Source organism: Microcaecilia unicolor, chromosome 2, assembly GCF_901765095.1.
Source record: "Microcaecilia unicolor chromosome 2, aMicUni1.1, whole genome shotgun sequence".
NCBI classification, from domain to species: Eukaryota; Metazoa; Chordata; class Amphibia; order Gymnophiona; family Siphonopidae; genus Microcaecilia; species Microcaecilia unicolor.
The window spans coordinates 404,551,178-404,695,356 of NC_044032.1; the positions used below are offsets into that span (position 1 = coordinate 404,551,178).

The 144,179-nt window shown below is 42.4% G+C and overlaps 1 protein-coding gene across 1 annotated transcript; it reads right to left on the reverse strand.

Moving 5' to 3' along the window:
* Nucleotides 1–16,065: 16,065 nt before the first annotated feature.
* Nucleotides 16,066–90,955, reverse strand: AMBN (ameloblastin). The gene is made up of 10 exons (XM_030192144.1): nt 90,216–90,955; nt 68,014–68,098; nt 64,979–65,029; nt 59,109–59,159; nt 51,884–52,000; nt 49,449–49,676; nt 41,172–41,384; nt 41,019–41,063; nt 20,418–20,462; nt 16,066–16,623 (listed from the first exon to the last, which is right to left on the reverse strand). The coding sequence occupies exons 1-10, from the start codon at nt 90,953–90,955 to the stop codon at nt 16,066–16,068; spliced, it is 2,133 nt and encodes a 710-aa protein (XP_030048004.1).
* Between the last annotated feature and the right edge of the window lie 53,224 nt (nt 90,956–144,179).

Sequence of the window (144,179 nt, forward strand, 5' to 3'; positions counted from 1 at the left end):
GATGTTTGAGAGACCATATGGCATGCAGGCAAGAGAGGGAGAGACCAAATCACTGTGGGATAGGGTAGAGTTCTTCTGCCCACCCATCTTGGGCCCAGGACCACCCAAAATTGAGGGTCTGGCTACGCCCCTGACCTACAGTTCTAGGGATGTCTGGCTGATAGTGGCTGTTACACAGGTGTCCCCTCCTGGTCTTGTTACTGGCTGGCCCTCTCAGCCTTTTCTGTGGGGTTTCCTCCCACTCCTAAGCTTAGGTTTATCTCTCTTGGTGCTAAACTCCTCCTTGTAGGGTCTCTGTCACCTTCCTATAAAGACTCAAGTTCTGCTAACTCTAATGTAAATCAACCCTTACCTTTACTAAATGCACAATGAACCAGAAACTTGCATTTATTAATCTTGGTTTCTTGAGTTCTATGTACAGTTCTGTGTTGTTTTTTCTATACCAGAAATCTGCAAACCCTGATGGTGTCTCACCGGATGACATTGATATGAATGTGACTGGTGGTTTCATTTTGAATTCTGCTGCCTGATTGGTTGAGACTATAAAGAATTGATGCCATTGCTTGTTTCACAGACCGTTAGCACAATTTGGAATGCTTAGAAAGGATTTTCTCTGAAGCAGAGCACTAAGCTTGAAACGCAGTCATAGAAGACAACTCTGTGGGTGCTTGAGCACCCCCAATATTGAGAGAATTCCTTGTATGTGTCCAGGGAAGGGTTACTTCCACTGGGCTTAGCACCCCCAATAATTTTGAAAAGTTGGCTGTTATGAATGGCATGTTTGTGGATGTATAACATAGTAACATAGTAGATGACGGCAGAAAAAGACCTGCACGGTCCATCCAGTCTGCCCAAGAAGATAAATTCATATGTGCTACTTTTTTTTATTTGTACTGTCCTCTTCAGTGCACAGACTGTATAAGTCTGGCCAGCACTATCCCCGCCTCCCAACCACCAACCCCGCCTCCCAACCACCAGCTCTGGCACAGACCGTATAAGTCTGCCCAGCACTATCCCCGCCTCCCAACCACCAGCCCCAGCACAGACCATACATGTCTGCCCACACTAGCCCCGCCTCCCAACCACCAGCTCTGCCACCCATTCTAGGCTAAGCTCCTGAGGATCCCTTTCTTCTGCACAGGATTCCTTTATGTTTATCCCACGCATGTTTGAATTCCGTTACCGTTTTCATCTCCACCACCTCCCGTGGGAGGGCATTCCAAGCATCCACCACCCTCTCCGTGAAAAAATACTTCCTGACATTCTTCTTGAGTCTGCCCCCCTTCAATCTCATTTCATGCCCTCTCGTTCTACCGCCTTCCCATCTCCGGAAAAGGTTCGTTTGCGGATTAATACCTTTCAAATAGTTGAACGTCTGTATCATATCACCCCTGTTCCTCCTTTCCTCCAGGGTATACATGTTCAGGTCCGCAAGTTTCTCCTCATACGTCTTGTAACGCAAATCCCATAAAAGAACCACTATAAGATAAGTACATAATTATGAAGTTTAACAGAGATTATTTGTTTGGACTTATGATTAGAGTTGCATGGTGCTCATATTTTAGCTGAAAGTTATTGAATGAACCTGAATGCGCCATGACAGTGAATAAAATATTTGAATATTTATGATATATTTGGTTGTGGAGTTTTTTGTTTTTGCGATTGACACTTCTTTTTAGAATTGTTTTTGGTTGTGTGGTTTAAAAAATAGTGACATATGCAGATATCATGGTATTTTCACAAATTTACAGTATGGACCTCAAGATGTACTCCTTGTGAGTCTCCCTCAGATCCATCTCTCTTCTGTTCAGTCTATTCAAAATGCAGATGCACGACATATCTTCTTTCAACTTTGTTACAGCTCTATAACCCCTCCCCTCAAGACATGACATTGGCTCCCCATCTACTTCCACATATCATTATAAATTTTATTGATCACCTACAAATGCATTGACTGTGCAGCTTCTCATTACTTATGCTTTCTTTCCCTATATCCTTCCTCCTGACAAGTTCTTTCAACCTTTGTCTGGAACAGACTTCCTGAGTCAGTGCATCACACTCCTTCTTTATAGTCTCAACCAATCAGGCAGCAGAATTCAAAATGAAACCATCAATCACATTCATATCAATGTCATCCGGTAAACACCATCAGGGTTTGCAGATTTCTGGTATAGAAAAAACAACATAGAACTGTACATAGAACTCCAGAAACCAGGATGTGGAGGAGTAGCCTAGTGGTTAATGCAGTGGACTTTGCTCCTGGGAAATGAGTTTGATTCCCACTGCAGCTCCTTGTGACTCTAGGAAAATCACTTAACCCTCCATTGCCCCTGGTACAAAATAAGTACCTGAATAGATGTAAACTGCTTTGAATGTAGTTGCAAAAACCTCAGAAAGGCTGTATATCAAGTCCCATTTTCCTTCACTTCTCTGACTATACCCACAAACAGACTAAAATGTTACCTTTCTGAGGATGCTTTTTTGCCACTTGATCACTTCTCTATAATAAATACATTCTCCTAGACTCTTGTTTACCTGACTTTTAGAAAATTATTAAAAACTTTTCTTTATAAGAATTTTTTGAGTGTTTGAATACTGAATAGCCTTTGATATGGTTGGTTAAGTTGTAACTTCCTGGGGTTTGCCTGGCTATCTTTTTTTCCTTTTGTAATCTGCGTAGAACTCCAATGGGTGACCACGGACTATGAGACTTTTTATAATGCAACGTAATGTTTATCATATATATTTATCTTCACTAGATTGTAGGCTCAGTGGAGCACATGCTATTTCTCATATGTTTCTCTGTTTTGTCTTGGGAAGAAATTTTACTTATTCTTTTTTTTCACAAAACATTCAGCAACACATATTTTTGTACTTTCCAATAAGCTTTAATGGCAATTCTATAAGTTGGCACTGAGAGATACCTGACACTTAAGTGCATTAATGATACCATTAATTGACAGACAGGTGCTTATGTGCTCTAGGCACTATTTTATTAGGAAGAGGGGTGTACACATGAGCGGAGCATGGGAGGGCCATGGGTGTGTCTCCCAGTTACATACATAGGGTCAAATTCTATAAACGGCACCTAAAAACTCTGCACAGAATACATTTCTACCTAAGCGTATTCTGTAAGCTGCGCCTATATTTAGGTGCGATATATAGAATACGCTTAGTTGGTATCCCAGTGCTTGAAACTATATGCACCCATTTACACCAAGGGAAATGTGGTGTAAATGCACAGGGCTATATTCCTTAACAGTGTGTGTAAATTTTGGAACACCAATGAAACGTCCTTTTTGCTCTGCACATTAGAATTTAGGTGCAATACATTATAGGAATATGCCTAGCGAGTTATGCATGTAAATTCTAATTATTACCAATTAGTGCTCATTATTGCTTGTTAAGACCTATTATCAATGCTGTGTGTGAAGGAAGAGCGGGACTTGGGGGTGATTGTGTCTGATGACCTTAAAGCTTTCAAACAGATAGAAAAAGCGACGGCCAAAGCCAGAAGGATGCTTGGGTGCATAAAGAGAGGGATGACTAGCAGGAAAAAGGAAGTGATAGTGCCGTTGTATAAGTCTCTGGTGAGGCCTCATTTGGAGTACTGTGTGCAGTTCTGGAGACCGCACCTATGGAAAGATATAAACAGGATAGAGTCGGTCTAGAATGCGGCTACAAAATTAGTAAGCGGTCTTCAATGCAAAAATGATAGGGACAGGCTTATGAACCTCAACATGTATACGCTGGAAGAGAGGAGGGAGAGAGGAGATATGATAGAAACATTTAAATATCTCAAGGGCATTTATGTACAGGAAGAGAGCCTTTTTCAAATGAAGGAGAGCTCTGGAATGAGGGGGCATATGACAAAGTTGAGAGGGAATAGGCATAGGAATAACCTAAGGAAGTATTATTTCAGAGAAAGGGTGGTGGAGGCATGGAATGGCTTCCCGGTGGAGGTGGTGGAGTCGAGGACTGTTCCAGAATTTAAAAAGGCATGGGATAAACATGTGGGATTGCTTAGGAACAGGAAGAATTAGGGGTTACAGAGGATGGGCAGACTGAATGGGTCATATGGCCTTTATCTGCCGTCATGGTTCTATTTTTCTATGATTAGCTTGTTAAGCCAAATAAGTTGCACATGCTATAGAATACGATTGGATTTTTGGCATGGAACACTAGGCACACTATATAGATTCTGGGGCATAGGGCTAGATTCTATAAATGATGCTCAAAAATTGGCACTGGAAAGGATTGGCGCATACTGCGATTCTATAAAGGGTGCAAGCTTAGCTTAGCTCCGATTCCTACACCTAAACTTTAGGTGACAGACTTATAGCTGCTGTAAATGCTGGTGCCCAAGTTGGGCATGCTGACCCAGTATTCTGTAACTATGTGTGCCACATTTTGGAACGCCCCTGACATGCCAATGCTCCTCCCATGCCCACACCCCCTTTTGAGATACATGCTATAGGAATTAGGAGCCCTGCCTTATAGAATAGTGGTTGCTAGCACCCAATTATTGATGGTTCAGAGCTCATTATTCAATTCATTTGTGCACGCATCTCGGGAGCCACACGAATTTGGACACGCAAATCTGGGTACAATATATAGAATCCAGGGGATAGTGTATAGAATAGTATAAATTATATGCATCATTTGGGGCACTTAGGTGCGCCAACTTATACCTGCCCTTGACATGGCATAAGAGAGCTGCGCCAATGCCGACTTACACTAGTGTTCTATAATGGAATCTTGATGTCAAGATGCCATTATTGAATTGGCTGTAAGTACACGGCATTGGGGAACCTAAACTGAGACACCGATGTATAGAATTGCCACCTTTGTCCTTTTCTCACCAAAAGTGTGTTAATTCATATGAAACATCCAAGTCTTTTATACTCATGCTTATTGTTAAGATGAGAAGGTTCTTATTCATGTAAATCTCACGGACACTGTTTCAGTGCTCATATGCAGCCTTAAAAGAACACAACATCAAGTCACTGTCATTTCATCCTCTTGCACATGACTGGCTAAACCATTAGATGAAATAAACCATCATCAACACCTGAAGTATAAACACAATTTGCTAATAACCACTCTTCCTCCTGATAAGACCTGTGCAGGCTAAAAGACAGGAGAACCTTAACCTGCTCCACCCTGTCCCTGGCTACAGCCACTTGGAATGTGATGGATTTGCTGTTGCTTTATGAGCTCAGGTCAGGATTTTAAACTCTACACTGTACTTTGAGCCATAGATATTAGAGAAAAATAGGTATGACATGGCTTGAAATCGCTAAGGGGTCCTTTTACTAAGCTGCGCAAAGTTCTGATATGCACCACAGGAAATGTATTGTGAGATGAGCCACAGCTGGTTGCTCTTTCTGCTTGTTCCATAATGCAGGTCTGGGTAAAATGCACCGTCAGACGCTGTCTCTCAGTCTAAATACTTGTCTGGGAAGCTCAGCAACTCCTCAGCCTTATTTCCCAAATGATTATCATTTTCAAATCCACAAAATCTGGAGATCAGCAAGGACTCTATCCTAGCAAGGGCAAAAGTGAATGGAATTGCATAGCAGACAGACTAAACTTGTACTGATAAATTGGGAGAGAGGGAAGCAAACATTGCAGTAAGCAAGCAACACCCATATTCCCAATTAATACTAACAAAAAAAAATAAACAAATACTAAATGCTGAATATGATGTTCATAAGAGTAAGCCAAGGAAAAAAGGAATAAAGTGGGAATGAGCACAAGGTGGACCAGGGTGTCAAAACTAAGGGATCCTTTTACTAAGGTGTGCTGAAAAATGGCTTGTGGTAGTGAAGGCGTGGGTTTTGGGCAAGCACCGATCCATTTTTCAGCGCACCCGTAAAAAAGGCCTTTAAAATTTTTTTTACCAAAAATGGACTTGCGGCAAAATGAAAATTGCTGTACGTGCATTTTGAGTCTGAGACCTTACTGCAGCCATTGATCTAGCGGTAAAGACTCATGCAGTAACCAGGCGGTAATGACCTACGCGCATCAAATGCCACTTGGCACGCATCCGAAAATAAAATTTATTTTTCAGATGCGCATATCGGATGCCCACCAAAAATGAAATTACCGCAAGAGCCAAGTGGTAGCCGGGCAGTAGCTCCAGTTGGGCACGCATTGGGCTCACGTAGACGCTTACGCGGCTTAGTAAAAGGGTCCCTAAGTACTTTATTCAAATGGTGAAAGCAAGTATGGAAGTAGGGTGCTCATGCTTGCTTTCACCGTTTGAATAAAGTACTTGGTTTTGACATGCTGGTCTACCTTGAGGTCATTCCCACTTTTTCGCTTTTTTTGGCTTGGTTGTTTTTTTGTGGGAGTGTTTTTGGTTCTTTTTGTTTACAGTAGATGTTAATAAGAGTAAGGCAGAGTTACCTGTCAATTTCAACAAAAACTGTATAGAAGAAAATAATATTTACATACTATATATATAATTAGGGCTTCTATTCTTAGGTTTATAAATTGTACATATAGGTGATAATTTTCCAGCTAATTAGGGGTTCTTTGAGTGTACAAAAATGGGAAGACATTTGTTATACTGGAAAAAACTGGTGAAAAGACATGTACAGTTTGAAAAAGGACCAAACTGGACTCAGGTTTCCAGAGAATTAAGCTCACCAAAATATGTTCTAGTGCATTTCTATGTATGGGAGAAGTTGCTCCATATAACACTGATATACATACAAGCATATGTGCATACAAACAAACACAAATAACCCCCCCCCCCCCCAGAAAACATAGACATATATACAGAGATACTCACAAATAAAATACACACACACACAGATACACACAGATATACTTACATTAGCAAAATACATACACATAAAGCACAGGCATACAAATACACATACAGATGCACACACAAAAAAACAGACACACACATATATAAATAAAATACATATTTGCTTAAACACTGATACACACAAACACACACACATACAAGCATAGGCACACACACACATAAATAAAACAAAAACAGAAAACAGATATACACACAGATACACAGAAATAAAATACACACACAGATATGCACAAATAAAATGGATACATAAAACACATACACACTTCTATCTATATATATAATATTCACCTCCAACATTCTGTCCTGCCTGGGACTGTGGCTCCTGTGGTCTACTAGGCACCATCATGACGTGTGCCCCTCACGCCCCTCCCACCGAGTTCCAGACTCCGCCCTCCCTCCGATTTCAACCCCCCCCATGTTACAGACCCCTAGACCCCCCTGCCGTGACCCCCTCGACCCCCCTTCCAGACAAAGACACTCCCCCGCCGCCGTCGCGTACCTGTGCTGATGGGGGACCCCAACCCCCGACAGCCGAAGTTCTCTTCTCGGCTGTGCCGGGGCGTTGCTTCACGAATGATCAGCTGTTCATGTTTCTGTGCATGCGTCTGACATCAGATGAACTGGGAGGGAGGCCTTGAACTGGGAGGGAGGGAGGAAGGCAGGGAGGGAGGGTGCCCTTGAACTGGGAGGGAGGGTGGGAGGGGGGTCTGGAACTCGGAGGGGACAGAGCGAGACAGTGAGGGAGGGTGGGGGATTGCCTTGCTAGCACCCATTTCATTTCATAACGAAACAGGCCTTTTTTACTAGTCTGCAAATAAAACACATGCATACATAACAGACATAGATATACAAAGATACAAACACAGGTACACAGAAAAAAGACACATACAGTGGGGGAAATAAATATTTGATCCCTTGCTGATTTTGTAAGTTTGCCTACTGACAAAGACATGAGCAGCCCATAATTGAAGGGTAGGTTATTGGTAACAGTGAGAGATAGCACATCACAAATTAAATCCGGAAAATCACATTGTGGAAAGTATATGAATTTATTTGCATTCTGCAGAGGGAAATAAGTATTTGATCCCCCACCAACCAGTAAGAGATCTGGCCCCTACAGACCAGGTAGATGCTCCAAATCAACTCGTTACCTGCATGACAGACAGCTGTCGGCAATGGTCACCTGTATGAAAGACACCTGTCCACAGACTCAGTGAATCAGTCAGACTCTAACCTCTACAAAATGGCCAAGAGCAAGGAGCTGTCTAAGGATGTCAGGGACAAGATCATACACCTGCACAAGGCTGGAATGGGCTACAAAACCATCAGTAAGACGCTGGGCGAGAAGGAGACAACTGTTGGTGCCATAGTAAGAAAATGGAAGAAGTACAAAATGACTGTCAATCGACAAAGATCTGGGGCTCCACGCAAAATCTCACCTCGTGGGGTATCCTTGATCATGAGGAAGGTTAGAAATCAGCCTACAACTACAAGGGGGGAACTTGTCAATGATCTCAAGGCAGCTGGGACCACTGTCACCACGAAAACCATTGGTAACACATTACGACATAACGGATTGCAATCCTGCAGTGCCCGCAAGGTCCCCCTGCTCCAGAAGGCACATGTGACGGCCCGTCTGAAGTTTGCCAGTGAACACCTGGATGATGCCGAGAGTGATTGGGAGAAGGTGCTGTGGTCAGATGAGACAAAAATTGAGCTCTTTGGCATGAACTCAACTCACCGTGTTTGGAGGAAGAGAAATGCTGCCTATGACCCAAAGAACACCGTCCCCACTGTCAAGCATGGAGGTGGAAATGTTATGTTTTGGGGGTGTTTCTCTGCTAAGGGCACAGGACTACTTCACCGCATCAATGGGAGAATGGATGGGGCCATGTACCGTACAATTCTGAGTGACAACCTCCTTCCCTCCGCCAGGGCCTTAAAAATGGGTCGTGGCTGGGTCTTCCAGCACGACAATGACCCAAAACATACAGCCAAGGCAACAAAGGAGTGGCTCAGGAAGAAGCACATTAGGGTCATGGAGTGGCCTAGCCAGTCACCAGACCTTAATCCCATTGAAAACTTATGGAGGGAGCTGAAGCTGCGAGTTGCCAAGCGACAGCCCAGAACTCTTAATGATTTAGAGATGATCTGCAAAGAGGAGTGGACCAAAATTCCTCCTGACATGTGTGCAAACCTCATCATCAACTACAGAAGACGTCTGACCGCTGTGCTTGCCAACAAGGGTTTTGCCACCAAGTATTAGGTCTTGTTTGCCAGAGGGATTAAATACTTATTTCCCTCTGCAGAATGCAAATAAATTCATATACTTTCCACAATGTGATTTTCCGGATTTAATTTGTGATGTGCTATCTCTCACTGTTACCAATAACCTACCCTTCAATTATGGGCTGCTCATGTCTTTGTCAGTGGGCAAACTTACAAAATCAGCAAGGGATCAAATACTTATTTCCCCCACTGTATAAGGATACATAGATACACAAAACACAGATATTTAACCACATACCCAAATACAGAACACAGGCACACACAAATACACCAACACATAACACATACACAAAACAGAGATATACTCACCTACACAAATAAAACATGTGGAAGGGCATTTTCAATATGACGTCTAAATCTGATTTGGGACATTTTGTGGCTGACGTTCAAAACTCCAGTAGTGAACATGGCTATTTTCAAACCAGAAAAGGGTCCATCTATTTGTTCAAAAAATGTCCATTTGCTAGATGTTTTTGTGTTCAGTGCATATATCTTTTTGGACCAAGTAAAAAAAAGTTGAAGGGAAAAATGCACAATAAGCATGCTATTGGGATGTATGCAGAGCCAGCATTCTTAGTAGATGGGCCACACAGACATCCCAGCAGAGGAGAGGGGCTCCCTAGGTAGCACTGCAGTGAACTTCACATAAAAAGTTCCAGGTATACATCTCACTGTTACCTCCTTATATTGTATGGTAAGCCCAACAAAACCCATCAGGCCTCATATCACACTCTGTTACACTTGTAGTGGAAAGCATGAGCACTCCAAAACCCACCAAAAACTTACTGTACCCACATATAGGTGACACCTGCAGCCATAAGGGGTATTATAGTTGTATACAGTTGAGCCATTCGAACTGGTTAAATAGCACTGAATATCAGAGGGATTTTGGAGGGCTCATCATACAATTTAAGGGGGTAATGGTAAGAAGTGTACCTGGGATCTTTTATATGAAGTCCACTGCAGTACCTCCTTGGGTGCTCCACTGCTCTGCTAAGATGTCTGTGTGGCCAGTCTACTAAGAATGCTGCCCCCCTCTCCATACATTGCAATGTCTTGATTTTGTGCATTTTCCCCTTGGGCTTTTTTTATAAATGGTCCAAAAATATTGATGCACTGAGTACAAAAACATCTAGCAAATGGGCATTTTCGACACAAAAAGATATTATTTTGCCACCTGAGTTTTGGACATTTTGCTGAGAACATCCAAAATTGAATTTAGACATCATATTGAAAATGCCCCTCTAAAGGTAGTTGGTGTCTTCATGAACTGTTGATCCATCTCCCCAAGCTTCATAGAGCTCTGTAATTTCCATTTAGCGTTTCCCAATAATGAAGAACCTGTAAGAAACATAACATGCAAGTGTTGGGTATATCCCATTTTGTCTGTTTTGGGGAGAGAAAGAAGGAAAAGAGCCTGGGTTTAAATCTATTAATTGCACCAGGGAAACACATCCTTTTTGCACCCACAGCCTAAAGGTAGATCTTACCCTCCCAGGTGGAAAGTTAGTATTACCTTCCACCAGCGTTAAAGGAGATGCCTCTGGAGTTTTTCCTTGCCTTTTTCTCCACCACCTCCACGACATTCTCATTGGCACCAGAAACTGTATTTTTCATTTACAAGTAGGATTCTGTCCTTCCTGGGCATGAAGCAGGTTAAAACATTTGGAGGGAAAACCACCCCTCTGGCCATCCCAGAGGGAAATATTTTTGCCTTCTCAATGTAACCCTTATGCAGCCACCTCAAAAGGACAGCTACATTATATAGACCTCCATTTGTTTTATTCAACACCAGTTTGGCCATGCTAATCCCTGGTGCTTTGGACCTCCAGATGAATTTAGATTTGATTGAGTGGAAATTTGGGCACCATGACCACTTTTACCAAGGCAATTCTACCTATTAAGGGTAAAGGAAGCTCTTGCCATTTTTGGTATAACTTCCCAATAGCTTCCATTTTATGCAGGATATTGGTGCTATAGATTACAGAAGGGTTAGCACTCAGATAGAAGACACCTCATCGGTGTCTTGGTAGGTGGGATTGCGAGTGTATAATGCCATGGCTCATCTTTATCCCCTGCTAGAACTAACAACTCGGATTTGTCACAGTTCACTCTCAACCCAGATATCTTTCCAAATTCCTGGACATTGTTAAATGAAATATCCTAATGTAGATGGGTTTGATCTAAGTATAACAAGATATTATCTGCAATGAACTAATTTTGCATTCTGCATTCCTACTATTACCTCTTTAATGGACTTGTCCTGTTTAATCTTGATGGCCAATAGCTCTATAGTTAGCAAAAACAAAAGTGGGGACAGGGGCCAACCTTGTCTGTTGCCTCTCTTTAGATCAAAGAGTTTGGTCAACCTGCCATTCACCAGCAGTCGAGCTTGGGGCTTGGTGGACAGAGCTTTGATCCATCCCACAAAGGCTTCATGAAGGCCATACTGACCTAAAACCCAAAAAAGGTATTCCCAGGAAATACTGTCAAAGGCTTTTTCCATATCCAACCTTGCTGTATCCGAGATTCCACCATTCTCCCTGTGTTCATGCAGGGCTATCAAGACCTCCATAAGGTTCATTGAGGCGCAATGTCCTGGCACGAATCCCACCTGATCAGGATGGATAATGATAGGCAAGTATGTGGTAAGCCTTTGTGCCAGCGTTGCTGCCAAAATTTTTACATTCTGGTTCAGGAGGGATATTGGTCTGCATGAGCTGACCTTTTCAAGATCTTTACCAGGCTTTGGGAGCAGTAGTACATGAGCCATGTTAGTCTGACTGCAAACTGCATCCTGAGCCATAGTGCTGCACATGGCACATAAGGGAGACACCATGAGGTCTTCTAGGATTTTGTAAAACTCCAGCTCAAACCCATCAGGCCCTAGATGTTTCATGGGCTTAAGAGTTATCAATAGAAATCAAACAAAATAAAACATGGAAAAGAAAATAAGATGATACCTTTTTTATTGGACATAACTTAATACATTTCTTGATTAGCTTTCAAAGGTTGCCCTTCTTATTCGGCTACCACACCTCTCTACTTATGGGCTTAAGATGATTTATGCGAAATGTTATTTCAGCTTCACTGAATTTGGTCCTCCATAAAGTGTGGCAAGGGTAAATCCTGGTAAAAGCAAGCTCTACTACATTCAGTTCTCTTTTTTCATATAAAGATTTATAATGCAACACAAATTGTTCCATTATTTGATCTTCCTGTTCAAATTTGGTACCCCCCCCCCCCACTCCGACATCCTTAATGATAGAAATCATTTGTTTCTTCATAGGGGGTCGAAAACCAGGTTTGCTAAAATTTTCCTTATGTACCCACCCCATCTGTACAACTTATACCTTTGATAATATTCATTCATTCAAGTATTTATATACCGCTTAGACCTATACAGTTTACAGTTTCATTTTACAGGTATCTGCAACAGATCACGCCAATGCAAATTTCTGCCTCATTTTTTCTTCTCCAGCTAGTAACATGTCCATGTACACAAATGTGAGTGTCCTAAAAACAGCAGGAGGGTGTTGACTCTTATCACCCTCCATTCTCCGTGCCCCCAGTGTTCAGGACCTCAGCTGTGTCATTTAACCAACTCAGTAAGTTTTGCGAACAAGCCATTAGGGTATATTGAAAAATTTCCTCTGCCTCAATCGATATGGTTGATGAGCCGAATTAGGATTGGGGGTTGGTATGGAACTTTGTAAGTTTAAGTAGATGCCCATAATATTCATATGGGCATCTACACAGTAAGCATAGTCTAATTTTTAGCACGCGCTAAAAACACTAGTGCACCTTAGTAAACAGGGCCCTATATTTGAACTGTGACTTTTTTGAGCATGTGCACTTTTTAAAAATAATCATTGGTTAAAAGAATTTGAGACCTATGATGTCATGTGGTTAGTTTTACAGCTGCCACAAAAAAAATCCTCTCAGGATGCTGAGACTTGTCTGATGTCACTGGTAGGCGTGCATGAAATAGCACAATAAAATTCACTTTAAAGCAGATTTATAAAATATTCTGCTTTCTATGAGTGCTGAAGGTCTCTATACAATATATAATATATCACTCTCAAATTGTGCAGTGCCATTTAAAATCCAGTTTTGGAGAGGAGTTTACATTTGGTATATTGTCATTTCTCTTCTCAGGATTATTTACTTTATAGTGTTTCTATGTACTGTTCTATAACATATGTGTCAAATTTGCTTAGTGTGCAATGGCAAGCAGGGCAAACTCACGCACCAACATATGCTAGCCATTGGTCTGTCATAAATGGAAGCACCTACATTTTGGTGGCTTCAATGGCTTCAATTAGTATTCTATTACAGAATATGCACACCCTGAAGCCTGTGTAGAATTAATGCCAAGTATACCCTATTGTGGCATCTACATCTTGGCGAGAATGAAGAAGAGGAACACTTAAGCAATAACATCCAGTAATAGAGGGAGTCAAAAGGAATAAGGAGCTACTAGATGAAAATTCTGGATGAAGACTCAAATTTATTAAGAAATGACCCAATTTGGGCAAGTTTTGGCTGATGCCTGCATCAGAGGTCATCAAAATCTCATAGATTCTTGGAACACAATGGTCGTTCGATCATAATAAGGATCTCCTTTTTCTATGCAATGCTGTCTTCAGCTTCTGGCCTGGCTTCCTTCCCTTCAGCTGAAGATGGCACTGCATAGAAAAGGGAATTCCAAAACTCTATGAGATTTTGATGACCCCTGATGCAGGCTTCAGCAGAAATGTAGCCAAGTTGGGTCTTTTCTCAATAATTGTTTGTCTTCAAATACTATCTGCATCTTGCCACCAAGTTATAGAATTACCCCGTAAGCTTTTAGACCTGACTTGAACTTATGAATAGAGTCTTCAGTATGAAAGTACTTTGAAAGCAAGTTCCAAAGCATTAAGTCCAAGATGCAAATGCAGAGTTGTGAATAATTTTATGCTGGGCTTTAGATAGTTGAGAGACAAACAAAAGGTGATCCTTGTGAGACCATAGTATGTGTGCTTTCTTTCCTAGATGTCCAGTTCCAAAGGTGTTCATATGAGACCTCTGTGTTTGAGGCTTTTGCAGTATAGTCTAGACTCCAGGAGACTCTATGGCTGTGGGGACCCCTTGTAGTAAAGAAAAAAAGCTAGACTAGATCTGGGCACAGTCTGGAAGAAGGTATAAAGACCAGTGGAGAAAAACATCAGGAATTAAGCAGCCAGCATGGAGTAGGTGAACACCATCTAGTTCCTTAAATGGAGCATCAAGTGCTCCTGGGGAGGTTTCTGAAGAATAGCTTGATTGATTCCCCACCTTTCGATGAGTTGCCTGAAGGGGCTCCAGAACAGTCAATAAAGGGAGTTATATGTAATTCGGGCATCCCTGAAGTGGAATGGGAGCCCACAAAAGAAAGCTGTATACCATGTAAAACCCTTGAGGAGGGAGAAAGTATTCCAAGAAGCAAGGATTCAACCAAAATCCAAACTTCCACTGACTGGCCTGCAGTGGCAAGTGGAAGTTGGCATATCTAATTCATGAGGAGATTTTTGCAATTTAATGTTTTACATGTTACTCCTCAAAACAGTTAAAAATCATAGTTTCGTCAGAGTAGTTTGGAATCACAGCAACTGAGTTGTCTTAGATCATTGGGAGAAATGCCACAAAGAGGGACAATGTGCCTTCGTAGTGTGTTCATTCCACTCATGATTCACTACACCATCTGATAGATGAAAGAGCTCCAAAACCACCAGGACATTCCCCAGTACACAATTTCTACACACACATAAGTACATTTCCTAAATGTTAGGAAGTCTGGAGTTGGTGACATACGAACAGACAGGATTTGTACTGTGAATCACTAAAGCAGATCGGAGGAGTCAGAGTTGAATTCACAAGAGGGCAACAGGCAAGAAACCAGAAAGCAACTTTTATGTTGTAAATAATGTATATTAATTTTCATTTGCATAAACAAAGAAAGCCTCATTTACTTGTGCAATAATTTCTCAATGAACATTTTTTAATACTTTTTTTTAAAATATGCAACACATTTCTATAGAACACATAGATATACAAAATAATGTAATATGCACAACATATAAATATGTTTGTAAAATAAAAGTTACATTAACAGGGGTCACTTAAACTGATTCCTGTAAGCTGAGCGGGTGTCCTCCAACCTCATTGCTACCAGTTGAGGGTGGTACTTCAATATTGTGTTTTCAATCTCTAGGGACAGGTAGGTTCCCTGGAGTCCTGCAGAACTTGCCTGTCCCACTCTATTGAAAATAAATTAGTGAAAGAGCACCTCCCACTGGCAGGGCTGTATAATTGAGGACTCTCGTTCAGCTTCAAGGAAACAGTGGTCACTTATTATTACAATGCTTCATTAATGGTTCTACATAAGAGTAGCCATACTGAGTCAGACCAATGGTCCATCTAGCCCAGTATCTTGTTTTCCAAACTGTAGCCAAGCCAGGTCACATGTACCTGGCAGAACCCCAAATCGTGGCAACACTCCATACTACAATTCCCATTGGACTCATAGGTGTTTCAGTCCTAAAAATACTGCAGTCTGATTCATTAATACTAATATTACATATTAACCCCCTCCAATTGGTATTCTGCAAAGCACTGTACCTGAATAATGGAGCATTATTGGTCCCATACATAAGCACTCTAAATTACTAATGAATAGCACTGTATATTGGGAATCAATTGCAGAACAACACAATAACCATCAGGTTTAGAAAATACCACACATTTCATTCCAAACAAAGAAGCAAATGTAGAGGGTGACCCAGACTTTTTAGTTGTAGCTATGGGTTAGTATACATATATTTATATATTTTTTTTTCCAAGTAAGAATATAGCAATTGTGCATCTGGGAGCCAACAGTATCCAGCTCAAGCGGAGTTTACATCTTATTAATGCTGTCAAGGTTCTTGGAAGTATCCTTGGTCTTGCATAACCAGTGGCTGCCGGAACTCATTTTCAACAAAAGATATTCCTTGTATATCAGGTGAAACCGTAGACTCGGCAAAAGTCATTGGTATTTCTTGCTGAATACCAAGAGGTGTTGTTGCTTCGGTGCCTACGGGCAGATAATTGGCAAATGTATCGTCAGTCACTGCTGGGACACTAGCAGGAGTTATTCCCATAGGCAGTTTGCTCTGGCCAACAGGATCAAGCCCCAGGTTGGGATAGTATATATTCGGGTTTGGTAGCACAGGTCCGGGGGCTGCTGGGTTGCCTTCAGGGATGATGACAGTCTGTCCAGGCACTGGATTAGCCCCAACAGCTGGAATATTTCCATTTGGAAACTGTACTACACCCCCTTGTCCAATTGCTTGGCCTCCCTTTGCCGGCAGATCGTCTTCCACAGTGAAGTCTCCCTGGAATCCTGGATTTTGTGGCATGCCTCCAAAGCCAGGCCCCATGCCTACAAACCCTGGATAGATAGCACTGTAGGCACCCATACCAGCCATGCCACCCTGTAAGCCAAAAAACAAAACAGTGTATAATTCAGCATGGAGTTGCTGAACTACAGGCTTCTTATTTTTATTCATTAAGTATGACCTAAATTATGCTGATTTAGGCAAGTCTGTGTTTATAATGCAACTTTATATTATTAGTGCACGGTCTTTTCTTGATTTTTCTCTTTTTTTCATGCATAGTGAAAATCACAATAAGAAACAAAGAGGTCAGTATTCAGTGGCATGACCATCCTATAACTTTGCACGCACTGTTACAGAATACGCCCAATTTCCGCCTAATTTAGGGGTGGGGATTAACTTTCAGTTGGTGTAAATCTTTGCGCCCAGCTTAGAGCACTGCTTAAAGAATTGCGCATAGCACTCATTTTTTCATCACCATATACTCATCAAATTTTCTTTTTTTTTTTAAAGCATTTATGTGGTTGGTGCTGCTGCTGACTGTACAATTGCTTTTGAATAGTGATCTCAAGCTATCTTGCCAATGAGAAAAAAATACGGAATGTATCCCTTAAATATTAAAAATATGTATTCCTATCCACAGTTTGTGCTTAGATATGGAAAATTAATAGCAATACTAATGATTAAGCAGGAAACAATAGAAAAACAATCCAGGGAAAAGCAAGCACTCAAAATTATTATAGGAAAAACATATTGCAGATCACATGAGAGGGTTCAGGTAAAAAGCTAAAAGGATTAAAAAATGTTTTAATGTTACTTTACTCAAAACAACAGACCAAACAAATGTTCTGAAGAATGACTACTGGATAATGTTTACAATTCATGCCCGGCATTGTTTAAGGGGCCCTTTTACTAAGTTGCATTAAGTGCTAATGTGCGCCTAACTCAGCACAAAATGGATGCCCAATTAAATCCTGGGTAGCAGCCTAAGGGATTCCTGGTCCTTCCTCCTTCTCCCCAAAACACAGTAAGCCCCAGACCAGGACCTCTCACTCATGGTACTAAGCCATGCTGACTACTGCAACAGAATTTACGTGGGATGCAAAGACCAACTCATAAAGAAGCTACAGACCACTGAAAACACAGCAGCCAGGCTTATATTTGGAAAATCGTGATTCTAAAGCGCCAAACCCCTTTGAGAAAAACTACATTGGCTCCCAATCAAGGAACATATTACTTTCAAAATCTGCACCCTGGCCCACAAGATTATCTATGGTGATGCCCAGGGATATATGTATGACCTCATAGACCTACCAGAAACTCAACCAGATCATCACGAACATAGTTAAATCTTCACCACCCTAGCTGCAAAGGACTTAAGTACAAATCAATTTATGGATCCAGTTTCTCCTATATAAGCACCCAAATCTGGAATGCACTTCCAAGAGCCGTAAAGACAACGTACGAACACCTCAACTTCCGGAAATAACTAAAGACCAACTTTTTCGAAAAGGCATACACTACTGACCGAACTTAAATGCCTTAACCCAGCAACACAAAGAAACAACAATTTATAATGAACTCTATATAACTCTTCTCTACGATTCCCTACTGTATCTGTAATATATTTATCTCACTGACTATAATATCACTCTGTATTTGTTTCACCACTGGAGGTAGCTACTGTCTCACGGTACTATGTAAGCCACATTGAGCCTGCAAATAGGTGGGAAAATGTGGGGTACAAATGTAACAAATAAATAAATAAAATAAATAAATCCACCCCCATAGGCCCCCAGGCCTACCTTTTTTATCACCGGTGTTCTAAGGGGGTCCTACTGGCAGGAGCAATGCCCACTTGCTCCTGCCTGTCGCAAATCCTTTCTCAAAATGGCCTCCATGACCCCTAGCAGCAGTTAACAAGCTGCTAATTGGCATTAATGACCAATTATTGGATATAATTAATGTTAATTGGTACACATTGGAAGTAATTAGCAGTTAAATCGAGCGTGTAAATTCCAAACCCCCTGATATTCAACACTATTTAACCAGCCAGAACAGCTGCTGACTGGTTAAATAGTGCTTAGACAGTTATCCACTAATACTGAGGGGGGGGGGGGGGAATAACAAGCTATCCCCCGCTGAATATCCCCGGTTAGCAGATAGCAGATAGCTGATTATATCGTGAGATATAACCTGTTATCCACCAATTTTCAAAGCGAGTTTAGTGTTCATATTTGGCCATGTGAAACCATAGAATATTTTTGGCCAGTTTCAAGATAGCCGGCTAAGTCTGAATATCAACTTAGCCGGTTATCTTGAAACTGCCCCAAAATAAAGCGGATTTTCAATGCCAGTCACCGGAAATGGCCTGGCATTGAATATCTAGGTTCAGCACTGACCGTAGAAGTTAGGAGGTCTAACTCCTCCTGCGCTCTGAAAATCAACCTCAAAGTGTGAACTGTAAAGGGGGTGTGGACCTGGGAGTGGCATGTCTGGCAGTTGCACATGGGGGTTTTAGAACACCTGTAGTTACACATCTAAGTTCCTACAGTTAGGCATGAGGATTTATAACAGCCGTTTGGCTGCTGTAAGTGCTCACACCTAGGGCCCTGTTTACTATGGTGTGTTATCATTTTTAATACACCTACAATTAGCGCACACGCTAACCATGTAGTCGCCTATAGGGATATTGTAGGCACGTATACATAGTTAACGCATGTTAAAAATGCTAATGCACCTATAACGCGGCATAGTAAACAGGGCCCCTATTTAGGTGTGTAACTGCAGACTTATGATAGTATTGTATATATGACAATCACAAGTCCAGATGCCATTATAGAATCCGCGCTCAGCATCCTGGTGCCTAACTTTAGATGACCTTTTGAGATTTACCCCAGGGATGTTCATTTGTACACTCACTATTTTGCCTTTTCTTGGCCACATATACAAATAGCAGTTGCAAGGTACACAGCCGTTTTTGGAGAGTATTCTTTGCAGATGCCATGGGAGAACGTTTGAATAGCCTGCTCTCTGTGCAGTGCATGAGGTTGCTCTTGGTCTTTTTACTTGGTAGTCCATTTTCAAAGGGAAGCAAAATAAAGTGACAGTTACAAACCATCAGGCAAAGGAGGAAGCAACCTGCACAAAGCACTCTAAATGATGGCAGGGGGAGACGTAAACCTGCAAGAACTGGTAGCTACTACTCTAACCATCTTGCTGGGCAAACCTGGTGGGTCATTTTGGCTTTTGCTGTCATCTACTATGTTACTAAGATCCACTGTTTCCCTTTGAAAAGGGACTGCCATGTGCAAGATCCAAAACTATCAACAACATTACAAATAACCAGTGCCTTAGCGAGGGTGCCTGACACCCGGGGCGGGTCGCCGCTGCGCACCCCCCCCCGGGTGCAGGGCACGGTGCCCCCCCTCCAGAACGCCCTCCCCGAAATGCACCCAACCTTGCAGCGGGGGGCAGGCAGGAGGGCCGATCCGCCCCCAGTGCACGTCACTGGGAGCTGCGTCGGCTCTGCTGCTTCCCTGCCTTCTCTGCCCCGGAACAGGAAGTAACCTGTTCCGGGGCAGAAAGAGCAGAGAACCAGCGAGCCAACACCCCCCCCAGCGCGTGCACCCGGGGCGGACCGCCCCACCGCCCCCCCTTCCTACACCACTGCAAATAACACAAGCTATTCAAATTCTCCTCAGTAGTAAAGGTTGTTACTGAAGGCCCATTCTTGTCTCATATAACATAAGAAAATATCTTTCATCTCAATTTTTAATGGATTGTATTGCTGTTTAATGCATCTCAGTATGCAACTCCACACTTTTCCATCCTACTTACACCAATGAATAATTTTATGAGCAAGTCCTGTGCGATTCATCCAGATTACCTACCTGAATTTCTTCTGAGCTTACAATACCCAGCCTAGCAGGGGCACCCTTTGGAAAACAAACAACATGTTAGAAGATGGATCAAACAAGCATCCTGCAACAGGTTGATTCGATTAACTGTTAGAAACACTGCTTTTCATAGCTTTTCACAGTCACTTTTTATTTCAGGCAAGAATAAAAGCCCACAAGCATCTATGCAGGTTTGAATACAATTAGTTATTTGTTTGATATCTAATTCTGCTATCTGGGTGCTAAGTGGTATTCTGCAAATATAATCTTAGCGTAGTGCGCAGATGCATGGGGTGTTCATGTGGTCGGGGCATGGGCAACTCACTCATGTTATAGTGTCATTTCCATTTCAAAGTGCAGCATTTAGGCAATGGACTTGGCCTATATGTTGCAATGTAATGCTGACCTACACCAGATCCTGTTATAGAATTTCTCTCTGATACTCAGTGCTATTTAAGCAGTTAGAATGGCTCCTGGCCAGTTAAATTGTGCTCAGCTGACTATGTGCTAATATTCAGCATTAGATAGCTGGTTATCTCCATTGAATATTAGCATTTAGCACATAGGGCTAGTTTTTATGTATGGTGCCTAAAAAATCGATGTTGAAAAACAATCACGCAAATGGTATTTTATAATCCATGCCTAAAGTTTGGCATGGTTTATAGAATACACACTTAAGTGGAGAGTTGCACATAAATTTAGGCATGGCCATTTGCACCAATGAAAACATGGTGCAAATGCCTGCACCTAAATTTACACATGGAGCACCATTGTTCTGTAATTACGCATATAACTCTAAACCATGCCCCCATTCTGCCCCAAAATGCCTTGACCCTCCCATTTCTGTGCCCCCTTTTTTGGATCATGTGTAAATTTTAGGCGCAGATCCTACATCTAACTTTATGCAAGTTGGTCAATTAAATCTAACTAGGTCCAATATTTGCTTGTTAAAAAGCTATTAAATTGCATGCACAAATCAGGAACATGAATAAATTTGCATATGCAATTTTTGGCGACTTTTATAGAATCAGGGGGATAGAAGCTAACCGATCATATTGCTCACTACAGCTGGTTGTCCATGAATATTCAAATGCTGGCCGGCTAAGTTTAGCATCCAAATTGGACTACCTAAATATTAGTCCTATCTTTGGACGCTAAAAATTTAACCAGCCAGTGCTGAATATTCACTTAACTGGTTAAAGTGAGCCAGTCAAGGTATTATTAATAATCTGATTCTAAGAAAAAAGTGAAATTGATGACAAACACTTACTGTAGTTTTGTAGTTTTAAATAGTTGTAATTGCAAATAGTATTAATTTCTTCTGCATTATTGAACCATCTCCAAATAAGTGATTGGCAACCAAGTTTTTACATTTTTATATACTTATTTTTAGGTTATGTGTGAGCTCACTGGGTATTGTGGATAAAAAAGTTTGGAGTAATTTCTATGAGGTTTTTGGATGTAACCAAGACCTGGGTTAACCTGAAGTGATGGACTGAAATGAAAAAGAAGTCTAATTGTCACTATAATACAGACTTCATTCCCCTGTATAACCAACGTGTTAACAGAGATTGCAGTGAGGTTCCTTGACCAGAGTACAGACTGTTGGGCTCATTTTCGAAAAAGAAGGACGCCCATCTTCCGACATAAATCGGAAGATGGGCGTCATTCTCACAGGGTCGTCCAAATCGGTATAATCGAAAGCCGATTTTGGACGTCCCCAACTGCTTTCCGTTGCAGGGATGGCCAAAGTTCAAGGGGGCGTATTGGAGGCATAGTGAAGGTGGGACTTGGGCATGCCTAACACTAGGACGTCCTCGACCCATAATCAAAAGAAACAAGGATGTCCCTGATGAACAATTGGACCACTTTACCTGGTCGTGTTTTTCTTACGACCAAGGCACAAAAAGGTGCCCGAAATGACCAGATGACCAGCGGAGAGAATCAGGGATGACCGCCCGTTACTCCCTCAGTGGTTACTAACTCCCTCCCACCCTCAAAAAACATCTTTAAAAATATTGATTGCCAGTCTCAGATGTCATACTCAGGTCCATCACAGCAGTATGCAGGTACCTGGAGCAGTTTTAGTTGTCGGGGCCTTGAGGCAGGACCGGAATTCATGAGCCCTTGGACCACTGCCGAGGAGCGGCAGAGGCAGGCAAGACTACCCTGGAACTGGATACAAGGAAGAGCAGGACTGGAACATAGGACTGGAGTAGTAACAAAGGCAAGCAACTAGAACAGGCAGAACAGGACAGCTTCACCTGCGCTTGACCACCGTTCCTCCGGAGTTGAGCTCCGGAGTGCGGGTGGCCGGCAGGACTTGTAGGACAGAGCAGGAACTGAAGATCCAGAGGACCCACTCCGGGTTTGAGAAACACGAGGGAGGCTAGGCACAGAACTAAGCTAGACTAGGACTGAAAGCTGCTACACAGCCACTAGCAAGAAACACAAGACAGACTAAGCAGACAGGGCGTACACAAAGGCTAGCTGGAAACAGGGGCTTGGATATACAGACAAGCTTGGTAGAAACGGGGTTCAGGATATACAGGGTTCAGGATAGACATGCAAGCTTGGCAGAGGTGGGGTTCAGGCTATACACTCAGGATACACACCATAGCTAGGCAGAAGCAGGATTCAGGATATACACTCAGGATATGCAGGACTCAGGATATACACACTGGCTAGGCAGAAGCAGGATTCAGGATATACACTCAGGATAAACACACTAGCTAGGCAGCAATAGGTTCAGGGCAACACATAAGCTGGGCAGCAGACAGGAGAATAAACCAGGATATTAGCAGAGTTCAGGGCAATGGCTGAAGCTTCAGGTGCTAACAACCACCGACAGGGACCAAACAAAGGCTGAAGCTTCCGCAGCTCCCAACACAGACAGGGAACACACAAAGGCGGAAGCTTCAGTGGCTCCAAACACAGAGTGGAGCACCAGAAGGACTAGCAGTCCACAGACACACAAGCGGAAGGGCAGGAGCCCACATAGAAGGATTAGCAGTCCACAGACAGAAATGCAGATGGGCAAGAGCCCCAGAGAAAGGCTATGAGGCAGTGCAATAGTACACTCACTAACCTGACGACCTTTTGGCATAACACACACACCATGCAAAGGCCCTGAATGCCAGTACAGCACTTCCTTATGAAGGCTCTCACTGATGATGTCACCTACAGCAAGACAGGAGCAGGGAACACACTCATACCAAGGAGAGGCTTGGAACACATAAGAAGGACAGGCAGGAGTCATCTTGGAAGCTGGAACAGAACAGGCGGAAGCCATCTTAGATGCTGGCTCCCCAGAGAGGCATAGCCCACACAGGTGAGGTCTAGTGAAGTAATCAGCACACAGAGACAGAGACAAAACTAACACAGAAACAGACAGAAGCCAGCACAGATGCTGACCCCCAGAAATAAGGTAAGTCTGAGGGTGGTCACGGCCACAGACGTGACATTAGTGGGTGCAGTGCACTTCAGGCAGGTGGACCCAGGCCCATCCCCCCTACCTGTTACGTTTATGGAGGAAACAGCAAGCCCTCCAAAACCCACCAGAAACCCACTGTACCCACATCTAGGTGCCCCCTTCACCCATAAGGGCTATGGTAATGGTGTAGTTGGGGGTAGTGAGTTTTTTTTGGGGGGTTGGGGGGCTCAGCACACAAGGTAAGGGAGCTATGTACCTGGAAGCAATTTATGAAGTCCACTGCAGTGCCCCCTAGGGTACCCGGTTGGTGTCCTGGCACATGAGGTGGACCAGTGCACTAGAAATGCTGGCTCCTCCCATGACCAAATGGCTTGCATTTGGTCATTTCTGAGATGGACTTCCCTTATTGCTGAAAATCAGAAACGACCAAGTCTAGGGACGACCATCTCTAAGGACGACCAAATTTCAGGATTTGGGCATCCTTGACCATATTATCAAAATGAAAAATGGACGTCTGTCTTGTTTCGAAAATAAGGGTTTCCCCGTCCCTGGATGGGGACGTTTTGCGAGGATGTCCAAATCGAAACGAGGACATCCCTTTCGATTATGCCCATCTGTGTCTCTCTCAAGAACCAGGTATGCACACTGTGTGTGCCTCATCCATCCAATTGATGATATGGAGGGAAATCTGCCAGCCCTTCCTTCAAGGGAAACCAGCATCCTAAAACACATGCTCTACAATTACTTTTTAGAGTTAAGCTCAGGGCTGACTTTAGCCCTGATGGTGCCCTGTGTGGGTGATTGAGGATATGGAAGGGGAAGGGAGAGGCTGTGTGATGGGAAGGCAAGTAGTGTTGACCATCCTGATTGAGTTCCAATTCCACAAGAACTCTTTCCAAGGGCTTCAAAGCTCTCAGGAAAGAGTTCAGCATTCAAAGCAAAAGAACTGCTGACCTCAAAGAAGCCTACTGTACTGTCTGAAACCTTAAAAACACCTGCAGTGGTCTTGGTCTTTGGATGAGCTATCCACAGAAAGGACAGAAATGACCATGATACTCATCATTTTATAGCAACTAATGAAGACTCATTACTAGGGACAATATTATTATTATTATTTATTGCATTTGTATCCCACATTTTCCCACCTCTTTGCAGGCTCAATGTGGCTTACATTACATCATGAATAGTGGAGGTACATAAGAAAATAGTTATTTAGTATTGCAGGATCTTGGGTGCATGATAACGATAGAGCATGATAGTAGTATAGCAAGTAAATATCATAGGGCTGTTCTGGATATATTGTGACTTATAGATGCTACACTTTAAGGGGTTTTATAGATAAAGTAAACTTTATCACCAATCTGGACATTTTACTTGACTTCTATCAAGAAGCACAATATGTGGCAAGATGCCATATTACATAGACACTGTTTCCATATGAGAGATACGCAGTGAGTCACTCTAGTAAACTCTCTCTTGTCCCTGTAAATATTGGGGTTGATACGCTAAACTGCACATCAGCAATTAGTTAATACATATAAATAAGATGTTTAACATGCATATTAATGTCTGATATTAATACAATGCAAGCAAGGCTTATGGAGGAGTAGCCTAGTGGTTAGTGTAGCAGACTTTGATCCTTGGGAACTGGGTTTAATTCCCACTGCAGCTCCTTGTGACTCTGGGTAAATCACTTAACCCTCCATTGACTCAGGTACAAATAAGTACCACTTTGAGTGTAGTTGCAAAAACACAGAAAGGCAGTATATCAAGTCCTATCCCCTTCCCTTGAAAGCACATGAAAGTTAATGCAAGATGGAAGTGCAAAGACATATCTGTACCTCTTGAGATGCAGTTAAGGTTTTTATGTGTCTCTGTTACATTTTTTTTTTTGCATTTTGGCTATTCTGTCGGATTCTATATATTGCATCTAGTGTTCCGCACCTAAATGTAAGCATATTCCATAACATTGCATGTAACTTAATTGGCTTAACAAGCCAATGAGCGTTGTTAACAGCAATAATAAGCACCAACTGGCAGTAATTAGAATTTACACACACAACACACTAAGCATATGCTGTAACTCACTGCACCTAAATTCTAATGCGCACATCCAAAAAGGGACATGGTTATACGCGGAGAAATAAGCATTTCCTGGGCGCTGCCAAATTTACACATGTTGTTATAGAACATGGCCCAGTCCACATAAGTCTACACATAGGGATTTACCCTATATTTTCATTGGTGTAAATGGGTGCGTGTAGTTTTAGGCTCTGGGATATCAACTAAATGTATTCTATATACTGCGCTTACATCTTATAGAATACATTTAGGTGAAACTGATTTCCACACGGATTTTCCAGGCACCATATATATAGAATCTCCCCCTTAGTGACTAAACAATAGGATATCCTAGCACCACTGAAGAAAAGCTTTTAGAAATGATTGGCCCATCTTTTCTCCACCAAAGCTGATTCCCCATAACCCTCCTGAATTGGAACCAAGGTGTGTAATGATAGCAATCTTCAACAATGGTACTCTAGTTGATGTTTTTTTTAAATATTTCTTAGCAAAGATGAAATATCACTTTCTTAAATCCACATTCTGTGTAGTTTCAAAAACTATAATGTATGGCGGGACATGCTAAGGCAATGTCTAGGTGGCATGGAGCACAATTAGTATCTCTCTCCATAAAATTAATAGCTACCACAAATCATATTTTCTGGTGGTATATAGAGTGCCAGGAATAGATAACTTTCATCTTGAAGTCATGTTATCCATATTCTCTGTTGAAATGGATCAAATATCTAGGAGCATATGTAGGGAAACTCAAAGTAGCAGCGTTTTTTGCTACTTCAACCTGGCATTCTCCAGTTGGGAGCAACATTCTGTTTAAAATTCCCATGTAAAAGTATTGTCAACTATTCTGTGAAATACGTTTTTTTTTTTGTATCCTTCCCACCTGACTGCCTTTCTGGCTACAAAGGGGGCTCCCATGTGTCCCTCCAAGAAGTCCCAGTATGTGAAGGGGTAGTACTTAGAATGCGCTACTGATGATAATTTCTGTTCCTTTTTTCTTTGTCCTAGGGGGTATTTTTCTCCTAAACGATTTCCTTATTTTCTAAGTCCTCTATTTGAAGTGTATTGGGACTCCTCTTTTTTGGAGACTAGAGCGTGAAAATATGTACCTTTTCCATTTTGTTATTATTTTAAAATTTGCCCTGATTGAAGGATAATTTTCTTTATTTTTTGAGCTTTGCAGTCCGAGATTAATTTTGCTTGATTGTAATTTTGAAATCTTATAAACAAAACATTTTTTAAAAAAGCAGGTATATTTTTATCACACTGCAAAACGTATAACTGCTGTTTGAATAGACCCTAAGATTTATAAAATAGACTTCTGGAACCAGCCTTTCTAGCATTCATACATCACAATTGCACCTCAGCTTCATCCAAACTATACCCAGTAAAAGCTTATAAAAAGACTCTCCGTATTCAGCCCATGGGAGGCAGGCCGGCTAAGTGTCATGATCGGCACTGAACCCGAATATTCAATGCTGGCTGTTTCTAGTGACTGGCATTGAATATCCGTTTCTTGTGGCTAGCTTAAACTTAACCAGCCAAGACAATATTCAGCATTGGCTGGTTAATTTTATGGTGGCCAAAGATAGGCCTGCTATTTAGGCATTCTTATTTGGCTGCTAAACTTAGCAGGCAAAATGTTGAACATTTGTGGCTAGGTAGTTATATCACGTGATATAGCTGGTTAGCCGCTATGCACTAAGGTGCCGAAATGAAATTTGCCTAAGCGTATTCTATAAAATACACGTTAATTTAGGTGTCCTTTATAGAATAAGCCTAAATTTCCATGTTGTATATAGAATACACTGAGTGCTGCTCCGCATGACTAAATTTAGTTGCGAGCAGTTATGTCAAGTAAAACTTGGTGTAAATGCTGATGCCTAAATTAGGCACACACCGAGTGTATTCTATAATGATGCGCATAGATTTTAGAAATGCCCATGACCCGCCCATTCCACACCCATGGCCATGCCCACTTTTCAACTATGTGACTTAGAATTTACGCGCACTATGTTACAGAATACACTTGGACAGTTCTGCGTGTAAATTCTAATTAATGCCAATTAGTGCTGATATTGGTTGTTAACATCCAATTATCAACATTAATTAGCTTGTTAATCGATTAGCTTATGCACACTGTTATGGAATATGCTTCATTTTCCGCATGGACATCTCAGTGTGATATATAGCACTCAGGGGTAAGCGCTAATATTCAGCGTAGATACCTGGCTATCTTGCGCTGAATATTAGTGCTTTGCTGGCTAACTGTTTTTTAACCAGCCAGGAGCTGCTCCTGGCTAGTTAAATTGCTCTGAATATTGGCCAGAGAGCACATATAAGTATGTACACTGTTGTAAACATACATACGTATACATCCATTTTATAAAAAGCCTTTTCCACATGTAAAACCAGTTTTATGTGCAGAAAACTGTTATAATTACCCTTCTATTACCAAACTAATTTTGCCACCTGGTAAATTTTAGTGGTTAAGTTAAGCCGGTCAAAAGGGGTGAATTCTTAAAAGCAGAAGTTTAGCCAGTTAATATTTAAAGTGAGCACTTGATCCCCCTAGTGTCTGAACAATACGACATCTTAGCACTCCTTATATTTTCTGAAGCCAAACGAAAGAAGAATTTCAGGGGTCCTTTTACAAAGGCACGCTAGCGGTTTTAGGGCATGCTAATCATTAGCGTGTGCTAAACGCTAGCGATGCCTATAGAAATATGTGGGCAACTCTAACGTTTAGCGCATGCTAAAAACACTAGTGCGCCTTTGTAAAAAGACCCCTGAGTAAGGTGTGCCATACAGTATGTTCCTCTCACAAAGAGTGTGTGTAATTTTGCACTTCAGCACACAAAGCATTATTTGTGAAATTTTTCACCTTCATATTAATTACACTTTTGCATGTAGTATTCTGCATATGAAATTTTATTCAAATAGCTAATGAGAACCAGCGATGTAGAAGCACACAAAAGAACACATTACCTATTAACAAATTTTGCATAAACTACGTGCAAAATTCAGTTTGCAGAATACCAAAAATGTAACTGCAGCTCAAGGAGATCTAAATCTCGATTTTGAGAAATTTCACATGTTATTTTTCTACCTGCAACTCTTTTACATGAAAGAATAATATATGAAAATCCTCTGGAGTGGCACAGTACATTAGCTTCAAAGGTTTCCTAAGCCATAATGAAATGGTGCACATTTGTTGCTATAAGTCCTCCAGTTCCAGGTGTAGGCAGGGTGAGTACTGTCACCAATCACTGAAACCCGCCATTTATTCTAGTTTCAGGAAACATAATTTTTTTTTGTCAGGATTCCATATTGTTCAGTCACGGGTTTTACCCGAGAAAAATGCAGTGGGTCCCAGAAATCCAGGAAACCGCTTGAGGGCCACCTTCTGCTTTCTCTGTGAACACATCAACAGAACATTGAAGGATCCTGTCACAACTTTGTTTCCTGGAACTCTACGCACAGAGTGATACACAGCATGACGATTTGTACAGAGTGGAATTACTCAAGACTGCTTCAACTGGAGCAAATATACTGGAAGTCAACAATCAGGGGCATAGCCAGACAGCCAAATTTGAGTGGGCCTGAGCCCAAAATGGATGGGCACAGAATTCAGTCCCTCCTGACCCCCCTCCACTCTGCTCTCTGAATTCTGCCTCTTCCCCTACCCTCAAACACAAAATATTAAATATGTGAACTGGTGGGGACCCCCAAACTGCACCAGCTGAAGATTTCCTCCTTCTTGTGCAGCCAGTGCTCTTCCACACAGCAGATGGCAGCACTTGAGCTGATGCCGCTGACAGTAGTCCATACATGCTCAGTGCCTCCACCTGGTGAAAACTGAGCACGTGCAGAGGGGCTGATGTATGGTGCCAGCTGCCGTTTGGAAGAGCATTGGCTGCCTGAGAAGGAGGAAATCTTTAGGCTTTGGGGATTCCCACCAGCCACAGCAAGAGTACCACAATTTTGGGTGGGCCTGAGTCCAAATTGGGTGGGCTGTGGCCCACCCAGGCCCACCTGTAGCTACGCCACTGGTCAACATGATCCCCAATCAAGTTTCATGTTTACTAACCGTTTGACAGACTGCCCTCAAAGAATCTTTCAGAGCAGTTTACATTTATAGCATATAGTTAAATGGACAAACAGGATTAAAAGGGGAACTCCATTTGTAGACAGGACAGAGAGTCAGAATTACTGCAGCGTAGACCCACCTACCAGGTCCCTGTCATAAATATTAGTGACTAAATGTAGGTGTGCTGTTGCTGACATATTTTATAAAGGCAATTATATGCCAGTGCCATTATAGACTAGGGACCCTTTTACTAAAGGTTTGGCGCACGGCAACAGGCTTGCCATTTGCCAATCTGGGACTACTGCTGGCCTACCGCAGGAGCCCGGCAATAGTTCCCACCCCCCAGTGCATGCCATTTCCGGTGCTATTTTTGTAGCACTGGTTCTTACCTGGTGGTAAATGAGCAGCGTCATGCGCTGCCTGGTTACCGCTGGGTTAGTGCTGGAGCCCTTACCGCCACATCAATGGGTGGCAGTAAGTGCTCCCTCCCAAAATGGCCACACGGAAAGTGGTTCACTTACTGCATGGCAATTGCATTTCCAGGAAAAAAGACAACTTTTTACCCGCTGCGGTAAAAGGGGCCTCGGTGCGTGTCAAAAAGACATGCTGGTGCTAGTGCAGATCCCCTTTTTCCATAACTTAGTAAAAGGACCCCTAGGTGCACTACTTGCTTAATTTTGGAGCCTACACAGTGACACCCAGCTGTAGAATTGCCTCCTTAGTGTGTGTTGACTGCATTGCAGATAAGACAGATGCATATATGGCCTAATTCTGTATACGGCGCTCAAAATTGCGTACACGCGCATCTTTAGCTGCTACGATGCATGTGTATTTTTTATATGCAGATCCAAAAAGGGGTGTGGCTAAGCATGGATCAGGGGCATTCCTGGAATTTGCGTACAGTGTTACTGAATAAGGAAAATCAGCACATAAGAGCAGCATACCTGATCAGACCAGTGGTCCATCTAGCTCGGTATCCTATTTTCCAAACAGTGGCCAAGCCAGGTCACAAGTACCTGGCAGAAACCCAAATTGTGGCAACACTCCATACTACAAATCCCAGGGCAAGCAATTGCTTCCCATGTCTGTCTCAATAGCAGACTCTGGACTTTTCCTCCAGGAATTTGTCCAAACCTTTTTAAAACCCAGACACGCTAACTGCTGTTACCACATCCTCCAGTTCCAGTGTTGAGTGAAAAAATATTTCTTCCTATTTGTTTTAAAAGTATATCCATGTAACTTCCTCGAGTGTCCCCTAATCTTTGTACTTTTGGAACGAGTAAAAAATCAATTTACTTCTACTCGTTCTACACCAGTCAGGATTCTGTAGACCTCAATCATATCTCCCCTCATCTGTCTCTTTTCCAAGCTGAACAGCCCTAACCTCTTTAGCCTTTCCTCATATGAGAGGAGTTCCATCCCCTTTAACATTTTTGTCGCTCTTCTTTGAACCTTTTCTAATTCCGCTATATCATTTTTGAGATATGGTGACCGGAACTGAACGCAATACTCAAGGTGCAGACGCACCGTGGAGCAATACAAAGGCATTATAGTATTTTTGGTCTTATTCACCATCCCTTTTCTAATAATTCCTAGCATCCTGATTGTTTTTTGGCGGCTGCTGCACACTGAGCAAAAGATTTCAGCATATTATCTACAACGACACCCAGGTTTAAACTGGTATAAATACTTGTGCCCAAAATTGGGTGCGGATCCCCAGGGGCGTAGCCAGACCTCGCCGGTAGGGGGGCCAGAGCCCGAGGTGGGGGGCACTGTTTAGTCGCCGAACCCCCAATCGCCACTTTGGACCGCCGCGCCACTGCAAACCCAACCCCCCCGCCGCCACTTTGGACCGCCGTCGCAAATGCAAACCCCCCCTCCGCCGCCCACCCCGCCGCCACATCAGGTAACTTGTTTGCTGGCAGGGGTCCCCAATCCCCGCCAGCCAAAGAGACTTCTTTAGCACCGGTCGACTCCGGCGCCTTTGTTGTGGGATCATCTGTTTCTGACGCCTTATGTCCTGCACGGGGCTACATGCATAGTGCAGGACGTAAGGCGTCAGAAACCAGATGATCCCACAACGAAGGTGCCGGAGTCGACCGGCGCTGAAGAAAACTCTTCGGCTGGCGGGGTAAGGGGACCCCCACCAGCAAACAAGGTACCTGATGTGGCGGCGGGGGGGGGGGGGGGGTTGACAGCGGGGGGGGGGGGGGGGGGTCAAATGTAGAGAGGTCCAGGGGAGTAATCTGTGGGGGCCCATGCCCCTATGGCCCCACGTAGCTATGCTCCTCGTGCTAACCACTGTTCTATAAATGGCACCCAACTTGAGCGCTGCTTATAGAATAACACTTAGCATTAATTTTTGTTGGCACCGATCTTTTGGTGCCATATACAGAATCTAGCCCTTAGCGCGTAGTTCTATAAAGCAGGCACTCACATTTTTGTCCCTGTTATATGTGTGTAAATACTAGCACATACAGGAGTAAATGCTAATATTCCGCCTAAGCATTAGTCAGTAACTATGTGCATATCTTCAATAGCACATTGTTTGCAGGTTTGCAGACCCAGGGGCACAGCCCAGGCGGGGCTCACAGTTACACACATAACTTGACGTTATGTGCATATCACCAGAACTTAGGTGCCAACATTTATAATAGGTCTGTGATTGATGTATGTGCATACATGTGTATGCACACTGGTATATTAATATTCTATGAACATAGAAATAGAGAAAAATGCAGGCAGATAAAGACCACAAGGTCCATCCAATCTGCCCATCTATGCCATCTACTCCCCCTCTCACTCCCTTAGAATTCCTATTTACTTGTCCCAAGCTCTCTTGAATTCAGATACTGTTTTCATCTCCACCACTTCCACTGGGAGACCATTCCAAGAATTCGCTACTCTTTTCATAAAGAAGTATTTCCTCAGGTTACTTCTGAGTCTATCCCCTTTCACCTTCATCCTATGCCCTCTCGTTCCAGAGCTTCCTTTCAATAGAAAGAGATTTGCCTCTTGTGCATTTATGCCATGTAGGTATTTAAATGTCTCTGTCAGATCATTTCTTCCAAAGTATACTTATTTGAGATCTTTAAGTCTGTCCCTATACACTTAAAGACCACTGACCATTTTAGTAACTGCCCTCTGGACCGACTCTATCCTGTTTATATCTTTTTGAAGGTCTGGTCTCCAGAGTTAAACACAGTATTCTAAATGAGGTCTCACCAGAGTCTTATACAGGGGCATCGTCACCTCCTTTTTCCTACTGCCCATTCCTCTCCCTATGCACCCAAGTATCATTTTAGCTTTTGCCATCACCATTTCTACCTGTTTGGCCACCTTAAAATCATCATGTACAATCACACCCAAGTCCCGATCCTGTTTCGTGCACAAAAGTTCTTCACTCCCTACACTGTACCATTCTAATTATAGGCATGCACTGAGGTGACATTAAGAGGTAGTCAAAACGATTTTAACCAGGCAGATGCAGTCTACAATGACCTCAGGTACCTGTGGCCCTAGAGCCCATGGGGGCCCCAACTAGGACCCCACAATGTCAACTCCTTCCGTGGGTGAGAAAAGGACTCCTCTTGTCCCTCCACCTCATGTTCTGCATGTCCTTCAGCCCTATCCAAACTTTGGTGGGCCAGCTGTAAAATGGCCACTGTTCCCACCAAAGATACGAGGATTGTGGCTGGCAGGGGCTGAATAGAGGCCGAGATAGCATTACTGTGATTTTATTCTGGGGAGTCTCCAGAGTCCCCTGGAGCTAAAATATCCACTGCCACATCGCATACAATGCAAAAGGAGCTAGCATGTAGAGGTATCTTTGCTTTTTCTTCTCAGTTTGTTCATCATTGTGGCTATATGTGTCTGTATATGTTTTGGTTTATTATATTTTATATAGTAACATAGTAATAGTAGGTGACGGAAGAAAAAGACCTGTACGGTACATCCACTCTGCCCAACAAGATAAACTCATATGTGCTACTTTATATGTATACCTGACCTTGATTTGTATCTGCCATTTTCAGGGCACAGACCGTAGAACTCTGCCCAGCTCTAGCCCTGCCTCCCAACCACTAGCCCCACCTCCTAACCACTGGTGCTGCCACCCAATCTCTGCTAAGCTTCTGAGGATCCATTCCTTCTGAACAGGATTCCTTTATGTATTTTTGAATTCCGTTACCGTTTTCATCTCCACCACCTCCCATGGGAGGGCATTCCAAGTATCCACCACTCTCTCCGTGAAAAAATGCTTCCTGACATTTTTCTTGAGTCTGCCCCCCTTCAGCCTCATTTCATGTCCTCTAGTTCTACTGCCTTCCCGTCTCAGGAAAAGGTTCGTTTGCGGATTAATATCTTTCAAATATTTGAACGTCTGTATCACATCACCCCTGTTTCTCCTTTCCTCCAGGGTATACATGTTCAGGTCAGCAAGTCTCTCCTCATACATCTTGTAATGCAAATCCTATACCATTTTTGTAGCTTTTCTTTGCACCGCTTCAATTCTTTTTACATCCTTAGCAAGATACGACCTCCAAAACTGAACACAATACTCCATGTGGGGCCTCACCAACGACTTGTACAGGGGCATCAACACCTCCTTTCTTCTGCTGGTCACACCTCTCTCTATACAACCTAGCAACCTTCTGGCTACGGCCACCACCTTGTCACACTGTTTTGTCGCCTTCAGATCCTCAGATACTATCACTCCAAGATCCCTCTCCCTGCCTTTACATATCAGACTCTCACCGCCTAACACATATGTCTCCCGTGGATTTCTACTCCCTAAGTGCATCACTTTGCATTTCTTCACATTGAATTTTAATTGCCAAACATTAGACCATTCTTCTAGCTTCTGCAGATCCTTTTTCATGTTTTCCGCTCCCTCCGGGGTGTCCACTCTGTTACAAATCTCGGTATCATCTGCAAAAAGGCAAACTTTACCTTCTAACCCTTCGGCAATGTCACTCACAACTATATTGAACAGAATCGGCCCCAGCACCGATCCCTGAGGCACTCCACTACTCACCTTTCCCTCATCCGAGCGAATTCCATTAACCACCACCTTTTGGCGTCTGTCTGTCAATCAGTTCTTAATCCAGTTCACCACGTTGGGTCCTATCTTCAGCCTGTCAAGTTTGTTCAAGAGCCTCCTGTGGGGAACCATGTCTAAAGCTTTGCTGAAGTCTAAGTAGATTTCATCTATAGCACATCCTTGATTCAGTTCTCTGGCTACCCAGTCAAAGAATTCAATGAGATTTGTTTGGCACGATTTACCTTTGGTAAAACCATGTTGTCTCGGATCTTGCAACTTATTGGCTTCCATGAAATTCGCTATCCTTTCCTTCAGCATCGCTTCCATTACTTTTCCAATAACTGAAGTGAGGCTTACCGGCCTGTAGTTTCCAGCTTCTTGTGAGATATTTGCATGCATTAACTCCACTGCATGCAAATCTATCTCATGAATATTCATTGTGGATGTTCTGAAAATCTGAATGGCTGGGATGCCTCCAGGACCAGGTTTGAGAGCCACTGCTATATGGGTTGCCACTTGTCTGGATTAAGATATCATGTGATGTGAGAGGAGCCAAAAATAAATTTCAGTAAGAGCTTAGCCTCAAGGATCGAATAAGTATATCAAGAGGGCTATTAAATAGAACGGGGGCCAGGATGGAACCCTGAGAGCCTCCCGAGCACAAATGATGCAAGAATGAATGAGAAATTTTGGAGATGACCTGAAAAGAATGATTGGATAGAAACAAAATAAATCACGAAAGAATTTTGCCACATAGCCCAATGTCTGAGAGGCCAGACAGTAATCGCTGATGGTTAACAAGACCAGACACAGCTGAGAGGTGAAGGGAGAGCAGCAAAACCTATCTCCCAGTGTCTAGATGACACCATTTAGGAATGATAGTAAACACTGTGCTGTAATGCTGGCACAATCCAAAAGTGCAAAGTGACTCCTCAAAAGTGTGCTTCATGCAAAAATAGCACAAGATGCCTGGAATTTTTGCACTGCTTTTTTTTTTTTGGCAAAGTATATTTTTTGAAGTCGCTTCATGTTTTAGCACATGAGGGGTTTTAATCCATTCATGTTTCTATGGGGAAAAAGCCTAAAACGGCAATTCTATAACTATGTGCCTGCAGTTACATGTGTCTTGCACACGTAAATGCAGGAAAAAGTGCCACTTATATGCCCTTAAAGCCTAGGTGTTATTCTATACGGGTGCATTTAAGTGGCGTAATGCGTGAATGTAAGGACGCGTACATTTGGGTGGGCCATGGGCATGTCTTTCACTTATGAGCACTACTTATAGGATACAGTAAGTTGCATGCTTTGCCTATATACACCTGCCATAGACTTGGTGTAAGTGGGACCACCTACTTTTAGGTGCACTGATACAGGTTTATGCTAGAGTTCTAAAACAGAATCTGAGTGGTCAAGTGTTGTTATAGGATAAGCGTCCCCGTGTTGTACTGGGGGAGCCCGAATGGAGGTGCCTGGTTTAGAATTTCCCCTTATGCCTTACTGTTCTGTGATGGAAGGGGTTCACTTCTCCCCATGTATCCTCTGCAGCATCCTTTCCTCCACCCCCACCTCAGGCCTGAATAGGTACCGACAGACTGAAGAACTGCCAGCAGCCCCGGCAGTGCATAGAACTGCCAAAGAACTGGTAACATGGTCTCTCTTTCTCCATAGTAACTGGGCTACTTATCACATCAAACATATAAATGGTGAGTGACCGCACTCACCCGCAAATGCGCAGTAGAGACTTCCCTCTCTGTCCCGCCCCCGCGTCAATACATGATGACGGGGCGGGACAGAGGGGAAACTGCGCGAGGGGGAGGGAGGGAACCGCCGATGTCGCTACCGCTCCCCCCCGAGGTTGCCGCTACCGCTCCCCCCACCCGGAGTCACCGCCGCCGCCGCCCCCCCTCCACCCGGCCCGAGCACTCTCTTCGGTATTGAACTTACATCACCGACACGCAGCAGGCAGATCAGCTGAGCTCCCGTCGGCCTTTCTTCCCTGCCTGTGTCCCGCCCTCGCCGATGTTACGTCACACGAGGGCGGGACACAGGAAGAGAAGGAAGGCCGACGGGAGCTCTGCTGATCTGCGTGCTGCGTTTCGGCGACGTAAGTTCAATAGCAAAGAGAGAGCCCGGGTCTGGTGGAGGGGTGGCGGCGGTGGCGACTCCTGGGGGGGACCGGTGGCGGCGACCTCTGGGGGGGCCTGCAGCGGCGAGGGGGCCTTGGAAAAACCACATACTACCCCCTTTTTAACGGGCTCAACAGCTAGTTATTAAAGTAAAAGAGAAAAAAATGAGAAGAGCACTTCCTGGCGTACAATGAATTTCCAAAGTTGTTCTTTGCAGTAAGAGTACATTTCTAAAATGTGTTTTTATTTTTTGTTGTGTAAGTTTGGTGGAAGAGGGAGCTATGATTCTGTGAGAGAGGAGAGAGGGCTGATTTTTGTGTTAATATGTTTGATAACTTGGATTTGTTGTGTTATTGTGTAAGAAGTGCACATGTGTTTGTTGGTGGCAGAAGTGCTGCCATATGTGTGGATGCATTTGTGCGTGCAAAATAGAGGATGTCTATGCATGTCAGCGAGATAAAGAGTCAGCACATGTATTCCATCCGTACCCTTTTTTCCAACTTAGATGTGTAACTTTCCATTGCTGGTTGTGTACATTTTGTGGTATCAGAAAAATACATGGTTAGGTTGTCTTGGATGAGAAGCCTGAAGCATTCAGTACTGCTGACATGCATATTAAATTTTCTGAATTTTTGAACATCTCATACACAAGTTGAAAAGGACAGGGCAAAACGCCACATGGACCTTAAGGCACTCCTCAGCAGGGATAAGCATTTGTTTACAACGATATGGCAAATTCTATGTTATCGCATATTGTTATTAAATGAAAAGGAGCAGAAAAAACATAAGTACATAAGTATTGCCATACTGGGAAAGACCAAAGGTTCATCAAGCACAGCATCCTGTTTCCTACAGTGGCCAATCCAGGTCACAAATACCCGGCAAGATCCCAAAAATGTACAAAACATTTTATACTGCTTATCTCAGAAATAGTGGATTTTCCCCAAGTACATTTAATAACGGTCTATGGACTTTTCCTTTAGGAAGCCGTCCAAACCTTTTTTAAACTCCGCTAAGCTAACCGCCTTTACCACATTCTCTGGCAACGAATTCCAGAGTTTAATTACACGTTGAGTGAAGAAACATTTTCTCTGATTCATTTTAAATTTACTACATTGTAGCTTCATCGCATGGCCCCTAGTCCTAGTATTTTTGGAAAGCATAAACAGACGCTTCACATCTACCCGTTCAACTCCACTTATTATTTTATAGACCTCTATCATGTCTCCCCTCAGCCGCCTTTTCTCCAAGCTGAAGAGCCCTAGACACTTTAGCCTTTCCTCATAGGGAAGTCGTCCCATCCCCTTTATCATTTTCGTCGCCCTTCTCTGCACCTTTTCTAAAATTCATGTTGTATAACTTGATAATAATATCGTTCACTCTTATGAAGTGTCATACTCTGATTAGTGCGCAGAACTTACTATCTTAACAAGCCAATCAGCGCCAATAATTGCCACATAACAAGCAATTATTGACACTACTTGGCATTCATTAGAATTTACGTGCACAGCTGTCTACGCGTATTCTGTAAAGTGATGCGCGTAAATTCTAAGATGCAGATTAGAAAAGGGGGCATGGCCATGGGCGTAGAATGGGCATTTCTAAAAGCTATGCACGCTGTTATAGAATACATCCGCTCTGCACCTAACTTAGGTATAGGCATTTAAATGCCCGTAACTAACTTTAGTTGCATGGACAGGCACTAAATGCATTCTGGAAGCTGCTCCTATATTTTAGGTGTATTTTATAGAATATGCCTAGGTGTATTTTTTTCGGCACTGATTTTTAAGGCGCCATGTATAGAATCTAGCTCATAGCGTGCACCCTTTCAGAAAGAATGTACCCCCTTTACTCATAGTGCTCCCTCTTTCAAAAGAGCAGATGCTTGATGACTTTGCTCCCATGACAAAAAAATAGACAAACAAAAACGAATAAAATGACCATTCCCAGAAACAATACAGGAAATGACATAAAGCAAAACTGTTCTGGCTGCCCATTCCTACTCTTCAGCACGTCCTGGAAACAGAATCTAAGAAGCAAATGTTATTTCCTAAATAACTGATGTGGAGGGGCATAATCGAACGGCGCCGGCAAAGAGCGGTCCCAAACCATATTATTGAAAAAGATGGCCGGCCATCTTTCATTTCGATAATACAGTTGGGGCTGGTCAAATGTCAGAGATGGCTGGGTTTGAGATGGCCAGCATCAGTTTTCGCCGATAATGGAAACCGATGCTGGCCATCTCAAACCCGGCCAAATCCAAGGCATTTGGTCATGGGAGGGGCCAGCATTTGTAGTGCACTGGTCCCCCTCACATGCCAGGACACCAACCGGGCACCCTAGAGGGCACTGCAGTGGACTTCAAAAATTGCTCCCAGGTGCACACTTCCCTTAGCTTGGGTGCTGAGCCCCCCCCAAACCCACTCCCCACAACTGTATACCACTACCATAGCCCTTAGGGATGAAGGGGGGCACCTACATGTGGGTACAGTGGATTTTTTTTTTGGGGGGGGGGGTTGGAGGGCTCCCATTTACCACCACAAGTGTAACAGGTAGGGGGGGGAATGGGCCTGGGTCCACCTGCCTGAAGTGCACTGCACCCACTAAAAACTACTCCAGGGACCTGCATACTGCTATCATGGAGCTGGGTATGACATTTGAGGCTGGCATAGAGGCTGGCAAAAAAAATGTTTTTTATTTTTTGGGTGGGAGGGGGTTGGTGACCACTGGGGTCATCCCCGATTCCCTCCGGTGGTCATCTGCTCAGTTGGGGCACTTTTTTGAGGCTTGGTCCTAAAAATAAATGGACCAAGTGAAGCCGGCGAAATGTTCCTCAGAGCCATCCTTCTTTTTTCCATTATCGGCCGAAGCCAGCCATCTTGTAACTACGCTCCCGTCCCGCCTTCCATACCCTGCCGAAATGCCCCCTTAAACTTTGGCCGACCCTGTGATGGAAAGCAGTTGAAGTTGGCGAAAATCGGCTTTTGATTATACCGGTTTCGCCGGCTTCAGGAGATGGCCGGCCATCTCCCGATTTGTGTCAGAAGATGGCCGGCCTTCTCGTTCGAAAATAAACAGGATAGACACCTATTCAGTTTATCTAATAGTCACCTATAGGGACTTAGTTTCTAAGCTCTTTTTCCAGAGATACAGAATGGGATAAATGCCTTACCCCCAAATTCTATATATGGCATCTTAAGTTGTGCGGGCTAATTTGGCCACATGGCCAAATTGCGCGTACAACTTAATTGATTAATAAGCCAATCAGCACTGATAATTGGTACTTAACAACCAATTAGCAGCACTAATTGGCTTTAATTAGAATTTATGCGCACAACTTTCTAGGTGCATTCTATAACATGGTGTGCATAAATTCTAATGAGTGTAGTCAAAAAGGTGGCGTGGTTATGAGCATGGAATGGGCGGATTGTGGACATTTCAAAAAAACTATGCACACTATAATAGAATACTATTATAGAACTTAGGCGCAGGTATTTAGGCCTGGTTTTAGGTGGCCTAAATGGATGTGTCTAAATTTTAGTCGCAAGAATGGCGAGTGCACATATTCTATAAAGTACGTCTAAGTTTAGGTGTACTTTATTGAATCACGCTAACCATGTAGTTTTTCAGCGTCAAATTTTAAGGCACCATTTAAAGAATTTGACCCAAAGTAAATAATGCCTATCTACCTATTTTATTAGGGTTTTGTTTGAAGCTTATTCTCACATTATACTTTCTTCATGGTAGAAATGCTTTAGTATGACTCAGATTCATGTTTTATTCAGTACTTCTATAAGGTCAAGAGTTAATAATAATACAGACTTACTCTATTTCCTGCAGTGTACGGCATGTAATAAAGTCCAGGATAAAGCTAAAATGATACAGAGGGTATGCATTCAGAGGCATGTTAAAAAAAACTACATATATATATATATATATTCCATAAATGCTTGCAAATGGAAATGGAAAGTAAACTTACAGGTTGTTGTTGGGGTGGTTGCATGGGTACCTGCTGCATTGGTACCTGCAACCCCGGTAATTGCTGCATGGGTACCTGTTGCATGGGTACTTGCTGCATGGGTATCTGCAACCCCGGTAATTGCTGTGTGGGTACTTGCTGCATGGGTGTCTGTTGCTCTGGTACTTGCTGCTTAGGTTCTTGGTGCATTAATTTATATATGAAAGGATAAATCTAAACAACAACAATAAGAAGAAGAAAGAAATTGAACACGTGGGCAATTTTATACACACAAAGGATAACACACACATTTACACCTGCTCCAAAGTACGTATAAATTTGCGCTTGTACTCCTGAAGGTCATTTTATAAAATCATTTTCATGCGCATGTGGACTCGTATGCATGTAAATGGTCTCTTATGAAGGAAAGGGAAGGGGGTGGGGTTTGATATACAACCTTTCTGTGGTTACAAATCAAAGCTTTTTACATATTATATACAGGTACTTATTTTGTACCTGGTACAGTGGAGGGTTAAGTGACTTGGCCAGAGTCACAAGGAGCTGTAGTGGGAATTGAATTTGTCCCCTCCCCTAAACTAACCATTAGACTACGGACTGGCATAGGAGTATGTGCCATGAAATGACGGTTTGCATTATTCTGGTAGGCATGAGTATGGGGTAGAGTATGGATGGAGCATGGGTACAGTTCACAAGCACGTGCAGAGATGATGAAATATGCTAATCTTCGTATGTACCTGCACAAGACAGGCATGGACATTTACACTTGCTAAAGGGCAGGGTAGGTATGATTTATACTGCTTACACTGGCATTTTATAAAGACTCATAAGTCCCTATGGATCATAATTATCAACATGGGCTACTGTTACCACTAACCAGTAACTTGTGCTACTCTAGCACACGTCCCATTTTATGCAATGAGACCTAGGGTCCTGTTTACTAAGGTGCGCTAGCGTTTTTAGCATGCACTAAAAATTAGTGTGCACTAATGCTAGAGACACCCAAATGAATATATGAGTGTCTCCATAGGCGCCCCGTATAAGAGGCTTGGGGAGGCTAAGCCTCCCCAGCCTGCTGCCGCCCGCCGTACCTTTAAATATTATATTTTTGCTGGAGTCGCGGGCAGCGCCGGCATTGAACGCATCAGCAGGCTCATTGCGGTTCCAGCAGCCTTCCCTCGCAAGTCGGATGATGGCTCCGCCCTCGTAGAAACAGGAAATACATCAGAAGAGGGCGGAGCCATCATCCGACTTGCGAGGGAAGGCTGCTGGAACCGCGATGAGCCTGCTGATGCCTTCAATGCCGGCGCTGCCCGCGACTCCAGCAAAAATATAATATTTAAAGGTGCGGGGGCAGGAAGGAAACGAGGGCAGACAGGAGAGGAGAGGAGGGTTGCTGCACATGGTGGAAGAAGGGGAGAGGAGAGGGCAGGGGAGAGGAGGGTTGCTGCACATGGTAGATGAAGGGGAGAGGAGAGGGCAGGGGAGAGGAGGGTTGCTGGACATGGTGGATGAAGGGGAGAGGAGAGGGCAGGGGAGAGGAGGGTTGCTGGACATGGGTGGATGGAGGGGAGGGGAGAGGAGGGTTGCTGGACATGGTGGATGAAGGGGAGAGGAGAGGGCAGGGGAGAGGAGGGTTGCTGGACATGGGTGGATAGAGGGGAGAGGAGGGTTGCTGCACAATGTGGATGAAGGGGAGAGGAGAGGGCAGGGGAGAGGAGAGTTGCTGGACATGGGTGGATGGAGGGGAGGGGAGAGGAGGGTTGCTGGACATGGAGGGGGAGGGAGGAGTGAGGAAGGAGATGAGATGACGGAAAAGGAAGAGAGTAGAAAAACTGCACATGGATGAAGAAAATAGGCAAAAGCTGGATCCACTGGACAGTCAAGTTTTGGGAGGACCCAGCTTTTACTTACGGATGTAGGACAAGAAATGAAGAAGAAAGGCGGAAAGTAAACAAATAAATGGAAAGGAAGCCCTGGAAACAGAGTTAAGAGGACAGATAGCAGCAGAATCGGATACTGGGCCAGCACAATCAGAAAAACAAAGTCACCAGACAACAAAGGTAGAAAAGATCATTTTATTTTCATTATAGTGTTTGGAATATGTCCACTTTGAGAATTAGGTGCTCAACATTAAAAGTTTATATTTATTTACTTATTTATGGCATTTTATCCCACATTAAACATGAATTAGGGTGTTTTGTAGCTCTATACGTATCATAATATTATGATCCCTTGTTTCATATTGTTGACGGTCTGCATTTTCCGTATGGGTGGTATATTGGTGTATTAGTTTCTGCCCAGTGTAATATTTATGGTACAGTAAGGTTCAGAGTGTGTTTTTGCACAAAGTTGTGCATAGTGTTTTGCAGTTGAGCGATTGTGGTTAGTTTATGCTTTGAGCAGCCACTTTATTCTTTGACATATGATACATAACTAATATCTAAATTTAATAAAAGGTATTAATTGTGACATTTATTTATTTATTTTTTTTTCTGTGTATGATCAGACAATTATGGATTTAAGCTCCACCCCTGGCCCCACCCCTAACCCTGCCCCCTTTAGCCTCCCCAAACAGTTGGGCCACCGACCGCCTATGAGTGTCTCTAGCGTTAGCGCATTCCGAAAATGCTAGCCATCTTCCATGTGTGAATCATGCTGTATACATGGAACATATTTCAGAACATTACTCCTGTGGGTGTTCATTTATAGTAATTTTCTACTTGTGAAAGTCCTTTTATAAATTGTTTCAAGGTATATGTACTTATAATTACATGTTGACAAGACAGTATGCACTTATAAGTTTGTTGTGCAGCGTGAAAATGAAAGGCTTTTGGAAGCATAGATCTATACCGAGAGTAAAGAGAGGAGTGACCATTGATTCCCACATAATTGTCCATCATCTACTTTATTGAGAATTAGATGACCCCTGATTCAGGCAATACACTGAAATTTGGCCAAGTTGGGTGTTTTCTCAATAAATTTGAGTTGGTAATGACTTTGACAGCTCTTCTTTCATTTGCCTAGAATTAAGTCTTCCTTTTGCCAGCCTGAGGGCAGTAGGAGCTGTTGGTGATTATTTTATTTATTTATTGCATTTGTATCCCACATTTTCCCACCTCTTTGCAGGCTCAATGTGGCTTACAATACATCATGAGTGGTAGAAATATATTAGAAAATAGACATTTAGTGTAACAGAAGCTTATTCTCACATTTTAGAAGCTCTGTTCTTGTTTGGATGTCTGAAAACTGGTCTATAGACATCCATATTACGTGGCTATCCAAATCTCAATTACATAAAACCAGGATATTGATGTCTTGCATGTTTTGGGCAGGACAGAAGGGGTAGGGACATTCTTGTCTAAAAAGATGAATGTTGTTATTTAGATCTGGTGCTTGGCACATCCAGATTACAGAAAGGTGCACTGATTGAGCAGCTATAAACTAGAGGGATTAAGGCATGACATCTCCTTAATTCCTTAGTGGTTACTGTTCCCCTTCCTCTCTCCTGAATGTGAAACAGGCAATGGATGCCAAGTTCTTTCACAGTTTCAGGCCCTATGGCAGTCCTTAACAAAGTGGCATGCAGGTCTGAGGAGCAGCCCAAGAGTTAGTGCGGTGGACTGAGACCCAAGGAACCCAGGTTCAAATCCCACATCAGCCCTTTTTTATATTTTAAATTATGAACCCTTCAGGGATACAAAAATACCTACTGTAATTGAATATATAAGACACCTGTAAGTCTGAAGGCTATTCAAGTGGTGTACATTCAGGAACAGTAAGTATTTTTCTGTTCCTGGAGGGCTCATAATAAAAAAAAAAAACAAGCTGTAGAAATAGGGTTTGAACTTGGTTCCCCTGATACTTAGCCCACTGCTGTAACCATTAGGCTATCCACCGCTTTTGACACTGTTGATCACAGTTTACTCCTTGATACACTGTCTTCACTTGGATTCCAGGGCTCTGTTCTTTCCTGGTTCTCCTCCTACCTCTCGTTTCACACCTTTAGTGTAAACTCTGGTGGATCCTCTTCCACCTCTATCCCACTACCAATCGGTGTACCTCAGGGTTCTGTTCTCGGTCCTCTCCTGTTCTCCATCTACACTTCTTCCCTTGGCTCTCTGATATCATCCCATGGTTTTCAATACCATCTCTATGCTGACGACTCCCAGATCTACCTCTCTATCCCCGAAATCTCAACCAGAATACAGACCAATATATCAGCCTGCCTATCTGATATTGCTGCCTGGATGTCTCAACGTCATCTGAAACTTAACATGGCTAAAACTGAGCTTCTCATCTTTCCCCCTAAACCCACCTCTCCTCTTCCCCCTTTATTTCTGTGGATGGCACTCTCATTCTCCCTATCTCATCAGCTCGTAACCTTGGGGTCATCTTCGACTCCTCTCTCTCCTTCTCTGCTCACATTCAGCAAATTTCCAAAACCTGTCATTTCTTTCTCTATAACATCAGCAAAATCTGTCCCTTCCTCTCTGAACACTCTGTCAGAACCCTTATCCACACTCTCTCGCCTAGACTATTGCAACCTGCTTCTCACCGGTCTCCCATTTAGCCATCTCTCTCCTCTTCAATCAGTCCAAAACTCTGCTGTGTGACTCATTTTCCGCCAGAGTCGCTATGCTCACATTAGCCCTCTCTTCAAGTCACTTCACTGGCTCCCTATCCGTTTCCGCATTCAATTCAAACTTCTCTTACTGACATATAAGTGCATTCACTCTACAGCTCCCCAGTACCTCTCCACTCTCGTCTCTCCCTACGCCCCCCCCCTCGGGTACTCCGTTGTGTGGATAAATCTCTCTTGTCTGTCCCCTTCTCCTCTACTGCTAATTCCAGGCTCTGTTCCTTTTATCTCGCTGCACCTCACGCCTGGAATAGACTTCCCGAGCCTGTACGTCTAGCCCCGTCTTTGGCCGTTTTCAAATCCAGACTAAAAGTCCACCTCTTTAATGTTGCTTTTGACTCCTAACCACTACTCACTTGCCCTGTCCCTTTATCCCCACCTCTCTTTAATTCCCTTACCTCTTAGTTGTCTGTCTGTATGTTTGTCCTATTTAGATTGTGAGCTCTTTGAGCAGGGACTGTCTTTTTCATGTATGGTGTACAGCGCTGCATATGCCTTGTAGTGCTATAGAAGTGATAAGTAGTAGTAATAGTAGGCTACCTTTCCACTCTGCATGGAGGACTCTGTGGCCATTTTATAAGATGGACTTTCCTGTGCTGCCACACAGACCTCCATGTCCCTTGTTTTTCCCCGTTCATAATTTAGGCATTCCAGCTTGTAAAATGGATGTTCATGGTGGACGTTTCCAACACTTGGACGTGCGTCTCACATGCATCCTGTGCTAAAATATATGTGAGATGTGCATCCATTTGTAATGTACTGACTGGGATGTCCTTTCTCTATACTGTAACAGTACCTCGGTGCCCTTCCAGTGCTAAGAATCAGTACTAAATGTTTCTTCCTCCCTAAACCTGTTCTTGTTGCCACCCACTTTTTTAAGAACTGACATTTGTGGTTTATGGTTTAATTCAAGTTTAATCTACTGCAGTTTCAAAACAGGTCAAGGCAGTTTACAAACAAAAGCAAAGGAAAAGAAAAAGAAAAAGAACTACAATAAAAAACAGAAAAGTGTAAAAAACATACAGTTTAGTGACATTTAGAGCAGACATTTAGGCACTCAGCTCTAGTAAAAATTCAAAGAGATCAATTTAAGACCCTAGCTTTAAAGTTAAGGGCTGGATTCTATATATGGCGCCTAAAAATTTGTTGCCGAACAAAATGGCCTAAGCGCTATTCTGTAAGCTGTGCCTAAAGTTAGGCACGGTTTATAGAATTCTGCTTAAGCATTATAGTTGTGCATAAATTAAGGCACCACTACTTCCACCAATGAAAATGTGGTGCAAATGCCCATGCCTAAATTTTGGCGCGGAGCACCCTTTACATGCGTAACTTAAAACCACACTGCCGTTTCTCTGTCCTTTCCAGGTTCTCTTCCTACCTCTCCCTCCGCACCTTCAGTGTTCACTCTGGTGGATCCTCTTCTACATCTATCCCTCTGCCTGTCGTCGTACCTCAGGGTTCTGTTCTTGGTCCCCTCCTCTTTTCTATCTACACTTCTTCCCTTGGTTCATTAATCTCATCCCATGGCTTTTCCTACCATCTCTATGCTGATGACTCCCAAATCTACCTTTCTACCCCTGATATCTCACCTTGCATCCAAACCAAAGTTTCAGCGTGCTTGTCTGACATTGCTGTCTGGATGTCTCAACACCACCTGAAATTAAACATGACCAAAACCGAGCTTCTCATTTCCTCCCCAAACCCACCTCCCAACTCCCCCCGTTTTCTATTTCTGTTGATGGCTCTCTCATTCTCCCTGTCTCCTCAGCTCGAAACATTGGGGTCATCTTTGACTCTTCTCTCTCCTTCTCTGATCATATCCAGCAGATCGCCAAGACCTGTCGTTTCTTTCTTTACAACATCCGTAAAATCCGCCCCTTTCTTTCCGAGCACTCTACCAAAACCCTCATCAACACCCTTGCCACCTCTCGTTTAGACTACTGCAATCTGCTTCCTGCTGGCCTCCCACTTAGTCACCTCTCCCCTCTCCAATTGGTTCAAAATGCTGCTGCCCGTCTTGACTTCCGCCAGGGTCGCTTTACTCATACTACCCCTCTCCTCAAGTCGCTTCACTGGCTCCCTATCCGTTTTCATATCCTGTTCAAACTTCTTCTACTAACCTATAAATGTACTCACTCTGCTGCTCCCCAGTATCTCTCCACACTCGTCCTTCCCTACACCCCTTCCCGTGCACTCCGCTCCATGGATAAATCCTTCTTATCTGTTCCCTTCTCCACTACTGCCAACTCCAGACTTCGCGCCTTCTGTCTCACTGCACCCTATGCCTGGAATAAACTTCCTGAGCCCCTACGTCTTGTCCCATCCTTGGCCACCTTTAAATCTAGACTGAAAGCCCACCTCTTTGACATTGCTTTTGACTCGTAACCACTTGTAACCACTCGCCTCCACCTACCCTCCTCTCCTTCTTCCTGTACACATTAATTGATTTGATTTGCTTACTTTATTTATTTTTTGTCTATTAGATTGTAAGCTCTTTGAGCAGGGACTGTCTTTCTTCTATGTTTGTGCAACGCTGCGTACACCTTGTAGCACTATAGAAATGCTAAATAGTAGTAGTAGTAGTAGTTCTCCCTGAAATGCTCATGACTGTCCCCTTTCTGTGCCCCCTTTTTCAGGCTGCATGTAAATTTTAGGCACAGATCCTGAACCTGATTTTACAAATGTACCATCCAATTAAATTTAATTTAATTAATACCAATAACAGCTTGTTAAAAAGCCAATTATTGGCAGTGTCTCATTATCCTATTAAATTGCACGTGTAAATCGGGACTGCAACTACATTTGCGTTTGCAATTTTCAGTGGCCTTTATAGAAGCGGGGGGGGGGGGGGGGGGGGGGGGGTAAGAGCCCAAGCTCTTTCAATATTGTATGATAGATTTTCTGAATTTTGGCCTCAAATTGAAATAATAAACTAATGTGAAATGTGAGATTTTTCTCCAACCATTTACTCCTACTTTCTTGCATATTTCCCTTTTGATGATATTTTCACACATCTGTACAAATGAGTGAATGAAATCCTTGCACCCAGGAGAGGATTAACTCTAGGCAAACTAGGCACAGGCCCACACGGATGAGTAATTCAGTGGTTCCCAAGGCAGAGTTTGCCCTGGTAAGTCAGCTGCTGGCTGAAATAAAAGTGTTGTCTGGAGAGGTTGGCCTAGTTTTCTCACCCTTAGTAAATTTTCCTCTGATTGGCAGAAGGATTCGATAAGTAGTGCTTCTTACCTGCTGCTTCCTCCTCTGCTAGTTTTCTCTTCAGTCAGAACCAAAGAGGGTCCTGCATAGAGTGGAGGAGTAGCCCCTTGGCTAGTGTAGTGGTCTGTGATCCAGGGCAATAGGGTTCAATTCCCACTACAGCTCCTTGTGACCCTGGGAAGTCACCTAACCCTCCATGACCCAGGTACAAAATAAGTACCTGTATATATGTAAACCATTTTGATTCTGAGCACAGAAAGGTGCTATATCAAATCCTATTCCCTTTCTCTTTCTCTTTTGTGGGAATTTCAAAATATACTTATATTACAATGGGGGACCCAGTAAAGGGTTAATCCTTCCATGCTTGTGTTCTAGAAAAGTGCTGAGTAGGTGTCAATGGAACATAGAGTGACTGTACTGACCTGCTGGGGTTGTCCATCTGCTGGCGCCACCTGCTGCTGGATCAGTGTTGGTTCCCCTTGTTGTAGGGCTGGCTGCCCCTGCTGGATGGCAGGCTGCTGACCTTGCTGCACTGGCATTACAGTTGGCTGCTGGGGTAGATTCAGCGCTGGTAGTCCAGGCTGCTGGGGCTGGAAGAGGGTCGGCAGTGAAGGCAGAGGTGGTGGATGCACTGGCAAATTATACTCATACTAGATAATAATAGTATTAAAAACACATCAATCAGTAATAAAAGAGATGGGAATGTACAAAAAGGAAAGTTACAATTTATCTGAAAAATAAATGTCCAACAAATATTTGGGTCATTATGTATGGTCATGGTGTTTATTTATGCACCAGCTCTGGATCTTTAAATTAATAATTATATTAATTACAGTAGGTATGTGTAGTGTGGTGACCATCCATTTACCTCAGGTCTGTTAATCACCCGGAGAGGATGAACAGCTAATGCTTAGAGCAGCAGCCTGAGATCCAGGGAATCTACAATTCAAATCCCACTGCAGCTCTTTGTGATATATTATATACAAATTTATAGGCTGTACAATCTACCATCCTTGGTAGCTTAAAAGGTTACATGCAATATAAAACTAATAAAATATTACTAAACAAAGATACAGCAATAAATAATAAAAACACACACACAAAAAAAATCAAAATAATACATGTACAAAAATTCTGTAGATTCTCAAGTTGTGAAATTACAGATCAGATTTCCATCTTGAACACAAGCACTTAACTCTCCACTGCCTCAGGTACAAGCGTAGACTTTGAGCCTGTCGGGCAGTGGCGTAGCTACAGGGGGCCTTGGGGACCTTGGTCTGCCCAAATTGGATCCGGGGCTCCTGGTTTGGCTGGTGGGGGTCACTTACCCCCGCCAGCTGAAGCCTTTCTCCAGCTCTGTTCTCTGTGCATTGCCTGACCTGCTTCCTCTCACATCGCATGCATGCTCGGTTTTATTTGAAGCTAGTATCACTAAAACTGAGCATACACATGGAAAAATATTGGATATAGACCTAGAATAAATGAGACCCTTATCTTATTTATGAACCCTTGTGTTATAACTAATTTAAGGTAGGGGGTTGATATTCAGTGGGACTTATTCAGGAAGAAGAGATTCCTACCTGGATAAACCCTGTTGAAGGGCCATACCCAGATTATCAGTGGCATGTATGCTGCTGAATATCTGAGCAGTGAAGAAAAAGTGAGGTCTCAAAAAGACATGGAGTTCAAGAGTAAAATAGTTACTTCTATTTATTAATAATACCAGATGAAGGTAACACAAACTGTTATTGTTTGTGCTAAACGTTACCCTGATACTAAGCACGTTAGCTTTTCCTGGAATTAAGGATTATTTGCTAGATTTTACTTACTATACAGACTCATATTTTCTAAGTCTTAGTGCTGCTGTTCAAAGATGGCACCATTTGCAATTGAGACACTGTGATTGTGTTAAATATCTGGTTAGTGTCAGGGCAGTGCTTGGATCATCTGGGGGCAAAGTTGACACAGACCAGAAATTATCTGGGCACTGTAGATATTCAATTTTGGTTCCCCAATAATTAACCAGACAAGTAGGGCTGCATAAACCATGGTCCTAACCAGGGCTGGCTTAAGGGACCGTGGTACCCTGAGCCAAATTATGGTTTGACGCCCTCCCATTGGAGCACCCCCATTGGCAGGCCCCCCAGTCTACCTTTAGGCAGTTTCCTGCTCCTGAATATCGACAGTGTTTCATCTAACACTACCTGCATCAGCACCTGCATCTTCCCTCTGCTACACCCCTGTGGAAACAGGAAGTTATGTCAAAGGATGGGCCAGGGCGTGGCAGAAGGAAGACACTGGGGCTGATGTGGGTAGCATTAGGTGAAAAGCTGTCTGTGTTTGGAAGCGGAAAACTACCTTTAAAGATAGACGGGGGAAGGTGGCCCCAGACAGAAAGAGAATGGGAATTGCCGGCTCTTCTTTTTTCCCCTTCACATACAACGCTGCCAGCTAAGATCTGGGCCAGCTTAACCTATAAGGGCAATGACATCACATGCACAGGTGTTTGGCGCCCTTTATCTCTGGCACCCTGGACCAGAGCCTCACCTGGTCCATAGGTTAAGCTGGCCCTGGACCTAACTATGCCTTGTTAGCTATCTGGGTGTGTCACTGAATATTGGCCATACCCAGATATGTTCTGGGTACTACCAAAGATCCAGATAGTCACTGCCAGTATCCGTTAGAAGCCAACACTGAATATCTAGATCTAATTCCACCAGCAGTGGCCAGTGTTTAATAAAATACTGAATATCGACCAGTTAATATAACAGGGAGGGATGGTGCAATGGCAAACAGCCCCAGCCCTGTGTTCCTCTTAGGTCACCATCGATCTTTCTTGTTGAAGAAGGAAATGTACCTGTTGGTTTTCATGCTCCTGGGGTCTCTGGGGCCTCCACATGTTTGAGAGGTGTGGTGGCAGGAAGCCGTGCGTCCACATGGTAACAAATGGCTCCTTGTAGCCGTATCCAGGATACTAAAGACATCAGAGTAAAGACACGGTCACTTGACTTTATGCAGTGTTATCCTATGTTTGCTTATTTATGGGGAATAATTTTTTTTGCGAAATTTCAGAGTGTAAACCCTGGTATTTTTCATGTCTTATGGTAAAATATATACTTTAGGAAAATGACCAGAAGCAAAGGCAAGAAAGACAAGCACACAGCAGGAATTATTTAGGAGGTCATTTACTAACAGCGCAGGCTAACACCCTTAGGGGTTCTTTTACTAAAGTGGGCTGATTAGTGCTTGCTAAATGCTATGCAGCCCATTGTATACTTATAGGCTGCATGGCACTTAATGCACACTAATTCATGAGTGCACGCAGGGCCAGCTTATCCAATGGACCAGGTGAGGCTCTGGTCAAGGGAACTGGTGATTAGGGGCGTCAAAATACCCAGCCTCTGACTTCACCTGGTCTACAGGTTAAGCCTTTTATCCCCCCCCCCCCCCCCGATTTGGTCTCTCCCCTTCTCCCTCATCTCTCTCACTCCCCAGCGATCCTGTACAGATTACGTCAGTCGCTGGAGGCAGCAACAGGGCATCTCACCCAAATGAAATTGCATCCGAGGAGGCAGGATGTGGCACAGAGAAGACCCAGGGGCTGGCCAAAGGCAGAATATCATGGTGTTGCTGCTGCTGGCACCGGCGAGCAACATAAACTTTACAGAACAGTGGTGGAGTGAGAGAGGTGAGGGAGCACTGCCGGGAGAAGGACAGAGGAGAGGGAACGAGAGACTGAATTGGGAAGAGGGCAAGAGATGCCAAACCCATGGGGTGGGGGAGGGAGGGGGTACTGGAAGAGATGCGATGGGGAAGGGTGGTACCGCCAAAGCAAGTTGGCTCAGGGTGCCATTAGCTCTTGAGCTGGACCTGAGCACACACTAAATCCGTTATCGCACCTTAGCCCAAGGACCCCTTAGAGAGCAATTCTATTAAGCTGCATCTATTTTGAGGCACCAAGAAAGTACATGAGTGGAGCCTAAAGGAGAGTTGACACCTACTTTTCTTCATAGAATATTAGCTTAACCGGATATATATGTGAGCATTTTTTTTTAAGCGCATGCACTTATGCCAACCACAGAGCTGCTGTAAATGCTGACGCTGAGATTGGGGGGGGGGGGGGGGGGGGGGATATGTGCATAACTTATAGAATTCTATAATTTATGCATATAAGTGTTCATTCCACCCATAGCCCACCCATGTGAACACCAACTCGCAGAGTACACACCATCAAACATAGTGCACACTTACAAAATAGCTGGATTATTGCCATTTCTGCGTGCCTGCGCTCACATAAGCACTTAAGCACTTAAATGACTAAATTACCTGTCCTTGCCAACTAAATCTGCAGAGCTTCTGATAGAATTACGCCCTTAGGGGGAAATTCCATACATGGTACTTAACATCAGGTGCAGAAAAGCATTCTAATGGATGCAAGGCACTGAAACAGGGTAGAAATGGCAGATCTGTGTGAAAAAAAAAACATTTATGTATCCATTTAAAGAATAGCGCCTAAGTGTTTCCAAATGGATCTGAAAAGGGTGTGTGGCCATGGGAGGAGTCAGCCCAGATAGTCAATGCTGGGCCATTTCCGGTGACTGTCATTGAATCTCCAGTTTATATTTGGCTGGTTTAACCTGGAGATAGCCGGTTAAGTTTAAACCGGCCAAAGACATTTCAGCTATTTACGCTGCCCGATGTGGCCTCTTAAAATAGCCGGTTATGTGCTGAATATTTGGGGATAGCCGGCTATATTGCAAGATATACCCGGTTATCTCCTAGCTGCTAACTGGGAATGTTCAGCGGGGGATAGGGGGATAGCCAGTTATCCCCCACTGAATATCGCCGAATAGCCAGATAACTGCCTTTTAACCGTCCAGGTGCCGTTCATGGCCAGTTTAAATGGTTTTGAATATCGGGGGTGGGGGTGGGGTGGGGATGAGGTTAGTTACAGTGTAGTAATTGCCATTATTATCACACAGAAACTTGGCCATACAGTTAATGTAGAGACAATACACTTACCTCCTAATTCTAGAAACTTGCATGCACATTTTTACAAGTGCGGAAAGGCGCATGTGTAAGTTATAAAATAGTGTCAGTTATGTGGGTAACTTAATTTAATAATTAGATGCTAATTGGTGTTAACAGCCAATTATTGGCTATAATTTAATTATAGCACAAAATCCATAGTGCGCAACTGTAAGGGGGTGTGGACCTGTGAGGGGAATGGGCTGGTAAGGGGCGTGCCCAGAACTTACGCGCACATGTTATAGAGTACTAGCAGTTATCTGCCTCACTAGCCATTAAGCTGGCATAAGTGCTTGCGTCTAAATTTAGGCAAGTAACATGCTTACCCCTTAATTCTATAAACGTCACCACAAATTGCACACACAAATTTGGACACACACTTAATTTGCACACACAATTTAATTCAATGAGCAAATTAGTGCCAATAGTTGGCTTTTTGTTGGCACTAATTAGATTTAATTGGCATTTATGTGTGTAAATTTAGGCACAGGATCCATGCTTACAATTTACATGCAATCTGAAAAAGGGAAGCGGAAATGGGAGGGGCATGGGTAGAATGGAGGTATTCCTAAAATTAATGCTTGTTGTTATAGAATAACAGGGATACGTGCCTGATTTAGTGTGTACATTTGCACTACGTTTCAGTTGGTGCATAAGCGCTATTCTATAAACTGTACCTAACTTTAAGTGCAGCTTATAGAATAGTGCTTTTTCTGGCACCATATATAGAATCTAGCCCTTTTACCACATTACTGTGCATTACGGAAGCAATTTTATAACAGGTCGACAACACTTAGGCAGTGAGCTATTCTAAAGAACAGTTACGCATGTTAGTATTCTCATAGAATGCTACTGCAAACCGTATCAATGTGCCTAAATTTAGGCATATGCATTTATGATAGATCTATAGCTTCTGTGAATGAGAGAACCTAAATTCCTAAATTTGACATTTAAGGGGCCCTTTTACTAAAGGGCTGGCGTGCAGCAATGGCCGGATTAGTGCAGGAGCCTTTACCGCCACCTCAATGGGTGGCGGTAAGTGCTGCCCCCGAAATGGCTGTGCTGTAAGTAATTCACTTACCGCATGGCTATTTCTTTTCAAAAGCCTGCTGCGGTATGCTGATGCTAGCTCAGGCCACTTTTTACCACAGCTTAGTAAAAGGACCCCTCTGTGCATAAATTACACTATTCTGTAAGTTAGCGTGTAAATGTTGGCCTTGCCTATGTCTCTCCCTTATGAACACCCCCTGTCAATTATGCACTAAGCTATTTTAGTCATAATTCTAGAATACCGTACTGTCATTTACATGTGCAAATGTATACTCACCTGCGTGAATGGAACTATTCTATGAATTTAAGCATGCAAATAGCACATTTAGGCAATCTGTTAGAGAATTAGGGGTAAGTGCATGACAAATAGCCCAGGACACAGCACCACTTCTGCAGGAACAGTTAGGGGGAAATTCTATAAATGGTGCTCAAAATTCGGCGCCGAAAAAATTGGCACTGAACGGTATTCTATAATGGGCATTCTGAGATTGGTGCTTTTTACAGAATGGCGCATAGTGCCAGGATTCCTGCTGGACTTTGGGCGTGAGGAGTTACACCAATTGAAACCAGGTCTAAATCCTAGTGCGCATGTTGGGCACGAATTCTATAACACTGCATGCACTTTAAGGGAACGCCCCTGGCCCACCCATACCCCTCCCATGGTCATGTCCCTTTGTAGATCAGTGCAGAAACACGCCATTCTATAAATGAACACATAAGTGTGTTTTCGCTCAGATCTGCTGTTTTTGCCCTGTTTTGGCGCCTTGTGCATATTACAATGCTTTTTCATGCTGAAAATTTGGCACGGAAGTAGCAGCTAACGTTCGGTGCCAAAAAGAAATTTCTCCTTAATGATTAGTAAGTTACCTTACATCATCTGCAAAGTGTAGTCCATACCCATCCCCTCCTCCCATGCTGTGCAGTTAACGAGACAATTAGTATGCACTGTGTCAAGCCACTGTATTAAATGTTGCTGCAGTGGCGCACTAACAGCATACTCTAATTCTAATTAAGGGGCTTTATGCACAATGAGCAGTATAGTAAGCAACTGAAATAAATAAATAAATTGAAATAATAATAATTATATACAGAGGGCCCCCAACATTTAAGCAAGAATGCATGTAAATGACCTGAATACTGACATTTATGTGCATTTGTGTGCACATACATATGTAAATGTCAATCTGGCTAGATGCTATTCCATAAAATGGCACCGTAATGCAGTGGAACATAGTGTGAAGGTAAGTATTCACCTGGGTGGATTCTGGGCAGAGCACAGCAAGGTGCACAATTACATACAGAAACTATAGAATACTTTAATTTATCTATGTATTTTAGCAATCTTGGCACAATCCTTGACATCATTTCTATGGGTGATGTTAGTGGTCAAGCTTAACTTATATGTGTGTATTTGCACTGCTAAGCTTCTATATTCTATAATGGAAAGTACACATCTATTTTCCATAATGAAAAGGCTCCAAATAGGCACCTTCTTGTTACCTAAAATGAGAAGCCCTTTTATTGAATTGCTCTCAAGAGGTAATTCTATAATATAGATGCCTAAATGTAGTAGGGATGGGCATTTGTTTACAACATTATGGGAAATGTAAAAAAAACATGTCATCTCATTACTGAATGAAACTGAGCAGAAAATACACAGAAATTCAGTGTTTTACCATTTGCCGATAATAGTGCACACTCTGTCACATACAGAACTGACACTATTGTATAACTTGTATGCATGACTTGCACGCTAACCCCCCAGATTCTATATATGGTGCTGAAAAAGCACTATTCTATAAGTTGTGCTTAAAATTGGAATGCCGCCGTTTTGCCCATGATCTGCCCGTTTCCATGCCCTCTTTTTCAGATCACATGTAAATTTTAGGCATGGATCCCATGCCTAAATTTATGCATGTAAATCCCAATTAAATTTAATTAGTGCCAAAAGTTGCTTGTTAAAAAGCCAATTATTGACTCTATTTAGCTTGTTATTCAATCAAATTGGGTGCATACCTAAATTTGTGCATGCAATTTTTGTCAACTTTTACAGAATTAGGAGGGTGGTGCCTAGATCTGTGCACTAAAATTTGGGCACACTCCAAAGATGCGTGCACAAATTAATTGGCTAATGAGCCAAATAATGTCAATAATTGGGTGCTAACAACTAATTATCAACATTAATTAGCATCCATAAAATTTGTATGCACATCTGGCTGTGCACTATTTAATAAGGCATGGTACCTAACTCTAATAGCGTGTAGCTCAAAAGTGGACATGGCCATGGGCATGTCAGAGGCATTCCGAAAAGTTACACACATAGTTACGGAATACTGCCTCAGTGCGCCTAACATGGGAGCCAACATTTACACCTGTAGGTTTATGTCTGCCACCCAAGGTTAGGGGCAGGAATCACCATTTAGCATGATTATATAAAGGGAATATGCCCTTTATTGAATTGTGCTTAGCACTGATTCATTTTTTTATGCCAAATTGTGAGCACCATTTATAGAATTCCCCCCCCAAGAGCAAAATTATGCATACAAGTTTATAGCATTAGGCGGTAAGAGGGCAATTCCGTAACAGGCACCAATATTTATAATGAATTGTGTATGTAAATGTTTACAATACTAGCTTACATGTGCATACAACAATATCCCACCTATGTGCTATGCTGCACATAAAGCATGTATATTGATTAGTGAATATTTGTAAGGTACGGGGTTACACAGGAGAGGAGCCTGAGTGGGGTTTTCATATGCATACCTCATAGAGTACTATGAGTTGCCCATGTACCTCTTACATTTAGGCATGAGCAGTTATACTTGCTCTATGGCTGGAGTAAGTGGTCATGCCTTAATCCTACGTATGCACTATGCAGTATACATGCTTTATGTATAGAATAGCACTTAGGTGGGATATTGGCATATGCACATATAAGCTAGTATTCTAAACATTTACACACATAATTCATCAGAAATATTGGTGCCTGTTATGGAATCACCCCCTTGCCCCCTAATTCTATAAACTTGTCTGCACAATTTTACACTTGGAGGGAATTCTATAAACTAGGCATCAACTTTCATTTATAGAATAGGCTCCTACCAGGTGTCCTCTGGGTGCTTATTTGTAGGTGTCCTGCTATAGTCAAATCACCAGAGAAAAAAATCAGGAGAAAAACTTCTACAGAAACACACAAGCAGCTCAGACAGCAAAGTTGATCCAGGGAATGAAGAACAGACAAGTATATACCAAAACAGATTTTATTAAAGAGGGACCCAACTTGGCCAAGTTTTGGCTTTTCCTTCATCAGAAGTCACCAGATTCCTTCAAAATAATTCCTAAAGGGTTCAGTAAAAGGACACATGATCAACAAAATATGATAGCATATCCTTTTCATTGCATCTGTCCAACAGCAACCCTTTAGGATTTGTTTGAAGGAATCTGGTGACCCCTGATGAAGGCAAAGCCGAAATTTGGCCAAGTTGGGTCCCTCTTCAATAGAATCTGTTTTGGTGTATAGTCATCTGTTCTTTTATAGTCAAATCATCTCCATTTTGCCTACGGAATGCCCCATCCCAAGCTACCTTTTATTAACCTGCTAAATTTTGTGTCGGCAATGATTTGTCCAAATAAAATTTAGTGACTCAGTAGAGGAAGAGATGGGTTATTTGAAAACTCAAGATTTGTCTGATTAACTTTAAAATCAGATGGACAATCCCTCTGAATATGGACCTTCTTGCCTATGTCCAGAGATGCATTGTTTCTTACATTTGATACAACATTCTCTGATCTAATGAACTTAAGACAAATGTCGATAACCTGTTTTGTATTAAACATTAGTCCCCCTGTTTACAAAGCCATGCGGCAATGCCGTCACAGCGTGAATTGGCTATGTTGGCAGTACCACACTGAAAGTGAGTGTGGCTTTGTAAACAGGGGCCTAGAAGTTTATAAATTATACATTTTTTTTTTACATTTAGTAATTTGAAAGTAATTATTACCGAAGGCATCTTGTTCACACCCATTCCATATGGGCTACCAAATGGTCTCGTCTGAGGGAGAAAAAAAATACATGGAAAATGATTTCAAGCTGAAATGGAGGTCTTGGTCAGATGTCTTCCTTGGTTAATACACTCGGAGTTCCTATCAAAAAGTTCCTTAATAGTCACAATGTTATAGAAAATCCATATTGAAGAAGCCCCTTCATTGACAGACCTTTGTATAATGTTATCTGTTGTAAGCTGCAATCGTATAGAAAAAATCCTGCCAGATAACTGAATGAATTATACTTCTAAGAAACAAAGCAAGCAAAAATAGGCTTAATACTGCTATGGCAACTTGGTAATTATCCCCTGGATTCTATATATGGCGTTAAAATAGCAGTGCTGAAATTTTGGCACACATCCAAGTTGCGCGCATAACTACATCAGTTAATAAGCCATCAGGTATGAATGAATAGGCCTTAACAATCAATAATTGCACTTAATAGACACTAATTTAGACATGTGCATGCATCTATAACCCTGTGCACCTAAATCCCTTAGTGCACAACTCAAAAAAAGTTGTGACCAGGGGAGGACTATCGGCAGGTCATGAACATTCCAAAAATTTACATGCAGTTTTATAGAACAGGGTCATTTATTCACCAAAATGCCTTGAGTTGGGCAACGTACTTGCCACTTCACTCTCCTTGGTCACTGTGTCTAACCGATTGTCTGGCTTCCCGTGAAAACACCAGGGCGTTTTCAGGGGAAGCCAGACAATCGGTTAGACACAGTGACCAAGGAGAGGGAAGTGACAAGCACGAAGCACAGTGCACATCGGTGAGAACGTTAAGAGATAAGTTCACGTTTTGAGTTTATTGCATTTAAATTTAAGCACTATTTATTATAGGCTATAGCACATAATAATAAAGAGTAGCCCAATGAATGAAGTGCTATAGCACATGGCATAGAAATGAATTGCCTCAAATAGTGGTTTTATACTGAGGGCAATCTTTAAGTAATAAAAGCAAAAGAAAAAAAGTAATTATAAAGTAAATGGATATGTTTAACAATCATTGTTTATGGAGCTAGTAGCTTTACTTATACAGCATATTGAGTCTTGGCTTTAGTAATTTATGTCATCATTATTTTCTAAAGACTATGGGATTTGATTTGGTGAAAATCTTGAGTTGGGCAACGGCATTTACACCAGGTTCAGCTGGCGTAAATACCATTGCTCAACGGTAGGCGTGAGAATCAGGTCTAAGCACTAGTCTATAAAAAACATTCAATTTAGAGCCCTTTATAGAATAGCACTTGGCATCAATTTTTTACGGCACCAATTTTGAGCTTCATTTATAGAATCCCCCCCCCCCCCCATGAGTATTGTATCACATTATTTATGAAATTACTTATCCACATTACAGTTTCAACCTTAGTAAAAACATTGGAATTTCATTTTCTTCTACCTGGCCCCTGTTTTTGCTCTCTCCATTTCTGTTAATTGTTTTGTATGTTGTATTGCAGATCTTTGTGTATTAATTGAAAAAGGTAATGCAACTGAGATGATGCTACACAGGTCTTGAGTAGCAAAAGGTTGAGGAAACAGCTTCTAGTGTTCCTTGCTGGACTTACTCTTTCTGGAAAACAAGAAATGCAGAAGATCTGCGATGCAACCATAGCAGAACAAAGAGCAGACGTAATAGCAAAAGCTTTTAATTCAACTCTTTCTGGTTAAGAAGCATCAAAATGAGTGACTAGAATGGTGGTTCTCCACCCAGTCCTCAGGACACACCTAGCCAATAAGGTTTTCAGGATATCTACAATGAATATGCATCATATATCAAATATTGATCTAAACTTCAGATACACAATTTCAAATATAATATTATTTTATTCATACATCACAACTTCTTTTACTTCTGCTTTTGTAAGAAAAGTTGTGATGCATGAATAAAATAATATTATATTTGAAATTGTGTATCTGAAGTTTAGATCAACGTTTGATATATGCTGTAATGATTATTTTTGATTTTTGTAATTGATTTGGGATCCTGGAAACATATGAATGAATGTATTCTCGGTGACATGGCTAGAATGAGTGTGAGAGATTCTGGTAGTATATAAGCTACTTGACCAAAACTTGTGGTTCATGAACACTACAAGAATCTTGACAAGTTGCTCTTGACTGTTGTTGAAAATATTGATGATAAATCTTAATTCTTGGGCTCTCTTCAATAAATTTAGGTCATTAATGTTGAGGAAGCATAGTGGGATGAAGTAGAAGAAAATCCATAAAATTAGAAATTATTATGAAAGTACATTTGTTACCATGCACTTGGTTCATTAGTGTACCTTAGAAAATTTAATACATGCAAAATCAATATAGGGATGTGATAATGTGGTCAAGGGTGTGGCTTGGATCGGGCACAAACTGTTAGCTCACGGGCTTTCAACCAGCACAAATCCATTCTCTAATTAGGGCTTGCTCCCAGCCTAGCCCAACACATTTCCTATTCACATCATAACAAGTACTTTCTGACCATAACTCAAGGTGTCTCCTATCTTACCAGTCTTCCCACACAACTCTGATACCAATGAAGCCTGAGCCACACCACTTCCCTGGTTGTCCTCCTCAGGTACTACAGCTCAGCTTGCAGTGGAGTCCTCTCCTCTCTGGACCTCCTTCCTGGAAACCTCTGTATCGGGGCCTCCCTCTCACTCACTGACTCAAGACATTTAGCTCCCTCCTGGCATGAGCCCCAGCCTTCTGAGTCAGTCTCAGCCTCTGCATCGGCAGACAAGCGCTACCTGCTGCAAGGTGGCTGAACTGTATCAGTGAGGGAGTGCTATTCCCTATACCATCCACTTCCTCACAAGGGGTAATTCTATAAAGTTGCATTCCAATTTTGGTGGCCATTAGTACATGCTGAGTGCCAATTTTATAACGGGATCTAGGCACCAAAATTCCAATACAGAATGCTAGTGCAAGCCCCAATGTGACATTAATTACACCTGCCATAAGGTGTAATTCTATAGGGTATATGGGTCAACTGGTATTCCTGGCCATGCTCCACTCATTTGTACTATCCCTAGCACTTTTGCACTATATCAGTTATGTGCACCTTTATAGAATGACTAGTAGAAAAGGCCCGTTTCAGACACAAATGAAATGGGCGCTAGCAAGGTTTTCCTCAGAGTGTGTATGTTTGAGAGAGTGTGTGTGAGAGTGACTGTGTGTGTGAGAGAGAGAGAGAGAGAGAGAGAGAGAGAGAGAGAGAGAGAGTGAATTTGCATGTGTGTGTTTGTGACAGAGTGAGTGAGACTGTGTGTGAGTGTGTGTCTGTGAGAGACAGTGTGTGTGCCTGGGGCCCCTCCCTCCCACCCAGTTCCAGTGTTTCCCCTTCCTCCGTGTTCCAGGGTTGTCGTAACCCCTCCCTCCCTCTCTCTGTGTTCCAGGGTCATCGTCCCCCCTCCCTCCCTGTTCCAGGGTTGTTCCCCCATTTTTTTTAGTTGTTGTACAGGTGGTGCATTCCCCCCTCCTACCCTCTCGTCCCCTCCTCCGAATTCCAGACCCCTGCCCCCCCAGTTCAAGACCACCTCCCTCCGAATTCCAGACCCCCCTCCCCCCAGTTCCAGACTGCCATCCCCCCAGTTCCAGATCCCCCCTCCCTCCATCTGAATTCCAGACCCCCCTCCGAGTTCCAGACCCCTCCCTCCCGCTCTCCGAGTTCCAGACCCCACCTCCCTGGCTCCCTCCCACCGATTTCCAGACCCCCCTCGGATTTCCTGAACCTTGGACCCCCCTGCCGTGACCCTTCCCGCCGCCATCCCTCCACCGCCGCTGTCGTCGATTCTGACTGGGTCCGCCCCGTTTTATGCTGATTCGCTGCTCCCTGCATCGCAGCTCCTCCCCTCTCCCTTCTATTGGCCAATCTGATGTCTCTTCTCTTTTGTCTCCTTCCCCTGCTCCTTTCCTATTGGTCACTGATGATTTCTGTTCCTTCTCGACCCCCCTCCGAGTTCCAGACCCCACCTCCCTGGCTCCCTCCCTCCGATTTGCAGACCCCTCCCTTTGATTTCCAGACCTCCCTCAGAGTTCCTGAACCCTGGACCCCCTGCCGTGACCCTTCCCGCCACCAACCCTCCCCCGCCTCCGTCATCGATTCTGGCTGGGTCCGCCCCATTTTGTGCTGATTCGCTGTTCCCTGCATCACGGCTCCTCCCCTCTCCCTTCTACTGGCCAATCTGATGTCTCTTCCCGTTTGTCTCCTTCTCCTGCTCCTTTCCTATTGGCCACTGATGATTTCTGTTGCTTCTGTCTCCCATTGGCTATGAGTCTCCCCTCTCTCTTCTACTGGCCAATCTGCTGTCTCTTTTTGTTTCTCACCTGGGCTCACGTCATAATGCGGCCACTGACGTCAGTCTGATCTAGGGAGCCTAGCAGACCAACTCCGAGGGAGCCACAGTCCCAGGCAAGACAGAACGTTGGAGGTGAGAATTATTATATAGGATGTGTAGTGCACTTACATACCTGCCAATTTTTGTCAAGAGTGATGCCTGTAAGTGGCATGTAACTGTAGGCACAAATTTATAGAACTGCCTCCTTCATGGGAATTGAGCTATGAATTAATGCATGTTAAAATTTTGTTGTTAAACCAAATATGTGAAATGAACTGAAAAAAAGGCCAGAAATAACAACATTTTCTGAAAATTCTGATATTGAAGAGAAATCTTTTTACCCATGCACAATTGTAGGGGTCCTTTTACTAAAGCTTAGTGCGCACTAACAGAATTAGTGTGTGCTATGTGCTAAGAATCCCATTTTGGGCTAGATTCTATATTTACTCCCAAATTCTATATATTGTGCCTTAATTTCCATGTGGAACTTGAAGCATATTCTAATTGGTTAACTAGCTAATCAGTGCTGTCAATTGGATGTTAACAAGCAATTATCAGCACTAATTGGTATTAATTATGATTTATGTGCAGAACTCAGTATGAGTGTTCTGTAACGTGGTGTGCATAAATTCTAAGTCGCATAGTTGAAAATGGGGCATGGTTATGGGCATGGAATGGGCATTTCTAAAATCTATGCATATTATTATAGAATACACCCATTCTGTGCCTAATATAGGGGTTGGGATTTATGCTAAGTAAACATGGCCTAAATGGACATGACCAAATTTGGACACATGGAGAGGCACTTAGCGGATTCTATATACTATTCAGAAATTTAAGCCTATTCTATAAAATTTAGGCAAACTTTACAGAATACACCTAAGCATATTTTTCTTCCACGTGGATTTTTCAGGCGCCATATATAGAATCTAGCCCATAGCACCTAAAAAATTGGTACTGAAAAATAATGCTCAGCGTTATTCTATATACCATATGTGCAGGTTATAGAATAGCACTTAGGCCCAGGAATTGCGTCTAACCATAGGTGCGGCCATTTGCACCAACTGAAATGTGGTGCAAATCATCATGCCTAAATTAGGCGTGTATCCCCCCTTTATTCTATAACTATGCGTGTAAATTCTAGGAACACCCCCCAATCCGCCTATGATCTTCCCATTTCCGCGTGCCCTTTTTGGACACATTTAAAATTTAAGTGTGGATCTGGTGCTCAAATTTACATGCATAACTGCTAATTAAATCCAATTAACACTAATAATTGCTTGTTATGATGTCAATTGTCAGTACTAATTGGCTTGTTAGTCAATTAAGTTGCATGCACAAATTGAGCGCAACTCAAAAGCACGATATATAGAATCTGGGGGGGGGGGGGGGTTATATCTATAGGCTTCTTAGCATTTAGCACACACTAAGCTTTTGTAAAAGGGCAGTTTAGTGATTATGTCCATGAATTATAATAAAATATATACCTCGAGACTCACACTGCCCATGCCATGTCTGACAGCTAGTTGAGGAAAGATCTAGGAAAAAGAAAGCATTATAATGGGATGCATTCTTATACTTCCAGTTCTAAAAAAAAACAACAATAACCCATATACCTGTCATATACTTTTAATCTTTAACAGTTCTTTATTACAAATTTTCAATATAAATTAAAAAGCAAAATCATGGATTTTAAAGTCTTATTTTCACTTAATTTATTATTATCCCTTCTTAGAAGACTCACTCAAGACCATGTTCTATAAGTAAAAAAAAAATAGTAATGTCTTTCTCTTTTTATTTGCTACCTGGGGCCTCACAAAATAATATATGGTCTTCCCGTTCTCTAAACACATTATCCAAGTTCTTCCAGTGGAGGAGTGCAAGCATTTTGTTAAAGATATGGAGATTCTGACACATGATATTGACTTTTGAGTACCACACATACAGTATCGAGATTCCAGCACATTGCAGAAAGCAGAGGATAAAAAGACTTGTGTACTTTCCTCATGTACTTAAAACATGCTGGGTAAGGAATTCCTGTGGAACTAGTCCACAGCCACATTTTCAAAGAGAAACTTCATATGGAGTTTCTTTTAGTAAATGGGCTTGCAAGCCCTTAGATTCAAAGTACCAGTGAGGCTTGCAAGCTACTCCCAGTGACTGAAAATGCCCTCTTAAGTGATAGGTTTTTCGTGCTTTTGATTTTCTGTTGCAATGCAAGAGAACATTCTGTTTCTCACGATGAGGGAGGAGCTAGTAGAAGGAGAGAAGAGAGGAGCATGATGTGCTGGAGATAGAGCCACTATCATTGCCAAAGGAGAGGGCACTGTGCCAGAGTTGCCCCTGCTGAGGGTTGGAGGGTGGGGAGGGGTTGCATCCATTTCAGTTCTTCCACCGGATGCCGGTGAGCCTAGAGCCAGCTCTGGTGTTTTCAAATGCTATGGGTCATATTTTTCAGCTGACATTAATTAATTGCCTGTTTTGTAAATACTCAAAGCGATGCATAAACAAAAGTAAAATGAAATCAAATATAAAATTACATCAACTACATAAAAACTTACTAAAACAGATCATCTTCTCCACTACAATTAAATCTATAGGTCTACCCCTATAATCACTCCTTAACCTCCTTATGAAAATGTTCATAATTTCTTTGAGGCACAATGCTCAGGAACCTTATTTTACAAAAATGTCACAACCATGGAAAAAGAATATACAATTCATATAGTGAGCAAATCACCTTGACAGCTGGCATCTTTAACAAATTACTAGCAGAAGAACAGAGTGCAACTTGGAGTATAGAATACCATCAGAAAGATATTGTGGTCCCATATCATAGCTAATCTTGAAGAATAAATAAAAAAATTTAAACTCAGACTGCAGCTTAACTGAGAGCCAGTGAAGCTTCTACAATGCTAGGGAAACATGATCTCTGATATTCAGCCCCAGAATCAAATGAGTACCTGTACTCTGCAAAAGTTAAATGTGTTGAAGATCTGTATACACTGCATTCCCATAGTCTAACCTAGTTGTAACTAGGGCCTGCATTACCAACTTCAAAATATCAGGTGAAAATTAATCTGTCTCAGCTGGTGAACTATCCCTGGCTCAGTTTAGAAAAAGGCATGCAAATCTATCTCATGCATATTGATTGAGGATATCTTGAAAACCAGACTGATTTGCTGTGTCCCAAGGACACAGTTGAGAACTCTGTTGCTTATTTTATTTAAAAATATATTTTTGACTCGTTAGTTCTTTCTCTTTTTCTATTTCACCTCAGTTGGAACCAGTGTTGACATTCCAGTGTGATTAACTTTGTTTTTGCAACTAGCCAGGGATTTTAAAGGCTAATCCTATAACTGGGCACCAGCAAGTATGTGCCTTTCAAGCATGTTAACCCCCCAATTCTATATATGGCACCCAGATTTGCAAGGCCCAAATTTGTGTACGTGTCCAAGATGCACAAGCAAATTAATTGAGTAATGAGCCCTTAACTGTCAATAATTAGGTGCTAACAACCAATTATTGAAGTTAATTGGCACTCATTAAAAAGCATTTGACTGTGCGCTATTCTATAAGACATGGCGCCTAACTCTACTAGTGAATAACTCAAAAGGGGGTGTGGCCTTGGGCATGTCAAGGGCATTCCAAAAAGCTACACGTGTTTGTTATATAATACAGCCTCAGTGCGCCTAACTTGAACACCAGTAATTATGCCAGATTTCAGCAGGTGTATGTCTGGCACCTAAAGCTTGGCACGGGATTCGGTTCTAGGGGCGATGCTGCAAAGGGTGCGTGTCCTTTATAGATTTGCACTTAGCGCCGAGTTTTTCCAGTGTTGAATTTTGAACGACATTTATAAAATTCCCTCCTAAATGTACAGAATACTAGCACTTATCCACATAAGTGACACAAGAGCAACTAAGTGCTGTTCTGTGAGGGTGTATGCACAGGTGGAATCTGAGCAAGATATGGGCAGGGCTCCCACGTTCACTATAACTTATAGACTACTGTAACGTATTCACGTCCCTGTCACACTTATGTGCCTGTGGTTACGCTAGCTCCACGGCTGGTGTAACTGTGGGTTCATAAATGTAAGGCGTGCCTGTATCAGGTTATGATAGTTTTCAATAATGGAATCTGAGTGTCAAGATGCTGGTACAGAATAGGCTTTCACGGCGCAGTATCGGGGCACCTAAAAGGAGGTGTTTACTTATAGACTTGCCCCCTTAGCTCTTATTTTAATTGATTCTCCCTCCCACAGTTCCTCATCTAGTCATTGCAGCATCAGTTCTGAGAGCAGGAACAAGGCTGGTCCTTCTGCAACCCTTTTATTATGGGTTATAAATCCATCTGTCGGGGGGTCACCATTAACAAGGAGAATGGATCACTCCCCCGCCCCCCCACCCCGCAGTATCCCCCAGCTCAACAAAACTGGGGAGCAGTGTGTAGCATTATCACCAGGCTGGCCGTTTAGAATGATTGTTAATATCATCGTGCTGTACAGATTAAAAAGACTTACCGGCAATGCAAAGCTTCTCCCTACAAGACATAAAATCAGTGTCCAGCCCTTCATAGTGTATTTCAGAGACAGACCTGAAATATAGCTGCAAAGAACAAAGAACAAAACAAAGTAAATAAATAAATAAAACAAACAAAAAAAAATAAAACAAAAATCAGAAACCAACAAGCAACCAATTAGCTTGTGAGTTGACATTTGTTATTTCTTTGAGAGAAAAGAGTTTCATGATGACATATTTAGATTATTTTGCACCATGCTTTGTAGTTTCCCACAGAGTGAAAGATTTAGGTACTGCTGAAATTGCTTTCAACAGGTATTTCTATTGAGAAATAGCCTGAGATTTATACCCATGTATTTCTGTATTACCTTATTCTGAATATAATCAAACTTTCTTTATTTCTACTGTACCACTCCTTCCTATTCCATGGCATGTATGAAACATCGTGAAAAGTTTAGGCTCACAGTTTATTGCAAATGCAATGCATGAACAAATGAGAAGGAAACTCCCTAACCTTATAGCAACTTCTACTGCAACACAGCTACAGTACCAAGCACGTTTAGGGGCCTTTTCACTAAGGTGTGATTTAATATGCATTAATAAATTAGAATGTGATAAATGCTAAGGAGCCCATAGGTATACAATTGGCTATATGGCAATTAGCCCACGCTAATTGTTAGTGCACACAAAGTGGTAGATTCTAATAGTAGTGCCTAAAAATTGGCATCGAAAATTTAAAGCGCCTAGCATGATGCTATAAGGGGCATGCATACTTAGAGCATAAATCATGCCTAACTGTAGGTGCCTGCAATTACACCTGCTATAAGCAGGCGTAAATGCTGGGGCCTAAATTATGCGTAGTTTGGCCATATTCTATATCTACGCATGTAAAATTTTGGAACACCCCAAAAACACCCTATAGCCACACCCCCAAATATCTACATGCATCGTTATAGAATATGATATGTGCGTAAATCCTAATTAGGGCTGATTAACTCCAATAATTGGTTATCACCCAATGCCGTTCGGCTTGTTATTCAATTAAGTAATGCATGTAAATTGGGTGTGCGCCCAATTTAATGCATGTAACTCATAGCGCCATATACAGATTCCGAGCCTAAATCCATTAGCGCACCTTAGTAAAAGGATCCCTTAGAAAGCTAATGGTAGCACGGAATGGTACTTATAAGAACATTGTGCAGCTACAATTAAGAATTCTCCATCTCAGGCAAGTTTCTTTTCAAATGGGTTACTTATAAACAGTTGAGCTACCTCACATTTGAAACTTGTGGTAATTCCACCTTTTTAGTGGGATATTTTCACTGAATGGTACAGTTTCAGGCATTGCTATGATATAATCAATTCAGTGTGTAAAGTCCTATTAAGATACGAGCAAGCAATAAATTTAAGAGCATTCCCAACATACCCTGAATGATGAGTGTGGTTTATTACTATATACACAATTGCATACAACACTAGTATATGTGAATGTGCTTGGCTGTGAAAATATTTTGAGTTGTACCCAAAGTTTTTCATGTAAATAGTTTATGTAAAAAAAATACCAGCAATATATATTTTCCCATAATTTCATCGGGTCATTAAAAAAAAATCACAAATCCCCAACTTTATTTTAATTTTGTTTAATTTCATTGAGGGGCCTTTTTACAAAGCAGCAGTAAGCCCATTGTGGGCTTACTGCGTGTCAATCCGGAGCTACCGCCGGCCCAATGCAGGTGCCGGTGGTAGTTCCACCCTAGTGCGTGGCATTTCCGGCTCTAAATATTTGAAAAATATTTCCACAGGGGGTTACCCAGTGGTAATTGGGCAGCACCGTGTGCTACTTACCACTGGGTTAGCGCGGTAGCCCTTACCGCCACCTCAGTTGGTGGCGGTAAGTGCTCCCCCTTGCATGACCATGCAGTAAGTGCAATCTTACTGCATGGCCATTTCTTTTTTTGGCCATTTTACCCGCTGTGGTAAAAAGGGACTCAGCACACAGCAAAAACAGCCACCACCGCTACCACAGGGCCCCTTTTACCACAGGCCCCTTTTACCGCAGGGCCCCTCTTACCACAGGCCCCTTTTACTACAGGGCCTCCTTTCCCACAGGCCCCTTTTACTACAGGGCCCCTTTTACCACAGGCCCCTTTTACTGCAGGGCCCCTCTTACCACAGGCCCCTTTTACTACAGGGCCCCTTTTACCACAGGCCCCTTTTACTACAGGGCCCCCTTTACCATAGGCCCCTTTTACTACAGGGCCCCCTTTACCATAGGCCCCTTTTACCATAGGCCCCTTTTACTACAGGGCCCCTTTTACCACAGGCCCCTTTTACCGCAGGGCCCCTTTTATCACAGCTTGATAAAAGGGCCCCTGTTTTAAAGTTCTTCTTACTAAACAACTCTCATCAATACTGAAACAAATATACCTAGACACTGCTGTTCTGACTTTTACTAAAACCTTTAGTAAATACCCGATATTTTAAAAGCATGAATGCAGTGGGAAATGTGGGCTCTATAGTGGAGATGGTAATATATTAGCATGGTTTAAATGTTGGTATTTAATTTAATCCATATACTCATCACCACTATCCACATAGGCAATGCAGTGAATATACAGATTGACCAGTGGACCAGCCAAGCATTATCTATTTAGTTTAGGCATGTTATTCAAGGGATCAGGGGCTATTCAGCATGGCTAAACTAAATGAGTAAATTATCCATGTGAAGCAACATTTAAGAAAAGATGTACAAATCGGATTGGAAGCATCCATGTCAAAACATCTCAAGCTCTGCGTGCAGGGGCATAATCGAATGGGGCGCCCAAGTTTTCCTGAGGGCGTCCTCGCAGGTCGTCCCTGCGAAGGGGTGCGGAAACCCGTATTATTGAAACAAAATGGGAGGCCATCTTTTGTTTCAATAATACAGTCGGGGATGCCCAAATCTCAACATTTAGGTCGACCTTAGAGATGGTCGACATAAATGTTGAGATGGTCGACCTTAGAGATGGCCGTCCCAGGTTTTCGGCCATAATGGAAACCGAGGACACCCATCTCAAAAACAACCAAATCCAACTCATTTGGTCATGGGAGGAGCCAGCATTCGTAGTGCACTGGTCCCCCTGATATGCCAGGACACCAACCGGGCACCCTAGGGGGCACTGCAGTGGACTAACTGATGCACTAACTGAACGAAAAAAGCCCTTCCCTTCCAATCCCTTAGCGATTCAGAAAGGAACGGGCATGCATGAAGGAATTTGCATGCAAATGAGCTGCTCGCTGTTAGCTCATTTACACATGATTTCCTTCCTAAGGAGGGGAAGCCAGTGCAGAGCAGCCACGCATTATGCGTGGCTGCTTTGTGCATGCCAAAGACGGCTTCATACACGCAGACAAGCTGCCTGTGTAATAGCCATCTACAACTTTAAAAAAGCACAAGACCAGATGAAAATGTCCAAGTGATTGTCAGGGATGTCTTTTTTTTTTTAGTATGGGTGAAGGATGTCCACGTGTTAGGTTCCTTTGCTAGCCCTGTGATGGGCAGTTAACGTGGATGTTTCTGTGAGAAAGGTGTTTGTGCCTTTGCTATGCCTCTGACACCCCCTTTATTTATTTATTTGGATTTTGTATCACAAGTAGCAGCAGTGGGATTTGAACTGGCCATCTCTGAATTGCAAGACCAGTGCTCTAACCACTAGGCCACTCCTCTCCCTTGAAATTTGGCCGTCATGTCCAAAATGTTTGAAAGAAGGACATCCATGCCTTCGCTATGCCTCAGCTGACACACACACACCTTCCCCCCCAGGGACCTGCATATTGCTGCGATGGACCTGAGTATGATATTTGAGGCTGGCAAAAAAAGTTTTTAAAGTTGTTCTTTTCAGGGTGGGAGGGGTTAGTCACCACTGGGGGAGTCAGGGGAGGTCATCCCCAATTCTCTCCAGTTGTCATCTGGTCATTTTGGGCACCTTTTTGAGGCTTGGTCGTAAGAAAAAATTGACCAAGTAAAGTCGGCCAAGTGCTTGTCAGGGACTCCCTTCTTTTTTCCATTATCACTCGAGGACGCCCATCTGTTAGGCACGCCCCAGTCCCACCTTCGCTACACCCTGACACGCCCCCGGAAACTTTGGTCATCCCCGCGATGGGAAGCAGATGGGGACATCCAAAATTGGCTTTCGATTATGCCGATTTGGGTGACCCTGAGAGAAGGACGTCCATCTTCCGATTTGTGTCGAAAGATGGGCGCCCTTCTCTTTCGAAAATAAGCCTATTAGTATTTTAGAACAGGATCTGCTGACAGAGTCTGTTTTAAAACATATGGTGAAATGGAGGTTTATGTGCTAGTTATGTCTTATGGGAGCATCTATGTTAGAGCTATAAATATGTACACTATCAATGGAGTTAGATCAGCAACATAAATGTGTATGTTCTGAAATTGCAAGATATACTCTTATCTGGTGGAATATAAACATTCCTGTCAGCCATTTTACAGACAGAAACATTTAATTTTCCTAAGCATGTGTAAAATGACTAGAATGCTGCATGCACACTTGTGGCCTAAATTTGGCCTGCTCCTTTTAGAAGACATAGCAGAATTACAAAAGGTTCAAAGAAGAGCGACCAAAATGATAACGGTGGATAGAACTCCTCTCGTATGAGGAATGGTTAAAGAGGTTAGGGCTCTTCAGCTTGCAAAAAAGACAGATGAGGGGAGATATGATTGAGGTCTACAAAATCCTGCATGAGGCAAATCAATTTTTTACTTGTTCCAAAAGTACGAAGACTAGGGGACACTCAAGGAAGTTACATGGAAATACTTTTAAAACAAATAGGAGGAAATATTTTTTCACTCAACGAATAGTTAAGCTCTGGAACTCTTTGCCAGAGGATGTGATAACAGCTGTTAGCGTATCTGGGTTTAAAAAAAGTTTGGACAAGTTCATGGAGGAAAAATCTATAGTTTGCTATTGAGACAGACATGGGGAGGCCCAGGATTGGTAGCATGGAATGTTGCTAATAATTGGGTTTCTGCCAGGTACTTGTGACCTGGATTGGCCACTATTTGGAAATGGGATACTGGGCTAGATAGACCATTGGTCTGACTCAGTATGGCTACTCTTACGTTCAAAGAATTGTCCACATTTTAAAAACAAAACTGACAGGGACATTACAATCCATTCAGCAGCTGTTTTGCTTTTAGGTTGGACACTGCTGCTGTGCATTATGCATTATTCCTTGACTCTTAAGACAATTTGTGTCATCCCCTATAACTACAAAAGAAGTGTAGATTATCTATCATCAATTATCATCAGCACACACTAAACAAATGCCTTAAATAGGAAACATTTCATCTATATCACGTTCTGGCAGCCTCATAAATTTGACTGATCTAGAGCCAGGAAAACTGATATTTTGAGCAAACTTTAGATGCTCTTTATTTATTGGGTCCTATTAATCACCTCTACACATTTAAAATAGAAATCTTTAAAACAATAAAACACATCCATTCCCTTTTCCCCACCCCACCCTTCTCCTAATGCAGCTTTGAGAAAAGTACCTTGAATGCTGGCTTGAACTGCTCTTCCACAGCCTGGCGGTCTATTTCAGAAAACTCAAGAAAAAGAAGATATGTATTTTTCTCTCTTATAGCAGCCCGTGAGCTCCTTCTTAAGTAGGATTTATACCTCCCAAATTGGAGATCAGCCAATCATCATGAAGCAGGACAAGATCATGTAATTAGTCCAGAGCACTTTCATTGCGTAACCAAACTCTTATTCTTAATTATACATTGAAACCGATGTTTGCAGAAACAGTTTTCTGTGCTATGTATTTTCTAGCAACTGAAGTGCATGAAGACACAGGCTTTCAGGCTCCCCAGACAACTCGCTTAGCTTCTGCTTTATAATCTTAATTTGGTGTGACTGGGGGTCTCTGGGAAAAAAAAACTAAACATGGAAACAAAAGCACTGTATCAGACCTTCAGGTCACCTCTGCCTGCTGATGTTTTGGATTAAGACTCGATTATTTGTTTTTCTAAATAGAAACTCAAGGGAAGTCATTCTACAAGGGTCAGATGGCATTTACATGTGTAAAAATGCAGACATATTAAGCAACAATTTCACAAGGTGTCTGTTGGTGTGTCGGTGCTCAGCAGAACAACCATTGCGTCAGTCCACTGAGCTTGAGAAACAGTGCAGCTCCTGATACAAAAAATCCTTGGACTTCATCCTACTATTACTACTATTTAACATTTCTAGAGTGCTACTAGGGTTACGCAGCTCTGTACAGTTTAACAAAGAAGGACAGTCCCTGCTCAAAGGAGCTTACAATCTAAAGGACGAAATGTCAAGTTGGGCAGTCTAGATTTCCTGCCGACACTCTGGCCACCCAACAGCCCAAACTTAAAACTACAAAGCTAGGCAGCAATGCAGGAGAAGGAGTACAAGACAAAAATTAGAAACATTGATGAACTCCGCAATTGCATCTGATTACATAGGAAGAACTTGATCAAAACCCATTTATTCAAGCAAGCCTATCCAAATGACCCAGACTAATCTTATGAACCCATCTACCTAACACATATCCATGTGATAATGACATTGACCCAGACTATATCTCCCACCTTACTCCCTTCTCCATTGCCTATCTCTACCTACTCATCTCTTCTATTATTCTGGTATATTTAACTTTTACTTTCTCTAACAATATTCTGTATTCCCTATTACTATGTAAGCTGCATTGAACCTGCTTTGAGTGGGAAAGCGTGGGATACAAATGTAATAATAATAATAATAATCAATGCATAACTGATGCTGCAGTAAGACAGTTGCATAGATGTTTTTGCTCTTGTGTGTCTGCTTTGAACAAATTCTGTGACTAAAATTAACTTTGGGGTCCTTTTACTACGATGCACTAATGGATTCAATGCGTGCTAATGATTAGCGTGCACTAAATGATAAGTTAGAGTCTTATCATTTAGTGTGTGCTAAATCTGTTAGTGCACCTTAGTAAAAGCACCCCTTTATCATTTACGTTTCAGGAGTAGATCTGTATTTGTTGCTGATCTTAAAGGTCACACACATTTTTGCTAAATGTACACTGGACAACTGCTGTTTTGTTCTAATTTTTGAGTCTTGCATTTTACAAGGTATATCATAACAGAACAGCGACCAAAATGATAAAGGGGATGGCACTCCTCTCGTATGAGGAAAGGCTAAAGAGGTTAGGGCTCTTCAGCTTGGAAAGAGATGGATGAGGGGAGATATGATTGAGGACTACAAAATCCTGAGTGGTGTAGAACGAGTAGAAGAAAATCGATTTTTTACTTGTTCCAAAAGTACAAAGACTAGGGGGTCACTTGAGGAAGTTACATGGCAATACTTTTAAAACAAATAGGAAGAAATATTTTTTCACTCACCGAATAGTTAAGCTCTGGAACTCTTTGCTGGAGGATGTGGTATCAGAGGTTAGCGTATCTGGGTTTCAAAAAAAAGGGTTGGACAAATTCCTGGAGGAAAAGTCCATAGCTTGCTATTGAGACAAACATGGGGAGGCAGCTGCTTGACCCAAGATTGGTAGCATGGAATATTGCTGCTAATTGGGTTTCCGTCAGGTACTTGTGACCTGGCTTGGCCACTGTTTGGAAAACAGGATACTGGGCTAGATGGACCATTGGTCTGACCCAGTATGGCTACTCCTATGTTTTTATGTATAGTGTTTTTACCTTATTTTCATCACATTTCTGCATGTTTACTGAAAGGTTGTCTTAGGGGTCCTTTAACTAAGCTGCGCTAATGGATCTAGTGATCTCTAATGAATTAGTGTGGGTTAAGTGCCGTGCAGCCCATAGGTATACCATGGACTACATGGCATCTAGTGCACTAAGGGGTCCTTTTACTAAACTACAGTAAAAGGGGGCCTGTGCTAGCATCAGCATATGTTTTTGATGTATGCTGAGGCCCCCTTTTACTACAGCGAGTAAAAGGCTGGCTATTTCAGTGGAAAGCCCTTACCGCCACCCAGAGATGGTGGTAAGGTGTCTTGCGCTAGTCCGGCGGTAACCGATTACCACTGGTTAAGTTCTGGTGCTACAAAAAAAAAACCAAAAAAACAAATTACTGTAGCGCTGAAAATGGCATACGCTGGGGGTGGGAAGTACTGCTGGGCTCCTGTGGTAGCCCGGCGGTAGTTCCGGATTGGCATGCAGCAAGCCCATTGCCACACGACAACCCTTTAGTAAAAGGGCCCCTAAGCGTTACAGAGCCTTCATAAAAAGACCCCTGAAATAGGTGCACAATAACTTGATTTTTGTACTTCTTACAGTTTGTTTCATATGCTTGTTTTAACAAATTGTAATGTGTTACAACTTTTCAACATGCATTAATTGAATTGACACAGATTAAGATCATAGGTTAACACATGTTAAATCAATTTAACACAATCTAAAATTTGTAAGGTGTGCTAATGATCTCGAATAAGCACTAACAAATGTACACCCCTACTCTGAAAAGCTAAGGTGGATAACGCCCCCCCCCCCAAAAAAAAAAGTCCAATGAAAGGTCACTCTTCAAAATGCTTATACTCAGCAACTCAAGGTGTCTCCTTTTGACAATTACTGTATGCCAGGCAGCATTTTAAGAAAAACCCCTTAAAGTGGAACAAGGATGGCAACCCCTATGATTTGTAGACATCAGGCAATTAGGATACATCACACACAACTGATTTTCTTGTGCAAGTGGAAGGTAGTCTGCATTACAGCTTTAATTATCCGTCTCAAACAGAGGGAGTGAAACTGGAAAAAATATGCATCTTTGCCGTCATTCGTAAACAAAGACAAAAGCTCAGCAGAAAGAAAAGCTTTGAGATTCATCTTGCAGCAGTAATATTCACAAATACCATCCTTTGGCGAAATTTCTGAGCTGTGTAAATGACTGTTTATCAGGAGAGATTTAACTATCTCTGTTTTCTTATGTTGCCTAAAAAGCTATTTGGGTTGTCTCTGGTGATATCCACCTTCTATCTCACAGGCATAATGCAAGAGGTGGTGGTGTTGGTTCCCCTGGGAAACTGTGATCATAACATGATCAAGTTTGAGTTATTATCTGGGATGAACCCGCAAAGGAAATCTACTGTAGCTGCATTTAGGGGCCATTTTACTAAGGCACCCCAAAAAGTGGCCTGCGCTGGTGTAGGCATGTGTTTTGGACGCGCGCGCAGGTCTATTTTTCAGCGCGCCTGGAAAAAGGCCTATTTTTGGGAGGCTGAAAATTAAAACCAGCGCATGCCCATTTTCAGCCTGAGACCTTACCGGCACCCATTGACTTAGCGGTAAGGTCTCATGCGCTAACCAGGTGGTAAGCGTCAGCGTGCATAAACTGCCAATTACTGCCGGGTAAGCACCACAAGGCAGAAAATATAAAATGAGTGTCTCTGTAGGTGTAAACAGAGCCCTTAATGTGTACAAGTGCAAAGTGATGAACATTGGGAAGAATAATCCAAATTATTGCTACTCAATTCTACATTCCACATTAAGAATCACCACCCAGGAAAAATATCAAGGTATCATCTTAGAGAATCCATTGACATTTTGTGCTCAGTGTACAACTAAAGCCCAAAATGCAATAGAATCTTAGGAATTATTAGGAAAAGAATAGAGAATACAACAAAGAATATCGTAATGTCTCTGTATCAGTCCACAGTGTGACCACTCCTTGAGTATTTTATCTAATTCTGGTCACCACATCTGAAAAAAGATATATAGCCCCATGTTAGACAGGTTGTAGAAGTAGGAATTGAGACATGTAGCTCAGTATGTCAGAATCTGCTGACATAGAGCCTGTTCTAAAACACACAAGAAATGGATGTTTATGTGCCAGGTGTGTGCAGCTTAAACATCCATTTTATCAAAACAAATGCACAAAACAGTGACGGGTCCAAAGCAGGGGCGTAGCCAGACTTCTGTGGGAGGGGGGTCCAAAGCCCGAGGGGAGGAGGCACATTTTAGCCCTCCCCCGGTGCCGCCCCCCCCCGCCGCCATTGCCGCCCCCACGTCTTTTCCGACCCCCCTCCCGCCGCGAACCCTCCCCCGCCGCCGCCTACCCTCCCCCGCCGCCGCCTACCCTCCCCCGCCGCCGCCTACCTTCACTTTTGCTGGTGGGGGACCCCACTCCCCGCCAGCCGACGTCCTCTCCGTCCTGCTCCTGCTCTTGTTGCATGCATTGCTGACGTCCTGCACGTTGTACGTGCAGGACGTCAGACTCAGAGAACAGAGTTCTGTTCTCTGAGTCTGACGTCGCACGTACAACGTGCAGGATGTCAGCAATGCATGCAACAGCAGGAGCAGGACGGAGAGGACGTCGGCTGGCGGGGAGTGGGGTCCCCCGCCAGGAAAAGTGAAGGTAGGCGGGGGCGGGTTCGCCGGGAGGGGGGTCGAGGCTGGAATCAATGGGGGCCCCCTCAGGCCCCACGTAGCTACGCCACTTGTCCAAAGCACATACCCATTTATCTGTGGGATTTTTAAAACACTGTGTATTATCCTGATGCTGTCACAAAGATCAGTTTTCCTTGCCAGTTTGGCGGAGAGGGGCATAAATCACTGGGGGGTTAAGGAACCATCTTCCCCCAATCCCTTCAGTGGAGTACTGCTCAATATCAGCTGTTTATCAAATTCTAAATGTGCTTGGTAGCAGGTGTAACTTCCCACGTTGAACTTTTAGGACATTGATATTTAGCTCCCTTCTGATATGGTGAATAAATGTGAATATACTTGTCCCACCCTAACCACACCCAGACTGCACACCCTTGCCATTTGCATGCAGTTGGATTTGAGGAGTGCATATCCCGGCTTTGTAAAATGGGGGCTTAGATTTTATGGAAGATAAACATTTAAGTGCTGGTTTATACACATCTCAAATGCAAATAGGGTTTCCAAAAAGGAAGGCCATAGTGTAATAGAACAAAAATAGAGAAGGACAACCAAAATGATTAAGGGATGGAATGACTCTCATATGAGGAAATGCAAAAGAAACCAAGGCTTTTCAGTCTGGAGAAGATATAGTTGAGGGGAAATATGATAGAAGTCTATAAAATCCTTAGTAAAGAGCAAGGGGAAATGCAAATTGTCTCTTTATTCCTTCACGAGTACAAACACTAAGGGAAAATCTGTGAAGTTACTATTACCAGGGGCATCTGACTCTTAGGTGAACCTTTAGTTGTGCATCCCAACCCCACTGGATGGCTCACAGCTCAAGGTTCTCCTCCCAGTGTCCAGCATCTCTCTTATTCCTTCCTTCCTTCCTTCCCTCCCTCCCTCCACTTCCCCCTGCCCCACAAGGTGTTCAAATCTTATCTCCCTTCTTCTGCTGCTGTCAGCAATTATAGAAGATTATATTATGGCCAGTATGGGACCTTGAGCATCCATGCATGCTGAAGCCCTGTCATCTTCTGCCCCTTCTGAACTTCCTATTTCAGAGGGGGAGAGAGCTAGCAGGTCTCAAACATACATTTTCTAAAGCTACCAACTGCTATGTCACCAGACCAAAGAAAGGGAGGTAAGGCTTGGTCACCTCAGGATGGGGGAAGAGAAGGAAGGAAGAACAGGGAACCTGGAAAGCAATGCGATGGTGCTCCCTAAATTGTGACACCTTGAAGAACATTTTTTTCACTCCATGCACATTTAAGTTCTAGAACTTATGCCAGAGGGTGCAGTAAAATAGTTAATGTAACCACGTTTAGAAAAGGTTTGGACATATTTCTGTAGGTGAAGACCATAAACTGTTATTAAAGTAGACCTGGGGAAAGCCACTGCTTATCCCTGGGGGTTGGTGGCATGGAATCTTGATACTTTTTGGGATTCTGACAGGTGCTTGTGACCTGGATTGGCCACTGTTGAAACAGGGTACTGGGTTAGATGGACCTATGTTCTAACCCAGTAAGGCAGTTCTTATGTTCTTACTGTATGTTCTTATGGATGGAGATAAGGAGTTGGGGTTGGTGGGATAAGAGGCAATGGAATGTAGACAAGGCTGAAGAGGAACTCAGAAGATGAGAGAAATGGGAGATGCTGGAGAGGATTGCAGTGAGAAAAAGAGGAGATGCTGGACAGATGGTAAGGGGCTAGAAAGGGGTAATGTTGGGCATGGGGGAGGAGAGAAAAAGGGGTGATGTTGGAAAAAATGGCAGGAAGGATAGGGAAAGAAGTGATACTGGATGAATAAATGGAAGAGAGAGAAAAGGGAGATATTAGACAGAAAGAGAAAGGAGAAAGGCTAGGCATGTTGGAACCACATGGGAGAGGCCATGGAGAGCAGGCTGGCAAAGAGATGAGTGACAGGAGAATATAAATAGAGGTGAGAGAGTGGTGAACGGTGGTAATCAGAGACTGGGTGGGGATTAAGAGATAGTAGAAAGGGACTGAAGGCAAAGAAGGCATTATTGACAAGAAAGGAATCAGGACTGGTTAGAGGATATGAGGCAGAGGAAAGTAGATGAAAGTGGGGGAGTGGGTGAGTAAAGAGAGTAGAAAGGGGGAGCTGATGAAAGATATAAAGAAATAAGAGGCTTGGGAATAAGCAATAGACAGGGAATGAGCAAGAGGCAGGGAATGAGAGGACTGGGGAAATGGGAAGAGTGAGAAGGTGGACTAGGAAGAAGGTGAGAGAATTACTGTAGAAAGCTGGTAGATAGGTGAGAGGTGAAAGTTGAAGGACTGGAAGGTGAGAAGAATGAGTGAAATCTGAGTGAATAGAGAGTCAGAAAAGAAAGAAATGGAAGAAATTGTTAAAGGGGCCAAAACAATTTAGGGGAAGAATAGAAGAAGGTAGGAGGAGAAAGAAGAAATGGCAAATGGACAGCAGGCCCTGGAAAGAGTCATGAGAAGACAGACAGAGGAAAGCAGAAAAGACAGGCTGGGACCAATATGACTGGAAAAATATCCAATCAACAAAGGTAGAAAAACACAGTTTATTATTATTATTTTTTTTGTAAAAGCAGTTTAGCAGGGTTTAAAAAGGTTTGGCTACTTTCCTAAAAGAAAAGTCCACAAGTCATTATTAAGATGGACGGGAAAATCCACAGCTTATTTCTAGGATAAGCAGCATAAAATCTGCTTTACTGTTCTGGGATCTTGTTTGTGACCAGGATTGGCCACTGTTGGAAACAGGACACTGGGCTTGATGGACCTTTGGTCTGTCCTAGTATGGCAATACTTATATTCTTACGTTTATTTTAATTGGAGTATGTCGGCTTTGGGAAATGTGCATCTCTAATGTCTTTGTATTTTTCTTTGTACAAAAGAAAACATATTTTTCCCTATTTCTTTAGTGTTGAACTGCATACAACAGAGGTGTAGAACTCTTTCTAATGTCAGGTGGTAGTGACAAAAATCTTCAGTTAGTGAGCTGACTGATTAGAGGAAGAGGGGTTCCCCCTTGGATGTTGTGGATTACTTGGGGGGGGGGGGGGAAGGGAGTGCACTTCCCTTATGTATGAATCACAGGAGCTCAATAGCCTCAACATAACCTGCACCCCCATATACATACACAGATCTCAAACAAAATTGCCTCCTTAATTCTTCTAGCTCCGCTTACCTGCTGGATTGGATAGTGCTAATAATAAGCTTGTAACACTGACTGTACAATATCTGAGATACATATAATCAGTAGCTGAAGTGTGGTGGTTCAGAATGGTCTGTGGTGCCACCATTTACTGCACTTTAAGCAGTAATTTTTACTGTCTTTGAGAAATTTGAACACATGAACAGTTTCAGGCTCCAACAGCTAGTGTAATACTGTCAAGTGCTCCATTCCAAACTTTCTGACTACACTGGGGCAAAACCCTTTGGTAATTTCTGCCCACAAACTTTTCACCAATTTTCAAAGCAAAAATCTCCCCTTACTTTTGCATTGAAATTTGCTCTGAGTACAAAGTGCATTGAGTCACCTGCCCCTACTCTCTGTGTGGTAGAATTGGCTGGAAAATCAAGTGTGCTTTATGAATGTACTTTTCCTCCGCTGACCTAACACCTCCCAGCATCACCTCTTCTTAGTGTGGCTAGAATTAGCAGCGTATTTTTAATTGCATTGAGGGAGGAGCATTTTCACATGGCAGATATACCAGGTTAATATTATATGACCATTTCTGTGTATAAAGCCTGTTTTACATCCAGAAAATGGCATTTACAAAATTGCATGACAACATGGGGGCAGTTCGATAAAGTGACATCAGGAAAGCGCCTATTTGAAGCGTACTCTACACAGAAAAGTAGGCACCCGAAATGTTCCTCTATTCAAGGTGTGAAGGGGATGTAAATGCGCTTAGATTGCAAAAGACTGCGAGTAGATTATAAGATTTCATAATCTGCTTGAGTAAAATGTACCTTGCCCACACCCTGTCCAATCTCTACCCATGTGAATGCCCACCTGCAATGTACATGCCATTGCATCTAGGCATTTACTTACAGAATATTACACATGTATGTGTTCACTTATGCACAAAGAAGGCTAGAATACCAGCATTTACATGCATTATTGCTGCCTAAAACCAGGTGGCCTTCTTATAAAAATTACCCATGGTTAACTGGGCACCTAGTTTAAGGCAGCAAACACAAACCTATTTTATGAAGAAAAATAGGTGCGAAAGGAGGAAGGCCAGAGGTAGAATTACAAGACTCAAAGATACTGAGGGCCAATGTCTACATAGAGATGAGGAAAAAGTGGAATTGTTCAACAATGACTTCAGTTCGACTTTCATGGAAGAAAAACCCAGAAAAGGTCTCTGAAGGATTGACAGATATATACAGGGATGGCTTTACTACACCATTCACAGAAGAAAGTATTTATGAACAATTTGGAAATATAGACAAAGCCACGGGACAGCTTGAGATATATTTTAGGATACTGACAGAGCTTAGAGAGATTTTTGCAGGCCCCCTAATAGATGTGTTTATTAGATCCTTGAAGACTGGACAAGTGTCACAGGATTGGAGAAAGGCAGATGTGCTCTCTTTAGAAACTATAGATGGGTGAACCTTGCTTTGATGGTGGGGAGGGTAAGGGAGCAGTGGCGTAGCCAGACCTGACATTTTGGGTGGGCCCAGAGCTAATATGGGTGGGCACTATCTATCTATCTAGCTAGCTAGCTAGCTAGATATAGATAGATAGATATATATGTAGAGAGAGAGAGAGACATGAGTAGTGTTTCTTGGGATACTACAAAATATTGCCTTAGAATGCACTTGATGATGGATTTCTAAGTATTCTGCCCAACAGCTGCCCTGCATCAATATAAACCACCACCTAAACGCACAACTATGGAACGCATTGCGAAAAGCAGTGAAAAACTGCACTTGACCAGCTAAATTTTTGGAAAGCACTAAAGACAGACATGTTCAGCAGAGCATACCCCTCTGACCCAACATAAAAATACCTGGACACTTGCAACACAATGTAACCAAAGACCGTAACAGACATTACCTGACTCTTCTTCCCCCCTTCCTTCTCTAAGTTCCCCCAATTGTACCTACCATACATAGATGCACCTCATTCTACCACAGTATCACTTTGTATTCATTCATACCATGTATTTGTTCAGACCGGAATCGGTTAACGCCATTAACGGTTACATGTAAGCCACATTGAGCCTGCAAAAAAGTGGGAAAATGTGGGATACAAATGTAACAAATAATAATAATAATACATCCAACAACATAGGTAGCAGAAGCATAATAAAGTTGCCCTTTTACTAAAGCTTAGCACCACCACAATCCTGGAACAATGTATTCAAATTGTAGTAGCACCTCAATAATAGCAACACAAAATCCATTTGTTGCCAAGTACTTTGTGATCCTGCAAAGAGGCTTCTTAGAGCCTATATTGCAAACCATAACACCAGTTCCAAAAACAGTACCTTTAAAAAGGCAGCAGTGAATATACACAACAGCAATACACATCCCATTGGAAAAGCCATACAAGTCAGACTCATAGATCCCCATACAAACCACATGCCAGCAGAAACTCTCATCTGCTCATGGTCACATGCAGACCACAGACCAACCCTCATCAATTACAGAATAAAGGACCAAAAATTATAAATTTATTGATTTATTTTCTAAATTTTTATGCCACATTATCTCTGCAATTCTAAACAGATCACAATTCAACACACATTAATTTTAAAACATATTACAAAAACATAAAGACCTTCCCTACCCTACCCCATCCATCCCAGCAGCCTGGCATCAGCTTTTCCCTTCAATACTCTCTATCCATCCCCGTAGCTCAGCATCAGCCCTTCCCTTCTCTACCTTACCCCCCCCCCCCCCCCCATCCATCCCTGTAGCCCAGTATCAACCTGTCCTACTCCCTACCCACCCCCTATGGAATTAAATAAAAAAAGACTTTTTTTTCATGCCTACCTCTGCACGCACCGGTCCACCCAGAGAAAACTGCCGGTGCCTACACTTTTTTTTTTTTTTTAATTTTAAACTAGGCACTGCAGAGACCATCCCCACCCAAAACCCACCAAAATGAGAGAAAGACAACTTTTTTAAAATTAAGCTAGCTTGGCACTATTAAAATTTATTGTTGGGAAATTTTTGGGTGGGGATGGGCTCCTCATTGCCCTAGGCACTGGCAGTGAAATGTCTACCCCCCCCCCATCCAGAAGCCCACTACCAGACCACAACCATCATTTTGATAATAAAAGAGTAATCAAAATGCTGGCATGTCATGGTGGTGGGCTTCTGGGTGGGGGTGAGCTCTTCACTGCAGGGCAAAAAAAGGTATATTTTAATCATTAAATGTATACATTTTTTGCCCTAGGCAGTGAAGTGCTTACCCCACCCAGAAATTCCACAACAATAAATTTTAATAGTGCCCATCAGGCCCCAGCTAGCTTAATTTAAAAAAAAATTACATGATGATAAAATTATGATGTAAAAAACCCCCCCAAAAGCATTTACAATTTTATTACCTGCTGCTGGGCTGCTGGGCTGGCAGCTGCTGCTGCTTGGCACTGGCAGTAAAGTTACCTGGGGCCGAGACAGGAACTCGAGTCCGATTCTCGAATGATCTCTTCTCAATTCGAAGACCAAGACCTTTCTTTCCTAATTCCCATGTTTCCAGGGAGGGCAGGGCAGGCTGAGACTCGCACAACCCTGCGTGCGTGCATGTGGCCATGTGCAGCTATTTTTTTAGCCTACCCTCCCTCAGATGCCACAAGTGAGCGGACGGAGCCAAGCAGAGCGAGAGCGAGGCTGAGAGCATGCTGCCGTGCACAGCTACGTCCGGGTCATACCGCTACCATGTAGGATGGATGTGTGGATAACAACCACGACGCACTCTGCCTCTCTCTAAGCCCGAAGGTAGGTGGGCTGAATCTGATGATGATGTCTGAGCCTGAGCACGGGTGCCTGTGACCGCGACGTATGCTAGGCTGTGTGTGTGCACTTGGGTGGTGGGCGGGCCTGAAATCAGAGCCTGGAGAGGAGAGATCAGCTGCCAGAGCACCACGGGTGCCGTCTCTGCCGTCACGCTAGGCTGCTGCTGCTGCAGTTGTGTGTGACTGTGTGCGCTTGGGTGGGCGGGCGGGCCTGGGCTGAAATTGGGTGGGCCTGGGCCCACCCAGGCCCACCCATAGCTACGCCCCTGCCTGTAAGGGAGACTCTACTGAAGGAAAGGATAGTCAACTTTCTACAATCCAATGAGCTACAAGATCCAAGGCAATAAGGTGGCAATTCTATAAAGGGATGCCTAGATGTAGGCACCCCAATGCAGCACAGGGAGCATCTATTCTACAACAGCAATGGCCACCCATGTTCTGTCATAGGATTCTAGCACAAACCTTCATCAGTGCATCTAAATGGAGGCATGCTCCTTTATGTCAGGTCAATGGAGTTGTAAATGGGCATGCCCAAATGCATCAAGCAATAGGGGCAACTTATAGTATTCTATAAGCCAGTGGCAGCCCTACCATTAGGCCACCTGAGGCAGGGGCCTCAGGCGGCTCTCTTCCTGGAGCAGCATATCCCCCCACACTGGCCATGGTCTGACATCTCCCCTGTTCCTTCTTCAATCCCATTCCTCAAGTCTACCTTTGTTTATTAAAAATCGTTGTCAGCAGTGATTCCCATTGGCTGCCCTGCCGCCGGCACCAGCACCTTCTCTCTACTGCAGCCCGCCTCTGACATAACTTCCTGTTTCCTCAGAGGCAGGCTGCAATAGAGTGAAGAGGCCAGTGCTGGTGGCAGGGCAGCCAATTGGAATCACTGCTGCTGCCGTTTTTTCAAAAACACGGGTATGCTCGGAGAAGGGGGGGCTGAAAAAAGAAGGGGGAGATGCCAGACCATGACTGGGGGGGGGGGGGGGTGTGCTATCTCAGCCCTTGCCTCAGGCGGCACATTGCCTTGGGCTTCCCCCTGCTATAAGCTGCATGTCTAAGTGGAAGAAACATCAAAGTCCCTCTCTTGTTCCCCCATGTGTATGCCCCTTACAGTTATATGCTATGCAATTTACACACACTATTATAGAATAGCAATTGGGACACTTGTATGCAAAAGTGACACTTTTCGATGCAGTTAGATGCCCAACTTTATCAAATACAGATCGTGTCAAAAAATCTGATTGATTCTTTGACTTGATGACAAAAGAACTGGAGAAAGGGCATACACTGGAGGTGGCCTACTTAGATTTCCACAAAGCCTTTGACACTGTTCCTCATAGGAGGCTCATAAATAAACTGATTGACTTGAGGATGTCATCCAAGTTGGCAAACTGGATTAGACATTGTCTGACTAATAGAGGGTGGTAGTAAATGGAATTTGCTCAAAAGAAAGAAGGTGAGTATTGGCATGTCTCAGGGATCCATCCTGGGGTTGATCCTGTTCAATTTACAAAGAGTGATCAGTCCAGGGTTATCAGGGGTCTTGGTTATCAGCAAGAAAGTGGAGACTCACTATGACAAGCTACCTATGTCAGGTATGTTAATGCCTTGCTATCAGGTTCTGGATAACTTAATGTTATTGGTAATCTGAAAATGTGAGAGGAGGATTTCAAGAAATAAGATCCTGGAGCATGCCCAATAATATACCATTTTACCTCAGAACTGTTTAAATAAATACTGAATTATAACTTTTCTCTTGCCTCAAAATGTGTCTAAATAGCTTCAGCTGTCTCATTAGAGCTCTCCTTTGATTATGAAATCTTCAGTCAACCGTCATGACCATTTGAGAATATTACATTGGTCTGTAACTATGGGTGACAATATTACTACACATCAACACCTGCTAATTATAGCAAGATTCCGACAGTTTCTGTCTGAAAAGGGCCAGAATTCTAACCACATAATTTCAGGGTAGCAGACAAAATACCATGGTTAGCAAGCATCAGCTGCCACAATTATGAACATTTAGAATTTGACCCTATAGAACAAATGAAATTTGCTTAACAGTGGTATTGCTGAACCTGACAAATTGGTAATGGAGGAGGAAATATACTTCTTGCTCTTTTGTCCTAACTAAAAAATCAATTGTATTTATTTATTTGCTGTGAACAATTCTTTTGCTGAAAAAGCCATCAGCAAAACTAGCAAAAAATATTTCTGCTGTGAAAATAAGCAGTCATAAAGTAATTATTCACTTATCTAATAGCCACACTTGGCTGTGTAGTGTTTTTTTATTTACTAGGATTTACTACTACTACTTATCACTTCTATAGCGCTACAAGGCATACACAGCGCTGTACACCATACATGAAAAGACAGTCCCTGCTCAAAGAGCTTACAATCTAAATAGGACAGGCAAACAGACAGAACAATAACTAAGAGGTAAGGGAATTAAATAAGTGGGGATAAAAGGGTACAGGCAAGTGAGTAGTGGTTAGGAGTCAAAGGCAGCTTTAAAGAGGTGGGCTTTTAGCCTGGATTTGAAAACTCCCAAAGACGGGGCTAGACGTACAGGCTCGGGAAGTCTATTCCAGGCGTGAGGTGCAGAGAGATAAAAGGAACGGAGTCTGGAATTAGCAGTAAAGGAGAAGGGGACAGACAAGAGAGATTTATCCACAGAACAGAGTACCCGAGGGGGGGCGTAGGGGGAGACAAGAGTGGAGAGGTACTGGGGAGTGGTAGAGCGAATGAGAGAAGTTTGAATTGAATGCGGAAACGGATAGGGAGCCAGTGAAGTGACTTGAGGAGAGGGCTAATGTGAGCATAGCGACTCTGGCGGAAAATGAGTCATGCAGCAGAGTTTTGGACTGATTGAAGAGGAGAGCGATGGCTAAGTGGGAGGCTGGTGAGAAGCAGGTTGCAATAATCTAGGCGAGAGGTGATAAGAGTGTGGATAAGGGTTCTGGTAGAGTGCTCAGAGAGGAAGGGACGGATTTTGCTGATGTTATAGAAAAAGAAATGACATGTTTTGGCAATCTGCTGAATGTGAGCAGAGAAGGAGAGAGAGGAGTCGAAGATGACCCCAAGGTTACGAGCTGATGAGACGGGGAGAATAAGAGTGCCATCCAAAGAAATAGAGAAAGGGGGGAGAGGAGAGGTGGGTTTAGGGGGAAAGATGAGAAGCTCGGTTTTGGCCATGTTAAGTTTCAAATGACGTTGAGACATCCAGGCAGCGATATCAGATAGGCAGGCTGATACATTGGTCTGGATGCTGGTTGAGATTTCGGGGGTAGAGAGGTAGATCTGGGAGTCTTCAGCGTAGAGATGGTATTGAAGAGATTTACTCAAGATTATGAAGAGATTCACTCAAGGCAGTGTACAGCAGGTACAGTTTAACATTAAAACTTACAATTTTGTTAACAGCATTACAATAGTAAAAATGATCAAATATAGCCCCCTGTTTACTAACTGCTGTGCACTAATGCTGACACAGCCCATTTACTAGTGTGGCTTAGTAAACGGGGGGGGGGGGGGGGGGATAAACATAAATACAATAATGAGGTAAACTTGAAAACAGCTAATTAAAACCTAATAATAGGGCTACCATGAAACAGGATAAAAAATATACACATTTTAACAGAACTGAAATTCAAATAACAGAGATATAATGCAATGCCAGCATAATATTAATGATACACCTAATATGCATGCATTAGAACATTCAAATAACATAGATATGATTCTAACCATGTAGCCAAGGGACCAAATGCAGATATATAGATGAGATAAGATGGGTGGTACAGAGTCAGCTGGGATAAATTGATGGGTGACTAAACTCAAGGCAAATCCTTTGTACAGTTAAACAAGATATGATGAACTGGTCTAAGGTACAGTGTGTGTAGCAAGCTAGCCCAGGTGCAGAGTGGTGTATAGTCAATCACCATAAGATTTAAAGGCTTGGGAGAAGAGCCAGGCTTTCAACTATTTCCTGAAGTAGAGGTAGTCTCGATTTAGATGTAGTCCCTCTGGGGGTAAACTCAAGAGCATGGGGGCTACTCCTGAGAAGGCTCGCTGGCGGGTATCACATTGTACAATTTCTTTCGATGAGGGTGCAGATAGTGATGCTCCTTGAGAACCTTAGAGGTCTCAAAGGTGTATAAAGGGCTAACTTATTCTTTAAGTACTCTGGCCCATTTGTATGAAGACCTTGAAAATCAAACATAGAGTTTTTTGTTTTTTTTTATTATTTTATTTATCACTTTTCACATTTTAGTTCAAGTACAATTCTTGAAATCAGCAAAGATGACTATTAGTCATTCATAACATAAAGGAAATTCTTAGAGCAATCTAGATTAAACAAAAATCATGATCTATTTCTCATCTTTAGTCCACAATATGGAGGCATTACTACACTATACATCAGGAAAATTATAATAATAACAACTAAGAAAAAGGTGGCTGAGCAGAAGGTCCGAGTATAAAACTTTACGGCGTAGAAGTTATTACAGGTCCCGGTAGCGAAATGGGTAAGCCAGCTAACTTAGAGTCCAAAAAAGAGCTCAATTGTTTAGAATCATAAAATATATATTTAACAGAATTTAACTTTATAACACATTTGCATGGAAAGTTTAACCAAAACAATGCTCCCAATTGCAATGCTTTTGGGCGAAGTTTGAGAAAATCCTGTCTTTTCTTCTGCGTTACCTTTGAGACATCTGGGTACATTCTTATATTATAACCTAGGAAATTCTGTTCTCTGTGCAAAAAATATTGCTTTAGTATCCAGTCTCTATCAGGTTGTAGAATAAATGTAACTTTGAGTGTTGCTGACGTAAGACCCACCATATCATCTTCTATCATTTGTGTCAGATTTACATCCCCAGTTTCTACTGGGGGAATTACTCTATCTGCTTGCTCGGAATCTCTCTTCAAAAAAGACGTTACAAAAAATATCTTTGAAATAGGAGGATATGACTGTTCGGGTACTTTCAATACTTCTGTGAGATATTTTTTAAAAGTAATAAGAGGTGAAATAGACAGCTGCTTTGGAAAATTTAACAGTCTAAGAGTATTTGAGCGTTGGTAATTTTCAAGCATTTCAAGCTTATTTTGTAGGTATAAATTTTCCTTAATCAGGTTAACTTGCAGCTGTTGGCAACTTTGTATAGCTTTGGAATTATTTTCATTATCTTTACTCAAAGTTTCCATTTTTTGGTCCAAAGAGGGTAATTTTCCAGACAAGGATTCAATCTGTTGATTAACAAATGTGAGTTTCAAACCAAAAGAAGCTTCTAGACAAACTAGAGCTTCCCAAATTGACTCTAAAGTTATCTCCTTTGGTTTTTGGGGTAATAAGGACTTACTTGGTAAGCCTGCAGTTGGATTCTTCAGTAGTTGGCTTGCCCCCGTCGCCAGGTTTTCTTCAGAGACACTCTCCCCTAGTTCACCCGCTATTACAATCGCGGGGTCCATCGGCGTCTGTAATCCCGTAGCAGCGCCCGTGCCAGGAGACCCCATTGACGTTCGAGCGTCCTGAGTCTCCTGAGTTGCTTCCGGGGTTCCCGCCGGCATCGGGGGAGGATTACGCTCTTCGGGGCTCCATGATGTTTCGGCTTCAAGCCGCGAAAATGAGAGACCTCTCTCCATATTCGCCGGCAGCGAAGACAACGCTCCCGAAATCGTGTTCGGCACCATGAAGCGATCCAAAGTTCCAAGAGATGGCATAGATTGCACCGCCGGGCAGGTGCGTTGTCTGCCTCTTCTTTTTCAAACATAGAGTTTTAAATTTAGCCTTGTAAGGTATTTGTAGCCAGTGTAGTTTTTGCAGTAAGGGTGTGATGTGGTCACTTCACTTGCAGCCTTTTATCAGTCATGCTGCAGCATTCTGAATTAGTTGGAGCTGATGCAAACTCTTTTTGGTTTGGCTACTGTACAAGGTATTACAGTAATCCAGTTGTAATGTTATCATGGCATGGACCACTGTGGTTAGACTCGTCTTTTCAATATGGGAGATAGAGACAATTTTTTTAAAGGTTTTTTGAATCTGAGTGATTATGAGTCTAGCAGCAACCCAAGATTCATGATCTGTGATTTTAGGGGGAGTTCATACTTCCCAAAAGGTGTTTTGAAGTAATATATTTGTCCACTTGTGTTACATACCCAAAGAATCTCTGTTTTGTTTGGGTTCAGGCCAGGGGCGTAGCCAGACTTCAGCGGGAGGGTGGTCCAGAGCCCGAGGTGAGGGGGCACATTTTAACCCCCCGCCATTGCAGACCCCCGCCACCACCACCAACTTTACTCCCCCCTTGCGATGACCCTCTCGACCTCCCCTCCTGCCGCCAACCCGCCGTTGCCTACCTTTGCTGGCGGGGGACCCCAACTACGTGCAGGATGTCAGAAACAGAAGGAAGCCTTTTGCAGGAAGAAGAGGACCTCTGCTGGCAGGCTTTGGGGTCCCCCGCCAGCAAAGGCAGGCGACGGCGGGAGGCGGCGGTCGAGAGGGTCATCGGCAGGGGGGTCCAGGGCCAAATCTACGGGGGCCCAGGCCACCCTGGCCCCACATAGCTACACCACTGGTTCAGGCAGAGTGTGTTATTGTTTGCCCATTCCTGAGTTGCGGTTAGGCAGGCAGTCAGTTTACTCAAAGCTGTGGATAGATCTGCTTCAGTGGGTATGAGTAGTTGCACATCATAAGCATAAATATAGAATTTTGTGTCCATTGATTGAAGCAGCTCATCCAGAGACTTGAGATCGATATTTAATAAAATGGGAGACAAAATGGATCCCTGTGGCACTCCACAGTTCAGTGCCCAAGGTAAAGATGTGCTATTGCTGAACAGAACTGATTGTTGTCTGACAAATAGGATTTGAACCATGTAAATACTGTGCCATTGATACCTGTTTCTGCCAGCCTTGTACCTACAGCGCAGGTTAGTAAACAGGGCCCTAAGTATATAAAATATGAGCAGTAAATAAATAAATAGTGTATTATTTAGCTTGAATTGTAGGATCCCAGCCTCTGCCTGTGTTGTGTGAATTGGTATTGTTCTTTTTAAATATTGTCATTAAAAAATAATAATAATTTTTACATTCTGCAATATTTGAAGCATTTTTTATTAGGCAAGGAAGAAGTCATACTTATCAAAACCAGAGATGGGAATTATAACAAAAGCTGATGGAAACATATTTTATGTCCCCATCAAAAAATCATTTCTATTCACCTTGTAAATAATTTTCAAAGGAAAAATCTACACAAGCAGATTTTGTGTCAGTTTTTTGTGTGGTAAAATTTCAGTGGAAAGCATGAGAGGCATAAGCAGGCATCTAATGTTAAGCATCAGATACGCATCTAGGTTATAGAATTACTAGCACTTACATGTGCCATTGGTGCCAGTAATGGGAATTTATGTGTGCAACTGATAGGTACTTTCTATAAAGTATGCACCAAAATTGCTTATCGTATAAATGCAAAGAGGTACTAGTGAGTGGACCACTGGTGTGTAACCATGTAAGGCATGCAACATCGAATTCTATAAGTTGTGCGCAGTACGTGGTGTTCTTAAGTACATCATGTTACATTTATCTGTTGTAAGTGCATACATCTAAGTTTAAGTGCGCCAATGTGCTTTTACACTAGTATTCTGTAATGACTTAGGTGTGCCCTGAAGCAGTTCTAGAATTGGCACTAAGTGTGCCCATTGTGGCCCCAATATCTTGGTGCCAATTTGTAGAATTGCCCCCATTGTGCACAGTCTATGTACATTATTTTCTGATCCTCCTCAAAGCACTGGCCTGTAAATGCATCAGCTACATGTGACCTGAAGCATACATGTTGTGAAAAAATGCACGTACACTGAGGGGAGAAATTTTCATTCGACTGTATTTGGCTTCATGCCCTTTATTCATGATAACAACAACCACAGGGGCATGTTTAATAGTGTTTAGTTAGTAGGTTTATTTTAATCTGCTTCCTTTGATTAAAAAAAGATTTTAACATTTTCAGTCCAAAGCTTTTTGCTGTGAATACATAAAGTTCCGCTCTGCCTTTGTGCCTGTGTGTTGTGTTTCCATTTGCTCAGGAAGCTCCTTTCTTTGTTTTTGGTCTTGAGATGTAGCTTGGACCCTTTCTCCTATCCTGAGCTGCTGAGGCAGGGGGCACTGAAGTATTTCTTCCCTTATGCTCCACTCTCTCACCCCTCCCCTCTCTTCTCTCTGACCCTACCTCTTCCTTTATGCTCCACCGCTTCAGCCTTTCCCTCTTCTCAAACCCTGCCCCTTTCTCTGAAGCTCAGTCAAATCTCACTGGTGGAATCTGGGAAATCCCACTATCTCTTCAGTGCTCCCTCCCTCCTCTGCCAGTGGGACCTGGGGGACTCCTGTTGTCTCTTCTCTGTGCTGTCCGATCTCTTTGGTGGCAGGATCTGAGAACTGCAACCTGGCTGTTTAAACCTGCTGCTCCTCTCATCCTGCTGGCTGGAATCTGGACAATCCTGCCAGCTGGTGGTGTACTGCCACTCTGTTTCTTCTGCCAACATGACCTGGGGACTCCCAATGGTACTTTAAATCTGCTCCTCTTCTTCTGCCGACAGAATTCATGGACTCCCACCAGTTGGTACTGCTGCTGCTCTGCCTTTTCTGCTGGTGGGACCTGAGGACACCCATAACTCCTTCATTTTCCCCACTAATTTGAACGTCATTCACACTTGTTTGCCTTTTGGGATGTGAGCCAACCCAATAAGATCACATATATTTATTTATTTGTTGCATTTGTACCCCACATTTTCCCACCTATTTGCAGGCTCAATGTGGCTTACATAGTACCGTCAAAGGCGTTTGCCCAGTCGGTGGATAACAAATACAAAGTTGTATAGTGATCGTATGAGGTATAAGTGGAGGGTCGGAATGGATGAAGATTGTGTGTTGTCCTGTTCGATCATAGTCATGCTGTGTTGGTAGGTGAAGAGGGTTACGTGGGGAAGGAACCGTAGATAACATATATCAAAATACAGGCCTTCATCTACAAACTCCTATTTAATCATTTACAATTTTCATGACTATTAATAAGCTCTGTAATGTAGATTGGACAAAATATTTCTTTGAAAATTTTAAAAAGAAACCTATCCCCAATGCCAAAGCCCTGCAGCGGAACTGAAGAAAATCATGTGCAATCAGTGTTTTAGGAGATACATCAGGAAATATATAAATCTTATGATCACAAAACTTTGCACTTTGATTGTAAAACAAAAAAAAGTCTCAACATTCTACCTCTGTCCAAGGGCAACTCAAAGGTAACCACCAGTGTGAACTTGATGGTATCTTCAATAGAAGTCTCTAAACAAGTAGTCAGATCCAAATTCTCATACTTTCTTGATGGAAAATGTTTTGATGCCAAATCCAGATTCTCATACTCTTGATGGAAGATATCTTTTTGTCACATATAATAGTGGGTTATAGTTTTGGGTGTTGGTTCAACAACCATAATAGCATTAGGTTTTAAACAATTGATGGAGGTCCCTTAGCATGACAGAAGTCAAATTTTAGATCTTATATTTGTGTCATCAGCTGGAAAAATTCCCTTTAAGATTGAAAGCGTAGATACACAACCATTAGTTTAATATGACTCGACATGGGCCATGTTTCGGCTACAGTGTCTGCATCAGGAGTCTGGAGGTATAAAAGATGAATACCAATATGATGCACAAATTGATAAAACATATAACCTAGAGGTTTATGTGCTAATCTTACATGAACTAACACCAAGAAATCAGCACCATATATAGAAGTAAATAAGTACATAAGTATTGCCATACTGGGAAAGACCAAAGGTCCATCGAGCCCAGCATCCTGTTTCCACAAATACCCGGCAAGATCCCTAAAATGTACAAAACATTTTATACTGCTTATCCCAGAAATAGTGGATTTTCCCCAAGTTCATTTAATAATGGTCTATGGACATTTCCTTTAGGAAGCCGTCCAAACCTTTTTTAAACTCCGCCAAGCTAACCGCCTTTACCACATTCGCTGGCAACGAATTCCAGAGTTTAATTACACGTTGAGTGAAGAAAAATTTTCTCTGATTTGTTTTAAATTTACTACATTGTAGCTTCATCGTATGCCCCCTAGTCCTAGTATTTTTGGAAAGCGTGAACAGACGCTTCACATCTACCCGTTCAACTCCACTCATTATTTTATAGACCTCTATCATATCTCCCCTCAGCCGCCTTTTCTCCAAGCTGAAGAGCCCTAGCCGCTTTAGCCTTTCCTCATAGGGAAATCGTCCCATCCCCTTTATCATTTTCGTCGCCCTTCTCTGCACCTTTTCTAATTCCACTATATCTTTTTTGAGATGCGGCGACCAGAATTGAACACAATATTCGAGGTGCGGTCGCACAATGGAACGATACAAAGGCATTATAACATCCTCATTTTTGTTTTCCATTCCTTTCCTAATAATATCTAACATTCTATTTGCTTTCTTAGCTGTAGCAGCACACTGAGCAGAAGGTTTCAATGTATCATCAACGACGACACCTAGATCCCTTTCTTGGTCCGTGACTCCTAATTTGGTCCTATGTGTGTAAGTGGTGCTACTTACACAATTAGGCTGAAAACCATGCCTTATACAAACACATTAGAGATGCTGCTCTTTCTCTCAACATATTAATTTATAAAAAGATTTTCTGTTTGTGGATTATGCTTAATACATGTGTTTCTTAAAATGCTCTAAGCATTTTATAAAAGGCTCAGCATCTTATCAAGTTTTTAAAAAATACTAGCATTGTTTTAAACAGGTGGCCTTGAATGTCTGATTCCCTACCTAGATAACATACACAAATTTATTCTACCAATGGTAAACAAACAGAACATTAAAATGTGGCTTATTGAGATTTTGTTTACTATTATTATAATTCAATGAATCATAAATGTTTACACAGTGTCCTACATGGCTTCAAAACTTCATCTTCCTGTGTCAAAAAGTTGATATTGTATTATGCAGATTTGCTTAGGATACACAATAGATCAAAAGAAAAGCATAACAGCAAGAGTAGGGTTCTCTCTTCCAACTTCAAGACCTCCAGAAGTCGGAGCATCTTGACACTTGCAGTTTAAGGGGCTAATTTCTATGCCTTCTAGACCATTTTGGGATTGGAGGTAACACACTTAACTGGATCAACGGCTTCCTAAGCACAAGAACATACCAAGTTAAATACATAGTAATGTAGTAGATGACGGCAGAAAAAAGATCTGCATGGTCCATCCAGTCTGCCCAACAAGACAACTCATGTGTGCTACTTTTTGTGTATACCCTACTTTGATTTGTACCTGTGCTCTTCAGGGCACAGACCATATAAGTCTGTCCAGCACTATCCCTGCCTCCCAACCACCAGCCCCATTACTTTCATTTTTGGGCACTAAATGTTGTTAAACATGGTTGTTGGTGCACACTAACAGTTATCAGAGTACATTAATTGTTAATTCCATGTTAAACAGCTGAAGCAGAAATTTTGTTTTGCAGCAGAAAATGGATGGGGGACTATACCTTACAGTTAACATGGAGGTTGTTACACACATTTATGTGACAGACAACACAGGCACTGCTAACATCACCTGAAGATATAGCGAGCTGCATTGCATATTATTGGCTATGCTGTTAATTAATAAAAGCAACTTTTTCTCCATGTTGACTTCATAGTAACATAGTAACATAGTAGATGACGGCAGAAAAAGACCTGCACGGTCCATCCAGTCTGCCCAACAAGATAACTCATATTTGCTGCTTTTTGTGTATACCCTACTTTGATTTGTACCTGTGCTCTTCAGGGCACAGACCGTATAAGTCTGCCCAGCACTATCCCTGCCTCCCAACCACCAGCCCCGCCTCCCAACCACTGGCTCTGGCACAGACCATATAAGTCTGCCCAGCACTATCCCCGCCTCCCACCACCGGCTCTGGCACAGACTGTATAAGTCTGCCCAGCACTATCCCTGCCTCCCACCACCGGCTCTGGCACAGACCATATAAGTCTGCCCAGCACTGTCCCCGCCTCCCACCACCACCAGCTCTGGCACAGACCGTATAAGTCTGCCCAGCACCAGACATATCACTACCATGGAAAGCAGACTACGGAGTACCTCAAGGATCTCCACTCTCACCAGTACTATTCAATATAATGATGACCCCACTAGCCAAATCCCTATCCAGCCAAAACCTTCATCCGTTCATATATGCAGATGATGTCACAATTTACATCCCTTTCAAACATGACCTAACAGAAATCAGCGATGAAATCAAGTGCGGTTTGGACATTATGGACTCATGGGCAAATTCATTCCAATTGAAATTAAACACTGAAAAAGAACCAGGCACACCCGTTTAAGGGGGGCCGCCCACAACCGGGCTGAAGGCCAGCGAAGACAGAAGGGTGGGGGAGGGTACAGGGAGGGCCAGCTAGAGAGCAGAGGTAGCAGTGGGAGGGAAACAAGGGGTAGCAAGGGGAAGGGGCAGGAAAGAAGGGGAGGAGCAAGGGAGGAGGAGAGATGAATTTGAAATGCGCAAAGAGTCCTTTTGAATTTGGAGGCAGGAGAAGAGCAACACCCACCCGCCCACCCACTGGAGAGGCAAGGTTTGTCGAAGTGAGGCGTTAGGCTACAATGTTTACGCACAGCCAGCAATGGGTATACAGCAGCTTGACACATAACAGTTACAAGTTTGGGGTAACTACTGCTGCAGAAAGAGTTGTGTGGAAAGTTATCAAGTTGATGCAAATGGTAGGCTTGCATGTGAGCAGCCTTGTTATAAGGAAACAACGTGTATACAGCTTGTCTCCTGGCTTCAACGGCCGGGAGGCCTAGAACATCGTTTTGTAAATGTGGTAGGTGCCTCCTTCAACGGGAGACACCAAGTGACGTTGGGTGCTTGGAAAACAGCCCAGGGGGCCACAGGGGCTTGGTACGGCTTGGCCTGTGGCCCAGAATATGCAACTACGTGCAGAAGCTGTGTACCCAGGTAAAAATGCAAATGCTGGCATAATGATTATTAGAAGATGTAATGTAATTTGTTAAGTTGTAACAATTTTGATGTTCCTGGCTGCGGCCAAAATAAATCCAATTCTATCGAAGATACAGCTTGCAGTGTGGTATTGAAGGGGGTGGGGGTTGATACGTCTGAGTGTGTGCCGAATGCCCAAGTTGAACACACCGCCTTATCCTCTCATCCCAACATAATAAATATAAACCCACAACCTTAAACACCCCAGATCACTCCCTCCCTATCTCAGACAGCCTCAAAATACTAGGCGTTACAATTGACCGAAATCTCACACTTGAGAGCCAAATAAACTCCACCAGTTTCATTCAATGTGGAAGCTTAAACGTATAAAACCTTTCTTCACGAGAGATGTTTTCTGTAACCTAATACAATCAATGGTAATGAGCCACACAGATTACTGCAATGGAATATATGCGGGATGCAAAGAACAACTCATAAAGAAACTCCAGACAGCCCAAAATACGGCAGCCAGGTTGATCTTCGGTAAATCACGTTTCGAATCTGCCAAACCCTTCAGAGAAAAACTGCACTGGCTCCCTTTCAAAGAACGTATCACCTTCAAAATCTGTACCTTGGTCCACAAGATTATCTATGGTGAAACCCCAGGATACATGGTTGACCTGATTGACATTCCAGACAGAAACAGAACTAAAGCATCACGCACCTACTTAAATCTCCACTACCCGAGCTGCAAAGGTCTCAAATACAAACTAACCTATGCATCAAACTTCTCCTATATAAGCACACAATTATGGAATTTACTCCCAAAGACTGTGAAATCAATTTACGACCATTTAGACTTCAGGAGATCATTAAAGATCTACCTATTCAGGAAAGCATTCCCCACCAATTCTACCTAGATCCCTCCAATCTGCAACACAGCAAACCACAAGCTGCACTGGACACCACATATTACTTCCTATCCCTGATTCCTAGGCACCTGAACATATTAGTTTTACCTGACCCTAACTTCAAATTGTATCTGTTTCCATACCGGTCTAGACGATCGCCTTGACTGGCAAGATGTAAGCCACATTGAGCCTGCAAATAGGTGGGAAAATGTGGGATACAAATGCGACAAATAAATAAATAAATCTCCCATGTAGCAATACTGGGCTGTTCCATGCTGACTCCTACAAGCCAATACTGGAGAAATATGGCTTGCAAATAGATGGTGAACATGGGGCTTACCCAGTTCAATGACTTCCCCCAAACGTATAGAGGATGGTAATCTGATTTTAAGGATGCCATAGCAATTATGAAACCCATTCCAAAACAAGAAGTGAATCTGATGATAAAATGGCTGGGAACTGAGTCAGCTGAACATATAAAGGAATTAAAGGATGCATATTTGCATGACCCCTACAGAGGCTTGAAAGAAAAGTGGTAGAGACCCGAGCAGCCCAGAAGCCGTCAAAAAGCACTGATGAGAAGAATAAGACGTTTTCCAAAGTTACAAGATAATGACAGGTTACAAGGATTAGGAGATCTCCTCCATGAACTGGAAACAATCAAAGCTGATTCAAACATTCCAGGCCTGTGCTACTTGGGGCATAAATGAGATAACAAAGCTGCCGTACAACATAAGAGAGAAATGGTCATCATTAGGCACAAGCATAAGGAGGACAACCAAGGGACATTTCCTCCCTTCACAGTCTTCTTGGAGTTTATCCGAGACTTGGCAAAGAGGAGAAACAATCCCAGCTTCATGTTTGATGTACCTGAAACAGGCAAGACAGGCTACTTGCCGCACACGGCACGATTACAGCACAAATAGCACGTGAGCCCTTATTGCCTACTAAATAGGTAGCGGTAAGGGCTCAGGCAGTAAATAGCTGTGCACTAATGTTAATATTAGTGCACGGCAGGGGCATATCTGCATGGGGCCATGGGGGCCTGGGCCCCCGCAGATTTCGCCCTGGACCCCCTGCCGCCGTCACCTACCTTTGCTGGCGGGGGACCCCAACCCCCGCCAGCCGAGGTCCGCTTCCTCCTGCCGCTGCCTTTAAAAATATTCCTTCGGCTGGCGGGGGATCCCAACCCTCCCAACCCCCGCCAGCCGAGACGAGGTGGTCTTTTAAAGTTCTTTTTCGTCCTCCAGAGTCCGTGCTGTTCAAAGCTGCTCCTTTCGGAGTCTGACGTTGCTGCACGTTGTACGTCAGACTCCAAAAGGAGCAGCTTTGAACAGCACAGACTCCGGAGGACGAAAAAGAACTTTAAAAGACCTCAGCTCAGCTGGTGGGGGTTGGGGGGGTTGGGATCCCCCGCCAGCCGAAGGAATATTTTTAAAGGCAGCGGCAGGAGGAAGCGGACCTCGGCTGGCGGGGGTTGGGGTCCCCCACCAGCAAAGGTAGGTGACGGTGACGAGGACGACGATGACAGCGGCGGGGCTACAATGTGCCCTCTCACTCTGGCCTTGACCCCCCCTACCGCCGCATTTCAGATACGCCTCTGGTGCACGGCCATTTACTGCCCCATTTTAAAAAGGCCTTTTCCCCACCGCAATAAAAAGTGGCCCAGCGTGCCCCAATTTCACACACCGAAACTAGCATAGTCCATTTTTTTTTACCTCAGTTTAGTAAAAGGACCCCTTAGAGACCAAAGTGGGAGAGCCATAGGAAGTGAGCAATGCTTTAATGAAGGACAAGCTATATTTTTTATAGGAGGCTGGAATATCTGGAGAATCAGACAGGGAAGAACTCCTTTAATTGCTCCTATGAAGGTGGAAGGTAAATATATGCATAAGAACATAAGAGTGGCCATACTGGGTCAGACCAGTGGTCCATCTAGCCCAGTATCTTGTTTTCCAAACAGTGGCCAAGGTCACAAGTACCTGGCAGAAACCGAAATCGTGGCAACACTCCATACTACAAATCCCAGGGCAAGCAGTTGCTTCTCATGTCTGTCTTAATAGCATGAGGTCCTGAAAATGCCATCTGAGTGTTTGCCACCAATTGTGCCAGTCCAATATTTGTCTTTGTTAGATCACCTTGGCTCTGTAGCTCCCTGACAAAGGGAATCCTCTGTTATAAAGTTATAAGAATTTTTGGAGTCATTGTTTGAGGTGATTACACAAAGAAACTCTTTAGTAGCTATATTTGCCTTAGACCGAAAGGCAGTTGTGAAACTTGATTTTCTTGCAATGGATGAGTTTTGTAGGGTCAAAAGTTAGGATTTTTAGGGCCTTGTTTGCTAAGCCGCGCTGTCGACACATACACTTTCTCAAAAGCTTCCTGAAAATCTAGATACACTACATCAACTGGCTCACCTTTATCGACATGTTTATTCACGCCTTCAAAGAAATGAATATTGGTGGCCGGTGTGAGGTTTAAGCAGGCAGTAGTTTCTCTCTGCCCGTTTATACCACACTGAATATTGAGCCCTGTGTTTTTTTATATGCTTATATCCTGAGCGATTATATAAGCTTCTGATTGAGCAGAAAAAATATTGTTCTACGTGTTCAAATTGTTTATAAATTTACCCTCGGATCTACCTTATTGGTATCCTTTGTCTTTCTTACAGACAAAGAAGCGATCTTGAGGCAATATCTAAGATAAATTCCTTCTGTTTTTTTGGGGGGGAGAAAGAATTCAAATTTTCCCAGATGTGTCAAGAACTACACAGGAGCGGCGAAAAAAGTTTTTGATGATGAGGCAAGAGACAATACAACTGAGAGCCAAGTTTCAGCTTCGATTCCCCTGTAAATGTGTAGTGCATTATGAAAATAAAACATATCACTTTTTTGATGCTTTGCAATTGCGATCTTTTTTAAATGCAAGGCTACCTAAACCACCATAGGACCCAACGGAAGGACTTTAATTATTAGTAGTGACAACTCCAACGCCTTTCTTGACTCCAATATATATATTACCTGTAGAATACCCTTATCCTCTTGTAAGGTTTATTTAAGTCTCCCTTCAAGTTGAGGACTATAAATAATGACAGTTTTTTTGATGAGGAATATCTCATATCATGTTTCCTTATTAAGTAATATTGTGTAATGTTTCTTGACAAAGCTCCGCTTTGGAATGTAATTGTAAAATTTATAAATAAATAATTATAAAAAAATAAATTTACCCCCGGAATGAGAGAAGTATTTTGGTGATCCCAGCTATGAGCTTTAACTCAGTAGATGGCCCTAGAGCACTTGCAGGAAAACAAGAGCTATAAATCAAGAGGTGATTAAATTATTTTAAACTTACTGGATCTCATGTAAGACACAAAGGGCAGGAAAAAGCTCACATTCTGACATGAATTCTTGGTTATTATTCATAATATATTTGATGCATTGCAGTTTCATTGTTTAATGCATAATAGATTGGATTTTGACATAATTTATCTTTGAGAAATATTTTTTGGAAACGCAAGATATGAACTAATCTAATCAAATCAAGTCATATTTTCTGAGGGGAATTTTGAGATTTTTTTTTCTCAAAACCCATTAGTGAGTCCTTGACAAAACATTCTGGGAACTGTTGGCTTAGTATATCTGACCCAATGAATCAATAATGATGTGGTTTATGTCTTTATAGGGCTCTGTCACATTAACTTTATACCTGACAGCTAACAATGTTTAACTTCATAACACAACTTTGTTACAATCTGCATTTGGCAAATGCTCACGTCTTGTAAAATATATTTAGCCAACCTGATTCACGAACATTGCTTTAAATCTTAGCTGTCAAATTCTGGACCATTCTTCAAGCATTGCTAAGTCCCTCCTCATGATATCTATACCACTGGGCTTGTCTATTGTATTGCAGATTTTGTATCACTCGCAAAAAGGCAAACCTTACCAGACTGCCCTTCAGCAATATTGCTTACAAAAATGTTAAAAATCACCACCCAACAGCATGTGACCTTCAACCCCCCACCCACCAGCAAAGACACCTCCCCAGAGGCTCGATATGTGGGCATGAGCCCAACACATGGCAGTCTCCCCTAGACTCACTCCCCCCAGGGGCCTAAGCCCTTTAAAAATGGCTCTTGGGCTACAAGTACCCCCCACACCTTATCCCTTGACCCAATTCCCTGGGTTTACAGGGGTTCCTGGCATTCAGTGAGGTGGGAGCTATGTCCACTCATGCCTCCCCATGTCCTCCAGGTCTTAAAAAATGACCACCAAGATCTGTAGTGGTAATATGGCATTTTGCCCATATATGAAAGCCTGATCACCAGCAGTCATAGGGTGATATTACCGCTAAAGATCTTGTTGGCTATTTAAGGACATGAGGTGAAGTGAGTGGGCATTGCTCCTGTTCCATTAGATGCCAGGGATCCCTTGTATGCTCAGGGACTGGGTTGGGGGATGGGGGGCTTGCAAACCAAGGACCATTTTTGAGAGCTTTGGGTTCTAGATGGGTAAGCCTGGGGAAGGCTGCCACCTGTTAGGCTTGTATCCACACATGGTGACCTCTGGGTCTGTGTGTGTGTGTGTGAGGAGGGGTGTCTTTGCTATAGGGGGATGGGTCAAGTATTATCAAGGGTGGCTTTTCTGCCAGATGGGAGAGGGGGGTCATATGTGTTGCCAGGATGGCTAGGTGTGCTTTTGGAGAGTCAGGTGCTGGTGGAGGAGGGGAGGTCTAGTATGTGGCTGGGGGAGGGTAGGGTTACCATATGGCTCCAGAAAAAGGAGGACGGATTGAGCCAGCCGGGTTTTACTTCCATTGCTTTCCAAGCAATGGAAGTAAAACCCGGCTGGCTCAATTACTTCCATTGAAAGCAATGGAAGTAAAACCCGGCTGGCTCAATCCGTCCTCCTTTTTCTGGAGCCATATGGTAACCCTAGGGGAGGGGAAGTGATATGCTGCCAGGTGGGGGTCAGGTGTGCTGCCAGGAGAGTTGGGTATGAGGGTTAGGTTTGCTTTTAGAAGGGATCAGGTGCTTTCAGAGTTGGGTGTGCTTCCATGGTGGAGGTTGGGTTTTCTGCCCGGAACACTAGGGAAGATTGCATTGGGTTGTGAACTTGATTGGAGGGTGGGAGTGCTAATCTGGCTAGGATTTACAACTGCTCTAGCAGGTGTAAATTCCAGTATCCGGATTTCCAGATTTCCCAGAGCAGATGTAGATTCCATATATGAAAAAGGGGAATACAAGTCTGTATTGTTGTCCCATCCAGACCATTCCCTCTCCCTGCTTTCCCATGCTCCCTTGTCCTCTAGACATACTTAGCTTAACCATATCTGAATAGTCCCTGTTCTGAAATGAAATTTAAATATCTTGGCCTCTCCAGATGTTTAAAGGTGGCTTTGTAAACATGGGAATGCTTCTAGAACAGTGGCTTAGCCACATGGGGCCTTGGGGACCTGGCTCCCCACACAACACTTTGGGCTCAGGCTCCTTCCAAACCTGCACTGCACTCACTAAAAGGTTGGCAGGGTGGTCCAGGTGATTTTCTGCTCTTTAACTTGTCAATTTGGTTTAGTACATCTTCCAGGTTCACCAAAATTTATTTCAATTCCTCCATATCATCACCCTTAAATACCAATTCTAGCACAGGTAGCTCTTTACATCTTTCTCAGTAAAGATTGATGCAGAGTTCATTTAATCTCTTTGCTATGGTCTTGACTTCCTCAAGTGCACCTTTTACTCTTTGATGATTTAATGAGACAATTGACTCCCTCACAGGATTTCTACTTATAACGTAACTGAAAAGGTTTTTGCTATGAGTTTTTGCCTCTACAGCAAGCTTTTTAAAAAAACTTTAATGACTGTTTTGCATCTAACTTGCCAATGTTTATGCTGCTTCCTGTTTGCTTCATTTTGGTCTTTTTTCTATTTTTGAAATATTTTATTCCTTAGTGTCTATTTACTCAAATTTGATCACTATTGCCAAGTGGCCCCAACACGGTTACATCTCAGACCAAGTTTTGCATTCCACTAAAGTCTAGATCTAAGATAGTTTCCTCTCTTATTTTTGAACCAGCTGCTTGAATCATTTTATTCATCTAAAAACAACACCTCTTTAATGTTTAAGTACATAAGTATTGCCATACTGGGACAGACCAAAATGTCCATCAAATCCAGCATCCTGTTTTGAACAGTGGTTAATCCAGGTCACAAATACCTGGCAAGATTCCAAAAAAGTATAAAACATTTTATGCTGCTTATTCCAGAAATAAGCAGTGGATTTTCCCCAAGTCCATTTTAATATTTTAATAATGGTATATGGATTTTTCCTTTAGGAAGCCATCCAAACCTTTTAAAACCCACCTTTACCACATTCTCTGGCAACGAATTCCAGAGTTTAATTACATGTTGAATAAAGAAACATTTTCTCCAATTCATTTTAAATTTACTACTTTGTAGCTTCATCATATGCCCCCTAGTCCTAGTATTTTGACATGACATGACATTTATCCAGTCAATATTGGGGTAACTGAAATCAGACGTAACACTTGCTTTACTAGGTCAGATCATGAGCCAGTGATTTTAAGAGCACGCGTTGCTGAGTAGTTATTCAATTCTTAGTAGAGTTTTCTGTGCTGCTTGCATAGACTGTTGGGACCTCTGATTAAATCTCTCCTTAAGAAGCCTTCACTCGACCCTACTTGTCCCTCTAATTACCGACCCATCTCCCTCCTTCCTTTTCTCTCCAAATTACTTGAGCGTGCTGTTCACCGCTGCTGCCTTGATTTTCTCTCCTCACATGCTATTCTTGACCCACTACAATCTGGTTTTCTCCCTCTCCACTCAACCGAAACTGCGCTTACTAAAGTCTCCAATGACCTATTACTGGCTAAATCCAGAGGTCAATATTCCATCCTCATTCTTCTTGATCTTTCCGCTGCTTTTGACACTTTCGATCACAGCATACTTCTCGATACCCTGTCCTCACTTGGATTCCAGGGCTCTGTCCTTTCCTGGTTCTCTTCCTACCTCTCCCTCCGCACCTTTAGTGTTCACTCTGGTGGATCCTCTTCTACTTCTATCCCTCTGCCTGTCGGCGTACCTCAGGATTCTGTTCTTGGTCCCCTCCTCTTTTCTATCTACACTTCTTCCCTTGGTTCATTAATCTCATCCCATGGCTTTTCCTACCATCTCTATGCTGATGACTCCCAAATCTACCTTTCTACCCCTGATATCTCACCTTGCATCCAAACCAAAGTTTCAGCGTGCTTGTCTGACATTGCTGTCTGGATGTCTCAACGCCACCTGAAATTAAATATGACCAAAACCAAGCTTCTCATTTTCCCCCCCAAACCCACCTCCCCGCTCCCCCCGTTTTCTATTTCTGTTGATGGCTCTCTCATTCTCCCTGTCTCCTCAGCTCGAAACCTTGGGGTCATCTTTGACTCTTCTCTCTCCTTCTCTGCTCATATCCAGCAGATTGCCAAGACCTGTTGTTTCTTTCTTTACAACATCCGTAAAATCCTCACCTTTTTTTCCGAGCACTCTACCAAAACCCTCATCCACACCCTTGTCACCTCTCGTTTAGACTACTGCAATCTGCTTCTTGCTGGCCTCCCACTTAGTCACCTCTCCCCTCTCCAGTCGGTTCAAAACTCTGCTGTCCGTCTCGTCTTCCGTCAGGGTCGCTTTACTCATACTACCCCTCTCCTCAAGACCCTTCACTGGCTCCCTATCCGTTTTTGCATCCTGTTCAAACTTCTTCTACTAACCTATAAATGTACTCACTCTGCTGCTCCCCAGTATCTCTCCACACTCGTCCTTCCCTACACCCCTTCCCGTGCACTCCGCTCCATGGATAAATCCTTCTTATCTGTTCCCTTCTCCACTACTGCCAACTCCAGACTTCGCACCTTCTGTCTCGCTGCACCCTACGCCTGGAATAAACTTCCTGAGCCCCTAGGTCTTGCCCCATCCTTGGCCACCTTTAAATCTAGACTGAAAGCCCACCTCTTTAACATTGCTTTTGACTCGTAACCACTTGTAACCACTCGCCTCCACCTACCCTCCTCTTCTCCTTCCTGTACACATTAATTGATTTGATTACTTTATTTTTTGTCTATTAGATTGTAAGCTCTTTGAGCAGGGACTGTCTTTCTTCTATGTTTGTGCAGCACTGCATATGCCTTGTAGCGCTATAGAAATGCTAAATAGTAGTAGTAGTAGTACTTTACTAGGTCAGATCATGAGCCAGTGATTTTAAGAGCACTCGTTGCTGGGTAGTTATTCAACTCTTAGTAGAGTTTTCTGTGCTGCTTGCATAGACTGTTGGGACCTCTGATTAAACAGCTGTAGCCAGCAGGTTGGAACTGGTTTCTTGTTGGAGGCATTTAGCACCCAGGTCCTTATTTTTGTCCTTTCTTTGATAGTTTATTTGTTGAGACAATCAGTGTTAAGTGGATCTGAGCTGGAATGACTTTAAAGCAACTGAAATCACCCATTATTATAGTGTTGCCAGCTTTGCTAGCTTCTCTGATTTCTGTTAACATTTCTTCATTGTCTGCTCATTCTGGCCTTGTAGATGGTAGTATAGGCCTACTAATATTCTTTCCCTTCACATATGGAATTTCTGTCTATAAGGATTCCATGTTACGATTGTGTTTCCTGCTGAATTTCTATTCTGTTAAATTCAATTCCCTCTATATCATATAGCACCACTTTCCTCCAATTTGATTCACCCTTTCACTGTGACACAATTTGTACTCTGGTTACACAATGGCCCATTGGTTATTGTCCTTCTGCCAGGTCTCTGAGATGTCTAGTATATCTACCTCTTCATTGAGTGTTATATACATGGTGTCTGGAAAAAAACGGGACCGACTTAAATAGATTCAAAATACTTTGCAATTGTTTAAACCTTTAGTATGACCTTTGAAAATACATTAGTCCAACCTTTATTAGGAAACTCCCTTAGCAAATGCTTTGTGCCCTATGCCTTTTTTTTGTTTTGCAAAAATGTAATCGCAACTTTACTTCTTTGTTAAACGCCATTTTGCTAAAATGGATCTTAATGATCACTTCCTGAATGAAATGAATTATTTAGGGTGAATTTATCCCTTCCGATATGGTGGTTCACCCACCAATACCTAAGAAGAAATAAATCACCCAAGGCTGCATCAGTTAGGAAATTAATTAGATACCTTATTTCTTATCAAGTATTAGTACAATTATCAGATCAGTGATATCTCACTGGGAGTATGGAACATTGCTGTACAAAAGTACTGCTGTATGTGAGACTCCAAAGAATATATAAGCAATCAAATACTTTTATTTATTATTCTCCAAGTATATGTACAATTAATTGCTTATGAGAGATCAGTACCGCAGCTACACATAGGTGTTCTCTGGGTCTGAGTCTCTAATGTTTTATTTAGGGTCTTTTTCGCCCTCACCCCAAATTACCAGCCAAAGCCAATTTGTAGATATAAAAGACTCAAGACTACTTATGAGAAAGCAATAGGATTTATTCCTTAGAAGAAAGACAATTCTTTTTTTATTACTTGCCAATGCAGATACAATTGATTGGTTTATCACGGGACAGTAGCCCTGCTTGCACAAAGGTACTGGCTGTGACTGTCTCCCTATTGAAGTAGCTACAACAAACTTCCTTGGCTTGGAAATGAAGCAAAGCAACGTCTTTGATGCTATAATATTTCATTATTGTTCCATTAATAAGTGTACCGATAGTACGCGGTTACATTGCCATGCCTCCAGAACACTGCGTACTCACGGTGCTCCACTGTACAAAAGAAATTTGAGAGCTTGCCTTTTTGTCTCAATATTACAAAAGCAAAATGAGACCTAGCATTTATAAGAACTGTAACCATACACGTCGGAAAATACTCCAGATCTCTGAGGATTTATTTTTCTGTATAAAAGGGGGAAAAGGAGGGAGAATAAAGGCATGATAAAGACAGACCATGATAGAAAAGTGTTTCCTGTGGTTTTTGAAACAATAAAAAGGGAAAGGAAGGTAGAACAGTCTTTTGAGTCAGACACACCAACTGATTGTAGGGGAAAAAGTCAAATAACTTGAAACCAACAGGAAACAAATGCTTTGCCTCAGAAAGCTTTATTAACAAACAGAATACTTTTCAGCTGCCTCCTATTAGTGGGTAGAGCATGTATACCACAATACCTTTATTTCAGTCTGACACAATGCAACATTCAAGAATATTAAAACTAATGCAGAGACAAAACATCCAATGTTCACAATCTCTGATTTCTAACATGGGTATTATCTGCTGATAAACACTGTCAATGTAATGCCCAGTGTGCTGAAAAGTGTTTTCCTATAGATATTTGGGGGTTAAAGACCTCATAAAACCCTCTGGTACAATTTTGGAATTTGGCACCCTCATGTTTTGTAAAAATTGTTTGTTTTTAATGTAAAAATTGTTTATTTTAATGTGTAGTGCATCTATTTTTTGTTTTGCCTATTTTATATAGTTATAGGTGGTCTATACATTTTAAATAAAGTAAGAAAGAGCCATGTCACCTGCGTGCGTAAATGTCTAGATTACTAGCACTTAAGCAGCAGGGTGCTAAGCTCTATTTTGTAGTGGCACATCTAAGTGACATCACATGTAAATGCAAGGGGGTGTAAGTATAAGTGGATCATGGAGCTCCCAGTTACAGAACTACTTTAATTTATGCGCATCCCTATTTACACACCTGCAGTTAGTGCGAGCTCCATGGCAGGTATATCTGCGTGCACGTAAATGTCAGGTGTTCTAATATCAGGTTACTCTAGTATTGTATAACTGAATCTGAGCTCACAGATGCCATTATAGAATATACTCCCACCATGTGTCATTGAGGCACATACATGGAGGGGCCCAGTTGTAGAATTGCTCACTTACAAAGGAGGGTGGCAACATTTAGGTGCCATGGATATGTGTAAGTGACCAGAATACTGGCATACATGTGCATAAATGCCAGCTCACTATTTTTCTATCCCATTTGTATCTGGAGAAAGGGCCACTGAGAAAGAAAGTCGGGCCTAGGGCAAACAAGAGGCCCACCCTCATTTTTTTAAAATTGAGGCCCCCTGTACCTTTTAAAACAGCAGTTCGTCGCTGGCAGCGAGCATAAACAGCCAGCAACTGATACACACTGCTCCTGCAGGCCTCACAGTCTTCCCTCTGGGATGTTCCACCTATGCGGAACAGGAAATTGTGTCACAGGGAAAAGTCTGTGTGGCTGGCAGGAGCACCGGCTGCTTATGCTTGCTGCTGGCATAGAACTGCTGTTTAAAAGGGGGGAGGGGGCTCGATTTTTACAAAAACAAATTGGCCAGCACTAATGCCGGGCCTAGCAAATCTTGTCTCCCCTCTCAGTGGCCCTGTCCAGAGAGAGGTAACAAGGTTTCAGAAGTATGTAATAGCTGTTAGACTGTTTCATGATCATTGCTTTCTGGAACTGGGTACCCTGAAAGAGTTTAGGCCCTTCTCTTCTTGTGGTTTTTTAAAATTTTGGCATCTATTGCTTTCAGTGGTAGGTGGTCGTCTCCCCTCACTGGAGCACTGAGTTTCTGGCCTTGGGATATATGAGAGTAGAAGAGCTTCCCATTCCTCGGAGCTAGTGGTACATTCAATTCAGAATAAGGCACCATATTAGCCTCTTTAGGGCCCACATCAACTAAGGCAGTGGGTTCAACAAAAATGACATCTGTCCCACTCTCAGTGGGGGGTTTTATAAGGCTGGCTGGTGTTGTGTAAGATGAGAACCTGTCACCATTTCCATCTGCAATTATGTTTCCTTCGGTCTCACTTTTTCTGACACCAGCGGGTGCAGTCACAAGCATTTCTTGCTCATTGTGTATCAGAGTCCCATCGGATACTGCACTAGTAGCGGTGCCTAGAACAGCTGTATTTGCACCTGTTTGACCAGCTGGGATTTCTAGGTCTCCATCCACTGCAATAACCGCATCTTGCTCATCTACATTGACCCCTGCTTGACCTAAAGGAAGAAGTCCAGGTAGAAAGGGTGGCATAAATATCCCAGTGAAGATTGGCCGTGTAATTTCCTGTGGGAGGAGGAGCAACAGTTAGTCAGAAACAACCAAACAAGTAGTTCTGTAAATATATTACTCCACTCATAATATGCATGTTTTCTGGGCCCTGACTAGAAGTTCTGATTTTCCTTTAGAAATGTGTAAGTGTTCCAAAATGTCCATGAAAAGGAATACTATTTAATGCACCTTTGCAGGATATGAAAAAAGTACTAAAGAAAAATGTTTGTTTCAAAAAAGCAGTGTGGTTTCCATGTTAGTCTACTTCAATATATCGACAGAGTTCATGAACAAATTGTAAATGACAAATTCTTATTTCCACATGGTCATGGACCAGGGGAAGGTAATACAAGTGTCCAAGGTTAGTCATAGATGCTGTAAGGAGCATATTTACAACGGTGTGATAAGCCGTTACTGGGAGCTTTAGCGCCTAGCATACATTAAAACAGCCTGTACAATAAAAATCCAGCATTAACTGCTTAGCATGGGATTGGGTGGGGACTGAGCAGGGTATGGGTGGAGATTGAGCAGGAACTGCACAGTGCAGTCGGTGCATGGTGATGCACACTGTAAAATGTGGATTGAAAATTTTTCCCCTAATGCCCCTTCAATAGGTGGCGTTAGGTGCATCTGTGAAATTAAAGTGTGCTAGGGAACATGTCTGTGAGGAAACTGCAGGGGAATGCTGGACATGCACCCAACAGTTACAAGAGAGGTTTCACACTTTTGGCTGTTAAAGTCTGTTTAGTGCTAGAACCAAACACTCTTTATTAAACATGTCCTTAAGTTACTGCAACATAAATGTTAAGATGAAAATAAAAAAAGTGTCTCCCAGTATGGTCAAAGAAGGATACCATTGCTGACTTCCCAAAAGAATGATCTTATGACCTTTGTGAATCATCTACTTTTATCACTAATCTGCTCGCCAATAAATTTGTTTATGTTTGGCTCAGTTTTCATTTCATTGGGCAAAACAATGTTGGGAACAGTTTATCTTGTTTGGGACACTGGATGGACCTTACAGGTCTTTATCTGCTGTCATTTACTATGTTACTATGTAGCCAGACTTCGGCGGGAGGGGGGGTCCAGAGCCTGAGGTGAGGGGGCACATTTTATCCCCCCTGGCACTGCTGACCCCCCCACCATTTTGACCCCCCGCCGTCGCCTCCACCACCAACCCCTTTTGACCACCCCGGCGCCAACCTTTTGACCCCCCTTCTGCCCCCCTTCCCGCCGCCAACCCTCCCCGCCATTGTGTACCTTTGCTGGCGGGAATCCCCAACCCCCGCCAGCCGAAGTCCTCTTGAGTCTTCTCCGGCGCAACCGCTTTGCTGATCTGCAGCAAGGCTTCAATCTGTTGTACGTGCAGGACGTCAGACTCACATAAATAGATTGAAGCCTTGCTGCAGATCAGCAATGCGACCGCGCCGGATAAGACTCAAGAGGACTTCGGCTGGCGGGGGTGGGGACCCCCGCCAGCAAAGGTACCCAACGGTGATGGTGGGAGGGGGGTCGAAGGGGTTGGTGGTGGGGGGGCAGGGCCAAATCCACGGGGGCCCATGCCCCTATGGCCCCACATAGCAACGCACCTGGTTGGGACGGACTATTTGGGATCTTAAAATTTAGCTAAAGTTTGCAAATAGGGAAAGGGATGGGATTAATATACAGCCTTTCTGTGATTACAGTCAAAGTGGTTTACATATTATATTCAGGTACTTATTTTGTAGTGGAGGCAATGGAAGATTAAGTGACTTGCCTGGAGTCACAAGGAGCTTCAGTGAGAATTGAGCTTGGTTCCCCTGGTTTTCAGGCTGTTATACCAACCATTAAGCTACTCCTCCACATTAGGTAGGAGCTAAAATCCAGAAAAGCTTTACTTGCATTCCCAGGGCCAGAAACTGAGCATTCCTGGTCAAGGAAACACAAGTAAAATGGTAATAATAAATTCACCCATTCTGTTCAGTGCCAGCAGGCTTTGGGCCTACTGTCCTTGAATAAAATACCCCCCCCCCCTATCCACCATCAGGGGCCTCAGATCCTTAACAGTCCAGGGCTTGAAAAAGCAAATTGCATCCTGCTGAAGTCCTGTCTCCTTTTGGTCCTGTCCCTTATTTAAAATAACACACAGGTTCCACGGAGTCCCATTCAGTACCCCCCCCCCCCCTCCAACACATCCCTAAGCCCTTGATCCACCATCTGGTCCCCCGGCAGCTAGGAGCAGGAGTTCCTTACACACGTTTTCTTTACTGTACCACTGTGAGAGGTCAGCAAACATCATCATTAAAGATTATCATGGCAGGGCAAGAGCACCTGACTGTCCATGAACCAGAGGGAGTGACTTGGTTGGTTGAGAAGTGGGCAGTGTGGGCTGATTTAAGAGGGGGAGGATCCCATAGTCCAGATTTATTTTCTTTGAATAGGGAATGGGATTGAGAGGCTGCTGGCCCACCAAGAACCAGGGAGTTTCCAATCTGAAACTTTAAAGCCTACTGTTACCATATAAAATAATGTGGTGTTCCCAACCCTGGAAACACAAATAAAAATGGTAGAATGAGAACAAATGATGTTCAGTTCACTTGGAAACCCTGCTCAGTAGGGATGAGATTTTGCTATTGCACATTCACCCCCCTGTTTACTATGCCAGGCTAGCGGCTGCTGTGCGCTAATGCTGACAAAGCACCTTGAATAAGTACTGTTGGCACTGCCACGTGGCAGCCACTAGCGCAGCTTAGTAAACAGGGAGGTCAGTTGTTAGAACACAAAAAATTGATTTAACTTGTGTTAACCCATGAATTAACGTTTGTATAATTTGCACATTTTAAAAATCTCTAATATACATATAAGGAAAATTATGAAAACAAAGATATAGAGCAAACTGAGGACACCTGAAAATGTGAATAATACAGACAAGTCTGAAAACAAAAACGTTTTTTGGCCGTTTACAACCCCTGGGCCCTCTGATTTTATTTGAAATGAACTGAACCAAAAAAGGGCTCATTCATTCTGTTTTGCCATTTGAATAAAAAAGAATACCCAACTTTGAATGGAATTCTTAATTGTACAGGAATAGCATGCTATTCTTTGAAAAATACCACAGCAAGTTACAGGAGTGAGGGGCAGTCCAACACTGGAGAACTGTGATATCAAAAATTCAACAAGTGTATTCTTTACTTCATGCATGCACTGTAGCACTATAGTAATATAGAATGCTTTTGTATACACTGTTAATGAAGGTATTTACCATTTCTTCCGAGCTCACCATCATATCCTATGAGAAGATAAGATTTGAGTTGGTAAAAATGTGATAACTGATGATGCAAAGTGCAATGCAAGGATTTACTTGCATTTTACATATATGCTATCTTCATTCAGGCTGATCTACATGGGCCCACTTAAACCCCATTTTGCACAGCACTTCAACCCCCTCATTCTATACGCTTATGGGTCTTTTTACTAAGGTGCGCTGAAAAATGGCTTGCAGTAGTGTAGGCGTGGTTTTTGGGAGTGCGCTGATCCATTTTTCAGCATGCCTGTAGAAAAGCCCTTTTTAAAATTTTGCCGAAAATGGATGTGCGGCAAAATCAAAACTGCCGTGCATCCATTTTGGGTCTGAGGCCTTACTGCCAGCCATTGACCTAGTGGTAAAGTCTCATGCGGTAACTGGGCTGGTAGTGACCTACGTCCAATACACATGTCTGAAAATAAAAATTATTTTTCGGCTGCGTGCATCGGACGCACGCCAAAAATGAAATTACCACAAGAGCCATGTGATAGAGGTATATAAATAATGAGTGGAATGGAACAGGTGGAGTGAAGCGTCTGTTCACGCTTTCCAAAAATACTAGGACTAGGAGGCATGTGATGAAACTACAGTGTAGTAAATTTAAAACAAATCGGAGAAAATTTTTCTTCACCCAACGCATAATTAAACTCTGGAATTCGTTGCCAGAGAACGTGGTGAAGGCAGTAAGCTTGGCAGAGTTTAAAAAGGGGTTAGACGGTTTCCTAAGGGACAAGTCCATAAACCACTACTAAATGGACTTGGGAAAATCCATAATTCCAGGAATAACATGTATAGACTGTTTGTACGTTTGGGAAGCTTGCCAGGTGCCCTTGGCCTGGATTGGCCGCTGTCGTGGACAGGATGCTGGGCTCGATGGACCCTTGATCTTTTCCAGTGTGGCATTACTTATGTACTTATTATGTACTTATAGCCGGGTAGTAACTCCATTTTGGCATGCGTTGGGCGCATGTAGAGCCTTACACAGCTTAGTAAAAGGGCCCCTTAGAGGCAGATGCTGAAAACTCTAGCGCTGTACTGAACAGTGCCTGACAAATACCACCAGATCAGCGTGGAATAACAACTCCCCAATGCTCAATGCTAATGAGATGCAAATATAGGCATGCTCATAGTGCTGAGCATTAGGGAGTTCGGCGGGAGGACAGTGTTCGGCGGGAGGAAGAGTTGTTCTGTATTGTTTTTTTACTTTCTCTTTCTATTGTCTAGTGATATGATTTCACTGTATTGTTAGCCACATTGAACTCAGGTTGCTGGGATAATGTGGGACATAAATGTCATAAATAAATGAATAAATACATTTACATGTGTGTGGCATGTAATGTTAACTCCTATTGAATAGAATTGCCCCCCATAGTAGCCCAGTTTTAGAAACCTACACGTATAATTGCTGCCAATTAACTAGGGAAGCTATGAAAAGAAGGCAAAAAGAAGACACTGGGGATTAAGGAAAATAATCCCTTAACCCCTCATTTAAGGGGGAAGTTATCAATGTGGGCTACTGGTAAAATAGGTTATTTTACTGTTAACTTGGGACCTGTGCTAAAACAGCATGATTTTGTGGTAAAATAACACATTAACGGTAACCCACATTGGTAACTTCCTCCCTTAAAGCCATGGTTGAAACAAGGTCATCTCAAAAACCTATGAGTCTCTTCAAGCTGGTGAAAAAGCCAATAGGGATATTGTCTTCCCAATGTATAATGGGAAATACCATGTATAAAGTTTGGTCTTCCCTAACCACACCTAAAACATGCCCCATCAACATTTCTGTGTCCTGCCAATCTCATATTAAAAGCAGCATTTTGGTTTTGTCATTTAAACTTTTAGCGGCCTATCGAGATATGCAAATGTAGCTATTTACACATGGAGATGCTTTTAAAATAATCTCCTTAGTGCCATGTTTGCTACAAATTTGTCTCACAGATGCAAAAGGGGAAAAGCCTTTAGTACATAGACAGTTTTGTTGCTACCTGTTGAAATAAAAGGCATATTATTAAACCTCATCTCATATTGGTTTGTATTGCGATTTATCGATATAAAATGCAGAAATAGAATTTTCCTTTTTACCTGTTGGCCAATTTGTGCAACTATTATCGGATACATCTGCAAAAAAGAAGTGAACAATGGTATTAAATTGTCATACTAACTCCAGCATGTACACCCTGTGGTGTCTATTGAGATGTTTTAATGTGTATTATGTTAGCATTGTATGAGATTATGTGTACTGTTATGTGAATAATTTTACAGCTGTAATTGTTTATTGCTTGCTGTACACTGCCTTTGGTAAATTTCTTCAAAAAGGCAGTAAATAGATCCTAATGTATAACAAAGCCTCACCACCCTAAGGCTGGTTAACAATGTCTGCTCTTCGGGGATTATAGTGGCTGTAACGCCACCCCGTGCAACATGACTTATCTCCCTCTTGTTGCTTTTTCCAGATAGATGAGCACATGTGTTTCCATGCTGATAGGAAGACTTAGATCCCTCTCTGTCTACTTCTGCCTTTCTCACGTCCCTCAACTAATCATGCTTGAATTCTGTCACAGTTCTGGTAATTATTGTGAAGATGACAAAAGGATTTCTCCATTGTTGTGGGTATAAACTTAGATTGTGAGCTCTCTGGGGCTTAGAGAAATACCTACTTATCAGAATGTGACTCACCTTGAGTTACTATTATTATTATTATTAGCATTTGTATAGCGCTACCAGATGCATGCAGCGCTGAACACCTGACACAAAGAGACAGTCCCTGCTCAAAGAGCTTACAATCTAAGTAATACAGACAAACAAGACAGTTACGGGTGAGGAAGTAATGGGTGAGAAGGAGGAGGAGACAAGGGGAGGGCAATTGTGGTTAGGAGATAAAAGCAGAAGTGAAAAGGTGGGTTTTCAGCATAGATTTGAAAACAGGTAGAGATGGAGCTAGACGTATAGGTCCAGGAAGTCTATTCCAGGCATAAGGTGCCGCGAGAGAAAAGGAGCAAAGCCTGGAGTTAGCAGTGGAGGAGAAGGAGGACGACAAGAGAGATTGTCAAGCGAGCGGAGATCACGGGGAGGAATGTAGGGAGAGATGAGAGCGGAGAGGTAATGGGGGGCTGCAGAGTGGATGCATTTAAAGGTCAGTACGAGAAGTTAAACTGAATGCGGAAGCAGACAGGGAGCCAGTGAAGTGACTTGAGGAGCGGGCTAGTATGGGTATAACGATTCCGGCGGAAAACAAGTCGTGCCGCAGAATTTTGGACAGATTGGAGAAGAGAGAGATGGCTGAGCGGAAGACCAGTGAGAAGTAAATTGCCATAGTCCAAGCGAGAGGAGACAAGGGTGTGGATAAGGGTTCTGGCAGCGTATTCAGAAAGGAAGGGGCGAATTTTGCTAATATTGTAGATAAAGAAGCGACAGGTTTTGGCGATCTGTTGAATATGGGCAGAGAAGGAGAGAGAGAGAGAGGAATCAAAGATGACTCCAAGGTGTGATCTAAATGATACAATTAAACAAACTTACAGGCGGTGGAGGCAGCATCTGTGACAGGGCATTTATTCCACCTATCATGATTGGAAGAGTCTGTGAGATTGGTATGTGTCCTGCAGAAGGATTAACCTGTGTTAGAGAAAAAGCAAATTTACCACGTTTTACAGATGAAATTAGACAGAATTAATTGTTCAAAAATATTTATTAAGTGTTGTCTTCATTGTACAAGTATGTGGATTAGGCTCCACCCACATTCTTAAAGCTTCTTAACATCAGTTACTGGGAAAAACATTCAAGTTGTGCCAAATAGTATCTGTTGTAGAAGAAGAGCTAAATGTATGGCGCCAAGGAGAAAATATTTGTCATGGCCTAAGAGAAAAATATTTGAGAACTGCAGGAGGAGCCTTTATAGATGCTCCATTTGTACTTTTCTACTCCACCCACTGTCGGGCTCAAAATCACCTGTTTACCTAAATATGCATGCACTGGTCCTTCAGTGGAGGAGTAGCCTAGTGGTTAGTGCAGTGGACTTTGGTCCTGGGAAACTGGGCTCAATTCCCACTGTAGCTCCTTGTGACTCTGCCTAAGTCACTCAACACTCCATTGCCTCGGGTACAAATAAGTATCTCTATGTACTATGTAAACTGTTTTGAACGTAATTGCAAAACCCATAGAAAGGCAGTATATTAAGTTCCATTTCCTTTCAGCTCTAAGAGCCTTCATTTCTCAATACATGAGGTATTTGCTCTTTTGAAAACTACGAATGACCACCTAAACTTCTGGAAAACACTAAAAACTAACCTGTTTAAAAAGGCATACCCTACCGATCCAACATAAATGCCTGATCTCTGCAACACAACAAAACTAAAGAACGTAATGGACATAACGCAATTCTTCCGTTGTACGATTCCCTAGTGTGGCTGTGCCACATGAACTTTATCTTACCACAACATCAGTTTGTATTTGTTTACACCGGAGTCTGTAACACCTCTCCGCTACTAAAAGCCACATTGAGCCTACAAAGAGGTGGGAAAATGTGGGATATAAATGTAACAAATAAATAAATAAATAAAACTTTGTGTGTCTGAAACAAATCTGGGATGGAGCATAGTGGCAGATTTTCAAGCTATTAAATGTTTATGGTTGCTTGACCACATCAGATTCCTCAGCTTAATTAAGTGCTTTTCCCCTAATTCTAGATAGTGCACCAAACATTAGGCACCAATTAGTCACCTATCTTTTGGTGTTCGAATGGAAGTTAGTGGAAGTTAAGTGCCAAAACATGTGTGTATGTGTGTGAAATGGCAGTTAGGCATCTATATGCACTTAGGAGCTATTCTATAACTTTGCAGTTCTAGCATGTAACTGTGAAGGGGATGTTCATGTGAGAGAGCATGGATGGATCATGGGCGTTTCGACTATTTAAGTGTGCGCTTTATTGAATACTATCAGTTAGGTGCCCATTCACACTTTCCATAGAGCAAGTGTAAGTTCTGCCTAAATTTAGGCACCTAATTACTGATTTATGCTCATATTCTATATTGTGTTCGATGCATAAATTTGCTGTTATAAAATATTAGCTTACCCCCAGATCCTATATAGGTTGCCCAAAGTTAGGCACCCAAATTTGGGTGCAGGACTCAGATGTGCACACAAACTAATTAGTCGATTGGGTACCAATAACCAATTATTGGTATTAATTGGGGTTAATATGGATTTATGTATGCATCTTCCTACATGTTATTCTATAAGACTGTGGGGCCCTTTTACTAAGCCGTGTAGGTGCCTACGTGCATCACTTTTGAACTACCGCCCAGCTACCACGTGGCAAGGGAGACTCCAGGACTGGACTTGGGGAAATGCTGCTATAGAATACCCAGGTTACCCGCTCAACTTGTACGCCAGGATTTATACCAAAGTTTTAGCTGGTGTAAGCTCTAATGCCCAGTTGGGCGCGAGAATCTACTCTAAGCGCTACTCGATAATAGGTACTCAGCCCAGAGCACTCTTTATAAAATAGTGCTTAACGCAGATATTTCCTGACACCTAAATTTGGGCATCATTTACTGAATCTGACCCTTAGTGCTTAAGGTAATTAAGTTTATGGTAATTTTGTGGTAATTAGTTTATTTATTTCGTATATACTGCAAGCAAGTCTGAAAGCTATCAAAGCACTGTACATGCAGGCATAGTAGATATTTTCCTGTCTCTGGAGGGCTCACAATTTGAGTTTGAACCTGAGACAATAGAGGGTTAAGGAGCTACAGTCCTCCACCTATTTGATAAGAGGATCTACATTTGTCTGAGCCTTTTGTAAAACACTGTGGGAATTCTCCACATTCCAACCTGGCTTCACAAGAAGCATTTCTCACTATTGGGCCATTCCTGTGGTGATTCCCAGAGTTTAATTTATAGGCCTCAAGGTATGAAATCCAGTGGTCTGCCTGAGATTATTCTAGTATTGAGGTAACCAGTTTCAATTCTTTATTTTGTACACAACCTGCGATAATCATGTTTACTATTAAGACTAATATAAATATAGTTCAAAAATGGAAATGAATGACAATAGAAATAAAATAGACTTACTGGTTGTATATCTTGCCCAGGTGCCATTAATGATGTCAGTGGAATAAGATTTATGGAAGGAAATAGCTACAAAAAAACATAAGGGCCTGATGTTATAATAGGATGCTTATGTGAGAAGTCCAAAAGAGGTGCCTGTTTAAGCCTATATTATAAAGGCTTTTCCACCAATGGCAATAGAATTTTCCACCAGCTGTAATAATATCAGAGCCTCAGATATCCTTGGAATCTTGAAACATACTTAATGATAGTGAGACAAGACCTCAGCAGTGTGACTCAATGGTCTAAACTTATGCCATCAAGAATTAAGCACGATCGTCTTCACCAGTCTTTCAAACTTGTAATTTTCTTTCACTTATTGTATTTTATCTCAATAACTCTTAATCATTTATTTATAATATTGCACTTATCTTTGTCAGCTTGGGGGGTTAACTTAGCTGACATGAGTCATGATTAGCGGTCTGCTTTATCAAGGACAAACCCCCTCCAACTCAGCCAGATACATCTTGCCGACATCTACTTCTCAGTCTATGTGTCTTTATAAAATAGGATCCCAGAGCCAGCCCATTAGCATATAAATGCTGATGCACATAAATATGAGTTTCAAGTTTATTATGGTTTGATATTTCACCATTAAAGCTTTCTGAGTAGTTTATGTATATATAAAATCTATATAGTCAATAGGATAGTAAAAGGGCAAGAGATTCAAAGATTCTCGGCTGAGAACCCCATCCCTGAAAGAGACCACAGCAGGATATGAAAGCTCCGAGGCAGGATATATGCATGTGCTCTATGCATATACTTGCATGTTTTAGAAAATACATGTTTACATTACAACTTCTTCCCAGGGGTGCCGAGAGGGGGGTGGGGGGGCAAAATTCCCTGGATCTGGCATCCAAGGGGGAGTCCAGGCCTGGGCCTGGCACTGGCAAGATTCTTCTTGCTGCCTGCTTCCAGGTCTGTCCTCCCCTGCTCCTGCGTGCCGCCCAGGACACGGATGATTGTATTAGCGCGATATCACATTAATGCAATCATCCAGGTCCTGAATCCCAGCACGGACAGGAGCAGGAGAGGACAGACTGTGGGAGCAGGCATGCAGGAAGTGGCTTGCCGGCACGGTCCCCCCCCCCCCCCCCCCCGGTGGCAAAGACAAAAAGGTGCAGGGGCAGTGGGGCAAGTAGGGGGAGGCAGTGCAAATGGAGGGGCGGTGGTGCGAGGGGGCAGCCTGCGGCAGTCTGGTTCTGCCTCGGGCCCGGCCATTTTTCTCGGCAGCCCTGCTTCTCCCCTGTTCTGCCCTAGACTATGTTGCCAAGCATATCTACATGTACATCACATGAAAGTAGATGCATGCATATGATTTTTATACTTGTGTGCCACCATGTGATTTTATAAAAGACCTTTTCTGTCCATAAAGTAAGCTTTCCACACAGAAAAACTTATAAAATCACCTCCTATGTATAGTGTTATGTTATATTCAAATTAACTGTAAAGCTGAAATCATGTACTGATGTACAATTTGTAAATAAAAATGTAAGAAATATGAAGTATAATTTGGCCTTAATCCACAATCAAAATCCTCTTTGTTAACCAGCCCAAAATGAAAATGCCAGTTAGCATGGGGAATTCTTCCCCACTCCCATCTCTGCATAAGAGGTCATTGAAGCTGAACTTTCTCTCAACCTTCTTCAACATCTAGGACAATCCCACAATCCCCATCTGTTGGACAGAAAGCACCTGTGGACAGGGTCGGTCTTAGACAGGGATGACAGGGGTGCTTGCACAGGGCCTCATGGTCCTAGGGGCCCCCATCTCTGGCACATCTGTCCTTCTCTCTTGGAACACCTCCCTGCTCTGTACCTTAATGTGCATCCACATTTCTGTAGAGAGCATCAGGGAGAGGCAGCGATTTTCATATCCTGTCAGCTGCTGAGCCCAGAGCCTCCTCACTGCTGATCCCACCCACTTCTGATGTCACTTCCTGCTTATGCAAGGACGGGATGCAGCAGTACGGAGGTTCTTGGCTCGGTAGCTGAAGGGATATGAAAATTGCTGCTGCTGCTGTCTACTGAAACATGGTAGATGCATATCAAGGTATGGGGTGAGGTGTGGTTCCGAAAGCTCTAATCCTCCTTTTAAACTGATAAATTATGGTTTACGGCAGGACCGCCGAGAGAGTGGGCCGACCCGGGACAAGGCCGCTACCGGGCCCCCAGCCCCGCCCCCTCTGCCACCCCCAGGTTGTTGTCGCCCCCCCCCCCTGAGGGGGGGCCCAGTGCCATAGTCCCACCCGCCTCCGCCACCGGGCTGGGCCCCTTCCACCCAAACTTCCGCCAGCAGAAGTGCTGTCTTCTGACTCCGGCATGCGTGGCCCACACTGACGCGCTCCTCTCAGCTGATCTTCGCTGTACTCGTCAGACGCACAGAAGCCCTGCAGAGTACAGCGAAGATCAGCTGAGAGGAGCGCGTCTGTGTGGGCCGCACACACCGGAGTCAGAACAGAAGACATCACTTCTGCTGGTGGGGGTTCGGGTGGAAGGGTCCTGGTGGCGGGTGGGACTGCAGCACAGGGCCCCCTTGGAGGCCCCGGGCCCCGGGAATTTTGTCCCCCCTGTCCCCCCCTCTCGGCGGCCCTGGTTTATGGTGGTGAGTGGGGGGCACTGATCTGGTCTGCACAAGGCCCTGCAATTGCTAAGACCGACCCTGCCTGTGGTCTCCAAGCTCTGACCTCACACTCCTCCTAGATGTCAGCACAAAGGTCATCCATGGATAGAAAATTCATGCATCCTTCCTCCCATTGGAGGATCCCTCCAAACCCAATTTCTACTTTATTCTATGCAGTGTACATCAAATGGAGATCAGGGAAGGAGAGAGCTGAGATTCCTTCTCCCTTGTAGCCAAAGCTTTTATAATGGTGCCTGCTGAAGTCTTGTGATACTCTGTTATGTCCGACTAAAATAAGAACATAACAATTGCCATACCGGATCAGACAAAAGGTCCATCTAGCTCAGTATCCTGATTGTAACAGAGACCAATCCAGGCCACAATTACCTGGCAGAATCCCAAAAAGTAGCAAGATTCCATGCTAGTAACTTACCCCCAGGGATAAGCAGTACTTTTCCTCAGTCTACATTAATAACAATTAAATGGACTTTACAACCAGGAATTTGTCTAAACCTTCTTTAAATACAGCTACAGTAAGTGCTTTTACCACATCCTCTGGCAATGAGTTCCAGAGTTGAATTATGCATTCAAGTTAGCTCAATGTAAGGACTGTTCAAGTATAACAATCTAAGGGGTCCTTTTAATAAGCTGCGGGAAAAAGGGCCCTGCGGAAATGATGGGGGGCGTTTTTCACACGCACCAGGACCCTATTTACTGCAGCGGGTAAAAGCCCTTTAAAAAATGGCCATGAGGTAAGATTACTCTTATTGCATGGCCATATAGGGGGGGTGGGGGAAGCACTTATCACCACCCATTGAGGCATTGAGGTGGTGGTAAGGTCTCCCGCGGAAACCTGGCAGTAACTGGGCAGTAAATAAAACACTAAGGGCCCTGTTTACTAAGCCACGCTGTAGGTGTGCACACCTTTTATTGTGCACTAAAAATTAGTGTGCGCTAATGATAGAAACACCCATTATATTCCTATGGGTGTCACTATCATTAGCGTGCGCTAATTATTAGCACACCCTAAAAAGTGTGCATGCCTACAGCACGACTTAGCAAAAAGGGCCCTAAATGACAATGCAAAATTCAAATTCATATACAAAAAATATGTTTTGTGCTCAGAAAAACAATGTCTATATCACCAATAGGAGCTGGTTGTAGACAACTTGTTAAGCCATCAATGCACAAAAAAGAGATAGAAGTCATAAGTACATAGTACATACATAAGTATTGTCATACTGGGACAGACCAAAGGTCCATCAAGCCCAACATCCTGTTTCCAACAGTGGCCAATCCAGGTGACAAATACCTGGCAAGATCCCCAAAAAGTCCAACTCAGATCTTCATTCAGCTCTTCAATAATGTTAGAATAGTCCCATAGTTCAAAAAGAACTTATCTGGTGAGGATTGAAGTGCATCATGCTGCAGTAATGTTGCTGTTCCAGATAGAAAGAATAATATTCATAATCCTCCAAATTCTATACATCATGTGCCTTAATTTCCACATGGAATCGAAGCGCATTCTACAACAATGCGCTAAAATAATTGGTTAACTAGCTAATCAGCACTGATTTTTGTATGTTAACAAGCAATTATCAGCACTAATTGGCATTAACATTTATGCGCATAACTTACTAAGTGTATTCTGTAATGTGATGTGCATAAATTCCAAGTTGCATAGTTGAAAAGGGGGCATGGTTATAGGTGTGGAATGGGTGGGTCATGAGCATTTCAAAAACCTATACGCATTTTCATAGAATATACCCACTCACGCCCAGGTTCTGCCAAGAGATCTGCGCCAATTTCAGCACAGATTCTATAATAATGCGCATAACCTAACAAGCTTAACAAATTAATGAGCACTGATAACAGCACTTAACAAGCAACAATTAGCACTAATTGGCACTGATTAGAATTTAAGCACACAAGTTGCCAAGAGTATTCTGTAATGATGTGCGCCGAACTTCTAGCACTCAGGCAAAAAAGGGTTATAGGCATTTCATGGGCATTCTGAAATTTATATGCCTAATTATAGAATATGGCCTAGCGCACATAAATCTACACACTGGGATGTACGCCATGTTTTTGTTGATGTAAATGGATGCGCATAGAGTTAGGTGCTGAACTAGGCATATTCTATAACTGGCGCCTAAATCTAGGCACTGATTATAGAATACGCTTAGTCGGCACTGATTTCAGGGCCAATGTTTTAGGCACCATAAATAGAATCTCCCCATCTGCGCCTAATTTAGTTGTTAGGATTTAGGCCAAGTAAAACATGGCCTAAATGGAAGCAACCAAATTTGGTCACATCGAGAGCTGCTCAGCGTATTCTATATATCGCATGGAAATTTAAAACAATTCTATAAAATTTAGGCATACTTTAGATAATACACCTAGGAGTATTTTTTACCACATGGATTTTTCAGGTGCCATATATAGAATCAAGCCCAATGTGTTTATCATTGGTGTAAAACCTGTAAAACCATGTCACCAAGTGCTGTACAATCCATTATGCTCCCTCAACACAGTATGTGTTTCACTCATTAGCTTCTTCAGGAAGAGGCTGTAATTCAAAACCTTTCTTGCTGTCTAGATTTTACTGGCAGTGGCAGAGAATTGATATTGGTTGATATCTTGTTTTTATATAATGATCTGACTTCAAATTTGTGAATAGCAGGACGAGGGAAATCTAAAGTGATGAGCATTGCACAAGAAGATGGAATGACCTCAAATGGAGGAGGCTGAGGGAGAGGTAATGTCCTAGCTATTCATAATGCTTCTGACTTAACAGGGGCAAATATAAGTTTGTAATGAGCCATGTGGTTATTGTGTCCAGGCAGCTCTTAGAGGGTTGAGATAGGAGTACATAGGATTGATTTGTTCCGCAATGTGTATATCATTGGTGTAAAAAAAAAATAAAAATGTTGAGACCACAGCTTTGTACAAGGATGGCCAACAGGGCCAAAATAAATTGAATAATACAAACAAAGCAAAGAGCTTGTGATAACATGTGAGAACAAATGGAGTCAGAAGCCATTGTAAAAGACTTACCATAAAGATATAAAAAGAACCATTCTAAGACTATCTCCATCAACTCTAGCTGTGCAAGACAGGAAAATAATAGAATGGAAAACTAGATTTATGCAGAATATAGATTCCTCAGCTAGTTGAAAGTTGTAGAGATTACAATCAGTATTTTTAAAGGTTATTTCAGAAGTAGGCAGAATTGAGTTTATATACTTTATGGGTCCTTTTAACTAATGTGTGGTAACATTTTGCAGTTACTGTACATTAACTGTGGTAACTGCAAAACCTCTGCATTAACTGTTGGGGTTCACAATAGTTTTCTTTCAGTTAATCCAGAGGAAGTATTATTACTATATGTTAACTGCATTACAGATAACATAAGGCAGTTAGCTACATCTATCTAGGTAATGCTAACAGTGCCTCATTGTTTTCTGTGTTAACATGCAATGCACAATAACTCCCTCCATATTAATAGTAAGGCACAGTCCTCACACATTTTCCATCAATTCCTCACCCTGCTGCATGATAACTGTTAATGTGGCAGATAACATATTAACTACTAAGCTGCCACATTAACTAGCCTGCATTATATATTAGTGCACATCAATTACTTCACTAACAGACATCTGTCTTACTTGCTGATATCCTGAGAATACTGGTACATTTCCAAATGTAGGATGAAGCTGTGGATCCTGCCAAAAGAGATTCAGAATCAAATTAGAGTAGAAATAAGCTGTTTGTAATACAAAAGCATCCAAGGCTTGCTATATCTCTGATCAAGTAAAAAGATAGTGACCCTTTTATTATATATTATACAATATCCCATATTATACAATATGGTTGTGAGAAGCAGCTAATCTGATTTTCCCCATGTACCAGATGGTATGTTGCTAAATCCTGCTTTTGATACAAATGTTTGGGACATTAATTAACTGCCATTGTGTTGGCATAATGCGTCATAGCAAATTTCTCAGTAGATAACTGCTACCCTCCTCTGTTCTTAAACTTCGCACGGATGATAATGCGATATCACTTGGGACAAGTGCCCTGCTGTCTGCTTCTACACTATTTGATGGGTAGGTTGGTTGCTTCCTTTTTGGAGAGCACGAGATTCTGAGCACACTTCACATATTTTAATAAATATCAGTATTATTATTAAAATTAAAATTTTGTATATTATTTGTGAATATTTGACACTAAGAACTATTTTTATTTATTTAATTAGCTTATAATGTGGGTTGGGTGTTATTAATTAGTTTAGGCCCATTTTTGTTATATTTTTTAATGAATAAGCTTGAGAGATTTGCATGGAAATTATATCAATTTAATTGGATATCTTGAAGAAACAACCCATGTGTTGCCTTTGATGACCAAAGTGAATACAACTACTCTGTTTAGATAGATATTAAGGGGTCCTTTTACTAAGCCATGGTAAAAAGTGGCCTGCGGTAGTGTAGGTGTGTGTTTTTGGCATGCACTGGGCCATTTTCTACCATGGCTGGGAAAATAGGCTTTTTTCAATGAGGGCAGTAAATGGCCTTGCACTAGAATTAAAGCTAGCGAGCAGCTATTTACTATCTGAGCCCTTGCTGCAACCCATTGACCTAGCAGTAAGGACTCACATGCTACACATGCGTGACTCATGCAGCGTACGCCAATGTGGCCGCATTGCCAATTATTGCCAGGAACGCCCCCCGTAGTAGAAAATAGTTTCTACCATGGGAAACAGTGTATACCAAATTCAACATTACAGCCAGGTGGGTGCACTACCCAGGTGGTAGTGTAGACTTAGTGCTCACTACACATGTGGTAGCTCTAGTACCACTTTGTAAAAGGGACTCTAAATGTTGGAGAGATGGAGACAAGTTTCATAAAGTCACAATATCTATATACTTTTCCTTTGCTAGTTTTACCTGTTCTAAATGTATTTATTCCTGAGACCATTATTTTCCAACCTGATCATAAGTCATAAGTAATGCCATACTGGGAAAAGACCAAAGGCCCATCAAGCCCAGCATCCTGTCCCCGACAGCGGCCAATCCAGGTCAAGGGCACCTGGCAAGCTACCCAAACGTACAAACATTCTATACGTTATTCCCGAAATTGTGGATTTTTCCAAGTCCATTTAGTAGCGGTCTATGGATTTGTCCTTTAGGAAACCGTCCAAACCCTTTTTAAACTCTGCCAAACTAACCGCCTTCACCACATTCTCCAGCAATGTGGAACATTACCTAATATTCTTCAATATACACAAATCTATCTAATGCATATTATTTGTACATATGTAAATAGACCAGTTAGTTAAGGTTCTATGACCAGATTAAAAAACATTGATTGAGATTATTAACCCAGCTAACATCAAGTTCCCTTGCTAGCAGAAGGCAGGAGGAGACATTGCCTCTTGGACGTAAACATTCCTTACAGCACTGGATCACTTATTTAATAGAAACTACATTCCATGTCAGCTAGAATCCAAATGCCAAAAACAGCAAAGATGACACAAAAATGAACTAATAAAAAAAAAACAAAAAACAAAAACCTCAATACCAAAAATTGAGAAATAAAAAATCAAAAATGAAAAATAAAAATAAAAAACATAACAAGATGACACAAAAAAATTAAAATTCAAAATTTTATTGAAAGGTGATATGACTCGACACAGCTGTGTTTCGGCCCAACTGGCCTGCGTCAGGAGTCTTTACACCATATGTATATTCTCTTGTCAAATACAAATTTATATGAAGAAAGTTCTATCAAATGGACCCTTGTTAGAAAAGCAGGACCGCTATGTAAGTCTGCCAATTGAAAACGTAAACCACTATCTATGCCAACTGGAGAAGCTAAATGAAGCATCTCACTCTCTGATTAGTATATGACAAGAGAATATACATATGGTGTAAAGACGCCTGACGCAGACCAGTTGGGCTGAAACACAGCTGTGTCGAGTCATATCACATTTCAATAAAATTTTGAGTTTTAATTTTTTTGTGTCTTGTTTTGTTTTTTATTTTTATTTTTTCATTTTTGATTTTTTATTTCTCAATTTTTGGTATTGAGGTTTTGGTTTATTTTATTTTATTTATTTATTTTTTTGATTAGTTCATTTTTGTGTGTCATCTTCGCTGTTTTTGGCATTTGTTATATTTTTGTGAGGATGAATTTCTTCTGTTTTTCTGGATATTAGCTAGAATCCAAATGCACCTTCTCCAAGTACTGTTGTCCTTGCCCAACAAGAGACTTGAACTCAAACATCCTATAGATAAGCCACAGGGCCAGCACCCTATGACTTCATCTTTAGTAATGACAAGGTGATATTAATGGCAAGCAAACTTTAAATTCTTTCCAACCCATGTATAGGCACCTGGATAAGTTGCCTATACATGTTATATCATATGAACTCCAGAAATAAGTTCTCTTTAGCACAATGCAAGTACTAGAGAAAGCATTACTCCATTTCCCACATTGCCAAACCGCAACTGCTCTACCACCCAACAAACTTCCACCCTGAAAATTACTGCCCCACCAATGCACAAACTGCTGTATTCCCAAAACTCCCCCTTGACTCTGCTGCAGCACACAGGCCTCAAAATCTACTCCCTAAAATTGCCCCAGCACCCCACAAACTGCCAAACAACTCCATCCCCCAAAACTACCCAATTGCAACAGCTGTACTACCCTTCAAGCTGCTCTCACTCTGAAAAGTACCACTGGCAACTGCCTCATACCCCACAAACTGTCCCATACTCAACCCCCCTATAATTGCCCAGACACCCCACAAACTACTCAACTCCCCCCCAAAGTACCCCCATAACTACCACCACAATTATTTTGTACACCCAAACTACTCCCCCCAAAAATATCCCTTTCAACTCTCCTCCACAAAATCTATCCTAACTATCCAATCCTCAATTACCATCAACCTAACTACCCCACCTCCTGTGACTAGCTCCTGCCTAAAACACCTTCATCTATCCCTCAATCCCCAACCATCAACTACCCCACCTACTTCTAGCTACCCTATGAACAAATCCACCAACTCCCCTCTCTTCTGTAAGTCAAATACATACAAAGACAGCGTGCGCGCGCGCACACACACACACACACACACACACACACACACACACACACACACACACACACACATTCAATTTCATGAAAACCAAAAAGGGGTGGGAATGACCACAAGATGGACCAGGAAGATGCAATCGCTCATGAGCCATGCTTCACATGCATTGCTGACTTGTTTGTATAGGTATTTTTACATTATCAATTGTCTTCCCTGGCCTACTGTACATGCTCTAAAGATAATAATTTTACTTCTTTACTTTCGCACTATATTCTGATTTGAACTTTGCCAACTCAGTTATAGTAATATAGAATATATTTTGCATTTCGTTATACCTTTATATTTATGTTGATTAAGAGGATAGTTGCAAACACTGTAGGCTAAAGAAACTGAGACCTTATTAAATTATCAGACTCTTATTTACTATTTTTATGGAAAAGTATTAAGAATGTTTTACTTTTCAAGAACTGTTTAAACAGATATGACATCAAATATGAAAAGAGTATTTATTATGCTTGCAAAATCATTCCAACAAAGTGGATCCAGACAAATTAGTACAGCCCTGCCTGAAACTGAAAGTACTGAACAGGTGTTCATAACATGTGACACAAGGTTCTCAGAATCTTAAGTGCTATGTGTGTGAGGCCTGTCCTTGTTTACCTGACTGGGGTCCTGCTGAAGCTGAAGAGTGGTATGGTCTGGCACAATCTGTGCTGGAGGCAGTCCAAACCCAGTGTTTACCAGCTGCAACATTAAGAAATATTTGGAATGCAAAGTAGAAAATTATAACATGAAAAAAAAATTATAAAGTCATTCTCTTTTTGCAGTGACACTTAAATCAGATTTGAGTTTTTTTTTCTTATTATTATTGTTGAATAACATTCTTTAATCCCAAAATCCATTAATTTTATCCTGATTAGTCAAACATATACAAACATTTCATTTTCATTTCCCTCAGAGTCATTCTAGAATTTTTAAAATATCTCATTACTGCCAATATATATCATCTTCCATAAATCATAATATCATCAGTCGCATGTGCTATCCTGTTTCCCACACAGGGTACAAATACTTGGGCTTTTTACAGTACAAAAGTTTATCCAGCAGAACTTCAATAACTCTTGTAATTATATTTGGAAATCCTTGATACATAGATAAGAGAAGAAAGTGATAAAATTGTCTCCCCTCCCTCCCCGAGGTTTAACATGTAAAGTTTACATGGTAATTACTCAGACAATTTCTCTGACTAAACCTTACAAAATACAAAACAGGTTGTGAATGTTTGTCTGACTGGGGTCAAAGGGGGTAATTCTATAAAATAGTCACTCACATTTATGTACCAGGTTGGGATGGGGGTGGGGGGAGAGATGGGATTTGATATATCACCTTTCTGTGGATACAGTCAAAGTGATTTACATATTATATACAGGTACTTATTTTGTACATGGGGCAATGGAGGGTTAAATGATTTGCCCAGAATCACAAAGAGCTGCAATGGGAATTGAACCTAGTTCCCCTGGTTCTCAGCCCACTGCACTAACCATTAGGCTACTCCTCCACTTCCATCAGTTTCATACAGAACTGTTTAGAATACTAGCACATATGTATGTATGCGTGCACATTCACGAGTAAATGCCAAAAATGAGCCTAAGTGTTGTTCTGTTCATGTGTAGCTAACAGAGCATTCATTTTACTGGTAGATGTTCACATAGGCAGTCTGGGCAGGACTCACATTTATGTGTAAAACTTACAGAATAACATAAGTTAGGTGCATATCGCTCACATTTACCTCCTCATTCTTTATTAGGTCTCCTAAATGTAAGTGCCTTTTGTGTGCTCAAATTTATAGCAAACTGCCATACACATGGGTAAGTGCACATTTATGCATGTACATGGCAGTGACATGCCTAAACACTGCTCTACAACTATGCGTAAATGACTAGATTCTGTAAATGGCACCAAAATTTGAGCACCCAAAAAAATGAGCTCTGGGATCCGTGCCCAACTTTTGACCACAAAGATTTACATCTACTGAATCCTGGTGTAAATCCTTGCTTCTAAATTAAGTGCGGATCCTCCAAATTCTATAATACTGTGTGCATCTTAAGTGAACACCCCTGACCTGCCCATGCTCTTCTCATGGCCACACCCCCTTTTCAGTTGCATGCTAAAGGATTTGCATACACATCTTTATAGAATAGTGCATGGGTCTTCAATGCTTCCTTAAAGGCTGGAATGGTCTCGGAAGACTGGAGAAGGGTGGATGTGGTCCCTCTGCACAAGAGCGGAAGTAAAGAGGAGGTTGCGAATTACAGACCTGTCAGTCTGACCTCGGTGGTAAGCAGACTAAAAGAAACACTTTTAAAGTGGAGGATTGTGAGGTTTCTTACAGACCTGTCAGTCTGACCTCGATGGTGAGCAAACTAATGGAAATGCTTCTAAAGCAGAGGATTGTGAGGTTTCTCAAATCGAATGTACTGTAAGACCCGAGGCAGCATGGCTTCACTAGAGACAGGTCGTGTCAGACAAATCTGATTGATTTCTTTGATTTGGTGACCAAACAGTTGAATGTGGGAGGAGCGTTAGATGTGGTGTATTTGGATTTTAGCAAAGCCTTTGACACGGTTCCGCACAGGTGACTGATAAATAAATTGAGTGCTCTCGGTATAGGACCTAAAGTGACTGAGTGGGTCAAAAACTGGTTAAGTGGTAGGAGACAGAGTGTAGTGGTAAATGGAGCTTGCTCTGAGGAAAGGGATGCTATCAGTGGTGTGCTGCAGGGATTGGTCCTTGGGCCGGCTGTCTTTAACATCTTTGTGAGTGATATTGCAGAAGGGCTGTCTGGTAAGGTTTGTCTCTTTATGGATGATACCAAACTTTGTAATAGGGTGGACACCCCGGAGGGTGTGGTTGGCATGAGGAAGGATCTAGCAAAGTTTGAAGAATGGTCCGATAATTGGCAACTAAGATTTAATGCTAAGAAATGTAGGATCATGCACTTGGGTTACAAGAATCCAAGGAAACGGTACAATATAGGGAGTGAAGTACTTCTGTGAATGGAAGAAGAACGAGATTTGGGAGTGATTGTGTCTGATGACCTTAAAGTGGCCAAACAGGTAGAAAGGGTGATGGTCAAAGGCAGAAGGATGCTTGGGTATATAAGGAGAGGGATGACCAGCAGGAAAAAAGAGGTGATAGTGCCCTTGTATAAGTCTCTGGTGAGGCCCCATTTAGAGTACTGCGTGCAATTCTGGAGACCACACCTACGGAAAGATATAAAACAGGATGGAGTCGGTCCAGAGGGCAGCTACAAAATTGGTAAGTAGCTTCAGGCATAAAACATATAAGGACAGGCTTATGAACCTTAACATATATACGCTGGAACAGAGGCGGGAGATGGGATTTGATAGAGATGTTTAAATACCTCAATGGCATTAATGTACAGGAGGTGAGCCTTTTTCAAATGAAGAAAAACACTGGAATGAGAGGGCAAAGGATAGAAAGGGTGGCGGATGCGTGGAATGGCCTTCCGGTGGAGGTCGTGAAGACAAAGACTGTGTCAGAGTTTTAAAAAGTGTGGGACAGGCATGTGGGATCCCTTAGGAAAAGGAGGAGTTAATGGTTACTGAACATGGGCAGACTGGATGGGTCATTTGGCCCTTATCTGCCATCAAGTTTCTATGTTTCTATAGCAAGATGCATGTACAAATCCATATTGTTGTCAATTAGTGCCAATAATTGATTGTTTCACAGTGAATCTCAGTTAAGCTTATTATAATGTCCAGTGGTATGCAATATTGTTAGTAATAGATCTGACCACCAGAAAATCTTCAGTAAGAAATTAACACTGGTCACCACAGCAGTGCAACTCATTGAAGTATTTTTTATCAATGAGATTTGACAGCACCCACCTTCTCATCCTCCACTTCACCCATCCTCCACTTCAATGGTTTGCACTAATTGATTGTTAGCAGCCAACTATTCGTGTTAAGTGGCTCGTTACTCAAATTGCAGGTACAAATTGGGCTTGCACCCAAATTTGCACACATTGGGGTCCTTTTACAAAGACACGCTGAGAAATGGCTTGCGGTACTGTAGGTGTGGGTTTTGGGTGCGTGCAGATCCATTTTTCAGCGCGCCTGCAAAAAATGCCTCTTTTTAATGCCAAAAATGGACATGTGGCCAAATCAAAATTGCCACGTGTCCATTTAGAGTCTGAGACCTTACCGCCGGCCATAGAACTAGCGGTAAAGAATTTGGGCGGTAATGACCTACTTGCATCAGATGCCACTTGGCGCGTGTCCGTTACATGCACCAAAAATTAAAAATATTTTTCAGACACACATAGCAGATGCGCGCCCAAATTGAAATTACTGCAAAGGCCACATGGTAACTGGGCAGTAACTCCAATTTGGGGCGCATTCAGCATGCATACGCACCTGCGTGGCTTAGTAAAAGGGGCCCATAATTTTTAGCACCATATATAGAATCTGGAGGAAAATGGCTTTAGCATGTAAATACAAAGGGGCATTTATGTGGGAAGGGCGTAGGCATGTCCATTGCGAATGTTTACACAGGCTACTTACAAATACTGTAAGTTACGCACATAAATGCTTAAATGTAGCTGTCTCGAAGCCGGTTCACACAAGTACTAAGTGTTCTCAGAGAATAGGCTAAGTCAGTGGCTCCCAAACCTGTCCTGGAGGCACCCCACCCAGAAAGGTTTTCAGGATACTGACAATGAATATTCATGAGAGAGATTTGCATGCACTGCCTCAACTGCATGCAAATATCTCTCATGAATATTCATTGTGGTGTTTGGCAGGTTGGGTAGTTACGATGGATAGTTAGCTGTGAGTGATAGTTGTGAGGGGCAATTTTGGTGATGGGGTAGTTTGGGGGGTAAAAGGTAATTGTGGGGGTAGATGTGGGGGTACATTGTGGGGTTCTTGATGGAGTGTGGCTGGAGTGGGATGGTGGTAGTTAGGTAATTTGGGAGGATGGGGCAGTTTGTGTTGTGGTGGGGCAGTTGCTAGGGTTATTTACAGGGTGGGAGTAATTACACCTCCTGTAATTATCACCACCTACCACTCCTCCTTCCTCTCCTCAACCACCTAACTATTCCACCACCTATTACCCCACCTACCCCAGCACCCCTTATTGTCCCCTACCCCCTGAATAAAATCATCCTTGTTTCAGAAGGTATTTTTCTATGATCTATTGAATAATGCATAACTTGTGGTGCAACGTTCTCAATGCTATGTGTGTGAGAACTGTGCTTCTTTACCTGATTGGGGTCCTGCTGAAGCTGAAGAGTGGTATGGTCTGGCAACATCTGTGCTGGAGGCAGTCCAAACCCAGTGTTTAACAGCTGCAACATTAAGAAGTATTTGGTGTGTAAAGTAGAAAATTATAACATGAAAAAAATTATAAAGTGTTTCACTTTTTGCAGCAACATTTAAAGAAGATCTAGTTTTTGTTGTTTTTATTCCTAAATAACATTCTTTATTCCCTATAATGCATTGATTTTATTTTAATTAGTCAAACCTTTTCAGAAATGGTACTGCTCAATTTCATTTTCCTCAGCATCATTATAGAATTTTTGCAATATCTTTTTACTGCCGTTTTCCATAAATCATCATATCATGAGTCGCATGTGCTATCTTGTTTTCCACAAGATGCAAATACCTGGGCTTTGAACAGTACAAAAGCTTATCCAGTAGAGCCAACATTGCTTCTTTACTCTTGTTGCCCTGTAAATGTCTATGTTCAGTGTCATTCATCAATACAGGTTGCACATTTAGGCCCAGATTCTATATATGATGACTAAAGTTGCGCTTGCAAATATGACAGTGCGGCCAAATTGTGTGCACAACTTAACTGATTAACAAGCCAATCGGTGCGGATAATTGGCCAATAACAGGCAAATATCAGCATTAATTAGAAGAATTTATGCATACATCTCAAAAGGGGGTGTGGTCATGGGAGGGTCATGGGTGGGTCTTGGGCGTTCCTAAAAATTACACGCACCGGTATAGAATATGTCTGATCCACGCTTAAGTTAGGTGTGGGCATTTACACCAGGTATTAGTTGGCATAAATGGTTGCACTCAGATTTTAGTCATGGGGACAGGCACGGCACATATTCTATAAGCCACACCTAACTTTAGGTGAGGTTTATAGAATAGCACTAAGTGCGTTTTTTAAGACGCTGACTTTTTGGCACCATATACAAAATCCGATCCATTAAGCTTACATGGTAATTATTCAAGATATTTCTCTGGGTAAAGTAGTGCCTTACCTAGTCATGTGGAAGGACGATTTTAGACATTCTGTGAAAAACGTCCAAAATTCCAGTAATGAACATGGCCATTTTCAAACTGAAAAAATGTCCAAATTTTTATTTCAAAAATGGCCATTTATAAGATATTTTTGTGTTCAGTGAGTCTATCTTTTATGACCATTTTTGGAAAAAAAAGTCCAACGCAAAAACACATGAAAACAAGCCATTGGTATGTATAGGGGGGCGGCATTCTTAGTAGACTGACCACACAGACATCCCAGCAGACCAGTGGGGCACCCTAGGGGGCACTGCAGTGAACTTCACAGAAAAGGTCCCAGGTACACATCTCATCGTTACCTTCTTATATTGTATGGTGAGCTCTCCAAAACCCGTCAAAAACCTACTGTACCGAACTGAACACCACTACCAGCAGAAGATATGTTTTGAGAAGTCTTCCAGAAAGGGAGAGATCTTCATTGGTAAGAATTTGCTGGGAAATTGTTTTTAAACTTGGGGAAAGGTCAACTTAGAATAAAGTAGGTAACCTCATGGACTTTATTTTAAGTTACTCTGCTCACTTAGCAGTTTAAGGAATAGTTTTTCTTAGCATATAAAGTCTTTGTTACAGTTCTATAGGCTAGTATTTAAGGGGACTATTTTACAGTTACAGTTATACCTCGGTTTTCGTTGACTTCGGTTATCGTCGGTTTCGGTTTTTGTCGATTTTTTCTGCAAAAATTTGTCTGGGATTTCGTCAGTTGCCTCAGACTTTGTCGGCGTGCCCACATGACCTCGCTGCTAATTTTGCGAAAACAAAGGGCGACCCACGCGTTCGCCTGCTCAGTGGGACCAAAGAAAGTTTCCAGAGCCAGCAGCCCTTCGAAGAAGAAGGCCAGGAACACGATCGAGTGATACCTCGGTTTTCGTTGGTTTCGGATTTTGCATGATTGTTTTCGGACGGATTATCGATGAAAACCGAGGTATCACTGTACTATAGTATCAGTACAAAGCACAACTAATAGGCACAGGAAGCCTCAGTATAGACGTTAATTCCCTCCAACCCACCTCAACTCCAGCCCACCCCTGGCCTAATTTCTGCTTTATAGAAACTTGAACCAATTAGGAGGTAAAAAATGTAATTAGGGCATCTCTTGGTATCTCTATCAGCCAATAATTAGCTCTTAGAAATACATTCTACTTAGACAATAGAGGAGAACCTAATAATAACATTAAAATAATAATTATCTTCATAACTAAATACTAGCATAGCCTAGCATATAACTAGCAATCTTAGGGGACTGTAGTTTACATATTCCCATTCCATTAGCAACTCAATTAAGAAATCACCAATAATAAGATGCAAGCAGCAGTCCAGCAGTCAGATGGGGGTTCTCCAGTCATGTAACCCGCTTCTCTCACTTAGCAGGTTAGGCTCTCTAGTTTTCCTCCGAGAGCTGAGCTTGGGGTTTGGGAGACTGGATGTGCACTACTCACTTCAGGTTCCCTCCGAATCCAGCCCAGGAACCACACGGTAGTTAGGAGAGTCAAGAAAATCAACTTTATTTAACAAATTCAAACGAAGTAACGGTTAACATGATAGTCCTCATCATACAGTTTTGATGGCATCTCATGATTGATCTTGCAGAGTCACAAGAGCAGATAGCTTTTTTTCCTTCTTGAGTTATGCACATGCGCAAAACCTCTTTCGCCTGACCTGTAGCCAGATGGCACTCCACAGTCAATTTCTCCGATGTAACACCATTACCATCAGAGATTTGGATCCAGCATTAACTGTCCAAGCCTTTACCCTGAAAGAAATCACCAGCCGTGGGCAGACAACATCCTACCCTTAAGCCCAGTTTGCGGCGAGACTCCCCAATCTCAGCCCGCAGGTCGGCTCCTATGTTGGCTAAGGAAATTAACAGCAATGACCCTGATCCCACTCCAATGTCAGGGTTGGCTCAGGAGGTACCCCCTCTCTCTTTTCCACTGGGTCACTTGGCAGGGGTCTAGAATCGTTCAAACAGGCTACCAAGGGTCTTTAGGGAATCCCTATTGAGAGGTTTCAATAATGGTGAAAGAAAGCCATGAATGCTCACTGGGACAAAAGAGTAAAGGATGCAAATTATCTCCATCAACTTCAAAGCAGCTTGTAGATGCAAGAAAAATACACAATTTGAAGTGTCTATATGCAAATGCTAGAAGCTTAAAAAATAAGATGTGAGAGTTAGAGTATAGAGCACTAAATGATAAGGTAGATATACTATATGCATCTCAGAGACCTGGTGGAAGGAGGACAATAAATATAACACTGTTATCAGGGTACAAATTATATTGCAATGGTAGAGTAGATTAAATTGGGGGGGGGAGGGGCTGTGCTATATGTTAAAGAGGGAATTGAGTCAAACAAAATAAACGTTCTACATGAAACAGCAGTGTGGAATCTTGATGGATAGAAATTCTATGTGTGAAGGGAAGGAGTAGGGCTTTACCATCTGCCAGGACAGAAAGAATAAATGGAAATTAGGAAAGCTGGCAAATCGGGCAACAGTATTATAATGGGTGATTTCAATTACACTACAATTATCTGGAATAGGTAGAATAAGATATCAATAATGCATAAACAATTCTACCTCATACACAATAAGTTTGAGGGCACTCTGACAGGCACACCATAAAAAAGTGGAGAAAAAAGACTTCAGAACACTCGGTTCCACCTCGTTTTAAAGAACACACCTTAGATATAATGAGGGAACCGTTTACAATCATATGTCTTCACAAAAAAAACTCCACATAAACTTTCAAAGGAGCACTTTCATGTGCCACCACAAACCTTGTAGGAGACTTAATTCACTTATCCAAGCTTGGAAATTGTACTTAGCTCAATATACTGATGTCTTCGCCATTCAATCCAGATCACAATGCTGTATATTCTCAAAATTCCTCAAATCCCGACAGGGAAGCCCTGTTTCGCTATTTCCTAGCTGCTTCAGGGGAATATTTTCTTTCTTTCTCCTCCAAGCATTTTTAATTTCCATTCGTCTCCATTTTCTGTTCCATGGCGTCTTTGAGACGGATGGAAATTAAAAATGCTTGGAGGAGAAAGAAAGAAAATATTCCCCTGAAGCAGCTAGGAAATAGCGAAACAGGGCTTCCCTGTCGGGATTTGAGGAATTTTGAGAATATACAGCATTGTGATCTGGATTGAATGGCGAAGACATCAGCATATTGAGCTAAGTACAATTTCCAAGCTTGGATAAGTGAATTAAGTCTCCTACAAGGTTTGTGGTGGCACATGAAAGTGCTCTTTGAAAGTTTATGTGGAGTTTTTTTTTGTGAAGACATATGATTGTAAACGGTTCCCTCATTATATCTAAGGTGTGTCCTTTAAAAACGAGGTGGAACCGAGTGTTTTGAAGTCTTTTTTCTCCACTTTTTTATGGTGTGCCTGTCAGAGTGCTCTCAAACTTATTGTGTATGAGGTAGAACTGTTTATGCATTATTGATTTCAATTACCCCAATATTGACTGGATCAATGTTACATCAGGGAGCGCTAGTTGGGTAAAATTCCAAGGAATAATAAATGACTCCTTCCTACATATATAAGTACATACGTGTTGCCATACTAGGACAGACTGAAGGTCCATCAAGACCAGCATCCTGTTTCCAACAGTGGCCAATCTAGGTTACCAATACCTGGAAAGATCCCAAAACAGTACAATACATTTTATGCTGCTTATCCTAGAAATAAGCAGTGGATTTTCCCCAAGTCCTTCTTAATAATGGCTTATGGACTTTTCTTTTAGGAAACTATCCAAACCTTTTTTAAACCCTGGTAAGCTACCTGCTTTTACCACATTCTCTGGCAACAAATTCCAGAGTTTAATTACACATTGAGTGAAGAAATATTTTCTCTGATTTGTTTTAAATGTGCTACTTTGTAACTTTATTGCATGTCCCCCTAGTCCTAGTATTTTTGGAAACCAATTCATGTTTACCTATTCCACTCTACTCAGTATTTTATAGACCTCTATCATATCTCCCCTCAGCCGTCTTTTCTCCAAGCTGAAGAGCCCTAGCCACTTTATCCTTTCCTCATAGGGAAGTCGTCCCATCCCCTTTATCATTTTCGTCGCCCTTCTCTTTACCTTTTCTAATTCCACTATATATTTTTTGAGTTGTGGTGATCAGAATTGCACACAGTATTCTAGGTGCAGTTGCACCATGGAGCGATATAAAGGCATTATGACAATCTAATTTTTTTCCCAAGAACCGACAAGAGGGGGATCTATTTTAGATCTAGTACTTAGTGGAATGCAGGGCAGAGTAAGAGAGGTAATGTTTTGAATCCGCTGGGAATCAATGATCATAACATGATCAAATTTGAGCTGATATCTGGAGTCCAGTCACTAAGGAAATCTACTGTAGCAGCATTTAATTTTCAAAAGGGTGACTATGATAAAATGAGGAAAATGGTTCAAAAGAAGTTAAAAGTATTGGCTGCAAAGGTTAGGACTTTAAATCAGGGATGGATTTTGAAAGCATTTGTGAGCTGTGCATACTATTATAAGAGCTTGCATGACCATTCAGTCTTGTCCACATACTGCAGTAAGAGGTATAGAGTGAGCAGTACAGACACTCTAGTGACAGGCAGACATTCACACGGGTAGAGTGTGGGCAGGACTCACACTTATGTGGATACCTTATACAATGCTATAAGTTATGCACAATCCCCTTGATTCCATATATGGCACCTAGATTTGTGTGCCAAAATTTGGGCATGCTCCTGATATGCATGAGCAAATTAGTTGGCTAACGAGCCATTTAACATCAATAGTTGGGTGCTAACAACCAATTATTGAAGTTGTCACGTTAAAATTTGCATGTGCCTCTGGTTCCACGCTATTCTATAAGGCATGATGCCCAACTCTACTAACAAACAGCTCAAAAGGGGCGCGGCCATGGCCCTGTCATGGGCATGCTGAAAAGTTGCGCATTTAGTTACAGAATACTGCCTCAGTGCGCCTAATTTGGGCAGCAGCATTTACACCAGGTTTCAGCAGGCACAAGTCTGGCACCCAGTGTTAGATATGAGAATCAGCTCTAAACGTGATCTGAGTGCCATTTTTAGAATTTCTCCCATTATCTCCAGCACATGGTGTATACAAGCTCCATGGCTAGGGTAAGGTATAGTGTATAAGCACAAAAGAAAATATGTGCAGAGCATGATGTCCAAGCAATGCAGAGCATAACATCTTTAAGATAAGTGTGCTTTGAGTTAAAAGAAAGAAGAACTAAGAAAACATGAATTTGAGAATAATAAATATATAAGCAAGTTAGGAAGGGAGGAAGAGGGTTTTTTTGGCCAATGATTGAATACTGTCTGCAGGGTGCTGCAAGCTTATTGCAAACCGCAGACTTCTGAGGTCATTTTTCCTCTGTTATTATAAGCAAGTTAATATTTATATGGTGTATAAGAAATCCACAATTGTTTTAGATTAGTATTCTATATAGAAACATAGATGCCTACTTTCCCTTATAGAATTGTTTCCTTCCAGGACCTCTCCAGGTGCCTATTTCTAGGTGCCATTATGGAATTGCCCTCATGGTGCTACTGAAATATTATGGATAAGATACTTAGGGGTATGTCGCGTTAGCATTTTTAATGCACCTTTAAAGTTAAGGTGCGTTCAACGCTAACACACCTATACATTTCTATGGGTGCGTTAGCGTTTAGCACTCATTAACCACGCTAACGCACCTATAAGCACACTTTAGTAAACATAGGCATTAAATGTTTGGTAGTTTCTGCTAATGTATGTGCCCTTGAACATTGGGCTGATAACTTATAAGTTTAAAGTTATAAGGCAATCATGCCTCTGAATACTGACCTTGTCATCTTTAGGGGGCATAGGCAAATGTGGCATTCAGTGCAATGCTAGAACAATACTGATGGATTTTATGGTTAGAATATGGCTAAGAGCATTTACTCAAACATGCTTGGAGCTCATTCTAGCAAGCCCAATGTACTAAACTCCATTAGCATCAACTCTTATGTTAACAAACCATGTTAATGATATCAAAATAAATTTTGTGTTAATTTATTAACGTTAAAATTAGCACTCTAACAAGGACATTATTTCACATTTCAGGTGTACACTGGGGTCATCGTCGTCATCGTTGCAGCGGAACTGTAAGACTTTAACACTGGCTGAACGAATAGAAGTTCTTAAAAAATTAGAAATCAAACGAAGTCAAGCATCTATTGCTAAAGAATATGGTGTCAATCCCAGTCAAATTTCCCATGTCTTGAAGCAGAAAGACCAGCTTCTGGAAGACTGGCAAAACAATACAAATCCACAAAAACGAAAACGGGCGGGAAAAGCTGAGGAGGTAGAAGATGCTCTTCTTCGGTGGTTTTCTTGAGTCAGGAGCAGACAGTTTCCTGTCAGTGGTCCACTGCTTATGGAGAAAGCTAACCAGCTAGCTGAAAGTGTTGGACTAACTGAATTCAAAGCCACTGTTGGATGGTTGGAAAGATGGAAGGAGAGGACCAGCATAAAATTCAAGAAACAGCATGGTGAGAAACAAGACACTGATGACTTTGGTGCTGAAAATTGGGTTGTTTCAGTTCTTCCTACCATCTTTAACAAGTTTGCACCTCGTGACATTTTCAATGCTGACGAAAACGGTCTCTACTGGCGAGCGATTCCTGATGGAACACTTGCATTCAAACATGCTGAAACTACTGGAGGTAAAACGTTGAAGGACCGACTGACAATCCTCCTTTGCTGCAATATGGATGGGAGTGAGAAGTTGGAACCCCTCATCATTGGAAAGAGCAAACAGCCCCGTTGCTTCAAGAAAGTTAAGTGACTTCCCGTGTCATATGAGGCTAATGCAAATTCATGGATGACTGGGGAAATTTGGAAGCAGTGGCTAAAGAAGTTAGACGCTAGAATGAGGGCACAAAAGCATCAGATTTTATTGCTTTGTGATAATTGTGCTGCACACAGGGATGATGTCAGGCTGTCTAATGTCAAGGTGGTCTTCCTGCTACCAAACACTACCTCTCTGATCCAACCTATGGATCAGGGCATAATAGCCAATTTCAAACAACATTATCGGGCTCTTGTGCTACGTCGTCTGATGAGTGTTATGGATGACCAGACTGGCAAGGATAAACGTGCTGTTGAACTGGCTCATAATCTATCACTGTTGGATTCACTACATATGCAGAAAGAAGCCTGTAATCATGTTACACAGGCAACCATTGTGAACTGCTACTAGCGGGCAAGCTTTGTTAAGGATGTGGAGAGGGACGAAACAGATGCAGCTGTTGCAAACGCGTCAGATGAACAGGTTATTGACATCCCAGCCGGTGTTACTGAAGAGGAGTTTCATTGCTACATAGCTATTGATTACAATCT

Excerpts from the sequence above, each read along its gene's own strand:
- AMBN (XM_030192144.1), bottom strand. The coding sequence starts at position 90,955 with ATGCCGGCGGGAACCCCGGAAGCAACTCAGGAGACTCAGGACGCTCGA. Across the intron at positions 59,160-64,978 it reads TGGGCAGTGTGAGTCTCGAG|ACGAGACCATTTGGTAGCCC; the intron begins GTATATATTTTA and ends TTTCTCCCTCAG. Across the intron at positions 52,001-59,108 it reads GTGTGAACAAGATGCCTTCG|TATCCTGGATACGGCTACAA; the intron begins GTAATAATTACT and ends TGATGTCTTTAG.